The 144,179-nt window shown below is 46.9% G+C and overlaps 1 protein-coding gene across 1 annotated transcript; it reads right to left on the reverse strand.

Moving 5' to 3' along the window:
• Positions 1–29,028: 29,028 nt before the first annotated feature.
• PSD3 (pleckstrin and Sec7 domain containing 3) lies at positions 29,029–112,032 on the reverse strand. The gene is made up of 17 exons (XM_068422297.1): positions 111,242–112,032; positions 109,471–109,863; positions 95,461–95,667; positions 95,281–95,361; positions 91,457–91,566; positions 88,809–88,867; positions 84,991–85,080; positions 70,174–70,205; positions 70,047–70,052; positions 58,690–58,735; positions 57,142–57,185; positions 48,471–48,664; positions 45,706–45,776; positions 39,775–39,932; positions 38,736–38,880; positions 35,397–35,540; positions 29,029–29,277 (listed from the first exon to the last, which is right to left on the reverse strand). The coding sequence occupies exons 1-17, from the start codon at positions 111,949–111,951 to the stop codon at positions 29,065–29,067; spliced, it is 2,703 nt and encodes a 900-aa protein (XP_068278398.1). The 5' UTR covers positions 111,952–112,032; the 3' UTR covers positions 29,029–29,064.
• Positions 112,033–144,179: the final 32,147 nt, after the last annotated feature.

Here is a 144,179-nt window from a genome sequence, read left to right on the forward strand (position 1 = left end):
CCGTACCAGATCAGCCTATTCTGGGTGGAGCGTTTAGACACCCCAAGAATGCCTAAAATGGTGCTGGGTACATGTATTTAGGAACCTGAATCACCCTCAAATTTTCTGTAAGAATCTGCAACCAAAAATGGTAAAGTCACTATGTGAGAAGACAATCTGACTCCACCCGGGAGAACATCCCACAGCTTGTCATACGTCACTTTCCAAGAAGAACAGACTCCAGTGCTTTGCCGTGTTTTAAAAATAAATCATGAAAGTGTAATCTAAGACGGCTCCATAAAATTAATATACAATGGAATCGAAAGTCTTTTAATTCACAGTGAACATCATCTGATGCTAATTATATTCTTTATTCAGGAGTCTTCAGTCTGGGACAAAGGAATATTATGATACAAACTGAAAGGTATTTAATAATGGTCATCTGATAAGGAAATGTATTCTCCAGGCCTTGTTCTTGATGCATAGCTGCTGTTCAGAGGCCAAAATCATCAGCTCTCGTCAGCAGTTTGAGGCATGAGGTAGAACATAGAACCTTTCAGGTATAGGTGAAGAAGAAAAGGGCCTTAAGGCATTGTCTATGTCCTGAGGTCTTGCTGATGGGGTGTCTTCCACATGTCTCAGGTTCCCATGCCAGATGAGCCCCACTCCTACTCCGTCAAGGCCTAGGGTGGCATCTTAGTGGTGTACATCAAGGATCCCAGCTGCACAGCAGAGACCATGTAGGGCCTGGTCCATCAGGGCTATTTTAACTCCTGAAAGAGCAGACATTCACTTCAACAAGCCTTTCCTAATTGAAAGATAGTGACTGCACATGGTAGGAGAGGATCACTGTAGAGTCAAGAGCGGCCGGTTTGCCTTTGCCATGGGCAGCTTTCATGGTGCCTCACATGAGGCCATCCCATACTTGTGTCAGTTGCCATGCATAGCTGAGAAAATAGTGGTCTACCTGCTGTGCAAAGAAAGGCAGAGTCATCCTGGATACTGGAGCTAGAGCACTGACATGTGCAGTATATCATCCTGACAGCAAGAAGCAGACCGACCTGGTGGAGGGCAAAAAAATGGGCTTTGACCAGCTCATAAAACTTTCCCCATGCTCCATGACTGTGCTGTGCAGTGGTCCATGGCTGACCTGGATGCAGCTCTCCTTCAGAAAGCTGTTCAGCATTTTTGTACAGGCTGTCCTCTGCTCAGAGCATCCTGTCAGAGGAAGCAGGTGAATCATGCAGTCTCTCATCGTCATGCTCAAAGCATACCACATTAGCTGTTGCAATAGGACACCTTGTGCCATTGATCTGGGATGTGATGATACAGAGATAGTTGCATAAAAAGTTGTGCTGGACCTCCACTTCCCTGAGTCAGGATGAGCGGCATGATGGTTAGCCCCTTGCTTCAGAGACAAGTGTCCAGGGTGATCTTGGGCATGTCACTTAATGTCCCCTCATGAGTGGACCAAGGATACATCTTCTGCTCATAAGTCTAATCCAGTGCTGCTGAGTGCTGGGAGAGTCCTCCAGGAAACTCCTTGCCCACAAAGAGTCAAGAGACCTGAGGTTTTCCCTAGAGTCACCTATGTGTCTGTATATTTTTTCCTGGATGCAGGACAACATTGGGGGTGGGGGGGGGAGGTTGGTCACCACTTAGACTTCCAATTGCCTTTGTGCTGCTTGCCTTTCTCCTCATATGCCCTTACTCTCCCAGTAGGCTGTAGACAGTCGTCTCCTGTGATGGTACCACAGCCGTCCCTAGCCTGCCAAGTTCCCTTTCTTGGAGTGCTGATTCTCAGCAAAGTTTCATTTGCAGTGCCAAACCCAGGAACTTTCAACATCCACTTGGAAAACTCTCCAGTCTTTTTATAATAGAGAGATGGCATCCCATGTGCTTTATTTCCAGGACAGGAAATGCCTATCCGTTGGGGAGAGAGATGGCACAGCCACATCTTTGGCAGCCTGTGCCATGAAGTGACACAACATGATTGCAACCATGGTTGCAACCCAGCACAAGATGGTGCTGTAATTGCTAGTGGCCCAGCTCCATTGAGCAGACTGCATTAGCACACCACTGTAGAAATGAGATGGTCATGGACTGCAGTTCTTTAATATCACAGATAACCATGCCACCCTGTTCCCAAATTTGTCATGTTACAGCATAAAACTACCTAGTTTTACTGCCCCTGTAATTCCAGCAGGGAAGTGCTCACACAACTTCATTCCTCTGGAGGTTAGAAACCAGACTAATTTCCAGCCTAAATTTAGACACTGGATTTGGATGCTGTTGCTGTGTTGGGAAGGGTTGTGAGACTCTCCAACAGGGTACCTCTAAAGGCAAGGCCTAACGTTTTACTTAGCTTTCAGGCACTTACGAGAGTAAGCAGTGCCACCTACTGGCACCAAAATGGAAGATTTAACTACTCTAGTGGGTTGGTGCGATGGAAAGGTCATAAAGGAGAAGGCTGTCACTGTTCTTCAGATGGTCTTTTGCAGCTGAAAGTGAGGTGGAGGTAAGCAGGAGCTTTTCGCCTCGCAAGTGTTACTCAGTTAAGCTCTGTAGGAAACATTTAGCAGCTGACTCAATTGCTTTCACCATTTGAGAATGAATAGTGAGGAAAGCAGCAACTAGACCTGGTGTTGATGTGCAGCCTGCATGCCAGGGCAGCCCCTGAACTTCCCCAGAAGGTGAACATGCAGTGATTAGGTGAAATTACACCCTTTCCTAGCAATATTTGTTTGTGAGTGCAAACTGGGTGTAAGAAAAGCCTCTGAGGAGGGCAAGAATCTCATGCATCTTCAGGGACTGAAGGATTAGGACTTCATTTCAGAAGGAGAAGTCATAAATGGAAATTTAAGGCTATGGCTCAAATACTGAATGGCTTGGTGGATGGCAGCTGGGTAATTCCACTCTAATAATAACACATGGATATGGAAACGTTTGCAAATAATAGGCTTAAAACACATGAAGGAAAATAATAAAGCCTGTAACTAAACTAAGGAAGTCCCTAGTACAGGATATTCTTGAGGTGACTACCACTGTTTGTGTGGGTTCCCCCATCCCATCTCCAGAGGTCGAGTGCACTGAGGTAAGCACTTACACAAGAGTTAATGCACCAGTAGAGAGCATTTCCAGGGTGTTAATTATTTCCCAGCCCTGCTACTTCTGAAGTCATGAGAGGGATGTAGGGTGTCGCAGCGTGCATCTGCAAAGCCTCCTCCTGCTTCAGAGGGTATGCTGGCCTCCAAGGAGCAGGGGAAGCAAAACCCTGAGAGACCATTGCCAGGGTCTGACCAAGCCAGAGAAGCTCAGCTGTATCCTCTGGCAGGGTGAAGGAGGATGCCAGAGCTGGCAATGCACCAAAAGCCCTGGGAGGCAGACTCTCCGCTCTTCCTTCAGCAGCTGCCAGCCCACCTTTCCCTGACCCTGTAAAGGGTAGCTGTGGCCATTTTGTCAGCCCCTGTTCTTGCAAGCACAGGTATTGCCCGAGGCACCCACCTCAGAGCCAGCCCTGTGTCCCTGGCTGCACCGGAGAAGGGCTTTCCCCTTCCTTTGCCAAGGTTTCCCTTCCTGTCCTCCTTCATGACCCGGGGCAGGGATAGTTGTCTTGTAGCAGGGACATACACAAAGTCACTACATGGGCATAGGACCAAGATGGGTCCTGCTGAAGGCGTTGGCAGTCACACTTACTGCCAAGCTAAATGCGACAAAGTTTATTGCCTCTGCTGCACTCCTGGGCTTCTCTGGACAAGTGCTGCAGGAGTGAAGGAGCACCGTGGCAGCAGAAGTGTAGCATAGCCCAGGGCTGGCCTTACAGACTCCAGGAATCTCCAACCAAGCAAGAAACCACTGGAGGATTCTTACACCTTCCTCTGCAGCACTCCTCGTCGCATCTGGAGTCAGACATAAGGCTCGGTGTACCATGGGTCTTGGCCAGCTCCTGCATTCCTACCTCTCGCTTCTGGCAATGTGGCTGGGTGAAAGCATGCAGATATCTGGCTGGTTTTTAATGCAAGAAAATGAGTATCAGGTCTAGCAAGGGGGCTTCTTCTTGCCTGTTTCCCATCTCTCAGGAGACACTGCTCTCTGTCTCCTTTGTTCAGTGTTGTCACAGAGCAGGGTTTCAGCAAGTGGATTAAAACAAGGGATATTCGTGCTGCCCAGCCATACCCTGTGTCTCTGCCCCAGGCTCAAACAGGGGCAGGCAGCACCACGCAGCTTGCAAACACCCGAGACAGCTGGAGACTGACAGGGAAAGGGGCTGCAGTGAGCCCAGGGCTGCGACAAGACTGTTGCAGAGGTGAACACAGAGCAGAGCAGTGCCTGCCAGCTCCCAAGAGGGCCTGCGATTGCCCCTCTCAGTCAGAGACTCACCAGCACTGGCCACAGCACATCAGAGTTCCTTACTCCCAACAAGCCCTTTGGGTGGTCACGATCCTTCCAGCACCTCCACATCCCATTGCCTTCTGTCGCTGTCACCAGCAAGGCAACATTGTCAGAGATGTCTAAAGCAGCTGGGCTAAGGCAGCATCCACAATGATGTACTACCACCACCAGATGTGGGGTCTTGCTTCCTGAAAGGTTTCCATATGGTGAGCACTGAGAGCTCACAGCCTGAATGGCACTGCTGGTGAAACATCTGATCATGTATCTTTAAGGGCTGCTCCATCTTTTGTGCTGGCTCCCCCACACACCCTCCTTGCCCCATTTTTGTGGACTGGCCAATTGTACAGCTAGAAAAATCAGTAAAGGTGCCACTAGGTCCTTGGAAAATCCTTCGTGTTGTATTTAGTTCTACAGCATCTTGCTAATGGTTGCTGGCATCCACATGTAGCAGGAAAAAACCCAAGGTGTTGCAAGGGAAGAGCACAGAAAATGCATATAGCAAACAAAGGCACTGAGCAGTGATGAAGAGGTAGTACCATGGAGGCAAAGCAGAGCAGCATGTGATGCATGAGACCCTACCAGCTGCTGTCAGTCCTTGAAGCTGGTGTGTATGTCTGACTGCAGGTGTCCCTTCTGACACTTTTCCCACAAAATTAACGATGGAATTAGACACCGATGGCTCATAGTTACAGGTCTTCCTCTTACAATGCCCTGGTTGGATCCTGCCCTGTGCTTCTCCATTATTTTTCTGTCTGCTTCTAATAGGAGAAATCAATACCTGAGCTGTGAAGTAAAAATGGACCCTAAGAACAACAGAGAAGTACTGAGAATCTCCAATGACTATCAACACAGAGTGAAATAGGGGAGGTCACATCCGTTTACACAGTGGAGCGTCTTCAAATTGTCCTATCACTGCAATTTAATAAGTTCAACACTCAATTAAATGCAGACAGATAGCTTGCTGCTGTTGAATTCCCTGTCCAGCTCTTATTAATATTTTGTGATACCAGACCCTGCACAAGTTAATAAATTAGAAGAGATTACAACTAATTGCTGTTTAAATGGCTGAGATTGAACACGTCTCTATAGATATATTCCCCCTCTCCCCTGCCACCTGTTCCTGAAATAATTAGTTGCAAAGGCAAAAAAAATTAATAAACAAAACCCATAAAATCTGAAAAAGTCACAGCTTTGCTAAGATTGTTATATTTCACACCAGCTTCAGTTCGAGATGCATTTAGGCAGAGGCTCTATACAGCTTCAGCTTTAGCCAGGGCTAAAACTGCATTGAAGCCAAAGGAGTTGAAGTCATTCAGAATCAGAGCAGCCAAAGCATTGTAATAAAATCTTTTCTCCAAAACAGAAAGTGGATTTAGGCAGTGGTTTGGAAAAGTCTGGTTAATTTTCCTTCTCTGCCACATTATTTCCTGTACGATCTAACACTCCAGGACATAACAGGATATGTACCTCATAGTTGTTTTAATGCAATGTACCATACCTAGTTGTTTTAATGCAACTTCAGGTGCATTGGTGGTGCAAGCGGAACCACGCTCAGATGAAACACGGGTGTACTGCTTCATTTCAGGTACAGTAATACCTTTCCAAGAGATGGACTGGACATCTTAAGTCACCTAAACCTAAAGTAATCCATATCATTCAGAGACTGCGGCTTAGCAAGGTGTTTGCGTATTGCCAGGATGAGAGCAGGAGGAGCCTCAGACCAAGACCTCCGTGGGCAATGGAGGCAGCATTACATCTGAGAAAGAGCTGAAAGGTCTCCCTGGATGCAGGGGGAAGAGGATCAGAAAGACCCTCCCTTTTCACTGCCCATGTGGCAACCTAGCCGGGCTGTCGCTCACTGAGCTGCAGCAGAGCCCTCCACTCCAAGTCATCATCCAGGCCCTGGGGCAATTTACCTGCCACACACCCGTCCCCAGGGCAGGCAGTGACTCTTGTCAGCATTTACCCACAAGCTGTAGATGTTTAAGCGCTGTCTGCTGCATTATAGCATTATGGGGATGAAAACCCAGGACATTCCCCAGGTATTACCACTGCCCAGCTGTAGTACTCACCAGCCTGCTAACTCCTGTTCACCTCTGAGGCTTTCCAGTATACCTCCTTGCTGGGTTCATGTTTATGGGTGTGTTGAGCTGCTGACAGACTGAGCACAGCACTTAACTGCAATTGTCTGCAGTCCTACCCAGTTCAGGAACTTGCTGTTGATCTTGCCACACCTAATTCCAGGAAGGAGATGGCATTAACTGCAAGCTATCAAGGATCACCCACCGAGAGACTGAAAATCATGCATGTAGAGATCTCTCCAGGCACTACTGTCAAGGTGCCTCTCATCCAGCATTTACAAACAGCCAAGCATGGGCTCATACTGATTGTTTCACCACCATGTATTTTCCATGAGTTTGGGAGAAGGTTTCAGTCATGACGCAAGAATGAGACCTGCATACTTCAGTTCTTTGGGGAAAACAGTGAGCAATTAGTTCAACATAGTGCTAGCAGAAATAACATCACCACCTATTTTCATAGCTGATGACAAAAAGAAGCTCAGGGAGCTTAAAGCCAAACAGATCATCCATCCTGAGCAAATTCATCCAGAGACCACTGTGGAGCCCAGAAAAAAATACAATGCTGTGTTCTGGCTATCAGCACCAGGTATGAGCAGTGCCTCTGCAAAGTGTCTGCAGAGAGGCAAGGGGCAGGACAAGAGGTGTGATTGTGTTTCTGCACCCCATGTGAAGGAAACCAAAGGTGTAATACTGTGTCTGAGCCACTGTCCTGTAATGGTACTTGAAATGCCCGTGAGCAGGGACATTGAGAAAACTAGACTGGGCATTTGAGGCTAGGATCAGAGCAGATGGCCAGTACTCATATAAGTGGAGCTTCTGTTTAGCTCTTCAAGAAGTAACTAAATAGGGCATGATTGGAGTGCAAAAGCACCTCTGTGGGAGAGGAAATTCTGGATCCTGAAAGGCTGTTTAGTCAAGCAGAGAAAGGTACTATGGGAACAAATGGCTGGAAATTGAAGTCAGATGTTTACATTGAGTTTAGAAATATTTGTAAAATTAGGGAGGAATTAACCATTTGGTGGGAGGTATCAGGGGCAGCATCTTTAGATCCCTTCTGGGAGAGCAAAGTTTGGCTCATCTATTGTACTGACATGCACACTACTGGGGCAATGCAGGGAAGTTTCCACCTGTAATGCAAGGCTAAATGGTATAATAGCACCTCCATTGTACCTTTCTCACCTTTGCTTTCCTTCACATTACGCTCCACGGGAGGTGAGTGAGGCTAGGCTGTTCAGTAGCACCGTTACCAGCCAGCCTCTGTTTGGCCATTTCAGCCCACTAGAGGACTTTTCAGTTATACCATGCGATCTCCCTCGGGGGAGTTTTTGGTTTCATCTTCTCTCCTCCTTTTCTAAAAGGAAGAAGCACCTCGTGGAGCCCTGGAATCTTAGCCATATTTTTTTCCTCATGGCTTTTGCTATGTTTTCCACACTTCTGCTCTTAGGAGAGCAAACTTTCTTTCCCAGTTCAGCCCTACAGTATGAGAGGACACCTTCAGCTAATTTACATCTAAGTGAGCATTTGTCAGAATAAAGAATAAAGGTCTTACTGTGCAAAATGGCTCCTGTGGCAGTACTAATCAACACTTGTTTGATAGATTGCCTGCCAGGAGTCTTTCAGGCACATCATTTCAGCTGCTAGACTTTCTGCTTGCTCACTGCTTAACAAAATAAATAGAGATGAATCATGGTATTTAGCATAAAACTCCAACTCAGAATCAAAGCTGTTTAAAATGCACAGTGGTTTGCCCTGCTCCATCCTTCCTTTCCCTTTGCTCGGGAAGAATGTTAAGTCCTGGCTCTTCTGGAGTAGGCACAAGGCTTGAATGATAACCACTTCACCAAGGACTGCCCTTTCCTCTGCAATCAGTGATTGCATTCCCAACACAGCACTCCATTCCTCATTGCCCCCTGAAGCGGGAGCCAGTTGGGGAAGAAAGAATTGAGATGTATGCCTGCATGGCTGATGGGAGGGTGATATTTCACATATGCCTTTCTTAGCTGCTGTGATGCAATGCACAAACTGTTCCTTCTGCTCCTGCGCCTATTGTGCTATGAATCCATGTGAAATCTCCCACCACTGAACTGTCCCCACCTGCAACTGCATTAGATTTGAAACTACAAGAAGAAACAAAGAGCCAGGTTTTTCAGAAGTACTCGGCTTCTCAGTAATAATAAATAGGTGTTTGGCTCTCCAGAAATTCGTATTTTTATTCAGAAACATAGTTGGTTGCTGATTTTTTTATTTGGCTTTTAAATGGATAACACTTTTCTTGAAACCCTATACGCCTACAGCCCACTAATAGCCTTGGAAAGGGTGAATAATCATAGCAGCAACTTTTTTTTGGCCAAAGATGAATATCAAGTTCTATCTAGCAAGTTCTGCCCCCTCTCTTATCTTGCCAATCCCATCACCACCCTACAGCACAACTCAGACAATCAGGCGGGAAGCTTGAAGCAGTGCGGGATCTGTTTCAGGGCTCTGAGTACCGCCGATTCATGATTTGCTGACACTGACACCAGCAAAAGACCTTGAGGCCAAGGCCTGGGGCAAGGGACGGAAATGCTGGTGTTTCTCCCATGCATCCCCTGGTTGCCCTTGCTCCCACACTCTTCGCGAGCCTCCCCTGCTGCCTGCTCCCTTGTCCTCTGACAGCCGGGAGCACTTGCCAGGCTCCTCTGAGCCAGACTTCTTCACAGCGCTGAGTTTCAGCTCTTCCCCACTTCTCAGCCCTTCAGCCCATTCTGCCCCTCAAGCCCTCCTGCTGCAGAATTCCCTTGCCTCTCTCCCAGGGCACCACCCTCCCTTGGGCTGTGACAGGGGTTTTTGCACCCTGGCAGCACATTTTGAGCTCTGCTCTGGTACGTTTTTGGGGGTCCCGCCCCTTCCCCTCCAGCAGGTCACGCACCCATCCCTGCCTACCAGCTGAGTATGGGGGAGATTTCCCAACAGCCCTACGCAGCTCAGGGCAGCCGGGAGAGTGCTGCTAGTGGGAGAGGTAACAGGGAGCAATCTGGGGACTGAGAGCTGGAGAATCAAGAAGGATGTACCCTGATAATCTGGGCTAAATCAATGGCAAGAGAGCATTGCAGCCATGCACAGGCAGAGTCCAGGGAGCCAGGAGAGCTAGCAGGCAAACGATGAGGAGTGCGGCAGCCAAGAGGGCTGCTCCCTGTTGCAGCTCAGGGTTTCAGAGCAGAGCGCTACACACCGGCGTGCTGTGGGGCAGCAGAAACACGCAGAACCTGCATGTTCTTGGGGGCACGCATGCGTAGAGCTGGGGGCAGTGGAGTTTTGGAAAGAGTCAGAGAGGAAATCTGACTTGGAAAAGTTGGTGGGTTTCAGACATAGCTCAGTGGCCCAGAAGGCCAGCCGTATCCTGGGCTGCATCAAAAGAAGCGTGACAAGCAGGTTGAGGGAGGTAATTCTGCCCCTTTACTCTGCTCTCGTGAGACCCCACCTGGAGTACTGTGTTCAGCTCTGAGGCCCCCAACATAAGAAGGACATGGAGCTCTTGGAGCAAGTCCAGAGGAGGGCCACGAAGATGATCAGAGGGCTGGAGCGCCTTTCCTATGAAGACAGGCTGAGAAAGTTGGGGCTCTTCAGCCTGGAGAAGAGAAGGCTCCGGAGAGACCTCATAGCAGCGTCCCAGTACCTGAAGGGGGCCTACAGGAAAGCGGGAGAGGGACTTTTTGCAAGGGCAAGTAGTGACAGGACGAGAGGGAATGGTTTTAAACTGAAAGAGGGCAGATTTAGATTAGGTATTAGGAAGAAATTCTTTCCTGTGAGGGTGGTGAGACACTGGAAAAGGTTGCCCAGAGAAGTTGTGGATGCCCCCTCCCTTGAAGTGTTCAAGGCCAGGTTGGATGGGGCTTTGAGCAACCTGGTCTAGTGGAAAGGTGTCCCTGCCTGTGGCAGGAAGGTTGGAACTAGGTGATCTTTAAGGTCCCTTCCAACCGAAGCCATTCTATGACTCCACGAAGAAGCAAGGGGGGCTTTCAGCTTGAAAGCTCTACCTCTGCGCGCCCACCTCGCCATCCTCCACTTTCAAGGTAGAGGGAGTCTGGGGACACGCATAGAAAGCCAGTAAGTGTATAGCACCGGGAGAGATCAGAACAATGCACTTTCATCCTGTTGTAATTCTTGTGTTGTTTTTGACAACGGTACAAATACTTTATGGCTACACAGCACATTTTGGGGATACAATGTCATGGCAAGCATGGCACACATTTTTAAAGTGAAAAGCAGTTTGCCTAGGCACAAGGTGGATCCCTTGAAATCTCTCCAACAGGGCTTTCCTAGCTCACATGTGTGGGAACCACAGGGTGACGTTTTCTGGAGCACCCTTTCCAAAAGCTGGGACTCACCGCACTAAAGCACACAGCAACGTCAGGCAACTCATCTCGTGTGATGACAGCTTAGTGCCAGTAATAATAACCCCACCCCGTGCTTTGCAGACTGACCAGCGCTGGCTCTAGCACATTATCAACAAGGTCATTTCTAGCCTTAAAATCAGTGACTATTTCTTGTTTTCATTACCCAAGCAAAAATCCTGCACTCAAAATACTTTGTTATAGTTTTGGTAAATCCTTCGGTCTTCAGTATCCTTGTCCCTCCTCTTTAGCTTTATTGTAATCTGACATATCCATGTTTAATAATTTCTGTGTTAGAAAATTCTTTAAATTATACATAAAGAATTCAAAAACAATCAGAGAAGAACTCGAATATTTCATATTGAAACTAAATGTTTTGTCATTGCTTACAGAGATAAATTAATAAGGAGACTTGGTCAATGCTGTATAATTTATGCTGTGCTTAAGCAGGAAAAGGGGCTAGTGCTTAGATTTGTTTGAAGTTGTGCTTTCCTTTTCTCCTCTGGCAGGATGGAAGCCACTGCCAGGACAGAACTAACCTCCACCCTCAGTCCAAGCAGCCCCTTTTTTTGTTTATTGGGCATAACAACAGCTTTAAGAACAGTTAACAGTAAGAATGTTCTGACCATGGGCAAACGGCCACAGTGTGCCCGTTTCTGTGTCTTTGTTTATCTGTCTTTGCTAACTATTTTGTCTGCTAATCTTCATGCTCTGCAGCCAGCCAGTGCGTCCTGACCCTATTAAGATTTAACGGCAAAAAGTCCAATAAACCTCTTACCTCCGAATTTCAGCTTGGGTATAAACCTTCGGATCAGATCCACAGTCTGGAGGCGTGGGAGGCTTACAAGTGGCGCAGCATAGCAGTACTCCAAACTCAGGTGATGACTGTAGCACAAGGAGAACAAATACATCTGTCCAGTTCTATGGCTTGTCTGAAACTGGGGTTCTGTACTGAGCTAAGAGAGCAGCACATATGCTAGGGGTGTTAGTTGTAATTGCAGAGATTCAGCCAGTTGCAAGGTTTTCTCTAATGGCAATTCAGAACTAAACAAGCTGAGAGCAAGAAAGAAGGGTAAGACCACGAAGGGATGATCTTCATATAGGAGGGGAAGCTGTCAAAGTATTTGAGTCAGCTAAAAAAGGAGTGTGACACAAAGTGACACACGGCCTTTTTTGGAGAGGGAGAGGGGAATTCACCTTCCATATGTGCTCACAAATTCCTGGGTGACCGAGATACTTTTTCTGCTTCATTTTCCACCTAGAGGACAATAGCATGGGGAGAGGATACAATATAATGTGGTCAGTTAGCACAACAATAAAAGCACTGAGAGCCACAGATAAGCAAGGGATTACATACTCCAATGAGACAATGCTGCAAGTAATACCAGCAACCAAACAAATCTGGTGCTTTCTCACACCTATCACAGCCAAAAGAGGAACAGCAATAACCACAGCAGCATTTCACCATTCAAGGTGGGACTGCTGAAACTCACCAGGCCTCAAGGCATACCTGCTGAGGAAATGTGGAATAAAAATTGTACCTCAACAGGAGGCACCTGAATGGACAAGGAAGGGCATGGGGTTTTTTTTCTCCTTTCTCATTTTAATGTCCTTTGGCAACATTGGTAGCAGAATGGCAAACCTGAAAATCCCATTACGTGGGGGCGGATTTGGTTTTCTTTTTTTTTAAAGCCATTTAGACGAGAGACAGATCACAGTAAATTTACAAGGTAAGTTTTCTAGGTTTGGCACCCCTGTGAATCTACAGTTCGTTGCCCACAAAGCTCAGCTCTCAGCTCATGAAAGCCAGTAGATGTTCTCTGCCTTTAGCACCTGACTGATCTTTCCTTGACCTTGCTGGAGCTGGGGTCAGTTGCTTCCACTGTGGTTTCAGCATCCAGAATTTTTCAAGTCAAACTCCTTAAAGCTTGAATCAAGTGGATATTTAAACCCCTCAAATTCACAGAATCTGCCTTGGTGAGTCAGAGGGAAAAGACTGCTCCTTTGATTGATCACACCTGTGACTCAAAGCCAAGTACACATTCGAACAAGTTAAACTGTCCCCAGCGCTCATGAAACACTGTGCCAGGTCTTTTGTGTTTTGCATTGAAGTCATACCAGTCTCTGAAAGCCAAGAAGTTTGCAAATCATAAGGATTAATATTTATTACTATTGAATGTACACAGCCAAAGCCCCTGCCCTGGAGAGTTTGCAGTTTAAATAGTATAGGCAGAAATGGCATGCACACACGCACCTCTCGCCTTAGTCTGCTCCTGGGGAAGCTGAGGGTGAAACCACCCTGGCTCCTGGGCACAGAGACAGATCACGGTGGGGGTGTGCTGGAGCTGGCACCTCAGTCTCCAGGTAGCTCCTGCCTGGAGGACCAGACCCTTCTCTGTAATCATGAGAGGCTCAGCCCTAGACTGCATAGTCAGCCGTGTGAGCCCCTGCAAGACTTCTGCAGCTCCTAACGCTTGGCAAGGAGGCCCCATCAGTCAGACTGCACGCTGAGCTAAACATCAAGACACATCTGATGAATCACAAGTGCAGCAAGATCCCAGAGGGCTGCAAAATACCTCTAGGGACTTATTTGTGCCAGATCTCTTAGAAAGTTCAAGAGGAATTAGCTAAAGATGTGAATCCAATTGCTGTGGAATTGAAAAAAAAAGATTCAGCTTGCATGTTCAGATTTTAAAAAGGGATTCAGCTTGCTTTGCACTGGAAGCTAGGCTGTATGGAGGCCACCCTGCCTCTGAATTGAGATGCCCACACAGGTGTTCAGTGCAGTGCAGCTCACCCATTTTAAAGCAGGGTTACCTCATTTGAGGTGTAGCTACCCAGTCAAGCCCTTTGTGGTGGCATCAGCTCCCACGTGGAAGTGAAGTGACCTTGAGTCACACTGGAGATCAGCCATTATGTTCCTGAAAAGTGTCTCCACCCAATGTGTGCTGTGGCTCCAAAGGCTGGTCAACTCATCTTACCTTCCTGACTGTGTGCTGACAAGCCCTAAGAGAAATGACGAGAGACCAAATGAAAAGTTAGTAAACAAGCAAGTCGGTATAAACCCTGGGTGCCCACCATGACAGGCAGACACATACCCTAGGAATGATGCAACAGTCTCCAGTCTTCACACACAAGGCAGTGGAAATGCTATGGCTGTGAGATTTAAGCACCAGATCGACTAGAAAGCTGGTGTCTCAAACTCCCCAGCTCCAGTGCTTCCTGGGCAGCCGCCTGTGGTGTCAGGAAGAGGGAGCCCAGTGCCCCATGTTGGAGAAGGGCAGCACAGCTCACTGAAGCAAAGCCACACTCCTCAGAGCAGCAGTTGTAGATGGAGCTCCTGGGAAGGCTGAAGCTGGACCAGAAGTATGTGCCTTGCTGGCTGGCTGGGCCCTTTGCAGAAGAGGGCTTCCCATCCACCTGCAAAAATTCCCTTTATATTGCTGTGGTCCAACATTTTCAGCCTCTCCAGTACCTTTACTGCACTCAGAGGGTTACCTGCTCACCTGCAGGTGAATGAGCAGCTAGGGGTTGTGCACCATGAGCAGCTGTATCTGTGTCTTCATGGTTCTTCTCAGCTCCCAAAGCTGGATGTTCAGGCCTCAAAACAGATCCAACAAGGGATGGTCAGAAAACTAGCCTGCAAGGAATTTGGAGAGAAAGAGAAAGCAGCAGCAAAGGAAAACAAAGCTCTCCAAGGTTTCAATGTACTGGGTCCCCATCATCCGCCTACATTTGGCCCACACACAGTTTAATCAGCATGCCGGGGAGCCTGACTCCCTGCCAACAGGAATGTGGATTCTGACAATTTGTCTAAAGTGCAGTCAGAAAGTGCAGCTAAACAGAAAGAGCACTTCTCTTCTTTTTGTGTGTTTTTTTTGTCTGTGTATATGGGCCTTTTTTTTCCCCTGAAACAATTACAACCTCTTAACTGCCACCCACACCTTAGATGCCTGAGAAACGCAGTGTGGGTATGGCTGTGGTAACAGGGACTCAGGTTTTACACCGTCCTTGCTGTCATTGGCTGGCGGCAAGGCCCCCACAAAACTGTTCCAGCAGGATGTATTATCCCATACATGGAGAGTATTCTCCTCCCAGGCACAGCACACTGCAAGTTCCTGCCACGGTGAGCATCTCTTTGGGAGAAGCCAAGGGTGCAGTAACTGATGTTTTCATTAGTCTCGTAATTATGCTGGTAATGCCCCTGGCCCCATCCACCCCAGTCTCAGTACTTGTATTTATGGGGTACACAGCACAGTTCAGCCCAGGGATGGAATGGGATGGGATGAGATGGGAAAGGAAGCAGTGTGCACCAGGAGCTGAGTATCACACATGCACTTCTGGCTTGACAGGAACGTTCTCCACATCCACCCTCACAGCACCAGCCCCGCCATCACCTTCATCAAAACCACTTCTTCTCAAATGATAGGGCATGTGCCTGTGCTGAAGACTATACCCACAACAAGTGTCCAGAGACACACGTCTTGGTTAACAAGTCCTAGCTGGAATTATACTGAAAAGACAAAGTGTGCTTTTTCACACTGGACACCTGGGCAGACAGGAGAAGGTTGCTCAAGCTGACTAAAAATATTCACCTTCCCAAAGAGGTGACAGAGCATCTCTACTGCGCACTTCTGAGCTCAGCATCAAAAGGTGAAGCAGATCAGAAAGACAATTTCTGGCTGAACAAAGACATTTTCTTGGACAGGAAGAAAACAACCACCCAACCACCCACTCAAACTCACATATTTTGAACAACGTCTGTATAGTGGTGAGGAGAAAACTGGCTTCAGCTTGGTTTTGGGGGGAGTTTTCCTGCCCTTTCCAGCAAAGCCACTCCCCATCCAGCAGACAGTGCACAGACCCAGGGATGCTGCTGTCTTCCAAGCTACAAAGCACAGGAAGGAATATTTATCTTGGCTAACTCTGAGCAGTTTTCCCTGAAGGCCAGCATACAGCAGGCTCTCCTGACCCCATGGCAGCCCTTGACAGTGTTCAAAGTGCCTCTGCAGACAATGGGGAAATGAGAACTTTTCATCAAAAGAGCACTTGGACAAAGGGAGGTGTTAGGCAACACTCACAAGTGGCTGCTCCTTTCTTACTAATGGATTACCTTTTCCAAGTGATAACTGAATCTGTGTATCCCAGGTATCTGAATCTGCCTCCCATGCTTTTTCTTTACAGGCTTGTTTGGTTTTCTTCTTGCCTCTGGCTTTCAAACAGATCCTGGTTGCTCTCCCCTTGGGCAAACCCTCCTTGCCATCTTTTCCACAGAGTTTTCAGTCCCCTGTGCTATATTCTGCTTTCTTCTGCAGTCTCCTAGCCATCTGTACAGTACATTTCACCTACATTTCAAGACTGCACAGATAAAGGCCCACCAGTGCCTTTACACTTGCAGAGAAGTAGTGTTTGTTCTTTGAGAAAACATGGTGCTTGTGCACTATAAAAGTCTGTCCCTGAGATTTTAATTCACAGACCTTGCTTTCCCAATATGTCGTTTTTACTGTTATTTTTGCATTCTCAAGACTCATCCTTTGTAGCTTGTGGTCACTGGCAGAGCTCCTGCATTATTCAAATGTTTTCAAATATTGCTACAAACATCCTTGCAGTTGTCTAAGTCATTAAACTTGTTGTGGTTGAAGCAAGTTAAGACTAGGCAGGAACTGTCCTGGAGCCTTTCTCCCCATGTAATTGTTACTTCAGGAAGCAACTCCCTCCATTTAGATTACAAGATCAAGATGTAACTGATTTAGGAAACTACAGCATTAAAGCAACACATTACTAAGAAACTGGTCAATCTATTAAGTAATCAATATACTGATTATCAAATAAACACACCACTACTGCTAATCTGCAATTATACTATTTCCGACTCTATTACACACAATTATAAAGCTGTTAATCTAACACTCCTAGATCTTGTGAATCACACACACCTACTATTCACTTACAACTCCACCACGTTTCCGTCCTTACATGACCTGTCATCAGGGTGGAAATCGATCCCTCTGCAGCCTACCCTTTCACACTGAGTTTTTCAGACACAGATCTGATGGAAAGCCCAATGGGGAGTCCCGCTGGCTTGGGTTTGCAAGTCAGCATCAGTGTCATCTGTAGGCACCTGCACTCCTCCTTTCAGAAGATTCCCCCGTCCTTTGTTCTTTATTTTCTACCTTATTCATAGTTGTTTCTATTTCTGGAACAACCTTTTTGCTGCCTTTGTACCTCCTTTTCTTTGCCCAGGCTCCTCCCTAAGACACGACACATCCCTCATTACTTTTTCCTCGCTGGCCCAATTCAGCAACATCTGTACCGATGTCTGGTGTTTCCAAAGTTGTTACTGGGGCAATCTCAGCCTTATATAGTATTACTGATACACCCTGCCTGGGTACAGGGGGCCAAAACCTCCCCACAAATTTCCAGTTCATAATAGCAACACATTACCTTACACATTCTCTGAGGCAAATCAGTCAGTCTACTTAGCCTTGATTCCTCCACCTCATCCCAGTTAAGCTCCTTGTCTTTGCGTCTTGATGTCAAGAGCAGACCAGCAAAACAAAGACTACATTGTCTATGTACTTGATCCACTTAAAAACTAGCTGTGGAATGGGACCAGAAGAGATGCCCTAAAATGAACATGACTCTGACAGCAAACCTGGGATGATGACTAGCTGTTGTGCGGGAGTTCCTATTTTCTAGGATGGCCCTTTTTCTGGGCTAGTACTTGCTGGCATAATTTCTTTTGAGAAACATCAATTTAGCAGCAAACATGGAAAGAAAGAGCTGTAAGATGTGATAGCCTGACAGATGAAAACCTGCGTCATCATCATATCATTCCCCTTCAAGATCCACTTTAAAAGGTATTGGGTATTTTTGCCCTTTCCTTGCTGTTTAGAAGGCCACTGCAGCCCATCAGTATTCTGCTGGGTAAGAACTTGCCTCGCATTTCTAATCTAGAGATACCCATCACAATTTCAGACCACGTTGTGCTTTGCTTTTCGGCTAAGTCACTCTCTCATGCTCATTATTTATAAATAGCCAAAGAGATGTGTAGCTTCCGGGGACTGCAGACGTTTCACTTGCATACGCAAGCTAACCCTTTCAGGCTCTCTTGATAATTACATTCTGTACTTGGAAACTTGAGCTGGAAATGGACAATGAAGAGAATATAAATACATCTCTCTTTCACTTTGCACCCGTTCTGTCATTTTGTTCTAGTTTAATGCATTGTGAGCAACATGATGCGACTAATCATTCTAGGCAGAAAGGGATCACCAGAAAATGCTCAGCATTGACTTTGTCAGCTAGGAAGACAAAATAGGAAAAGATGTGGTGAGCAGCACTGACATTAACATTCAGACACGGTTAAAATGTTCATTTGGGCTTAGAGGAGGCATTTAATACATCTTTGTAAAATACTCCCACCCATCCTCACCACCACTTTGTTTAGTCTTTTCATAAAAGACGTACCAATCCAGGAACATGCATTGGAACTGAAAACCCTGAGTGCTTTGAAGTAACCAGGATGGAACTGCAATGAAAAAATCTGATATCCCATGGCATAGTGTGAAAAAAAAGGTGTGTAACTATCTCAAGTGCTGGAGGTCTTGCCATTCATCTAAAGGCAACATGCTGAGTCTCTAGGAGGAAAAAATACAAAGAAAGAATCATCTCAAGATACTCAAACATTCACTGAAATCTTGGTAAGGAAAAACATGTCTTCCCCACTATTGTCTCCAAATACAAGCTCCCAGCCCTGTTGCAAAGCTTCTCCATGCCCCACTTGGTATTGGACGCGTCCTCTTCATTTGCCCTGTTACTCACTTTCTACACAGTATCCTACCTTCCCACGTTGAGCCATGTCCAACCCAAGAATTGCAAGCATAAGGCTGTTTGTTTGCTTTCCGTGTGTTGCACAGCCTGTTTCCTCTCACTTTGGATAGCCATCGTTTCTTGCCCATTCCCACCTCTGTCTTTCTCCACTCCCCTTTTTTCTTTAGTGTCTGACTTATCTGCCTCTCATGGGTCCTTGCTTCCCATCCACCAGGCCAACAGCAACTCCCGACTTTGACAGTGCCCTCAAACAAACTACCTCATAAAAATTTTGAGATCAACTCTCAATCATTTCTGAACAGCTGTTTGCTGCAGCCTCCCTCTTCCAATTCATGTGCTGGCAAACCCATTTTTAATCAGTTAATTCTCTTCTCGGCATCTCTTCATAGCTAAGTGGTGACAACTCTGCAGGCTACACACTCTGGAACAACCCGGAGGGGAAGCCACTCCTTGCAAAGGTGCAAAAGCAAGACATGCTCCAGCTGCCCTCACACAGGACTAGTGTGCAGACAGGACCACTGGCTCCATTGGTTACCCCAATCAGACACCTCCTCGTGCTTCCTTCGGTAAGGAGCGTTTGCTATATATTCGTGTGGGACCGTACTGACTTCTGGCCTGGCAGAGGTATTTAGGTCCACACTGTGTTTCTGTAAGGCAGACACAGCACATGCATCCTCCAGCTCAGGAAAGCCTGAAACTGCTGACTGCCAGAAGACAGAAGGGTGCACTGGGGAAAGGGCTGCACCAGCTAATTGGTCTGTATCTTCCCTGAGCAGGACAGCCAGAGGCTGCTGTATGAGCTGGTAAAGCCACCTTCATGTTCTTACTCAAAGCAACAGGAAGGGCTCCAATAAAAAACATTCAACTGCAGAAGATGAAATACATTTGGTTTATTTCTTTCTAAAGTTTGTACATATACATATATCATTATACATATGTGAGATCCTTCACTAGGGTTGCTTGATTTCAATTACATAAAAATTACTGGGAAGCTTGCAGGCTCTCTGTTGCCCGTAAGCAACATTTATTTCAACTTATAAAAACACAGAGGAACATAGTTATACTCAGGAACATGGACACAAGAGAGAAGTCTACTTTATATCTCACAGTTTCAATACATCAAAGGCAAATTATTTATCTGTATACTGTAGGCTTACTTTATCAGCAATGATAAAATAGAGGAAAATATTTATATACAGTCACCTGAAGTGAAAAATAAAGCAATGTAAACTTAAATTCCAAAATATTATTTTAAATGATATAACAATATCCCCAAAAGTCCATCTTCCAAGAGGAAGAGGACTGATTAAGTGCCTTCATTTATCAGGAAATGATCATTCTAGTACCAGTTACGTGAAGCAGAATAAGGGAGGGCATCCTGTGGTACCTGTAGAAAAAAGTGACAACTCTGCTTCAGGAAAACATATCTGTGTAAGCAAATATATGCTTGAGTCCTTATGGACATCAGCAGCACGTGGAAATACCTCCCATGAACCAGGGCTTGACTTAAGTCTGCACAGGTCTGACTCTGACCACTGAGGAGTATGCTTTTCTGGTCATGCAAGTTCCCTGGGACAAAACAGGGTGTCGTAGTGGTAGGACAGCCTCAAACCTGAGACAATGACCGCCCCAAGAATCAGAGCAGCAAGTTCCACGCTGCTGGAAAAGATTTAGTGATTAACTCAATGCTGCTTCAGAGCAGACCAAGAAGTTACCACAAAGCAGTGAGACCGGGACTGCGTCTCTAGTGTGTTGCATGAAAAACACTCCAGCAATTCAGTGATGAGAGTAAACTAATCTCAAGGTTATCAGAAAGAAGGTTCCTACACTTGGCAAAAGGGATAGGAGGCCACCCAGAGGAAAGGTCTTCCAAGGACTGCTGTCAGGCCCTGTAAGATTAGGTCTGTACACAGGGCGTGTGCACACGCATGTGCAAAATGTTTTTCTGCACTACCACTACCAAGAGTTACTCTTCCCATATGGATACCACGCAACGATAACTGAAAATTCAGTCCCCTTTCTTGGCCTAAGGGAAAACAACTCTGCAGCAGCTCAGGTGGAGGGCAAATGACACTTCCTAACTGTGACTGATTCTGAGTGCAACACTGCTCACCCTCATCTTCCCACTACATCACCATGGGAGGCAGGTAACCCAAGGGAGAAGCTCAGCGTCTGAAAAAGGATTACTGGGTTACAGCTCACCCAAAGCAAGGTGATGGGGATGTCCCTCTTCATTTCATCCTGAGCTGTAGTCTACTCGTATCTCAGTCCTGCAAGACACGATCACTCTGGCCATGGTCCAATGAAGCACAAAGGCATGGCTTCACTAAGGTTGCTCAAGTGCTTCAAGGTAACTGCACAATAAGAGTTTTATGACTCCAGGTAAGAATCCCACCCTCAGGCTTTGCTCCCCCTTTCCAGGGATAATGCAGATAATGCTAGTGTTGCCCTGACTAGAGCACAATAGGATGCATCTTATGTCTTCTTACTTAGACCAGCAACTTGTTAAAAGGTTGTTTAAACTTCCCAAGGGAAACCTCTGGGAGGCATACGAGACGGCCAAGGGAGAGATTTCAGCCCTGCTGCTCTTCTTTTCCCTGCTGGTGAGCCAGGCATTCTTCTGGAAATCTGTACAGTTGCAGAAAGAAACCCTCACTACTGCTGTACAGCTGTATCTGCAGGAGACATCACAGGCACCTGTCCTGCTTGGACACTTTTGGACACGATGTCCCCTTGCTGAATTTTCACAGAGCAAGGTCAACATTTTCAGAAGTAAAGCTGTGTATTAGATCCCCAGAGTGTGATTTTCAGAAGAAGTCAGCATGGACGCTCCTGGTGCAGGCATTGGCTGACAGCAACAGGGAGAGAGTTAGCCCAGTGCTGAGCTAGCAGAAAATCCCACCCAGTAATCCTTGCTTAGACTCTCACATATATGCCTTTGCTTTCAACAGGCAGCCCCTGGTGGACAAACACATGGAGATCAAGGCAGCTCAAGGGATACCCTAAATCTGTGAAAGCTCTGATGACTGTTTAACCCAATTTGAGAACAACTAGAATAACAAGCATCCTAACAAAGTTTGCAGCTGCTGAAGTGCTTTGATCAAAATAAGCCTCAGAAAAGAACAGCAGGCTTTGGAGTGCTGAGCCACAGAAGCCATACTATACCTATGAAATACATACACACATCTATAGGTATCACTTAAACACGTTCACCAAGTAATGTAAGCCTCAGATTGTAACTCACGCAAAGAGTAGTGATTTTAAAGCTTTCAAACTGCCAAAAAACTCTGTTCTTTTAGCCAAGTTATAATCCCAGCCTCGAGTAAGAGGACATAGTTGTCATGAATATGTACAAATTTAAAAAAGCCCACACAACCCACCCCTGTTCTCATCCTACAGTCTTTCAGAATTTGACAGCACTGAGCATGAGGTTTTCATAAGCGTGTAAGTGATTTAAGACTTATATCACCGATAGAGTTTTCCCTGTGCAGTGACACAGGCTGTATATCATCGATCTCCCTTCTCCCAGCGAGAGGCTCAGGGGAGTCAGAGGATTTTGCGTCAAACAAGTCTCCACAGCAGCTTGGCTAGCTGCTCTGTGGTTATACCAGGATATTCACTTGACCCAAGGCGAAGCTGAAACCTTGCCTGCTTAGATGAAAAGTATCTTGTTGTGCTGGTCTCATTTAGGTGAGTTACATACAGGACCACTGCTATAGAGTGGCTACTAATCACAATGGTTTATGTCAGAGAAAAATCCTGCCCTTGTAGTTTGCAGCAATTTCAATCCTTGCATTGCTAAGTGATGCACTTTTTCTTGGTTCAAATAAACCTCTGGCCTGTACCTCAGCTGACTCCAGGCACAGATTTAACAGCATATGCCATGGGAGGTCCCTCAGTGTTTAAATATGTATAATTCTTATGGAGTAGTTCATTGTTCAAAGGGGATGACAGAGAACACTTTGGGCTGGCCTAGATTTGCTCCTTCTGACCACAGGAGCAAAGTCAGGTCAACGGTGCAGCCTTTGGGAAAGCTGTTGCTTGCATTTGCTAAGGAAAGTGCTCTAATAAATAATTAAGATACAGCCTCAATGCAGCTAACAAAACGGACAAGCAAGGTACCTTCTCTCAAGCGGGGCTGAGCCGGCCTCCTTTCACCCTTCAACTGGATGTTGTCAACATGAGAGCAGATACTTCCAGGTGGCATGCGGTCCCATTTCCTCAGGGTCTGTCCTCCTTGCTCTTATTTAAGCCAGCATCCTCACAATGGGACTGTGGCACCCCTGGATGAGGGTGCTGCTGTCGAAAGGGAGCAAAGGTAGGGACAGTTCCTCAAGCAGCACAGTGTAGGTGAAAAAGGAAGCCAGCATTTCTAATTACCCCCAGCACTGAGGACAATGCTCGAGCACACAGTGCCCAGCAGGTGACCAGCCACGGAGAGTGGCACTGGCTTTCTGACTATCTTCCTGTGCACTGGTGCTCAGCTTAGGTGATACCATTTCTCCGGAGGCTGAAAAGGCCTCTTGTTGCTGGAGCAAATGTTCAGGTCCCACATGGTGAAGCTTCAGGTGAAGCAGCTCACTATACTACCACCTATGCTGCTGCGAGAGCTCTGAGAGAGAGGAGAGGCCAGGCATCCTGCTTCTATATGCACTAAAAATATTCTCCCAAAAGCACAAGCTGGAGACCAGCTCTCTCAAAGAAATTTCTGAGACAGCTTCTTTGGCTTGCCCCTCTAGGCAGCCTAGATATCGAATGCCGAGAACACACTGGGGAGCTCTGGTTGTGCTCTGTGGAGAAATGGGGACTTCATAACTGCCCTCTCAGAGCAGATGTGACTTCCCAGAGCCTGAGGAGAGCAATACTGGGGAAAGTTTAAACAAGCAGCAAGCTGGAAGATTGCTTGAGATAAGATGGATATACTGCCTTTGCCTCTGCAAAAGCAGCCAGTGTTTCCAACAAGCTGGATACCATCTCTCTGTGCTTGGGGGACACTAGATGAAAATGGCTTTTTTTTTTTTTTTTTTTTGTTACACAGCTCCCCAAAAGGCTGCAAAATGTATGGCCTGATTTGGAAAGTACCCAACTCCTTGAAAAACAGCGTTTCAAAGTTTCCCCACAGCATGGATTGCCTCTGCCTCCCAAACTTTTGGAAAGGAGACTAGGAACGTCACAAGTGTCAGGTCTGAGTGTGGGAGGGGGGACCTTGTGTCCCTGCAGCATAACGCCAGAGGATCACGGCAGTCTGAGACTCCGTCTCGCACCTCCCAGCTATAACTGTGGCTGGAAACACAGGCTACCAACGAGCAGAATGAAAAAGCTGTTCACAGGGTTATCCATTCAATGCAGCACTGCTTCAGAGCAGGTTTTCTCAAGGCAAGACAGGACAGTCAAATTTTCTGGATTTCTGTAAGCATGCAAGGAAGGAGACCTGTTATACAGAAGCAGCTGAGGTGGTACGATGACAGACAGGAGCAGCTTGACAGAAAAGGAGGAGGAGCTGTCAGACTAACTGTGATAAGGCGAAAACTGATTTAGGGGTGGTGAATGCAGACATGGTAAGCTGTCTGCCGAGAAAAGCCTTCCCCACTTTCAAGAAGAACATTTCCATCTAATGCCTCCAGAAGACCAGTGATAACCCCACCACCTTTGACTTTCTCCACTGCCATAACCTCCTCCTCACTGAAGGGGCTGCTCTAATCAAGCAAGAACCTCACTCCCTCGCCAGAGAAAGGCAAAAATATTGGCTGTTTCAAGACAGAAGAACAACCAGGCTTGTTACTGGAAGGCACTGGAGCTGTGGAAAGTCACCAAAAAATTCCAGTTTCCAGAGGTCTGCTAGTCCAAACTCCTGCTCAAAGCAGGGCTGCGCTGAGCACCACTCTCCAGGAGAGCCCCAAAACGTGGACAGACCACACCCTGGGAGCAGGTGGAATCAGAGGGAAAGCACTTAAGGGATGAGCTGTTACCAGCCCTTAGAAAGCTTCTGGTAACCATTTACAAGTGGCTGGCTACAGATTAAAAACTGTCTGAGTCGGCGTCACAGCTGAACAGCATTCCCCCACAGCTCCGCTGCATTAATCACTCTGCTGGCTGACTTATCTCTCTACATCAATTAAAGACACAACATAAATACTGGATTTATAAGCTGTAGTCATGTTCACTGGTCCATGCATGATTTATCTGCAAGACGCACATAAACACACAGCCGGCCCAGAGAGTCTCTTTCGCAGCCGCTGCCAAACGAAAACCATCTCAACCAGACCCTTGCATCCTGCTGACTCACAAAGGAGAGTGCAGTTTTGGCTTCAGGAGAGTCTCTCAACTGCTTTGGTTGCCGAGTGGGGAGATGGCAAGGCAATTTTGTCCTTCTCCCTCACCTCTCTGCTGCCAGGTGCAGACCTAGTGAGGTCCTCTCCTGCCTCTCGTCCCTCAGCCAGGGACAGGAGATGGTCCAGCCCCTGGAAGGTGAGCCACCAGCAACACTTCAGAGCAGGATGGGTCCCTCCAGGACCTCTGTCTGTATCTTGAGAGGGGGTATGTGAAGAGCTGTTGGCCCTGTCCTGCTCCCCTCCTTGCATTCCCCCTCTCAACATGCAAGCAGAAGGTTTGCCTGAGTGACGGTTGCAAGCTGCAGCAGGGAGGATGACAAGGAAGGATGACATCTCCCGGCATCACCGACACAAAGGCTGGCTTGCATGCACACATGCTCGCGGTGGTCTGCCTGAAACCCCTGCTTGCACTGAGCACCCCCAGAAAGCTGCAGGCTGCTCAGCTGATACCAAGTTCAGGTGCACAGTGGGTCCCAGAGGAAGGCTGTAAACCAGCAAGAGTATCCTTACATATTGCAACAGGAGCTCCTGAGTCACTGAGGTCAAGCACTGATCTCTGCTAAAGGCAAACATTTCAGCAAAGAAAGGCAGGGTACCGGGTACCATGCAAAGCTATCTGGCCAGACTCTCAGTGGTGCCACTCAAGAAGATGCACCGCTGAGACCTCCTGAGAATCTGCCCCCCCCACCTTTACAATAGCATCAGGGGCAAAAAAAAAGCAAATTACAGTACTGCTTAGTAGATTATCCTATTCCCAAGGGAGTCCAGGAGCCTTAGGCATTCACAACAGCATCACCTTTTTCTGTCGACCTCCGAAATGTGCATTTTCACATGGGTGCCTGGAATGCCTACAATTTGTAAAGCAATGGAGCAAAATGGCATTAATTAAAACTTGAGCAGAACCTGACAAATGCTCAGTAAACTAATCTGCACGCCTCAGCAGTCTCACCAAGAGTTCTCCAAGCTCAACAAATGTTTAGTGACTAAAAAATGCAGTGAAAAACATTTGCTAAGCCCAAATGAGACTCAAAAAATATACCCTAATCCATTTACAAGTATACATGGAAACAGAGAATAAATAATGAAAAACGAAAAAAAAAAAGATCATTTTTGCAGTTCACTTTTTGACTTTTCCTGTTGCTTCAAATCATCTCCTCTGCAATGACTTTGAAGAGGAATTATCCAGTTTCTGTGTCAAAGCTGAGAAACACATCTTAAAGGAATAATTTCTTTTTGAGCTCAGCAATTTAACTGCAGTCTACAGCAACCAGAATATTTTAAAAGATGGGGAAAAAAAGTTAAATGTCACCTCTTTGCCTTTTAAAGCACCACACTCCATAATCACAAGAGGTTTGCTTGGCATGTTCCAGCCTGCCTCCAAAAAGCTCATCTAGACAACCTCACCCTGACAGCCAAGCAGGGTCCATTTACAAATCTGCACATTTTTTTTGTTTCTGCTGTATGCTTCCCAATGCCATTATCTAAGACAGGACAAGTTTTCTTCTCAAATGTGCATTCGGCATTCCCCGAATGAATTTCTTCTTCTCTCTCTTCTGCTTGTTTGCTTTAAACCACCAGAGCATGATGAACAGCTGCAAGGATCTCCTGGCTTTGTTTCCCCTCCCTGAGCTGTTGATCTACCACACTTGATTAATTCAAACAATCCCTCCCAATGAGTACTATGATGCACCTGTCTACACTGAGTCTCCTAACACAGCATGATGCACCACATCACTTTGGCTCCAGCAGCAGAAGGCATCTCTCTTCTGCAGGAAGAGGACTGAATGTTTCCTCCACTGTAGTAAGCACACACAGGTTCTAAAGCCCCAGCACTTGGGAAGTGCTGACGGTTTCTATTCAGGATTCTGCATTTTTTAGCAACATTGCCAGGATTAGGGGCCAACCCTCTGACTTCCAGCACGGAGACGCCACTCTCAGTGGCAGATGCCAGATGCATGCACATCCCAACATCACACGTGGAAACAGTCCCATCTGGTTTTGCTGCTGGGCTGCAACGGCAAGGATTGATTTGCTGTGACACCTCTTGGCATGTGAGTGTGCAATGTCTTCATTACAGTAATGGTGAGCACAACACCGGGAAAGCTGTTGCACGGTGGTCCTCAGTGGGGGAGGAAAGTCATGTGGCACCTGTTAAGGTCCTTCTCTGTTTGATCGCTCCCTATGCTGCCCACTGAACTGGCAGTTCAGTAAGCTAGATTAATTGACTTGGACACTTCGAGAACTCTGGCAGAGCACAAATCCACTCAGGTGGTAATTTTTTTTATGTGTGGCCCTTTGACTACTTGGGCTGGAAACACCAGTGCATTTCTAAACAGTCCTTGCATTGATCTTGACATTTCTTTAAGCATTCAGAATTACCTCCATCAGGAAGGCTGACCTGTGCCAGGCACAACAAAAATAACAGCAACAATTTTCAACTGGCCCTCAACATTACCTCCCAAGGTACATACCCTCCCTTTCCTCTGTAGGAAAGGCCAGTTTGGTTGTACTACTCCACAGAGGGGAAGGGCAAGGCAAAATGGGAGAGACCTGTCTGAGCTCACACAGTGGGCCAGTATCAAACCTGAGATTAAAACCCAGGGTGTTAAGTAACAGGTGAGCCAGCACTCTCGGCAGAGCCACGATGCCGCCTGGGTGAGAGGGGCTAGGAAGCAGGGGAATTATTTCTACATCATCTTTCTACTCCCTGTGCCTGAAGACTGCTGTCCACCCTGAGGGTCTGTGGCACAAACAGGAGGCTTTCAGGTATGGAAAGCTCTACCCACAGTGGTCTCTCCCTGTCCTGCAGTCCCCTCTGAAAGCCTGGCGCAGGGTACGCCGGAGCTGCAAGGCGGGCTGGTTCCCTGTGGGTGAAGGGTAGGTTCTGTCAAAGCTGAGGCTGCCTTGTGCTGGCCTCCAGACACACAGTAGCCAGAATGGCATCAAACCCTGGACTGCAGCAAGGACATGTCTGTCCCCTTCTCCCGTCTGCACCAGCCTCTTCCACCTATATGTGAGCTAAAGCAGGAAAAAGGAGAGCTAAGGAGAATCCCTTCCCGAAAAGAAAAGGCAAAGTGCTTTGTCACTAGCCGAGAAATTGCAAACACCTACCTGTCCACACCAACAAGGAAACTCCTGGAAGAGGGAGCATAAGGGCACAATATATCATAAGACTATATATAGCAGCTAAGTGAGAGCATATAGTTAAAAACTACACAGAGGCCCTTTGTCTTTAAAATACAATGCTAATGGCTGACATGTACAGCAGCCTCCTCCACAAATAAATTTAAGCCCAGGTAGTCATTCTGACTGGGTAATCCCTAATCTCCCTGACCACAGAGACAGCATGGGTTTGGATACCCCCCAGCCTGCTAACTCAGGAGAGGACTCTTTGCTTGGAAGGAAGCAAACAAATTATTCCAATGCTGTCATCCCAGCATTGCCAGAGGTTTCCAGGTTTCATTCCTTTGCACTCGTGGGTCCAGGGTCAATGCAAGCAATAATAATTGATAAGCAACAGTGACTATTTACTGTAGCACCCGCTGCTAAGTACCAGTACTAAAATGCTCTGCATTCTCAGGAAACTAGTGTTCCCAGCACCCTGGGCTCCAGCCAGCCTTCTGCAGCTGCCCGTTTGCACAGCTCTTCTCACAGCTACAGCTCGCATTCACAGCACTGCAGCATTTGTCCAGTTACTTTTCCCACCCACCATGGAAATAAAGTGACAAGTGACTCGAGAGATGAAAGCCACGTGCCGATGGGAGGAGATAAACGGGGAAGAGACAGAATATATGTCACAGCGCTCTACCCCTCCCCCAGCTCCTTTGGAAACAGAACACAAAAAAGTCCAGATGCTTCAATCACTAAATGATAAATTAAGAAAGCAAAGCAAAGCAGGAGCAAAGACATCTCCCACAATCTGCACAGAAGCAGCAAAATATACAATAGAAAATGTCACTAACACCCCATTCAGGCAGATGCACTTATTTTTTGTGAATGATAGGTTATTAAATGAAAAAATTTTGACCACCGGTACTTTGCTGCATGGCTGTTCCCCTCATTGTCATTTCCACCCTAAGTGACCTTCTGCTTAATGCTGGGTGTCTCTGGCCTGTAGTCCTTCCTCTCCGAGACATTGCGTTTCACCTTGGCACTAACTGGAGACTCCTGATTCAATGAGGGACTCGAGTGGGATTTCTTCAGTCCTGACGCATCGTTCTCTCCTCCGCTCAGCAGCTCCTTCACCCCTTCTTTCAGGAGGCCAACATAAATCTCATAGCGATTTTTCTGGGAAATGAAAAGAAAGGCCTAGATCAGTCTGGAAGAAATTCTGCAGAAGCACTTGAAAGACTGTCTGGGTAACTTAATGGTTTCTGCTGGCCTTGAAAGCCAGGAGCATAGTATGGATGTGAACAATGGTGCCTGATGTGGACACGAATAATGGTGGCTAATGTAAATTACACTGTACAAAAAGGATTTCAGGCAGGCTGAGCCCCGGGGTGCTGTGCATTAGAGGCACTCAGTTCTGCAGCACACAAATCCCAGTGCTCTGCTGAACGGTGGCTGGCAGCTAGATGCAGAGCGTGGTGATTTCTGAGCAACAACATCAAGTGAGAGCTTGCTGACCTTAGTCACACTGAGTCATATTCTGTGCTCGCACATAGCGAGATGCTATGTGCCCCACGCAGGCATGGAGATAAAGTGCAGTAAACTAAGGGACAACAGAAGTCCTGCTGTGGCTGGCTACAGCTCTCCCCTGCGACCCTCTGCTCCTGCCAGCAGGTCCTACTTTCCTTGCCTCAGCCCACCAGGGAGAAACCAAAGCAAGGTCCCGCTAAGCTCAGACTGTACAAACTTGGCCACCACTGAGCCCATAAGAGGATGCTCTGCAAGGCCAAACCTTAATAAAAAGGAGCAGATGAGAGGGCTATGACAGCAGCACGGCATGCTCCCCTTACAGGGCCACTCATGGTGAATGATGAAGGTTGCTCTCTGTCCAGACACTTGTATTTTTTATCAGGAAAAAGTTCACTTTACTGTGCCCCATGCCCACTTGTTCTGTTCCTTGTCTGGAGCAGAGCTTTGCCTCTCCGATTGGAAGATTTCACTCCGTGTGCCACAATAACATCTTTCTGCACAGAACACCTTGACAACCAACAAAATGAGGGTACATAAACAGAAGATCCCTGCAGGGCCTCAAAAACAGAAGGTGGGGCAAGAGGTCCTGAGAACAGAGCAACCCACCTCCTGGAATTTGTTTAACAACCTGCCCCTGACATATCCACTGAAGACATGGTGCAGGCATTGTAATTAAGGTGATCTCAGTGGTCTGGGGCCAGGAAAGGAGGATGTAAATATCCGTACTGATTGTTAATTTATATTTCAAAGTGGCAAAAAAGTTGCCAAACTATTACGGTCCTGACAGAGGAAAAAGTGTTTAAGAAAAATTCTTCCAATTTTTAATAAAATAATAAAGTTCTGGTAATAACGCTTATTCAAGGGCAGGAAGTCAAAAAGCTTGGTAACAGCTTTGAAGTGTGGAATATAAAGGAAAAAAAAATGGAGAGAATGTGACTGGGTTTCCAGAGTCCTTTGAATAAACAAAACCTCATAGGGGAGGATCATTAAAGAATCCAGAAAAATTAAATAAGAAAGCATTCTTATCAATTCCATATCTGGAGATCCAGCTCCACAATGCAAGAGACAAACACATGAAGCAGGTAAGATGTGTCTTTCAATAAAAAAGGAAATGGAGAAACAGCAAGCAGAACCCTGATGATCATGCACTGGGCTGATGAACGATTCATCACACAACGAACGGGACACCTCTGCAAAAGAGAAGCCAGACCAGTGCTCTAAGCCTGGGATAAGCGTAATATTCATCAAGGGAGAGAGGGACTTTACTGCCATATGGACTTATGCTTTTTGTTGGTCCAGTAAACACCACCAGGGTCATACGCCCTGGCAATCAGAATGGAAAACTAGGACCAGTTTCTGCCCTGCATGTCCGCCAACGGCCATTTTGCCCTGGGCTTTGCGGGCCCATGATTTCTATTGCAATTAAGCAATGCATTTGGAAGTTTCTATTTTGATTTCAACTGCAACAAACTCACTTTTTTAGTGATCTGACATTTAAACCTAGGTATTAAAGCTGGTGGAAATTTTTCCTTAAAAGAAAGTAATATGGAAAATTCTGTCAAGAAAGTAAAACCACAAAAGCTAAAACCATTCAAAAGCTTTTGCAACACTATCTCTGATGACTGAATGCACGTAATAAAGATGAGATGAGGTAACTACTCATCAAATTTCTGGCTTCACCTCTCACCTGACAGCACTCAAAAGATCTCTCCGAACCATGAATTTGCTGCAATGAGCAACCATCATCTGGAGCAAAGAGGAAATGTTCTTTCCTTTGTGTCTACAAGCAGACACTAGTAAGAAGAAACACTCCTGGCTGCATCCCTGGACAAGGACCAGGCACCTCCTGGTTCACCTCCCCTCGGAAGGAAACACCACCTCACTTACTTTTTTCAGGAAAAAGAGTGAAGGGAATGCCTGTGGGTAAACAAAAAGGCATTACAAGAGCCTACAAAAAAAGGAATCTGGCTTCTTCCTTCCTAATGGGACTATGCTGCTTTCTTTGGAACTTGCAGGCCCTTTGGATGTGCTTCTGGAAGTGTATCGGCATAGCCCTTTGTACATGGATGCAAGGTCTGGCCTGCAGGCTCAGCCTGAAACAGCCAAAATACTGCCTCACCTGCCTCTTGCCCTTTTGCTTTGACCTCATGCAGCAAGGTCTGTCACCAACTCCTGCCTGACCCTGACAGGACTTTGTTCTAAAGGGAAGGTGAAGAAACCCCAAAACCGGAGGCAAGTTTCCATTCAGGATTTTCACATAGCTCACCTTTTTTTTTTTTTTTTAAACTGCCCATTGATAGTTCAACATGGCCTGTGAAATCTGTGCCAAGTGTGAAGGTAACACAGCATTGCACAGCAGCACCTTGAATCACCATCTCTCGCACACAACTGAAGGTGGTGCCACCACTTGCCTGCCTAGACAGGCATTCCTGCAGTGCTGATCACACACCTGAACTGCACAGTTCAATTGCTGTTCAAGGCTCTCACTAGGGAAGAAGACATCTTTTGTTTCCTGGGCTGTACTGGTTCTTCTTTGTACTGAGGTACCTGAGGAACATTTCTCTAAAGAACACCATGATAGAATTGACAGAAAACAGAAAAAAACCCACAAAAATCTCCTTCTCCATCAATCTTTCTAAAATCATCTAACACTCCAGCCTACATGTCATCGTAACTCATCATACTTCTACAAGTGACAGAAAACAAACTTTGTGTCAAGGACCCAAAGCCAAGAAACTCTTTGTTCTCCCAAGCTGCGTAAGAGCCCCTACAGAGTGAAAGTGTGTGGCTTGCTCTGTACATCAGAGCACTGTGTTCAAAACTGACATTGTGCCATTGATCACAACCCTTTGATCTCAATTGTTCAGCCAGTTTCCAAACCACCTTACTGTCGATTTCCTAGTCCACACTTTATCAGCTTGTCTATGAGGATGTTAGAGAAGACAATATCAAAATCCTTCTTAAAGTCAAAACCAAACAACATCCACTGCTCTCCCTTCATCCATTACACCAGACATCTCATTGTAAAAGGCTATCATGTTGGTCAGACATGACTTCCCCTTCATAAAGCCATGCTGATAACTCACAATCGCCTTCTTGTCTTTAATGTGCTTGCAAGTGATTTCCAGGCGAATTTGCCCCAACATCTTCCCATGGACGGACAAGCAAGTGACCAGCCTGCAGTTCCCTGGACCTTCCTCCTTGCCTTTCTTGAAGACACAAATGACATTTGCTTTCCTCCAGTCCTCAGGGACCTTCCCTGATCACCATGACCTTTCAAAGGTGATATTGAGAGTGGCCTTGCAACGACATCATCCAGCTCCCTCAGCACTCATGGGTGCATCCCATCAGATCTCATGGACTTGCTTATGTCCAGTTTAAACATCCCGCAACTTTATCGTCCTTCACCAAGGGTAAGTGTTCCTTGCTCCAGATTTTCTCACTGGGCTCATGTATTTGTGACTGCTAAAGGCTGGTCTTACAGTCCGGTCTTCTGGACCCAAACAACGAAGACATTGAGTACCCTGGCCTTTCCGTGTTCTTTGTGACGAGGTCCCCTGCCCCATTATGGGCCTCTACTAAGGCCCATATTTTCCCCTAGCTGTCCTGCTGTTAACATACCTGTTGAAACCTTTCTTCTTGCCCTTCGCTTCTTTTGCCAGATTCAACTCCACATGGGCTTTGGCTTTCCCAAACACAATCCTACATGCTTGGACAGCATCTCTATTCCTCCTGTGTCACCTGTCACTGCTTCCACGTCCTGCACACTTCCTTTTTATGGTGGAGTTTTGCCAGCAGCAACTTGTTCATCCATGAAGGCCTTCTGCCACCTTTGCTTGATTTCTTGCTTGTCAGGGTGAACCACTCCTGAACTTAAAGGAGGTGATCCTTGAAAAGTGACCAGGTCTCACAAAGCCCTCTTTCCCCTAAGGCTGTATCTAATGGGATTCTTCCAATCAGTTCCCTGAATAGGCCAAAGTCAGCTCTCCTGAAGCCCAGGGTTGTGATCCTACTTTTTACTTTGACCCCTCCTTTCAGGATCATGAAGTCCAACATCTCATGGTCACTGCTGTCATGGTTGCCCCTGACCTTCATACCCCCAACCAGTTCTTCCTAGCTTATAAGTAAGAGGTCCAGCAAAGTGCCTCTCCTTGTCTGCTCCTCAGTTATCTGTGTTAGGAAGTTGTCAATGCACTCCAGAAATGTCCTGGATTGCTCGTGACCTGCTGTGTTGTCCCTCCAGCAGATATAGGGGTGGTTGAAGTTTGCCACAAGGACCAGGGCATGCAAACACAAGGTTTCTTCCAGTTTTTTGAAAAAGGCCTAGCAGACAGCCACCACAATGACACCCACCTTGGTGTGCATGCTAATCCTCACCCACAAGCTCTCAGCTGGCTCATCACCCTTCCTTAGGCAAAGTTTCACATGTGTCTGCTACTCACTCACATAAAGGGTGACTCCTCCTTGCCATCCCTGTCTGTTCTTTCTAAAAAGCCTGCATCCATTCATGGCAGCGCACCAGTCGTGAAGTATCCCATCGCCTCACTTCAGCCCTGTGTTATTGATTATGTAGTCTCTCCTGTTCACATCACTGTGTACACTTTGCTTGCCAGCTCTGTGCACCACTTCTGCATTTGATTGTTGGTCAGATCATTTCAGGTATGTGAGATGTGGAAGAACAAAATGGCCAACTATGTTCCCTATACAAAACAGTAGCAAAACATCTATGCAAAATATCTCAAGCTCACCATATGCAATGCAGCCCAGAGCTATAGTAAAGTCAAACACAACACAGTGGTTACAACCTTTTGCAAAAGCAAAAGTACACAGCCAGTCAGGCCCAGGAGTAAAAAGAGCTCTTCCAAAAGAAACTCACGTAACACATGGTAGAAGGCTTATTTCAGTTCTGGAGGCTTGTGTTGCCTCCAGCATCTCCTCTGATGGTGTCTTTAACTTCTGTCTTGTCTGCTCTTTCTCTTCTTCAGACTATGGATTTTCCTTGCCAGGCAGTGCCTATCTAGAGTAGGATCCTTCCAGACCCAAGGTAACATTGACTCACAGTTCTGGGGAAAAAAGCCCAAAGGTGCAGCCATGAAAAATACCAGGCATCTGCTGGGTTGCCCGGCCACATAGCCCTAAAATGTGGCAGATACCATGATGGATAAAAGCTGCTGTCAGATACTCAGAACAATCTCCCAATGCAGCTGCCTAAGTTGCATCACTCACTCCTGTGATTTTTAATTCTATCCTTTTCCTGCTCATCCTGACATCTAGCTCACTGGTACACGACAGAAATGGCTCTGATGAGGCATGCCTATGAGAATAATTTTAGAAGAGCAATTCCTTCAGAACATACCAATGGAAGACAATTATCATGACCTGCATTACTGCAGAATGCAGTCATTCCGTAAAGACTGGGGTGCCAACACACCAGGCAACACATAGTCTTACAACATGAGACAGTTCCTGCCTGAAGATTTCATCATCTCTTCAAAGAGATACATCAGGCAAGGACAGAGGGCCACATTTTTATCCTCTGTTTTACAGATGAGGAGCTAAATTCACGGCTAAAGTCACAAGAACTCCTTAACAGAAAGAGGAGCCACATGCCAGCTTCTGGGATTGCTGTGACATATCTGCCTAACAAGAATATACTCCTGGTGAAGTAAGGTGAAAAATGCAGAAACTTTAGGTCTGTACCTCAAGTATAAGACCAGCTGCCCCAACCACACCCAAAAAGTAAAAGTAATAATGTTTCCCATACATACCTCAAACTCCAGATAGTGGTCCTTCAGTTTGTAATCATCTACTTCCTTGCCTTTGAGCTTCTTGTCAGGAGGATAGGAGCGATGTTCAGCAAGCTCAGTGGAGATCTGTTTCAGTTTAGCTTCATGGGACTTCAGCTGTTCATCCTTCAGAGACACATTAGGCACTTAAGTGACAGAATCTAAAATACTCGATAAGCAAAGGAAAATAGAGAGAGATCCCTGTACAATTATACCAAGTAGTTTCTTTTCCTTTCTCTCTCTTTTTCCTTTAACGAATTTTAATTAGATTGATAAGGTCTATTATTCCAGAGCTCTGTCCCCAGCAGCTCTCTCAAAGGCACCCAAGCAAAGTGGCCAAGTTTGCAGAAAAACTCAGCAGCTAGCAGATGCCACTGGGAAGGACAGCAAACCTGTCATCCCTCACCTTGATGAGAGTAAGGGAAGCAGCTTGCTGCAGAGCATTACTGACAACATGACACTTCTGCTCCAATACATTTTTTGGCAAATTAATTAAGGCTGTTGTATGCCGTCAGACCAAGGGCAGAACAAGACAGGTGAAGACCCTACCTCAGGTCTCTGCAATGTAAAAGTAGTTCCTTCCAGGACAGAAAGGGCCTGGGAGTCAGGGCCCTTCCTTCCATTTCTGCACAATCAAGTGCTCTCTGGTCTGCAGTTTCCATTTGTTCAGAACAATACAGTGCATCCAGAAGAGGAAGGGCTGTCCAGTCACCAAAAGGTATCTCATTTTGCTAAGCTGCTCCAAGCTTTTATCCCACTGCGCAGTTGGAGAGAGTGAGGAGCTGCTACTCCCCCTTTCTAGGCAATTTCCTTTATCATAATCCCAGGCCCACTCACTTCCTCCGGTCCATCTGTCAGCTAACCTTCCCTCGGCTCAGAAGGTTTCCAGCTCCTGCAGCATGGCCTTCTGGCCATTTCTAGGCTTGGATCTGAAATTATGTTTGAATTAGGTAAGTCCAAAATACAGATATGATCATGCAGATCTCAGTGACTCAGCCAGAGTCACAATAGCAGGCAGGACCCAGCTCAGCTCCCGCATCTGTACCTAGCCTCAGAGGAGGGGGTAGCCGCCAGTAGCTGTCCCCCACTGGTGTAGCTGTGCAGCTTGCAGCTTCAAGCCTAGCTCGGACATGCTTGCACTGCACTGTGAGTCACACCAGGGACTGAGCCTCTCAGCAAACTGAGCTGGAGCTGCGGAAAAGAGCAGAAAGGGAGAAAACTTGCACAGAGGATGATAGCTGAGCCTCAGCTGATCTGGTGTTTCAGCACTTTTGCAAGAGAACTGAAGAAAGAAATGTGAGATAATTTCCCTCTGCCTATAAACCACTTGCTATTGGCTGCCAAAAATTCTTGTTGCTGTTAGTAACTACCCTGGATCTGCTTGCTCTCTCTATTAGTGCCCACTCACTCTTTACATTGTGCTGAATCCCTGGTCCCAGTGACATCCTGTTGCAGTGAGTTCTACAGCCTGATGACAGAAGGTCTTTGAGCAGCTATTAATTTGGCACTTGTAATTTCCAGGGCAGCAGCCCTTTGGAGCTTTTGTGTGTGCATGCACATTCTCAGAAAAAAAGGAAAAAAAAAATTCTTGTAGATATTTTCTAGACTGGTTGTTGCTTTATATATAGCTTTGTCACATCCCTCTTCGGCTGGACTAACCAAGCTCAGACACTGATCTGCTTTTGAAAGCAACCTTGGTACAATGATCTCACACAACCTGTCACGTCCAACCTCTCTCCCTCACCCATGTTAGGTTCTGACTGCATCCCAACTTCTGCCTGACCAGGAACAGGCCCTTTGAAGTAGTACTGTCCATCATGATTCAGCCCACAAAATCCTGAACAGCAACCACACGGATCTGACAATTATTTTTTTGTCTACCAAATGAAAAGCAGCCTGCTGGCAGCTTTTCCACACTGACAGATAAAAGCAGACATGTTTCTGCTTGCCTTTAAATTTATCTGCTTTGAACACTTAACATTCTTCTGCCTTCAGCTGAAACAGCTTATCTTATTCCACTTTTCGTGTTTCCCTTTCTTCGAGACACAAACCACAGGGCTGTGTTCTATTTTTTTCCTTTCCTGATTAAATGGAAACAATTAGACTAGGAAACAACATACTAAACAGAACAATCACACAGAACAATGATGAGTAAAAAAGGGTTTTTTTTGGTGACTGGGAGTGAATTATTGAAGCCCCATACAGTATTTTAAAAAAAGGTATGCATGAGCAAAAGGTAAAACCACAAGGATAAGACAAGTTAGTATTATTCTGTATGAGACATGTTTTAAACTTTAACCCAGAAAAGAAGATGGAAAGTCGGTCACCACATTGTAAGAAGAAAGGCTACTGCCACAGAGAGGGAAGAAGCAGGGGCAACATAAAAAATCCACCCCCTTAGAGAAATGCAGATTGAGAGATAGTGGTTTCTAAGGAGTGTTGCTAGGCTATGAATATGGCAAAAAAATACATTTAAGAAGCAATACAGCATGGGCAGATGATAAAAGCTACTGTAGGTTACTCATAAAGTATACGCCTAGGATTGGGATCTGTTGCCTCTGCCACTCTGTCAACCTGATCAACACAATGAATATCGTGTTCCTACCAGTGCAGGAGGAATTGCAGTCATGCACCACAGCTCCCAAAGCACACAGAGCTATGGACGTAAGCATCAGACACAGTCTGAAACAAGGAGAAGTAGGTGTTTCTTCATGCAAGAAGTAGTACAACTGTGAAACTCCCTGCCACAGGATGTTGTGGAAGCTACTAGCTTATGTGATCACAAGGGGAAACCAAAGATGTTCACTTAACAGTTTATAAATATACATTAAACAGGAAATCCCTGAGCTGATAAGGGTTGGAGTCTGGAACAAAGTATTGTGGGAGAAATATAATTGATGCTTGCCTGATGCATCAGCCTTCACCTTTTATCACCCCAATAAGCCAAAGACCAGGAGTATGTCCATTTCTTCTGAAATGAGTGGCAATAAGCACTCAAATTCAAAAAAAAACACCAGTCAGTATTTGAAACTTCCTCTGCAGAGCCAAAACTGCAGGATAAAAATTCTATATCTGGTACTAGGAACACTGGTGATTGTTTTTTTTCTTCAAAAATATGAAACAATTGTATTCAAGTCTGCTCCTTCTCTCCCCCCACTTCAAATCTTGCCTCAGGAAACGAGCAGAGATTTACTGTGCAAGCCACCTTGTCTTAGGAATGCTAGTAGCCAACAGCCACAAAACAATGCCAAGGACCACCATCCAGTCTCCAGCCAACCAGAGAAATCACCATCACCCGCCCTCTATATAAAAACAGCTCACCTGAGATAGCTTCGTTGTGGTGGCTGGCAGGAGTGGGCGACTGAACTTCTTCTGAGAGCCAATTGCCGCTGGAAATGGCGGTGCAGAGAAGACAGCAGCCACGCAGTTGATCTTATTGATCCAGGTCTGCATTTCTTCTTGGCTCCTGGGGAAGAAACACATATTAAGCACCTGTTGACTCAGACTCCTCTACCTCTTTCCCACCCCTTCAATGGCATTTTAAAAGCAAGAATAACCAGAACCAGACAAGTCCTAAAGTCTGCTCAGTCTTCTGGTCCATCTTTGCAGCAGTTAGTGTCAGGTATCTCGAAAACAGGCTGGCTTGTGATTAGGTTTGTAACTCACCCTAGCACACATCTTTTCCTAATCCAATCCAAATGACACAGGCAACAGAGCCAACCAATGCCCTGATTCAGATGTATATCCTAAGGTCTCAGCTGCGCTGGACGCCACAGATCTCTAGGAGGTTTCACATGGATCTCAGTAGAAAAGGGCTCATGTACAAGACTGATGCACAGGTTTTTAATGTCAGAAGCAAAAGGCAGGTCATCTGTTCTGTCTGGGTACCACAGCCTGAAGAACTTAATAAAATTATTCTTGTATTAAGTAGTAACTTTGTTTCTGACCAAAGCGTATCTTCTAGAAAGACATCTGGCTAGGACGTGATGAGATCAGGAGACATACAATCCAAGGCTGCCTTTGGTCATTTGTTTCAATGATTAATCACCCTGACTGTTAGAAGTTTGTGCTTTGTTTCCAAATCGAATTTCCTGCAGCTTCAGCTTCCAGCTGCTGCATCTTGTTATGCCTTCCTCAGCTAGATTAAAAAGCCTCTTAAAACCTGATGTTTCTTTCTCATGAACTACTTGTGCCCTCTAATCAAATCACTACTTAATCTTATTTCTGATCAAATAAACAGATAGAACCTCTCAAGCCTCTGCTTTAACCTGTCCAGGCATTAATTTACACACACACACCCCCCCCTTCAGCACTGCTTTCTCTCCTCAACGATTGGCACAAATCAGAAGAAAGCACTTACTGGGCTTGGAAAAGCAGGACCCTCCAATCTGCTGTTTTAAGCTTGAGGACATTGGGTTTCTTCTCATAGTCTGTTGCCTTGGATGCCAGCGCATGATGCACACTAACTGCATTCTTCAGATCTTCCTCTGACAAAGCCTTTTCTGGCTTATATTCATCCTGCAGGAGTTAACAGGGGAAAAAATAGCATCTTATTTCTCCATGTGCTGCTCCTTTTTCCTTAACCTAGGGAAAAACCTGGTTCCATAGTCATGAATAGTATTAGAGTATACAAACTAAATGCAACCTGACTTGAGCACTTGTGGTTTCCACTACCATTAACATCTTTCTCTTTCTCTTTCTATTTTTTGATACCTCTGCAAGGGAGAAAAGTAGTTCCACTACCTGCTTGAGAGGAAGAGAGGTAAACAGAGAGTATTTGACTAACACAACAGCTGTGGACTATTTGTCTTCATTTCAGGAATCCTTCATAGTCAGCTCCCCACCTCCACTGCTCAGCTGCTGGTTTCTCAAGAAAACTACCTTTGTATGTCCTCCTAGGCGGGCCCTCACACAGTGGAGAAGCTTCCTTATCAGTCTCCATAAAGCAAATATAGCAACCTCCTTTAAATCTCTCTGCTCACGATCTGCAAATGGCAAGCACAGCACCGTCCAGGTTTTCGACACAACAGTACCACTCCTAACACCAAATGACAAAAGCAGGGAGTCAAACTCCTTTGTGTGACAAGTGTCTGCCTGGGAGCAGTCTTTGATCTCCTGAGTGACAGAAGCTGGATGAGGGCACAATCATGGTGCAGCCACAAGTTCAGTTTAAAGCCCACCTTAGTATAAATAGCTTAGGAAAGTCAGGAGCTTTTTCAAGGAAAAGTCACTTGCCAGCAATGCTGCATACGCAAAGTTTCTGAAGGAGAAGAGTCTGCAATTGACTCCATTTCTCCCTCCTAGGACATCACAGAAATCAGTCTCATCTGAAACACCCACCAGAGGTGGGAGGAGGTGTGATGGCTGCAAAACAGAGGAATAATTCCCTGCAGGCATGATAACTATTGATCTCTCTGTGACGGATGCACGCAACTCCCCCTTAACCAAACTCGTAGCAGTTTGGTACAGGCTCCAAACGAGGTAAAGGCCTGAGCTGTAGCTGGGCCAAGAACTCCTCTAGGAAACCCACAAAGGAGCAGAACAATCCAGTGAGCACCAATGCGTATGAGCTGGGATCACTGATCATGCATCAATACATGAATAGCGGGTAACTTTTCCAAGACTCATTTATCAAGGATCAAAGTTGTGGGTACAAGGAGTCTCATGTATGCCTTTTCCATCGCGTGTAATTTCACGACAAGCCAGCCACTTTATTCCATAAATATGACAGCCTCAGTGAGGCTTTTTTGAGCTCTCCCTACTAGGCAGTGTGGCTGCATGGCGGTGATCTCCCCTTGAGCCGGGATGCCTCTCAACGTTGCTCACTGAGGCAATGAGACCTTTTACCAACAACAGATTATTGGATGAGCCCAATTTGAGTTCGCCCTGGACAGCAACTGGCCTGCATGCCAGGTGACTCTCCCTCAAGCAGGGACGCCTCTCAAGGTTTGAGATTCCTTACCTGAGCCTAAGAGATCCTTCCTTACCCAAGGCAGAGAGACTCCTTATTCATGACACATCCTCAGTAAGTGACAGAGGATCCAGCCGCACCTAAACTCCTCTCTGAGAAGGAGTTTAGAAAGAAAGGGGGTCCATTCTGAACCTCGTGACTCAATGAGAGGTTTTCCTTACTCTCTGTATCCCTTCCATTAGACATAAACCATTGACCAAGTCTGGGACTACGATTGGACCTAGCCACACCTAAGCTCCATCAGGAGTTTAGAAGGCAATGGGGTCTACTCTGAACCTCATGACTCAGTTGGAGGGTCTCCCTTACCCTTTTGGTCTCTGATCTCTGTGTAAATCATTCTGGCTCGATTCTAACTTGATTTTCCTTTGTATGTTCGTACCATGTAGTAAGTAATAGAGTGAACCTTGACACTGAACTCTGTTAAGTTACACTTCTACAATTTCGTATTAAAATAACTTTTGCTAATACCTTTGATGGTGATTCTTTAAGCCATCTAAATCACTCATTTCGTGACACCCTCCCCTTGAACACAAGAATAACGAGATGGGGTTTAGCAGGCAACAGAGTGCAAGACACAGAGTGTGTGCGGGGACAGCACTAGCTTAAACACCTAGAGAGGCACCCACCCCAGAGAAGAGCTGGTTAATGTGCATAAATTGGTTTACAGGGCTTATCTGGCAGCACATAGTCCAGGGTTGCAGCCAGAGGCAACTACGCTGCTGCCAAAGGCATATGTGCTCTCGGACAGGCTGGGTTTGGTCAGGGCTCTCCAGGACAAGTTTCAATGGATGGGGAGTCACCAGCTGTGGTGACCACCTCCCAGAAGAGAGGGCAAAGCGTGCTGCTCCTCTACCACATCTCACCCTTCCTCACAGAGGTCCATCTAGTGCAGGCCCAGAACTTGCTGCAGCTCAGACACTTCACCAGAGGAAATGCAGCTAACCAGCAATACTGTCACAGCACCACCTCCACCTGGGGCCAGACAAGGGCACAACCCACCACCAATCTGGCAAGCCTAGAAGAAAGGCAGAGCACTGCTGCACAGATGACCAAAGGGTATCCTTCAACCTAAACATCTGTGATATAAGGGGTTTTCAAGGTCTGGTAGTGAGCCAAATGTCCTTCTTCTCTCATAGCTTGAGTCCCAGCAAGCTTTGGAGGGATAGGGATCTCCATATAATGATGGACTTTGCCTACTCCTGCTTAGGGCACTCTCTAAACCTTCTTCAAGGAAGATTTGGGAAAGTCCCTAGACAAAGGACAAGAACTGGAAAAGGCTGTCCAATGTCTGGCCCAGCCCCATCTTGAAGATGGAGGAAGCAAGCCCCTAGGTAAAGCCCCTTCCTTCACGAGTTCAAAAGCTGATTTCTTTGGTGGTAGTTTTGGAGGAAATGACTGGCTCCACTGTCCAAGGAGATTGAGAAAACTTCAGGCAGGAAATGAACTTAGACAGGCCTCAGAAACATGATATTCTGGCTTTCCTCAAGTTACTGCCTAGAGACAGTGTCAGCTGTCACCCTGCCTGTTGCCTCCCAGCTTCCTCTGTGAGATGCATCCAATGTCCACAACCCGCGCTGGTGCCTAAACCTGTTCCAGAAGAACTCCACATTTGGGCAGTCCCAGAAGCAGTCCTGGCAGAGCACCCCTCCTTACCGACAGAAAGCGTTCACAATAATCCTTGCTAATACCACTGGATCATCTGTCTGCAATCTACCTTGACAGCTGGGGCTCTGCCAGCTTCTCCAAAGGCACTGATCAGCATACCAGAAATGTCTCCACATAGTTGGCCAGCCTCAGAGAAAGCTGGAAGGACGTGAATATGCTATCAAATTCCTCATCTAAGGCCTCCAACTCTTTTCAACTGGCAGGGAATGCTAGGGGAACCGGAACATCCGTATCTCCTATGCCATCAAGGACAGCATGTGCTCTGATATGCTGGTATCAGAGTGGAGGCTGAGCTGAAATGGAAGGCAGTTCACTGAAGTCAGACCAAGACAGTGGCAAGAAATATATGTGGAGACAGAAAGAAACTGTGACCTCTATATCAGTTGAAGGCTGATGTGAGTGCTGCACACAACGCAATGACATGCTGAATTCATCTTTCTCAGACTCCTGGAGAATGACTTTCCCACATTCTGCTGACCCGGAGTCAGCATGTTTCTAAATCCATTTTTGATAGACCAGAGAATGGCATTTGGCCTTTTATCAGTCAATGTACCGTGGGTGGATATCTCCACTCAGTTGCATGTGATGGCTGCAAAATTGTCTTTCAGGAAGTCTCACCACCAAACACTTTACATCATTCTGGCCTTTCTTTCTTTTTTTTTATATTTTAATAGTGGAAACACATTTGAGAGAAGTTACATAAAATACCTGAAAGCTCGCAAGATTATAAAGTGGCACATCAAAGAGCGAAAATGATGCAAACCTCACAGAAGAGTCCAAACAAAACACGAAGGTCCATGTCCTGCACTGCTTGCCCAGAAACAATTTCTGGCAAGGAAGCAAGGCCAGCCTTATGTTCTCTCCTTATAAATCTCTCTTCTGTACGCACATCACATCCCATGTCAGTCTAGCGAACAGACATTCTGTCAAGCTCCTACTTTGCAATTTCCTCTTGCTATGAACAGAGGGCAGGAAATTAACCTTGGCCTGAGGATGCCCAGAGACAGGGCCAACATCCCAAACATCAAACCTCTCATTTTATATAATACTGTGCAGCCATGTTTAGTTGGCTAATTGTGATCGCTTCCACTGAGCCTCTCCAGTGGCCTCTGTGCTCACTAATTCAGAAACCATCTGAATCACTCATTTAAAAATAAAACAATACTCAGCACAGGAATTACAACTGGAACAGTTCCAATGGAAAAAAAAAAATTTAAATAAGACTCTAAAATAGACAGCATCTCCATTTCTTCCCTTTGAAAGCTTATTAATCCCCCCTCAAAGATCAAATAAGAAATTAACATGTTATAGAACCCTGCAGTCTTTTCAGGTGAACACTAAAGATGACTTATTTCAGAAATCAAAGCAGGTGACTTCATTTCACCCAGGAAAGGGCAAGTACAAATCTGCCATAAAGGCCACTTTAGTAAAATCTGAACCTGCTGCCAGCAAGAGGACAACAGGGAAGGCTCAGCTGTGATTCAGAAGACTTGATTCTAGTCTCTTGTACTGGCTTTGAGCATGTCACATCCAACCTTCAGCCCAAATCTTCCCTCCTGACTGCAGATTGTTTTGTGTGTTTCAGGATTTCAGTCCTCTCAAAAAGGTACTGCACCCAAAGCATCCACTTTGTAAACCTCATGCTGTAAAAATTTGATCCAAACTACTCTATCTCTTCTCAGAGACTATCCAGGTCGGCTTCAATGAAACCAACAACTTCAGAAAGCCGTAGCAGGGGAGCAGGAATGAGCAGTGTGCACTTGAACCTGCGCTCCTGATCATTGCAAAAACACAGTGGAAATGTAAAAAGGCTTTCAAAGGAGCATACTTCTACAATACAGGGCAGTCTGGACAAACACCACCTATTTCATGAATATTTCACCTATGCTGGGGGGCAAAAAGCCTTAACAATCTACTTAGCTGCTACCATTTATTTGATTTTGAGAGCTCTCACTCATATGTTGCATTTCACGTTCCAAGAGAATAGTTAAAACTGTACTATAATATATTTGAGCTTGTGCAAAAGACTTGAAGGGTTTCAGCTGATGTTTTTTTTAGAATTGTTGCTATCAGGGAGCAAAGTTTCTTAGAAACCAGAGTCTCATCTTGCTTTGGGGAAAAAAAAAAGTATCCTTTTATCCTTCAATTCTGCTAAGGAGAAGTAGCTGCAGATTCCTACCAAGGCCAAGCTCCCATTCAAGTGTTTTGCAACTGGTCTTGCAGGCATTGTGGAAAAGTATACTATGAAAAGATGAGAAAGGAGGGCAGCCTTACAAAAGGGGAAGTACACATACGAAATGCAACATTAAAAGCAGCCTAGAGGAATGCGTGCAAGATACAGAGAGATGATGCTTTCTTTGCTGGTGAAGCTGGCTATTTTTTCAGCCACAAGTGACAGCAATGGAATAAACTGGAATTGATAGGGTGCACATATGGATAGGGACAATGGAACCAAACTTGAAAGTGTGAAAAGGGGGAGGATGTCAATGAAAGGATTCATGCCTGAATGTGTGTGTAAACAGGTGGTGTCCAGAGACAGCAGCTACACTGTGTGTTCAAGGGAAAGGAGCCTGGAGGTGAGCTGTGAGATCGGAGAAGACGCCTGCTGCTTTCTCTCTCTTTAGTCAGTTTCCAAAAGACAGTGATTTCCCCTACCTTCTGCAAGTACAGGACCGTTCCCTTCAGCACAGCATAAAATGTTTTCCAGCCTCGCTTTCCCCGGGGAGCTGAAAAGAAAAATGAAAATGCATTTAATTCAGATCCATTTTTACACTTTGTCTAGGCAACAGGAGAGCTACATTAGTCCTGTGTTAAACCTCCTTTGTACTCTCCTTTTCAAAGGACAATGCAACTCAGCACAGTGCCTGCACATACCTGCTGTGTGAGAGAGTAATAAAACAACCCTGACGACAGCCCTGGACTGGATCAGAAGGGAACAGCAGCAATGCAGAAAGCAGGCCAGAGAGACCCAGTCTTTGTGCTCTTGCAGGTAGGCGGACACTGCCCCTACACAAGCTAGGTCTGAGCTCTGTGCTGTAGCAGAGTTTTCAGAAGGAAACAGGCTTTCTCCATGCTACAGTAGGCTGGCAAGCACTGCTCAGGACCAATGGGACACTGTTCAGAAAGCAGTGTCTCTCAAGAGCATCCTTCCCCCTTGCCGCCGCTGCACACCTCAGTTGGCACTGAGTAGGCAGATGGCTTCTTGGTCCCTTCCCCTCTTCCTGCAGCCGCAGGGGAAGCTGAAGAAGAGAAAGGAGAGGGGAGCCAAACAAAAATCTGAAGAAAAAAAAAAATCACCCCTCAAGAAACCTAAAGTCAGTTAGAGGTTGAAGAACATAACAGAGACAACATATCCAGCCCCCAAATTCCTAGAAACAAGCTGGGGGGGGGGGTGGGGTGGGGGGGTGGAGAAGGGAAAGAAGAAGGGGAGGAAGAAGGGGAGGAAGAAGGGGAGGAAGAAGGGAAGGAAGAAGGGAAGGAAGAAGGGAAGGAAGAAGGGAAGGAAGAAGGGAAGGAAGAAGGGAAAGAAGAAGGGAAAGAAGAAGGGAAAGAAGAAGGGAAAGAAGAAGGGAAAGAAGAAGGGAAAGAAGAAGGGAAAGAAGAGATTCAGCATGAAGGCTCCAGTCTGAAATTCAGCCACAACAGAAAGACAGAAGGCACAGGCTGTATGGTCACAGTGCCAGAGACCAGAAGCCTGCACCTAAGCTCGCTCTCCACCAAGCACACACCACTGACCGGCATCCACTTGCCTCTATACTAAAATTAATAACCCGTGCACGACTAAAGCATCACGCTCAGAAATGCATCCCATTCTGATCTGAAGACAGTAAGTGATAGTGAAGAGGTTATTAGTCCCTTGCTCCAGAGGTTAATCATTCTTATCTTACACGACGGGCCTTATTTCTAATTGGCATTTGTTCAGTTCAGCTTGCAGCCATTGGCCCCTCTTACATCCTTCTCCTCTAGACTGCCTAAGTGCTTTAGCCCTCAGTACTCCTTTACTGAGAAAATATATACAGCATGCTAGCACATCACTTCAGTAGCAATCCCATACAAGGTGATCTCTGCCCTCTAACAACTCCATTAGAAAATGAAATATGAAAAGGTCTAATTAACTTTTAAAAAATGAGTTTCATTCCATTTGCAACTGGAAAGCCAGAATGTAACTTTTCCAAGAGCTGCATGACAATGAGATGGACCTCTAAGACGTACAGAAACTTCTGAAAATATGGTCCTAATTACATTACTCACAAAAGGATTATCCCCAAAATGCCAACATCCCGTGTGCTTAATAATGAGCACTTCTGATTACTTATAATTAAAGAAATAATTTAATAAAGGCAACTAGATACAATTATTTATTAAGGTTAAATAAATAGAAGTTTAGTAAAGAAGAACGTATTCAGAGCATCCAGTCATCACAAAGAATGAGGTCAGTTTGATTTCAACATCTCTATTTGGATTTAGCTGTCCAGCTGTCAGCCTCCAGCTTGAAAACACCGACCTCCAATTGTACCTTCTAAAACACACTAGCAAAACATACACCAAAGAGATTAACCCAGCTAGGAGAGAGTTGCAGTTACTGGAAACCCACCACAAAGTCAGACTTTGCCTTCAGGATTCAGCCCAATAGCGTGAACCATGAGTACGTGATCATCAGCAGTGATCGGGGGAAATACAGATGCTCTGAGTAGCCTCTGCTGTTTCCAAGAACATCAATAGAAAACAAACAAATGAAGATGTCCAAACAATGAAACACACACAGGCAAATCAGAAGCCTTCGAGAATTAGTGCACGACAAACGGAAGCAGGACAAGAAGGAAAGAGTATAATTACGGTAAGTAAGAGACACAGCAGGATTATTACAAAGAAGGAGCAGGGAGGAAACACATGGCATAAGTCCGGCTGTTACCAAAAGGTGTGGAACTTCATTGGGTATGTGACCCAAGGCTGGGAAAGTAGGGAAGGGAATGGTCACAGCATCTTCCAAGTAGAGATAAAGAATAGCCCTTCTTTAAAGACAGACCCAGAGGGGAGGGGAGATTTGAAACAATCTGGTGCCACATAATGAAAAGAATTACCAAAGTACTACGGAACAGCTACTGTAATTCACTTGAAATTGTTTTCTCTTTTGTAAAACATGAGATTCATTTTCTTTTAGCACAAAAGATTCACATTGCTTTGCTGTATCACATTACTCATTATGCTCATGCATTAGAGCTGCTGCAAATGGGACTGAACATTGTAAATCCTGGCCTAATAGTGAGAGTGTGATAATCCAATCGCTGCGTTGTTTGTTATTGCTGCAATTTCCCCTAATGAAGCAGCACTATTTGCCTTGAGAAGCACATGGGCTCATTGTAAGTGGCATTGTGCACAGATAACAAGAAAATGAGATGTTAACAGTGAAAGACACTCACTTTTCTTTCCGTCCATATCCGCATGACTTTTCCGAGCCAGAAATCCAGTTTTATACACAGCAGCATTGGAGTCATGAGGGATGTCCAGGAATGGGTTGTTTGAATTGCCAATTCGACTGACAGCCTTCGTCTGGCTCCCATTATCCTTTTCATCTATACCATCTGAGTGAGGCTTTTTTTTCTCTTCTTCATCCCTTAAAAAGCAGTGAAAACCAAGCATGAATGAAGGACTGACCAGCAAAGTTTCAGTTCAGTAATTCTTGCATGCTCCTTGTCAAAACATAGCTCTCTCTTTATAGGAGGCTCTATTTAGAGAGAAACCTAGACATGTACCAAAACATAGTTGGATTATAGCAAAGCTTTAGTTCACCTACTTCACCAGCACAGGACACAGGAGCCAGATTTTAAAAAAAGCCCAAGTTTCCCTTTTACAGTCTCAAAAGGCAGGATTTCAAGAGTGTTCTGTGTCCTACAACTTAAACTGTTTTTAATTCCACTTATTTGAATGGTAAAATGTGAAATATTTGCCTGCTGGGCTCTCCTGAAAAATCTCCAATTTCTTTATGAGTTCACATGTAGATGAAAAGAATTAGATTACTATAGACCACTGTGGCTTACCCCTTAACTTAGCATATGAAACATAGACTCTACCTCTTCTTCTTTATTTTCCTCTGCAGACTAGCATAGAAGTACTAATTTAAAAATAAAAACTACACTAGGTGAATTATGTTATCCATATTTTAGAAACAAAATGCTGCTGCAAATGTTACTTATTAAGGCAATGTATTCAACACAGCTCTTGGGGACAACAATGCAATCCGTTTCAGCAAGTCACAAGCATTGCCTGACTAATAAATGCCTTTTTGCTCATCACAGCCACAGGCAAAAAGGACCAGACCACCTAGAAAACAAAGGGTGTTCATCACAAGAGTAAGATGATGGTTTTCAGAGAACAGACCACTGAATCTGGGTGGATGGTGTATCTGGAGGAACCACAGTTAGTGTCAGATTACAAAGCATCCCTGTGTCCTTTGAAGTCCCCACACATTCCCCTCCAGGTGACTGGGAAAGGTATGTCAGGGAGGATGCAGGCTGTCACTGGAAAGTCATGTAGCAATGCTGCTCCTAAGACCAGCACCTGATTAAAAAAAAAAAATCATTAACACTTGAGTGTAATGATGGCTAATAGCAGGGCTGGACTTCAAGCTGATGCATCTCACTGGACCCAGATGATCAGCAGAGAGAGCAAGCTCAGGCAGACCTTCCAATCACACATGTATGTTCAAAGGACCATCCAAAGAAATGTCCTCCAAGAACTGCAGGCTAGAGCAACAATCTGTTATGCTGATCTCTGCTGAAATGGCCTTCTGGGGAATAACTTAGTCTGAAGAGATACGAGGATAATGGACTGGTCTGACAACAAGTAAAGCAAATACAAAGACACGGGGGGCATATTAGTGAACTCAGCAGTGCCACAGAACGTTCCCAGGCATTTGACTTTGATCACCTCATATTACTTTGTGCTTGGCATGGTCTCAACCCAGCACACTCCCAAACAATTTCCAGATACCATTTAGGAATCCGCACAGTCAAGGACCACCCCAAGTGGCAAGTATCTTCTTTTGGAGGGAAAGACTTTTCAACAGTATGGATACAGATGCTATGCATTGACATTTGGTCAAGAGTCATACAAAGGTGCCAAACATTTGATTTAATTGTAGAGATATAGCCAAAGTGGCGCACCATACCATCATGGTGTTGTCTTGCAAGGTCTCCTGATTAAGAGGAACAAAACGTTTACCTGAAGACCTGATTCCTGCAAGGGAATGCAGTCCTTGCATCTTTCAGCCTATTGATAAGTGTTTTTCCACTCGAGAACAGAGAGATCGGCAAAAAACTCTTTGTTGGTCAAAAGCAATAAGGATTTCTTCATGTGTGCTTTCGTTGAAGCCCTCTCCCAATTGAAAAAGTGTAGGAATTTATGACAATTTTGATTGTCCCCACCCTTACTGTGTCTACCACACTTACTAGCTGCTGGCAAGTCCGGACCGTTGTGACACATGTGTTTCTTAGACACGTGTCCATTCCAGTAGCAAATTCTCTCAACACAAGTCTGTGGTACCTAATCCAGACTAAAAGCTCTCATATGGCACAAGCACTCAGGCTGCTTTGTCACATAGAAGTGCCTTGTGAATTCTGGGATCTCAGCCAAGGACACAGTGGATTTCTCCTTGTCAGCAGAGACCTACTGCAGTAAATGGCTTAGCATTTTTTTGGAATAAGCTATCTCCTTTGGAGCTATGGGAGCGAATTATCTTATAGCGATGAACTGTCCTATGGGATTGTACCAGTGCCCTTATCCAAGCAGCCACAGGTGTTGTGATGAGCAGCCCTGGGGATCCTCAGCACCGCTAGTGCTGGGGGCAGTGCTCTCAAATTCAGCATCTCTGGCACAGCTATTAAAAAGGAATTCTTCAAAAGACAAATGCAGATAGGGCAGACAAGGACAAAAAGGCATCTGCTGTCATGATTACTGGTAGCACTGAACAAACCTTTAATTGGTCCTTTAATCTGTCATTGAAAATGGGACATCCTTGGTATTCAGAAGTCTCAGGCACTTGTGAGAGCTGAGTGCTCTGACAAGATGTATGAGGACAAGATGCACGAGGACAAGATGCACAAGCCAGTCTGTAAGATGCAATGAAGGGAACCAGAGAGGCAAGGAGGACCCATTACAGAGAACAAGAAATGGATCAACAGCTGAGAAAATAGAACTAAAAGGAGCCTCTATCTTCCTCTGATCTTGAATATGAAACACCAGTGGAACTAAAACCAGGAAAAAAAAATCTGGGACCCACTTCTTCAAATACTTCATTTTGCATCAGTGGTCAAGCATAAGAAGAAAGCAGGACGATTGGGAGGAGTTTCAAGGTAGCAAAACAGTTCCCTTATGTACCCTCCAAAGCTGGCTGAACAGACAGGTCCTGCGTAGGCTTTATCAAGGATGTAACAATTTGAGCTTACTCCTCACCAGCCTTTAGGGTATAGTTGCAAGAAGGAAGAGCTGCAGAAAATTCAGCTGGCCTCTGAATACATACACCTGATCTTTGTTTGAAACCCTAGCCTGTGGGGCATGCAATCCTTCCTCAGATGGCTCTCATAGATGATTCAAGTCCTGTAACATCCCCAGCATGAAGGCCTCAAGTGATGCAGAGGTAAGAGTCAGTGGGTGGTGTCTCTGTGCAGGTATGTTCAGCGTCATGGATCTAGTGTCACACTGGCAGAGCTTAGGTCCTTGTAAGGGGCAGGCTCAGTGCCTCTCCTTTCCATTTGGTACAGGAAATAGCACAATCCTTGTGCCTTTGGGGAAAAAAAACCACGTTGGTTCCAACATACATTTCAGCAGCAAAACATCATGAGGGTCCACTTAGGTTTGTAGAAGTCTTAAGAGATTTTCTGTCTTTGATCAGCAGAGGGAGATTACTCCTGGCTCTGGGTCTAGAAATGATTCCTCTGGTGACCCTTCCCTGATGACCAAAAGGGGCCGATGGCTGTGAACCCTTTTGTAGGTCCCACCTTCCGTAGATGGAAAGTGGGACCTCCTAGAGTCTCTGCTCTGCAGCGTACTGGTGACAGGAAAAGGCTACCACCTGTAGAGGTTCTCCAAGACTCTGCTTAAGGCATGTGCTATTTTTGCAAGGTTTCCCAAAACAAGGAGCTTCAGTTCTGTCTCCCTTAGCTTGTCTCTTTGGAAAAGGACCTGCAAACAGAGCAGTAACCAGAGCACTGGCTGCCCGTGAGAACCAGCACATCAAAGCCAGAATCTGCTTGCTCTGTCACTTGAAGACACTCATTAAAACAGCAATGTTTTCCTTCCCAAATCCGTCATCACTGACAATCAGAAAGAGTTTGCCTCTTATTCTTAAACATGCAGATTTGAAACACATGCAAAAACACAGATGTTGCCATTTTCGTGAAGAAATACATTTTTGCCTCTCCCCAAAAAGACCCTATACAAGAAAGTCCCATTTTTGTCTCCAGAGAAAACTGCCATCTGGATCTCTCAGTAACAAAAACATTTCTGTATGCTTTATGGTCTGATTTGAGCCTCTGCCTTGGAAAACTTTGAGGTCACTAAGCTGGAAAGACAGGGTCAAGCCCTTCATTTTTAAAAATCTGCTTCATCTCTGCATTTGTTCAAATAGAAAACTTACATGACATGGCAAAAGGCTTCGTTTATCCATTTAAAAATTGGCATTTAATACAATATTCAGATTTGTAACATATAATTATACAAATCCATGGATTCTGTGATGGCATCTGTGTTAGGAAATTGACTTGAGAAACCAGTGGAGAGAAGTTTTGGCATCTTTCCAAAAGGGAGGAAAGAAGAAAGGAGAGACAGGTGATTACCACTTGACCCCTCTCTAAAACCAATCCATCAAGTTGCAAACAGGCAACATCCTAGAACTTGGGAGACAAAGAGTTAATTATAACGGGGAGAGATTTCTGGGTTTGACCTAGAAAAAGGTGAGCTTCAGCATGGATGTCTTTATAACCACCCTGGTCTCAGCATCACAGTTTGCTGCAGGAAACACAGAAAGGATTTGGCAGCAGCCCTTTCCCACCATCACTGTCTCAAAGACCTATTTTGGTTTGGCCAGAAAGACAGGATTTTTCAGTGCAGTCCAGAAAACCAAGAAAGAATATACTGTGTCCATGCCTAAACTTCTCTGGAAAGAAAACTGTATCATGAACTAGTCAAAAAAAACAGGGATTCTCCTGAAAACTACACTGTCTTGCTGAGAGAAAGGTTTCAGGATACAACTGGCTCAAACGCAGCTGTTTGGTTTTTGCAATTTTGTAAGCAGCACTTTGGGATTTCATATGTTAATTCCAGATCACCCTTCAGCCGATTTTAAGATGATTATTTTATTATTCCTATCACCTTCAACAATAAGCAGACATAGTATTACCAATATTGGAGAACAATAATGTTCACCACTACATTTCCACACGGACATCATGCAAACAAGACATATTTAGTTCTGGCACCTTTGAAATCGAATTAATTTTTCTTCTTCAGCTTAAAGCTGACGATGATCAGCGTAAAAGCCAAAGGATGAGAAACATCTTCAAAAGTTGGGCCATAATATTGTAGGCAGTGGAACTGAAGGGATGTTAAGAGGTCAGCTAATCCATCTCTTTACCTCTAAGGCTGGATGCGCTCTTCCTAACCCATTCAGGACAGGACAACCAGTTCACAAAAAAGTCCAGTGAAAGCACTTCCATAGCTCATCCAGGCAGAACTATGCCCTCGTTTAAAAGGCTTATTGCTAGAAAGCTTTTTTTTAGTATTTGAGCCAAACTTCCCTTGTTTCAAATTTAAGCCCATCCACAATGGGTGTGAAGAAAAACTCACACCCTTCTCCTCTGTGACACCCTTTACACACTGAAAAAAATACACTCAGGTCCCTCTCCTCAGTGTTCTCTTTTCCACCTAAACAAACCCAACTCTTTCTCCCTGCTGACGTTCACAGCATCTTGAATTCATTTCAGCTTACAGGTGACGTCAGGGTTGAAGAACAAGAGTTTATCATTCAAGTCTCATGGAAATATCAAGTCCCTCAGTGAAATTCAAGCAGCATGACAAATTACGACACAATTATTGGGCCTTCATGCACTCCTGGGGTGGTTCCAGTGACCTCAGCACACTGAAAACAGGGATGCACTGGACTAACTGGATGAAACAGTATGTGGCTTCACTGCAGTCAGTAGGAACTTCTCCCAATGACTTCAGTGAGGTCCGATCACTTCCTAGTGCTTCACTTGATGTTCAAAGAAATGAACCACAGTCCAACAGACAGGAGAGATGTAGCATTAGAGAAGAAATATGGAATGGGACAAAAGACAGAATAATTGTATTTCTGATGGTTAGTTTTCCCATACTGCTTTTCTCTTTTCTCCTAGGACATTGAACAACAAGGCAGGCAAGAGGAAATAGCAAGCAAAGTAAATGGCACACCAAGTAAATGGCAGAACGTTTACTGGCAGTTCTATTGTGAAAAGTAACAAAAAAAAATTGGGGGGTGCAGTCCAGAGTAGGAGTGTGCATTCAGGATCTCACATTCAACCAGTTCAGGGTGAATTTGAGGTCAGATCTGTTTATTTTACAGATCACCGTATGTGATTCACTTTTAACATTTTGGAGAACTTGAACATGGAACTACTGTAGAAAAAGAATTGTAATGCAATTATCTCTTCTAGAGCTGTACTCGTGCTTCCCTGTTCATAAAGGATAAATGAATACTCCTACTGAAATTCTCTGGAGCACATCTGCTGATTAAGGTGCCATTTCTCTTGACTACAAAATTGGAATCAATGGTAGCCTTTTCTTTCTGTGGTCTTTGGATCAGACTGCAATTCTACTGGAAATGGACAGCAAGCCATTTAGGCTGATGACACATCTAGCTTGCAACTAGTAAGATAAGGATCATGTAGCAGTCTTCCCCCATCTTATGTATTGCTGTTACCCTCCCCTGCCTATGGACTTATTGACAGTCATAAATCCACCAAATAATGTACTGCCAGAGGAGTTCTCAAACAGCTGCTTAGCTCGTAAAAGAGAATCTTGGATCCTCAAAGGGATTCTGGTTGGAGGAAAGGCATTCCTTCAACATGCCAGCATTGCAAGGGAGCTTATGCTGGGTTTTGCAGCCCTGTTTCCACCTTTGCCTTACCTCCCACTTCTTCCCCTGCCAATGGCATCAGGGAAGCAAAGCGATAGTCTTTGGAAAGGAGAGAGGATCTTCCTCGGTCCCATCACATCAAAACCGACCACGTACCCTACCTATCCACCTTTCTCTGCAGATCATGACAGCAGAGCAAGAGAGTGATGTGCCTTCTCCCTCTAGCTCAGACATTCCTGGGGCTTCTTGGGGTGATTACTTTACACCAACCACACATCTCTGTAAAAGTGAGGAGAGATATCTTCGTGCCCTCTCTTCCAGCCAGCACTCTCAGCCCTAAACGTAAAGGCACAACCTCTTTGACTATGCCCAGAACGACCTTTGTTTCACAGCATGGAAAGTAATTGTCACATCAGTCCCAGCTGTCTGTCTGAGTTTCAGATTGGAATGGACAATTGGTCACTTTGAGTATTCTGCTAGGAGAAGGTGGCTTTATACCCACATCCCAAAACCTTATTTAAGGAGAATTCTGATTTCTCCCTTTTCCAGCCTGCTTGCAATTTTTCCCAAAAAAATTCATTAGCAAGGGATATGGACTGGACTATGTAAATGCCGAAGCAGTTACTACCTATACAGGAGCAAGCTATCTTATAAATCACCTTGACTGAAGCTCAAGGGAGCAGAGCCAGACATGAGCCAGTTCCCACCTGGAGGCCGCCCAAGTGTATTAGACAAGGTATGGTCTCTTGCCAAGAGCTGGAGGAAAATTCTGACATCGAGAAAGTCACATAATGGATTCTGCTGGGTCTAAAGTACCTGTGATAGAGTGTCTTGTGAACAGCTCTGCTGTTGCGACGTACAAGATTCACACAGCGTATTCCATGTCCAAGACACAGTCTGGAAAAATGTCTCGCACTGTGCTTCTTATAAGGCTCATCAGAGATAGCACTTCTTGATGATTCCCCTTACCAGCACACCTTCCTGACTGCTCTGATATTATCTAACACACTTCTGAACAGGGGCTGCAAGCCCAGTTGGGACCAGCAGCCCTTGTAAGTGAGGATGCACACCCTGACAAGAAATTAATTTGCAAATGATGAACTTAAAACAAGGAAGATCAGAAGCCAACGGGCCTGCAAGACCTATGGCAGTTTTTAGCACCTCTAGCGCAAAAGGTGCAGGAGCATGCATCCCAGACATACATTGTTCCCATGAAGGTGAGGTTTCAGATATGTAAATCCACGCAGGTAAACATCTTGTACAGCCAAAATAGACAAGACATAATTCTTTCATTTTACACCAAAATCCACTGTTCTGCAAGTGGCAAAATCTAAAGCAGACCCTTCTACTCTTTGCTGGCATACCTAGACCACACAAAACCTAAGCACAGAAAAATGTCAATTTAACACAATCAGAAATTGAAGCTCTTTCTTGTCTGCAATATTTCCATAGTTAACAAGTGTTAGCCTGTCAAAAGCACCTGAGAACGGGGGATAGCAGACTTTGTCCAATTTATCATCTTTCATATTAGGTTGTTGTCAAGTTATCCATAGTTAATCAGGAGACAATCCAAGACAATAAACCAACAGCAGGAAACTCAACCCAAGACGTGTGTTTCTATTCAGTGGTTCTGACACAATGTACCAAAATATAAAGGGAGAAGTCAACTTCTGTTTTATTTATGCAGTCATATAACAATGGAGGATTTAATTTCTCTCTTTTCAGGCTGAAGTTTCCTACTAAATGAAACGTCCTCTTTCCTTACAAATGCAGTTGGCTCCTATCATTAACAACTCCCCTTGCTGGAGAAACAGATGAGGCAGTATTGCCAGGTCATTCATTAACAGAAAAGCAAACTCATTACATACACTGGCTACCTTCTACAGGCTTTGGAGCCCACTCAGGTGGTGACATAGGATGTATAAACAGATTACTACACAGGTACTATTTTAAAACTCCTAATTTCTACACAGTATACTTACACTGCCCATTCGAGCTTCTCATTCTTGATTGAATTGTAGAGGGCCTGCAAAGGGAGAGAAATGAGATGGGATTATTGTTTGACACCTGCTACACATGCATTAACTGGCATGTGCCAACACTGTGGCCAGTTGGCAACAGCGGCGGCAGCAGCAGCGGCGGCGGCAGCAGCAGCAGCGACTGAGGTCAGTGCGGGGCGAGGCAAAGCGAGATCGGGCTGTACCGGGCGGTTTTCATACTCTGGGCCCCCCGAGCAGCAGCCCCGAGCTGCTTTCCCCTGGACCCGGAAGTTCCCGACAACGAATCAGGAGAGGAGGGGGCGTAGCACCACCCCCTGTGATCGGGTGATAAAGAGCCTCTGGGTGGGCAGGGACGAGTCAGAGGGGAGAGGGGGAAGTCAGCAGTGACTGGGTGTGTCCCAGGGCGGGGGAGGCCACAGCCGTTTGCAGCTCGTTGGGGAGGGCGCTGACTCCCTCCCAGTGCACAAGGCGAGGAAGGTGCCAAGGAGCTGTGAACCAGCCAAGCTGTGAAGGCATCAGGGAGCTGTGAACCAGGGGTGTCACCAACAGGTATTTCCCAACTCAGTGAAAGAACAATGGTCTCCACCCGGCGGAAGAAGATCAAAATGGATGTGGGAACCCAGACAGAGCTCCCACGGAAGGAGGCGATGGTGCAGGTCGCAGGCTGCAGGGAATGTCACAGCATCTCTGTGGTGACAGGGGGCTGTGTGCGCTGGGGGTTGTGTGCGCTTTGAGCAGGTAGATGATCTGCTCAGCCGAGCGGCACAGCTGCAAAGCCAGGTTGAAAGGCTTCAAGCCGAAGTAGAAAGGCTTAGGAGCATTTGAGAGGCTGAAAGGGAGATAGAGTGGTGGAGCCAGGCTCTGCCCTCCCTGCAACAAAAATGGGAGCACCTGCCGGAGAGCTCCCAGGATAGAGGGACACCTGTACTCTGCCCCTCTCAGGTGGAAAACAATAACCTAGAGGAAAGGAGTGAGTGGAGGCAAGCCTATGGCCGTGGCAAAAGGCGAGTGCCCTCCTTGCTTACCTCGCCTCCACAGGTGCCTCTGAGAAATAGATATGAAACCCTAGTGGAATACAGCCAGTCCAATGGGGATGTGGTGGAGAGGCAACCTATATCAGAGGTCCCACCACAGTCAGAAAAACCTGACAGGCATATAGCTACCTCCTCCACAAGGAAGAAGATAACAGTTTTAGTGGTTGGAGACTCCTTCCTAAAGGGAACTGAGGGCCCAATATGCAGAGCTGACCCCCATCACAGGGAGGTCTGCAGTCTGCCTGGAGCCTGAATCAGGGATATCACCAGGAAACTCCCCAACCTGGTAAGGCCACAGACTACTACCCTCTGCTCATCTTCCAGACAGGTGGGGAAGAAGCTGCATCCCGTAGTCTGAGGGGGATGAAGAAAGACTACAAGGCCCTAGGACGGTTGGTGAAAGAGTCTGGGGCACAAGTTGTTTTCTCCTCCCTCCTTCCATTTTCAGGTGATGACATGGGATGGAATAGTAGGATTCTCTCTATAAATGCCTGGCTACGAGACTGGTGCTACAGGCAGGGCTTTGGGTTCTTTGGTAATGGCTGGTTTTATAAGACACCAGGCGTGACGGTAATACATGGGAAAGGTTTGTGTCGTAAGGGCAAAAGGGTTCTGGGACAGGAATTAGCAGGGCTCATTCAGAGAGCTTTAAACTAGATTCGAAGGAGGATGGGGAAGTATCTGGGCTTGCACCACTGGGGCAACACTCTAGTGTTGAGGTAGACCAGGAGGCCTCCCATCCCCCTAGGGTGAAATCGGTGTGCTCAGCTCGCTCCCTGAAATGCCTGTACACCAATGCACGCAGCATGGGGAATAAACAGGAGGAGTTAGAAATCCGTGTTCGGTTGGGGGGCTATGATCTAGTGGCAATTACAGAGACTTGGTGGGACGCCTCGCATGACTGGAATGTGGTCATGGATGGCTATGTCCTGTTCAGGAAAGACAGGCCACTAAGGAGAGGTGGTGGAGTTGCTCTTTATGTGAGTGAGCAGCTAGAATGTATTGAGTTCTGTCCAGGGGCGGATCAGGAGCGAGTTGAGAGTTTGTGGGTGCGAATTAAGGGGCAGGCTGGCAGGGGTGATACTGTTGTGGGTGTCTATTACAGGCCACCGGATCAGGATGAGGACGGTGATGAGGCCTTCTACAGGCAGCTGAGAGCAGTCTCGCAATTACAGGGACTGGTTGTCATGGGGGATTTCAACTACCCTGATATTTGCTGGGAGGCCTACTCAGCCAGCCATCCTCAGTCCAGGAGGTTCCTCCAGTGCATTGATGATAACTTTCTGATGCAAATGGTGGATGAGCCAACTAGGAGAGGAGCGCTGCTGGATCTTATCCTCACTAACAAGGAGGGTCTGGTTGAAGAGGTGAAGGTTGAGGGCAGCCTTGGTTGTAGTGACCATGAGATGGTAGAGTTCAGGATCTCATGTGGCAGGAACAGAATAGCTAGCAGAATCACAACCCTGGACTTCAGGAGGGCCAACTTTGGCCTTTTCAAGCAATTGCTAGGGGAAATCCCATGGGACAGGGTACTAGAAGGTAAGGGGGCCCAAGATAGTTGGTTAGCATTCAAGGACTGCTTCTTCCGAGCTCAAGATCAGAGCATCCCAGCAGGTAGGAAGTCAAGGAAGGGTACCAGGAGACCTGCATGGTTAAACAGGGAACTGCTGGGCAAACTCAAGTGGAAGAAGAGGGTGTACAGATCATGGAAGGAGGGGCTGGCCACTTGGGAGGAATATAAGTCTGTTGTCAGAGGATGTAGGGAGGCAACTAGGAAAGCTAAGGCCTCCTTGGAATTAAACCTTGCAAGAGAGGTCAAGGACAACAGAAAGGGCTTCTTCAAATACATTGCAGGTAAAACCAACACTAGAGGCAATGTAGGCCCACTGATGAATGAGGTGGGGGCCCTGGAGACAGAGGATAAAAAGAAGGCGGAGTTACTGAATGCCTTCTTTGCCTCTGTCTATACTGTTGGAGGCTGTCCTGAGGAGCCCCGCACCCCTGAGGCCCCAGAAGAAGTCAGGATAGAGGAGGAATCTGTCTTGGTTGATGAGGGCTGGGTCAGGGACCAATTAAGCAATCTGGACGTCCATAAATCCATGGGCCCTGATGGGATGCACCCGCGGGTGCTGAGGGAGCTGGCGGAAGTCATTGCTAGGCCACTCTCCATCATCTTTGCTAAGTCCTGGGCAACGGGAGAGGTGCCTGAGGACTGGAGGAAAGAGAATGTCACTCCAGTCTTCAAAAAGGGCAAGACGGAGGACCCGGGGAACTATAGACCGGTCAGCCTCACCTCCATCCCCGGAAAGGTGATGGAACAACTTGTTCTTGGTGCTGTCTCTAGGCACATCAAGGATAGGGGGATCATTAGGGGCACTCAACATGGCTTCACCAAGGGGAAGTCATGCTTAACCAACTTGATAGCCTTTTATGAGGACATAACCCGGTGGATAGATGATGGTAAAGCTGTGCATGTGGTCTATCTCGATTTCAGTAAAGCGTTTGACACGGTCTCCCACAGCATCCTCGCAGCTAAACTGAGGAAGTGTGGTCTGGATGATCGGGTAGTGAGGTGGATTGTGAACTGGCTGAAGGAAAGAAGCCAGAGAGTGGTGGTCAATGGGACAGAGTCCACTTGGAGCCCTGTGTCTAGCGGAGTCCCTCAAGGGTTGGTACTGGGACCAGTTCTATTCAATATATTCATTAATGACTTGGATGAGGGAATAGAGTGCACTGTCAGCAAGTTCGCTGATGACACAGAACTGGGAGGAGTGGCTGACACACCGGAAGGCTGCACAGCCATTCAGAGGGACCTAGACAGGCTGGAGAGTTGGGCGGGGAGAAACTTAATGAAATATAACAAGGGCAAGTGTAGAGTCCTGCATCTGGGCAAGAACAACCCCAGGTATGAGTACAAGTTGGGGACAGACCTGTTGGAGACCAGCGTAGGGGAAAGGGACCTGGGGGTCCTAGTGGACAACAGGATGACCATGAGCCAGCAATGTGCCCTTATGGCCAAGAAGGCCAATGGCATCCTGGGGTGTATTAGAAGGGGTGTGGTCAGCAGGTCAAGAGAGGTTCTCCTCCCCCTCTACTCTGCCCTGCTGAGGCCGCATCTGGAATATTGTGTCCAGTTCTGGGCCCCTCAGTTCAAGAAGGACAGGGAACTGCTAGAGAGAGTCCAGTGCAGAGCCACGAAGATGATTAAGGGGGTGGAACATCTCCCTTAGGAGGAGAGGCTGAGGGAGCTGGGTCTCTTTAGCTTGGAGAAGAGGAGACTGAGGGGTGACCTCATTAATGTTTATAAATAGGTAAAGGGCAAGTGTCAAGAGGATGGAGCCAGGCTCTTCTCAGTGACATCCCTTGACAGGACAAGGGGCAATGGGTGCAAGCTGGAACACAGGAGGTTCCACTTAAATTTGAGGAAAAACTTCTTTACGGTGAGGGTGACTGAATGCTGGAACAGGCTGCCCAGAGAGGTTGTGGAGTCTCCTTCTCTGGAGACATTCAAAACCTGCCTGGACACGTTCCTGTGTGATATGGTCTAGGTAATCCTGCTCCGGCAGGGGGATTGGACTAGATGATCTTTCGAGGTCCCTTCCAATCCCTAACATTCTCTGATTCTGTGATTCTGTGATTAATATGCTGAGGAAAATTACCTAACTAATACCAGCAAGCGAGCTGTCTCTGATCAAGGAAGTACCGTATCTGCTCATGGTAACACAAAAGTCTTGAATAGAAATCTCATCTAAGGAAAAAATACCAGAATGCAGGGTTTGAGATTACAGTCATTTTTTCAAGCAGGTTTTGGGGTTTTATGGTTTGTTGTGGTTTTTTTTAAAGTAACTCTGTTAAGCTTGCAAAAGCCTTTAAATTCAAGGTCCAATTTAATTCCTGATAGTCAGTGAGATTTTTTTTTTTGTCACTGACTTCAATGCAGCCAAGACTTCACCATGTGGGCTTACCTGTAAAACTATGCCAGAATAGCTATCCAAAGCCCTGAGACTCAGAGACACCTGATCGTTTCCCCAGTCACACACCCAAACATAAACACATTCCTTTTCCAAGTGCAAAACAGAAAAAGAACGATAAGCATCTTTCATGCTTGAAAATCAATGTCCTGGAATGCTGCCTACTAATATCGTTACTCTTTCAATTCATAGGAAAGATGCCAGTAAGTTTGATACCAAAGGTCACGATTCTGTTGTTGATACCAGCCTGCAAAGAAAAGGGTCTGGAGGCTGACTTAAGCCTGGGTGGATATCAGAAAGTTGGGATGGATTTCTTTTGAGAGGGAGTAGGTACGTCACTTGGATAAGCGTGTCTGATTTCAGCCCTCCAGTAGCTGATGCATACAATGGATAAATCCCTATTACTACAAGCTAATGGAGTTCTTCAAATAGGCCACTTGACTCAAGTGAAGTATTTTGGTATGGAATGTCCCTGATTCTCACACTTATAATCCACATTAGTAATTTACCTTATATACATAGCTAGATTTACTCCCTCTCGCACATAACTCCTACACAGCCTCAAAATATGTTAACGTGTAAAAGAACTGTTGATGCACGTGATTACCAAAAAGTAGCACACCAAGTATGAACAAGCCTGAAACTCACATACTATAATAGCTATGACATGGTCAACAGAAACATTAGCATTTCAATAGCCTTAACTCTGACTCAAAACAAAAGTAATTTGGAAAACTGAAGAGTTTAAACTAGTCTTGTGCACATGCTGCAGCTGAACTTGCAATGAGAATCCCATGTGCATATCCCACTGCTCACCCTGTGATCACTGTCTCCGTTCCAAATCTTGCACGGTCCATTTGAAGATCCTCAACATTCAGCTGTGTGAAAATCTGGCTTGACTGAACCATACACAAGCAGGTCAAACATACTGGTACAACTCACTTCACACTGATGCTACACGTGCAGCAACTTTTAGTCACAGTGTACCATAAAAGTATGTTTCTCAGAACAACAGAACAGATATGACCACCAGGAGGAATCACCCCACTTCCTACTTACATTGAGGGAGGTCCCCACCGCTAACAGAGCTTTGCTGCACTACTAACAGCAATATGATGAAATATTTCCAACTCTGGAGTTTTCACTGCCTATTTCTGTTTACCCTATCTTCTCCAAACTTGCATAAGGAGCTCTGATCCAAAGGCAAACAGCCAGACAAAGGTGAAGGAAAGGGCATTGCTGGCAGTTTGTAGGCAGTTTGCTTAATTTTCACATGAGAGCTATCAAGAGATTTTAAGACCACCCTGCAGGAAGAAAGCAAAAGAACAGGCTAACATTTCTCCTACCATGCAACCAGCAGTCCAGCAGAACTAGATTCACCTCAATTTTTCTGCACAAGCTGATGCTGACATTGATTCCCTGAAGTCACCCGGTATTTTCTATTAGAAGCCACTGTGTTTCTAATGATTTGGCCAAAGCCCCCTTTTACTTTATGACTTTTCTTTTTGTTCCTACTGTGATTAAAATATTCTCTTACATTCCGAGCCAGAAAACTACTTCCACATATAAGGCAAAGAGGCTGCATTTTTTCCCCAGTTGCACCTCCATTTTTTCAGAAGCAGCATTTTATTCCCCAGCTGGTTGGATGAGCTTTTGAAACAGCAAAAACCTGGCCCAGGGTATCAGAAATGTCTTTTGCTGCTCTCTGGCCCAAATGCCTGCAAGACTGGGTCACGACCTCTGAAAATGAACACCTGCCTTGTGCAGTACTGCTTTTTATGGGATTTTGCTGTGAAGGAAGTCTCTAGGGATCACTACAGCCAAAGAGCAGGACATATAAAAGCAGCACTCCAGACTGGTGCAGGAACAACAAATGCCCCAGGCTTTTGCCTTGCAGAAAGTGACATGTGTTTGTCCCAATCCTTACTAATGAGCCAGACTCCATCTTCCTTCTTTAGGGAGTAACAAACACCAACCCAGTCATATGGCGTACATCTGACGAAGGACACAGTGTCCCGCATAGAGCATTAAATATAGCCTCTCAGAAAGTCCTGCTATTTACAAAAACGAAAGAGAAAACCATAGAGAGTACCCACAGCCTGGGCAGCTGTATACAGGGCACATTCAGTCTGTATACCGGGCATGTTCAGTGAGACCTCAGTGAGTAGACCTCTCAAGGGATGGAGATACAGGAGTTCTCATGCCTGCTGCCCCAACCCTCCGCTCTGCCAGAGACTGCTGCTGGGCTGCACCCTACCCACCGTACTCACCAGCCTGTTAGAGCTACTTTACGTTCCTTCTCCAAAGCAATTAATGCTTTAACATTTTTCCTGATGTCTACTGGGCTCTCACATGATCTGGAGAAGAAAAATTTCCTCCTCCCATGTTTTGCAACCAGTAGCAGACATGTACAGCCCAGCACCTGCTCTATCATTTATTTCATAGCTGTTTCCCAAGGCCCTGATTCAGGGAGCAGCTCTTTTCAGCAGACATTTCTCCAGAGTATGATTATATCAAACAAACCTGGAGACAAGCACTTAAAAGCTTCACTAAATTGCAACAAAGCTGATCAGAGATTATGGCAGGGACATGACTTTCACTGTACTTAACTAGCTGCAAGGACAGGTTTTATTAACTCATGTTTTCTCTCTGGGAAATAGAAAAAAAAAAAGCTCTGATTTAAAGCACTCTTACAGTTTGACAACCACCACCACTTCTTACCTGCTAGCTTGGGAAGTGCTTGGCAAATTTCCTATCTAAGCCAGAAAACTAGAGGCGGGGCCACAGCAGGGAATGCCAGAACAAATACTGCACAGGTCTCATTTTCCAAGCTGGACCGACACCACTTGGAAAGGGGAGAGACTTTCTATCTCTTTTAGCATCCAAGGCTACTGTAGCTGCCAAACCCCCAGCTACCAACTACTCAGCAGTATGCAACTTCACTGCTTCAACTCTTAAACTGAATTACCCAGACTGCAAAAACCTACTCCTTACGGCTTTCCCTTTTCTGAGAATTGCCGATCTCTGGGTCCACCACAACTGAAGCCCAGCACTGCTCTAAGCTCCCTGGAGAAACAAATACTGTTTTGAAGGAAGAATAAAAGAAATTAACTGCTGCATGAAACAGAATAGCAGGCAACATCCTAGACACCTTCCTTATTTTAACTCCAATGCTGTTTCCTACAGCTGCAATTTGACCCTTAGCAGACTGCAGTATAAAAAAACCAATGCGATTTGTTATGTATTTGTGGGATTTGTTTGTATTCGTGCACAAACTGGGCAAGAAACTTACACTTTCTTTTTTAAGTGGAAGCCTGTAACTCTGTAAGGAGCTGCTGAATTCCATCCCCATTTTCCCTTTGGTAAGTAGGTAGGTCAACTAAAAATCCAGATTTTCACAAGCTCTCACCAGTTGGTACTTTTATTCCAACTGGAAAGAGAAGCAAAGCTACGAGGGAGTGCTTCTGAAAATTCCTGTTTATTTTACAAAGCTGCCAAGAAAAAAAGGTCACTCTCCATCCTCACCTCCCTCAAAACCTTGTCACATTCACGAACCATTGGACCCATTTAAACAGGCTGCTCTCGGCACCTGCTGACTGCCGGTTATGCTGTGACTCAGCCTCTGCATGCAGAAGCAGTGAACAAAAGAAAGGCACAACCAGGTGTGCACACAGGGACAAAGACGTAATGAATTACCCAGATACTCATCTAGGTAACAAGTAGGCACAGGATCCCCAAAGCCTGGCCAGCAGGGTGCAAGAGGTCCTAGGGCACAGTGCGAGTCCTTCCCTCGAAAGGCAACGTAGGGCTGGCTCTTGAAGAAGACTACTGACTTTTTGTACACACTAGGCCACCCAGAAAAGCCTGCCAAGAAGGAAAGGAATACACTGCAGGTATTTCTTACACCTGCTCTGTGCACAAAAAAGGAGCCAGAAATGCCTGCTGTCAGCAGGTAAACAGGCAAAAACAAAATCAAGTTCAGAGAGCCAGCAGGGATGACTCAGACTGTCTTCTCCAGTTTTTGTTTCCCAGGCTCTCTACTCACACCCAGTTCCACCCTGATTTCTGGAGTCATTGTTGGGGGAATAACCACCTGACCATCACAGGAGATACCCCGGGTGGCTTTTGCAGCCCCCGGGACAGGGATGCACATGTGCTCTCTGACTCAGGCCCCTGCCACCCTCCCTGCAGCCACTAGCAGAAGCAGCCCTGCCTGGGGACATTTCTTCTTCACCTCCAGCTGGTAGCAGCACGGTTGATCCCAGGCAGCCAAGGAAGCCCCAGTCACACTTCTGGGCAAAGACATGCTCAGTCTTTGTAGTTAGAAGTGCTCAGTCAGAAGTTCAGTGTCTCCCCCAGTCACTCAGCACCAGTCCATCAGCTCTGCCCCTGGGACCACAGCAGTCAGCCAGGCACCAGCCCCGGCTCCCACCATACATGGTTTATTGGAGAGAGGAAAAACAAAAAAAGCAGCAGAACTCTACAAAAATAAAGGAGGTTACAGAGGCAAGAGATACGAGACATCGCAGGTGTCTGCATGCAGTCCTGATAGGTGTTACTGTGCCTGCCCTTTGGACCCAGCTGTGCCTCTGTGTCATTGCCTTCTGCCAGGTTCCGATGGGGTGCAACATGTTGCTATATACCACTCCCAGTCTGCTGTTTAGGTGATTACCTGAAGGCTGACCCTCCCTCAGAACTGTTGCTTGCATACAGATCTACACTACTCCATCACCTCCTATTTGCCACCCTCCCCCAAAATCCAGATCTTGGCATTTTCTCCTCTCCTCATGCATGGATCTGTAACACCTGGCGAGGCAAGGATAAAGGCTCTGGTCACTGAGTCCCTACAGCTCCTTGCCAGGCTCAAAGCCCACATGCCCCTGATGTCTCACACATTTTCCCGTTTCTGACAAGGATGCAGCAAGGATGCCAGAGTAGTACCCCAAGCATAGCACGTCTGCTGATATCACTCTCAATTTCAAATTCCACTGGTTTGTACAACAAACGTTCTTCTAACTAGCCGGCATACATTATTCATAAAACAGCACAGAGCTCTTCAGCAGCATATGGAACCGATGAATGTTGTTTTGGTGTGGGTGGAGATAGGGTTGATAGGAATGTTTTAGGGGGAAGGAAAGGAGATCATTTCACCCAGGGAATTTCAAGTGCGTCACCAACTGGAGGAGAACATTTCTAAGAGAAACTCCTCTGTTAAAAATCTAGTTTGTGTGAAGAAGCGGGGGGAGGGAGGGAAAGAAAAAAGGAAGGGAAGATTGTGCCAAATATATCATCATAAAACAGAAAAGGATGGTTAGCTGGGGCTCCTGAGAGCCAAGAAATTAATGCCACACAAGAAATGCATCCTCTGTAAAATTGATACATGGAGGTTGCTGGAAAAGATCTGTTCTGTACTTGCTGGAGTGTTTCATCAGTGTTACTAGTAAAGGCAGCATACTGATTATGGGTGAACAGAGATAAGGCTAGAGAAGTGTTTCTTGATAGTGGAGCACCTACACAGCCCGTTTCAGAAATTGTTCTACTGGCCCTGTGCACTTGCAGGCAGAATAGGCACAGGCACTCTGCAATTCAGTCCCGTGGCTGCAGGAAAACACAGTCTGTCGGGAGGAAAGACTGCTCAGTACGCTGGGTCACATGGATGATCCTACTGTCCTCTGACTCACCTTGCATGTAGCCTGGGTTTGAGCCCACTCTCCTGAGGACAACAGTACATCAATTCACAGTATCCTTTTCACAGGTTCTCCTGCTGGCCTGAGGCTGCGATACCTGCCTACAAAACACACTCGGCATGCATCACCTAGCGAAGCCTGTATACATACAGGTGCATGTATGTACATATGTGTGCACAGAAGAACTACCTAGTGTTTTTCAAGGAGATTATGGGCCCTTGGGCTACCTAGCTCCTTTGACGCTGGCAGCAGGCAGACCTCGTATGCAGGCACCATGTTGGTGCCTTGTGCACGCATGAGGATATATAATACTCTCCAGCTCAGCAAAATAGGCTGAGTCACATAAGTGCAAAGTATCAGAGGAGTACGTTTCTGAGGCACAAACGGGTTAAATCTGCCTCCTGCTCTAAGTCAGCTGAAGTACTCACAAAAACAGGTCTTGAGCATTGTAATTACTTTGTATGAAGAGCAGATAAAATACAAGGCAGTCCAGACACAAAGGGGGAAACACACCCACAGAAATGTTGAAGAGGACAAGTCTACAAACCAAGCCCTGCTTGAGACCGAGGGGATCTACACGGCACCACTGTCCAGGAAGCCCAGCCTACAACTGAAGACATTTCGTGAGAGATGATGTACAAGCACATAGACGCAGACTTACACTGATAAAAAGACCTCCTTTGCAATGTTACACATTGGCAACAACTTCCAGGTCTCTTCCACCAACAAAACAGAAGAGCTAAAGCTCAAATATAAATCAATTCTCTAAATCAGTGATATCTCAGCAAAATAGAGGGGCAGACAAAGAACAGAAGGGGGAAAAGACATATGGAAAGAACAGGGCTGCCCAAAATCACAAAACCAATCAGTGGCAGAGCTGCTTGTCATCTTGTCAACTGGGCAGGTGTCACCGATGGGCATGTAGGGTTCTTCTCAGCCCCCCATAACACAGCTTTTACAGGTCTCAGATGGTCCACAGACACAAATACCTTTGTAAGAAATAAGAGAACAGCACTACAAAAAAAAAGCTCCAGTATGCTTCCCAACTTACTGAGCTTGGCAGAAGGATATCTCTGCAAGTGGGTGTCTCTCACACAACAACCTACAGCACTCAGGAGGCAGAAATGTGAATCCTACAGAGGGATAAACACAGAGCGTTCATTGCTGCAGCAGCTAACTGTGTCAGACACCATCCCTGGGAGAAAGTCCCTGCCCTGAGGACATTGCACCATGCATACACAGTGGACACAAAGCCTGGAAGAGGGAAAAGAGGGACAGAGATTAAGTGATTCACCCAATGTCAAAAGCTTTGAGTTTCCACCGTATGCAAAGACCTTTCATACTTAAATCCTCCCACTGAATACCATGCAATTATTCCCACGCCTAGGGTGAAAGATCACAAGAGCAGGGTCCCAGAGCACCTGCAAGATGCAGCCTTTACTTTGGCATTTGCTGGAGTAGCAGATACTGCATCAGCAAGAGCCCAAGAATGATGGCCACGCTATTTCTCTGCCACAACCTCAGCAGTACCCTATTTCTTACTTATGGTCAGTAAGGCCCTCAAAATGGAGCTTCCTGAAACTGGACTGAATAAAATACTTCATTTGCATTACTCTGTGATTAAAGTTCTGCAGCTGAGGCTCTGAAATACCATACAACCTGTAAGCCAGCAGAGCACGATCTGCTGGGAACTACTGTGCAGCACTGTGATCTTTTCACCATAGCAGAGGAGGTTTCTCTCAGGAGAGATACGAGACTTAGGGTAGGGACAGTACAGAAGGATCCATGCATGTGCCTGCTTGTTTGCATGCACAAGGACACAATACATGGTTAAATGCCTTTGGCTGATGCTCTGAAATATTTCAGTGTCATTCAACATATCTTTGCAAATGGTTATATCTTCTAATCTGAAGGCAGAATCAATTTGCAGCAGGAATGAAATTAGAGGCATATTTGGTCACTGCATAAAGTTCATCCAACCCTTGGAGACACAGAGCACCTTTGGGAGGGAGACAGCTATTAGAGCTCTTGCCAGGGCTTCCTGGGTGCCTCTCAGTTATTGAGCGGGAGCGAGGAATGAGGAAAGAAGCAATACTGCATGGATTTGGGGTTGTTTGCCTAGGAACTGAACAACTGGGCTGGGCGAGGAGATGCTGCACACAGCCACTGTAGCCACTGGGCATAGCCCGTGCTACTGACCACTACAATACACTAATGTATTCCTATAAATGTACAAGTGATGCCTTCCTAATAAATATTTGATGGCAATATTTAATCATGCATGCACGTTAGATGATATTTTTATCTAGCACCCACACCTACTAAACCACAGAGCTGTAGAAAAGGAGTAAAACCTACATTTCTATGGAAAATCACTCCCATTAAACAGATAATCCCAAGGACATCACTTGCCAACTCCAGCATCTTTCCCGAGAGCAGAGTGATAGCCAGTTTTCACTGTTTACTATTGCATCAAGCTCAGTAACAGGGCATTCCTCCAAGAGCCGATCACTATCACACACCAGACCTTTTTCACCTTCAAGTCTCTCCTCAAGCCTAAAGATTTTTCTTCTGACCTGGCAGCAATTCTGTGATCACTGCAGATCATCCAGAGCCCTTAATTCCTGCAGAGCGTAATCTTTTCAACAACACCACCTCCACTCCTAGTAAAGAGAAACACTATGAATATTTAGTTATTTACCTTGCTTTCTTTAGTAGAAAACTCAGATGAGTTGGAGATTTTCATAGATTTTGACCGATGGGACTGCCGCCAGAGAGATTCTTCTCGGGAGTATTTCACCGAACCTGTGGCTCTCACCCGGACTTTGCTGGTGCTCTGAACACTGTTAACTCCAATCATTTCCAAAAGTAAGCGTATGGGATGGGGGAGAAGAAAGCTAATGGCACTTCCCAATCCCCTGCAGAGGAACTGGAAAACGTTATGTCTGAAGAGCCCAGGCTCAAGCAATCAGTGTTTGCTTAAAGCGCACTAGGCTGTTTTCCCCAGCATCTTCAGGCACACTGTTTGGAGCCAGCCTGATTGTTCCAGGCATTGCTCACGTCACTGGACAGGGAGGAAAAAAAAAAAAAGAAGAAAAAGAAGAGGCTGATAGAAACTCCTCCCCTGCTCCACTCCCCTCTCCAGCATCAACTCCCCCTTCACACACACACCAACAGCAAGAGGGAGAGAGGTGGAGAGAAAGATGCTGAAACAAATGCCAGCACATCAAGCAAGAGATTCATTTTCAGTTCACACAGCCGCACTTCCCTGCCTGCAACAGCCTGCCATGCTCATTACTGCCTGCAATAACAAAGGACACCGTAAAAAGAGTCTTCAATCACCTGCCAGCTACAGGCTTCTGGATGTGAGATATACCGAGGGATTCCCAAAGCACTGGAGAAACAAGTGAAAGCCCAGGTTCTGGCAAGCCCCAGAGAGATGCCCCAGGAAACTTCCACAACTCTAAGCATTTGTACTCGTTAGCCAGAGTCACTGGGGTGCCTTTCCAGGGAGTAAGGGAGAGGAAGACCACTTTCACGCTCTAAGAGGGGCTTAGGGGAAAAGAGGTGACTCTCCCAAGGTGACCAGTGCAAACCTGTGAGCAAGCAGCTTGGGACCCATCTGCCCCCTCAGCATCCAGGAGAGCTGTGGTCGTACCCCTCCACAAGCAAACTGCACGCTCCAGCAGCTGACCCTGTGAGCGATGCTGCTCCAGAGCGGTACCCTGTTCCTCCCCAGAGGGAAACCCACATCGCCCAGTGACAGGAGGGCCACTGCCATGGCCCATGCACGCCACACGCACTGTTCCAACCCACGGGAGCCCAGCTCCGCAGGTCAGGCATGCTCCCAGGGCCTGGAGCCACTCTCCCCCACGCAGGGGGTGAGGGGAGGCCGGCGCCAATGGCAGCCAGTGCTCGTACTGGGGTGGATGTGCTATACAAGGGAAAGGAGCGATGTTTACCTCAATGTTGCAAAAGCACCATCATTTCTGGCTCCTGGAGACCCAGAGCGCAGCAGACTGTGCATTGCCATGGCAACCTGCTCCAATATGAAAGAGAGATCTCTTCTCTGCTCAGCACTGGGTCCTGGCAGCTGCCGGCAGATGCCGGGGCAGGTGTGGCAGCTCGTGCGAGCGCCAAGGCAGAAAGGGACAAAAGGGACATCACTCCAAACTCAGAAGAGGCAAACAGCTTGTGCAGAGGGAGCACAAGCAGCTGGAAGACTGTGCGGCACGGGGACCTCACCATGGGCTAACACTGGGTTCAGCAACCTGCCCCATGCTGCCAGCCCACCAGGCAGGTCAAGGCCAGGGGCAGTGGGGATGCAGTCTGGGAGGACACTGGACCCTCTCATCCCACTCCCACCACGACACACAGGGAGCTCCAAGTCTGCATGTGTGGCCAGGGATGAGGGGCTGCTGCCCTGGCACACTGACACCCATGTCCTGCACTGAAACACATTGGGCAGCCGAAGGCTGGGTGAAGGGCTCCAGCCCCCATTCACCCCCTAGTCCCATTCGGTGTCAGCCGAGCCATGTTAAGGCAGTGCAAGAGTTTGCTCACCCTACGTCACGTGCATGACAGTACCCAGGAGCAGATAAGCAGCAGATTAACTGAGTGGGCTTTTCCCCTGGTTGCAACTTCCCAGCCCCTTGCACCCTTAGTGGGCAAACTGCTAGACAGCCACATTATCATCGTATGCGCATTTTTGCTCGTAAAAGACATTGCTGCCTCCCCAGTACGCAGCAGCCGTTCGGTCAGCAGTCACCCTTTGCTTGCGTTACCCCCAAGGATGCTACAGACACAAATCCTGCCCACAGATTGCACTCGGTGTGGGCCATGCTGAAGGACAATAGTCAGTGGCACAGGGAACAAGGGACCTAAATATCAACATAAGAACTGCTCCTTGGGTAGCAAACTTCTGATTCCCCACAGATCCTGCCTCTGTTCTGCTTGAGGTACAGACTTCTTTCCACCTGGCAAACAAGCAAAATACATTCTCATTTCCATGACAGTCAGGTCTAGCAAGCCGACCCCAACCTCACACGTGAAGATCAAATCCCAGACGTGCTCCAAGCCTTTTTACACAAACCTGCCATTGCTAGGGGGTACCTGAAGGAACAAAGGACCCTTTTTCTCTGGCAACAAGCAACTGCATGCTATAAATTACTTGTGCCACTTCCCAGAAAAGGTTTTATGATACTTAACCCATCTGAAATTACCCACTGCTAGTGGAAAAGCTTTTAAAACAAAATCTCTTCTTAGAGGAAATTTTCACTGCAATGAAACAGCTCCAGATGAGCTAATTCCGGTAGGTGCTATGTAAATGGCCACAAATCACTCCCTATCCTACCGGCCCCCTGCCTAGCAGACTATTCTTGCTCTCGGGTTTATAAAGCCACCTCCCCAAGCACCCTGAACACATCTGAAATAATTATATTCCCTAAATATCACATGCAGACCTAGGCCAACATGAATTACGCAGAACAATTTCATTATTAAACGCAAGCTAGACTGAATCACAGCAACATTTCTCTTCTGTTGCCCACAGCAGCATCACTGCTGCCTAAGTGCAGCGGTTGTCCACCTAGCATCCTCTGACCTGAGGTTAGCAGATCCTCAGGAAGGACAGGAACCTTAATTCATGAGGGAACAGGTCTCTTTCAGCTGTAACCAAGCAGCAGTCCAAAACGCCAAAGGTGACAGGCTGCATCTTGTTCAATTTTATTTTTTTTCCCCAGTGGAGTATGGAAAACACTTCTCTCTCAGCTCACACTCTCCAGAAGAGAGAGGCTCCTGAGATCATGCTTTTGAAGCCTTAAATGTCTTCAGCTCAGATTTCATCAGTGCCCCTGATTTTCATCTGCAAGTGATAATACAGTCTTGTACTCCTGACTGAGCCAGTAGCCCTGTGTACAGAGTGACTGTCTTCTGGGGAAAGACGACTCTTCAACATTGGAGAAGTCCCACCATTTTAGAAATTAGCATGCACACAGGATTGATTTCTGTCTGTAACTGAGCAACAGGGATATCAGAGAGAGAAGTGGGTTGTTAACATAAATAGAGGGATAGAAGGGATTTTTTTTAAAGAGGCGCTGATATGGCTGTGTAATACCAGAAAAATCAAAGCTGTCCACACCAAGGGGACCCTCCAGGTGTGTCAAGAAGCCATGATCTTCCGCTTGATAACAGGCCAGCAAGGAGATGGTGGGAAAGGGGCAGATGAAGATATTCAGTCAGTATTTAGTCTGAACAGCCCAGTGACACCGCTGGGGTGACCAAAAGGATGGTGACCCTATTTATGTACCTTCCCTACCAGTGCCTCTAAGGAGCAAACCATAAAGCATCAGAAGAATTTGAAACTTTGGGCCAAACCAGATGCACGAGGGGAAAACCAGAGTCTCTACTATTCCTTTCATCTCACCCTTTTAAAGCAAACCAAAAGCTTTTCGCCTATCATAGGCACTACAGCAGACTACATCACCCATAGAAGAAACAGACAGCCATTCCAACTTACTGTGCAATAAGCTCCTTCCAATCTCTTCCTCCCACCGGTCAAGCTTCCCTGGGAGGCCAAACGTACTCAGTACTTGCTTGGTCCTCCTAATGTCATTCAGCAAATCAACAACACAAGAAGAAAAGCTGTGGAATTCAAAATGAAATCAATACTGGCTTTTAGGGACCAAACCCAAGGGCCACGTTATTGTGTCTGAAGAATTCCAATGTCCTCACACAAAGCCACAAGAATCCATTAGCACCATTTAAGCCTGATCCCAGTGACAAAACAAAAGCCAACAAAATACATAAACACCACACATCAATTACCTGAAATATACTCTCAAGAGCCAGTAACATATTTGTGTAGCACAGAAAAGTGGCACTATTTAATGCTGCTATTAAATACTGTTTGTTAAATAAACAACATTAAATCTTTCATAAGATTGCCTTCCTTCATCCTTGTTTTTCCTCTTCTCCCCAAAATGGACAGGGAGGGGAAAGTTAATTCAGCCAGATAAGCTACTCACACCACACACGATGGCTACAGAACTAGAGCTCGACAACTGATCAACAGTAACATTATTGAACTGACATTCCTGTGATATTAAGATAATGATTTCTGAGGTCTGCTGACCAGGGGGAGCTGACAATCAAGATTATATCTAAATGTCTCCAACTGCCATCCCTGTAAACAGCAGAAATACTAGAGCAACTACTTCATTTCTACATGCATAAGCAACCAGGTCAACAGGAACCCTAATAGGGTAACAGGATGTGGTCTATCTCGATTTCAGTAAAGCGTTTGACACGGTCTCCCACAGCATCCTCACAGCTAAACTGGGGAAGTGTGGTCTGGATGATCGGGTAGTGAGGTGGATTGTGAACTGGCTGAAGGAAAGAAGCCAGAGAGTGGTGGTCAATGGGACAGAGTCCACTTGGAGGTCTGTGTCTAGCGGAGTCCCGCAAGGGTCAGTACTGGGACCAGTTCTATTCAATATATTCATTAATGACTTGGATGAGGGAATAGAGTGCACTGTCAGCAAGTTCGCTGATAACACAGAACTGGGAGGAGTGGCTGACACAACGGAAGGCTGCACAGCCATTCAGAGGGACCTGGACAGGCTGGAGAGTTGGGTGGGGAGAAATTTAATGAAATATAACAAGGGCAAGTGTAGAGTCCTGCATCTGGGCAAGAATAACCCCATGTACCAGTACAAGTTGGGGGCAAACCTGTTGGAGAGCAGTGTAGGGGAAAGGGACCTGGGGGTCCTAGTGGACAGCAGGATGACCATGAGCCAGCAGTGTGCCCTTGTGGCCAAGAAGGCCAATGGCATCCTGGGGTGTATTAGAAGGGGTGTGGTTAGCAGGTCAAGAGAGGTTCTCCTCCCCCTCTACTCTGCCCTGCTGAGGCCGCATCTGGAATATTGTGTCCAGTTCTGGGCCCCTCAGTTCAAGAAGGACAGGGAACTGCTAGAGAGAGTCCAGCGCAGAGCCACAAAGATGATTAAGGGAGTGGAACATCTCCCTTAGGAGGAGAGGCTGAGGGAGCTGGGTCTCTTTAGCTTGGAGAAGAGGAGACTGAGGGGTGACCTCATTAATGTTCTTAAATATGTAAAGGGCAAGTGTCATGAGGATGGAGCCAGGCTCTTCTCAGTGACATCCCTTGACAGGACAAGGGGCAATGGGTGCAAGCTGGAACACAGGAGGTTCCACATAAATAGGAGGAAAAACTTCTTTACTGTGAGGGTGACCGAACACTGGAACAGGCTGCCCAGAGAGGTTGTGGAGTCTCCTTCTCTGGAGACATTCAAAACCCGCCTGGACGCGTTCCTGTGTGATATGGTCTAGGCAATCCTGCCCCGGCAGGGGGATTGGACTAGATGATCTTTCGAGGTCCCTTCCAATCCCTAACATTCTGTGATTCTGTGATTCTATGAACAGCAGGGATGATGGGAGAATGACAGATATTGACAGAAAATTTCACAATTACTAACCAAAATTATCCACCTAGCTTTCCCCATGAGACATTTCTATTTTCCACCAACCACAGCACATTAGTACCAAACATTTACAGAGATGCTGTGTTTTATCCCACTCTGAATTTACCAGCAAAAAACATCTGTTGATGTCTTCAAGAAAGAACCTTTCATTTTCTTATGGTTTATGTTGTAGTACATACACCTGTGCTATAGGTTCTGAAGGAATCCTTGGGGATGACTATTTTTCTTACAACATGAAAAGTAATCCTTACAATGAAAACTGGTCAAATTGCTACAGCCCAGAAAGCTATCTCATGTCAACTAGGTTATTGCAGCTGCATAAGCATGTGCTTTTAGACCACCTCAACCATGAAGCAAAGCACCAGGAAAACACAGGTATTGCTCCTATGACCCCATGAGAGCAACTCACATCTGTATGTTTTACTTTACATGAGAAGCAGGCTAAAATCACGTCCACAACCAGCTGGCTTATGGTCACAGACACAAGTCTTTACTACTGACTTTATATATCAGTAAGCCCCTAGAAATGACCAGAGTGACAAAATCATATTGGCTGGTGGAAGACCAAGTTAATCCTGGTATCACCGTACCTCTCTGGGATCCATGCTGCATCTTGAGCCAAAATAAACCACTCCTAAGATAAGTGCCCTGCTGAGAATGGTGGGAGACCACAGGTTTAATGAAAACAAGCTCTTTGATAACAACAGGGATGCAAAGAAACCATGCCCCCTTTATCCTGATTAGCATTGCAAGTGAAGAGATGCCATTACCCATTTTCATTTTCCTTGCCGCATATCAGGAAACAGCTCTGTGTCACAGACTAGCTGTTGTGTTTCCTGGCAAAGCACTACAGTCTCCAGGGGAAAAAAGTCTCTCCTCTTGCGTTCCCTCTTTTAGGAACTATGGTCTACTGCCAAAAGGACTGACAGAACAGAACTGACAGAAATTAAGTGAACCACACAGTCGGCACCAACTAACACAGACCACCAAGTTCCTTAAGTTAAAGCTGCCAAATGTAGCTACAGAAAACAGCAGCAGCTCGAACAAATCCATAGAAGCACCAAAACCCTAAAATTCTGCATAGCTGTGACAGAAACCCACAGGGAGGTAAACCAAACACTGGTGCAAAGCCTACCAACTCTCTCAGATCTGCTGCGAACAGCCCCTGCCTCTGTCCCTGCAGTGAGCATGCTTAGAGTCAACAACACCAAAACAAACCCCCTTCACTACCCAGCACTCCCCCAGAGATGTGCATAAAAAAAGAAAAACAACCACCCTTCAATGCTTCCCTCTGATTCAGACACCAAACATAATAACAACAAAAAGGAAAAAAGGAGGAAAAAAAAAAGGAGGAGGAGGAAAATGGAGAATCCAGGCCACTCTGAGAACCACACAGATTTCATGTGGGTGTTACCTGCACTTGCAAGTGTTGCACCATGGAAGAAGCAGCTCCAAGGGGGAAAACAGGCATAACCTTTGACGCCCCTTTCCTCCACAAATGCATGCACCTATAGAGTGATGGCCAGCTGTCTTGCCCCAAAAGCAGGAGAAATCATTCCTAACCTTCACGACTCCTGCCAGACCCCACCTGTCACCAGGGCAGAAAACAGGTAGCTTAGATTTGCCCCATGTTTGTACCAGGATCTTACAAATACTTCATCATCCAAGGAAGCATGACCTCGGAAGGAAACTAAATGTTCCATTTAACATCACAGGAAAGGAGGAAAAAAACAAAACCCCAAATTTAAGGAGCAACCTAGCGCTCTTGCTTGAAAGAAAAGAGCTTAACTGGGTCAGAGAGAGAATAGTCCAATGTCATTTGAAAAGTGTGGTGACAAACAGAAGGAAGGAATACCAAATATTTATAAAGCAATAACTCTAGAACTGATGGAAGTAATGTTTTCTCCTCTTCCTTTTTTTTTTTTTTTTTTAAACTATGGTATAAATTATATTCCTACTCCTCCTTCCCTCGAGTTGCAGCACAGAACTTAAATTTCAAGCAGATCAGTGAGTGGAAGATCAAAGAATGTTTTTCAGAATTTCTCTTCTACCTACATAGAGGTGGGAGTAATATGTCATAGGGACCAAAATGTGTGTGTGACATTGTATTAGAGATTTCTCAGCTCAAAAAGAGCCTAAAATTCCTCCTTTAAAGTGGCAGAGTGCATCATTCCTGGAGACTACCAGTCTGTATCCTCCACACTGACAGCACAAGAATTGGGAAGCTCTGAACGGTGACATTCATCCTTGGGAGCTGCTAAACCTTTCAGTTAAACCATGGGACTACTGGCAGCCTTGGCTATCTGACAGGCTGGAGAAGCTAAACGTCAAATGATTCACTTGCCTGATCAAACTCAACAAGACACTACAGAGACCTTGCCTCCACAGATGAAAATTAAACCCCCAAACATTCATTAGGAGCCTGGTATTGAGCCACTAGTAATTGCAGCTACTAGTAATGGAAATTCTTAGCTGACTCTGCTTGGGTTTCACTCCTTGCTGACACAAAAGCCTGGTGGGCAAGGTGAGATCTTTTGAGTAACAATCGGAAAGCAAAGAGATGAAAGGTTGGAGTAGCAAAAATAATTCAGAGAAATGCAGATCATGAAGGCAGAAACAGGCCCATCCTGTAATAGCTGCTTCCTAGCAAGATAAACGATCCCTAGTACCACCCCTAATGCACGTAAAGTAATCCTTATTCCTGCATCACCATTACAAAATTTTATATTTTAAGCCTTTTCTAAAGTTCTACTTTCCCTGCTCAGGGACAGAGAGTTTGTGGAGAGCATTAGGCTTTTGCTATTATCTTCCACTGCTTTCCTCAACACAATACCTGGGCTTATTTGACTTGAGAGAAGTGCATAGATTTCAGATTTTTCACTTTATATGCATTGAAGCAAGTTCCTGGAACACAAAAAGAAAATATATTTGCATTTCAGGGTGTCAGGATCTCCATTACTCATGGGACCCAAAACAATGCGTGCACCATCATAACCTGATTTAACTCAGAGTTCTGCACAGGCGTGCTTTAACTGGTTATTACTCTTAAGACAGGACAAACGACAACAGTCAAAAAATCACAAGCCAAAGGAAACAAAGGTTATCGCAGCAGGAAGGTCCTCGCTGAGGATGGAGGAGAGCAAAGACAAGCCGGGTGTTCCCTTCAGTCACTGTGGCTCTTTGGAGAGTGAAAGGAAAGTATGCTTTTGCAAACAACTGTTTTAAGACAAGGATTAATGGTTTTATCCTGTGTTCCCTGACTTTTATACTGCCAGATTAGACTGCTGTCTTCTAGCAGCTGAAAGGGGCCTTCAGTAACAGACCTTTAACTTCAAACACATAAGAAATTGCTGCCCCAGAAACATTATCCCAACAGGAAAAGCTTTTATTTTGGGGGAGAAACAAGGAGGCAAGCTCTCTTCCTGCTGAACAGAGCTCTGGCTTCTTTAGTGGAGCAAAGACACTTGGTCCCCTCCACCCCCCTCCTCTGCCCGCAGCCGCAGGGTGCTCCCCCAGTCACCGCTGTCCTCCTGGAGCCCTTCTGCCATGCTGTCACACGCTCCCGCTCCCGTAGCCCTGAACTCATCAGGCTCCCGTCTCCATTCAGCAGTAGCAGGAAGGTGGGAATTCCTTGCCGAAGAGCCAAAGCCATGAAATGCAGGAAGTGTGGAGACTGCAGATGAGACCAATTAGAGTGTACAGTCTGATTAGTGTGATTTCCTCTCCGTAAATGGTAGGAGGGGGGGGTTAGCCACCTCATGCTCACTCCCTTCTCTCTGCTAAATACCTGAAATGATTGGAGTGGATGAAGCAAGATGCCAGTAATTCTCTTTAAACTGAGTGTTTGCTTTGGAGGGCTTTTAAACGGAGGGGCGGGGAAGAGAGAGCGAGAAGGCAAAAAGACAGTGTCAAAAAAAAAATCCTTAATTAAAGTGCAGGGAACTGAGAGCAAAATGAGATAAACCCTACCTTGCAGCTTCTATAGGAAATTGCGTATCCCTGCAATCCTGATCAAAAATTCAGATCATTTAGGAAATTAAGGGGGACTGGTTCTTCAGAAGAGTTCAGCACCAGCACCTCCCATTTAATTTGGTCACTTCATTACAGTGCTTCTCCAGGAGATAAGGCCTAGCCAAAAAACAGCCTTTGAGAAAAAGCAGATCTTTTACGCAGGACTGGCATCTTATCTCCACCAGAGCCCCTGCTCTAGCCAAGTCCCTGTAGAGCATCTCAGGTCCCTCAGCATGATGGACAGGCTCCCTGACAGCACGACAGGTCAGCAAAGAGCTACCACCTCCTACCAGAAGACACACAGCCAGGCACGACTTCCTCACAATTCCAGTGTTCATGTTGTGGGGCAACACAGCCACCAGAGTCAGCCCATGTCAGAGGTTGGGTGATGCCCTTGACTCCATGTATGAGGTACCCTGGACATTGCAGATGCAGAGGACATTTACTTATGCAGGGCAATATGAGCAGGTGGTACTTCGCACACTGCCTAACAAAAAGAGTACCCTTCCTAATACACTGCCTAACAAAAGCAGGGATCCATTTCCTCAGAGGTGACTCCTTGCAGGCTCTCTGTGGGCTGGGACAGACATATTCTCTCCTTGCATAAAAAAGGCCTTGTCACTGCCACCTTGCTTGAGCAGGGTCTCCCACACCTTGCCACGAGGCGACAAGAGGAGGACACAGTGGCCAGCACCTGTACCAGCACTTCATTCATGGGGACTGCACAGCCTATAGGAAATGAAGCAAGCGTGCATGGCCAAAACTAGGTTCTTTCCAAGCCAATCTCCTCCTCTTCTCATTCCAGACAATCCCACGAAGCCCAGCTTTGAAGAGGGCTATGGTCACATAATGCAAAGCCAGAGTATCATCAGTGAAGATGGTACCACTGCACCAGATTAAAGCTGGTGTGAGCACAGGAGGAAGGAACCAGCTTGCAGATAAACTACTCCTATGCTGTAGTCATGAGGTTCCTGACATTGCCCCAGACTGATTTAGCTTCCCTTCCAAGTAGGGAGACCCTAGCTGAGGCCTCCCTTTCTATAGGAATAAACAAACAATGGTCTGGTTGTGATTCTCTTAGGCTAACAACCCACAGATTAGACTTAGTTGTTTCAACAGTTTCTGATGTGTTCAGCTCTCTCTCTCTCATGGTGATGCTGCGTCTCTCCTCCAGCTTCCCTCACGATCCGCAGCAGTATCTGCGGCAGCTGATCTGGGATGTCAAGTACATCTGCTCTGAGGAGATGAGCACTGCAGCTGGGTCCCTTTGTCTTTCTCAGTCCCAGTAAACCTGTCACTTGTCCCCACCTGTAAATGCTGGTAATTGTGTGATTCACCATCAGCTTTAGGAGTGAGCACTGAGCCCATCCACAGCAGAGTACTGCTGCACTAACTAGAACATGGGCAGTCACAACTCTTGGTATTGAGCACTCCTTCCAGGGCTTCAACTCACCACCTTTACTTCAGCAAAGTATAAGATCAAAGCTGAAGTTTAGGATCACCTTGGCTGATCACAGCTTGATAGAATATAAAATTATTTGTGTGCTTGGAGTGTGACAGCTCAGAGTCAAAGGACAGGAGTTTCAAAAAGTTTTCTTGCCTTTGAAAAATTTCACTTTCAATAACCTTAGTCTGCCTGGATTTAACAGACCTGACTCACCTTCTACACCAGCCAGACCCACACAGATAGATGCTCCTAATTTACACTAGAGAAGAAAATAACAGCTTGGGATACTGTTTCTCTTTTACAAGGAATTTGCCCCAGTTTGAAGGCATACAGGAACCTTGCAGTAAGTATAAACTACCACTCTCAGGTCAGCATGCACTGACAGTATGCAAGTGGAAATCAGGCTACTGTCTCCACATCTAGTCTTTACTAGCAGCTGATGGCAGATTAATGGGATGTGTGACAGACAGTCGAATCAGAGCTAAGACGGAATAAAAGGGAAGGTACATACATCTGTCTGCCTGGCAAAGTACTGAATACATGCATACTGCAAGCAGAATCCATGGGAAGAACCATGCTTTTAATCGCAGTTTGGCATATTTGCCTTTATGGGTCCCAACTTTAAAAGCAATCTCAGATCTGACAAAAGGAACAAGGAAGAAGAAAAATAAATTAATATTTGTGCAGATGGGTGTACAAAAGCAAAACTCTTTTCAGTGTTAATGGACAGAAGGACACAACGTGAGCAAGATCATATTAGCATTCCTCATTTCCATCTCTAGCCAGAGTAAAATCTCTATTCTCAAAGCACTGTCAGTGACACACTGAGAATCACATCCTGAAGGCCTTATGGTGTTTACCAAAGCATCCTTATTGTTGGGAAAAAACCTGATAAAATAAAGAGATGGCTCCCTCATAGGAGTGGAAAGGAGCAATCAGATCTCATGTTGGAGGTTTTCTGAGGCTGATCACATAGAAGACATAGAAGGGCTATTTTCCTATCCAGACAAACCAGATGCTCAGGGCCACACTCTGCGCTCAGTAGCACTAAGGGTAATGGGACTGACAGAAGGCAATGCTTGATTTCTGTCTGTCTGCTGACTGTCCTGGATAGCCCAAGCAGTATTTGCACCCCTGACTCTGTGAACTGGGTCCACAGTAAATGCTGTGGAGAGCTTCCCAAGCCCTGGGTGAACGCTACCTGCAGAGATGTAAACACTTGCTAAGATCTCTCCACTCTTCTTTCCCCTCCAGCACCACTCAGCTTTGCTCCGGGGCTGGGCAGAGTTGTACAGCTTCATACAGGGGTGCAGCAGAGCTGCGAGGGGAGCGCAGAAAGACAGGAGAGGCAGAAAAGCCGGCTAGCTGCCCGGGGGTCTGCACCGCTCACGGTGGGTGCCAGGAGCTCTCTCCCACGGGGGCACAGTGCCACCCTGTGGAAACGGTCCTTCCTCGCCCAGGCGGCGGGGGACGGACGCGGGGAGGTGGCTCGCAGCCTCGTTGATGCCGTATGTGCTTTGGCGCCGGGCTGTAGGAGGGCTCTGTACATCTAATTTATTGAGACTAATGCAAATTTAATTTCTGCTAAGTCTTTGTAATCACATACCTAGTGGCAGGATGGCTGCTGCGGACACAGTGATGGAGCTATTGAAATGCACAGTTACTGCCACTTGCTCCACTACCCTCCACTGATGAGTTAAAACAAGAAGGGGCAAATCATCAGCAAATCTTCAGATAAGCTAGATGAGAGACCAAGGCTGGGTGCCACCTCTGTCCCCAAGAGATCAGGGCAGCACACAGAGAAGGGCAGAAAGCCTCAAACGAGACGGGACACCGACACCGGGTTTCTTCCATCCTTCCACATCCAAAAAATCCCGACCCCCGGTCCTTGCTTTGGGTGGGCTGGCAAAGAGCCAGGCAGCCTTAGCATTAGTAGGCCAGCACTATACACCAAGATACAGCCCCGACTGTGTGATTCCATCAGCAGGAAAATAAACAGCAGGTGAGCACCAGTGGAAGTCTCTCATCAGTACACTCAGAAGGTTATTTAAACACAGCCTGGAGACCTATTTATTCAGTAAGGGCTGTAATTAGCCTGCAAATTAATCTCAACACATCTCTCTATGGCAGAGTGAGAAATGAGATTCCTTGCGAAAAAAAACCTTAAGTGTTGCTGTTGACAGATGAATACTCTGTATCCAGATTTAAAAAATAAAGACATTAAATCTAAAAACAAGGGGATTGAGTTTATATTCCTAACTCCTTAGTAAGAACTGAGGCAGGAGGGCCCAACAAAAAGCTCTCCAAAGAGGCTGCAAAAACTGAAGAAACTACCAATACTAGAAAACAAAGTCTGCTACTTGTAACTACGCAGGTACATCCGCATTTCACAATGGGCCTGACACAAAACCCACAGAAGAGACGGCAATTCTTTTTATTTACTTCAGTAGGCTGTGGGTCAGCTCTCAGATGCAGCAACCTCTCATTTTTATTCCCATTACCGAAAAGAAAAATTATGAACTCTAGTGTATGCACTCCTCTCTTCATTCAAACAGACTGCTGTCTCATGCCAGCAATCAGACAAAAAAGAAATGAAACATTCTCATTATTATTGACAATGAAACAAGATTCGTCCTGCTCAGCCTCTTTCCCTGTTCTTCAGATTTAGCTCCTGGCACAAACTTAATGAACAAAACCTGAAGCAAAGCAGCCTGTGCCAGACAACACATTCTAATCTGAAATTACATCTCCTGCTTTAATGTGAAAACCCCAAAGCACCTTTGATGAAAAAACACACACACCTTCCAGATACGGAGAGCTCAGGATTAGCCCTTACTTATTCAATAGTCAGAAACAGCTGCCTGCTTCTGTCCGCTTTAATCAGGAGACAGTACTCTGGGACGGCGTGAGTGCATGAGCTTACAAGACACACAGCTCCGGAGCTGGCCCCACTGGAGTTCAGCCTTGCGTCTCCACGCTGCAGAGTCTCGATCACAATCAAGTGACGGCAAGGGGGAAAACAACAGAAGAAATACTGTATATATTATATATGTTCTGGGAGGAGAAATGTGCCCATCGCTCGTCCTGTTTGACAATTAAGATTCAGAAAATGCACACAGTGTGTTCTGTTTTGAAACATTTATCACTAAAAATGAAACCCATGTTTTGCAGTTCATTCCTTACCTTCAAAAGCCCTTTAGGGAAGTCTTTGCCGTCGTTCATCCCCTGGAGGTTAGCAATGAACTCTTGGCAGGTCATCTTCTTCCCAATGTTCTGGAAGGGATGGCAAAGAAACACAGCATCATATCCATGCTGCTTTCCAAAATGATGTAAATAAGCAACATCAGATGAATTGCATCACCCTGCTCTCATTTAAGCCCAAGGCAGGCAGCACTAAGAAGGCACTCCCAAGATTACTCAGGGACAAGCATCCTTGTGTGAATATAGTTAGAAAAGGGAAGGTGCATTTGGACCCCAAGTCCCACACCCCCATCCAAAAAGAAAATCAGCTAAACACCAGAAGGTTATGAAGAGGGTGATGATGAGGCTCCCTGGTATCTGCATGGTGCCTTACACTCCCACGTCTCCAGAGGCTCTTCCAGCCTCTGATGGAAAACCTCTACTTGATCCTGCTGTGGAGCATAAGGAAACAGCCAACCGAGGCCCTTTCCAGACCTTTCTCTTACGATTTCCAATGCTCTCTTCCAGCAGCAACTGCCCAGAGTTGGAATAAGATGCCCAGGAGCAGCCATTACCTTTTCTGATTCACAGGCTGAGGCTGCCTTGACATTTCCATTGGATTGTTCTCTTTTCTCTCTTTCTGTCTAATTCTCAGACTGAAAGTTGCCCAACTGAGTCACAAATAGGAAAGGAACAGCTATGTTCATATAGGACCCAAACTGCTCCATTTGGAGGCTTGAGGCTGCTCTAAACTGCTCTTGGATCCCAGACTTCATCGCCCCTCGGGGAAGGTGTCTGTACTTAACCCCCTCGTTGCTAGAAGTCCCATGCTTGGCATGTGAGGAGCCTTGCAAACAGGCAGCAATGACAACATTGAGCTGGTGAAAAAGGAGCCCAGAGAGATCTGAGGAGAGGGAAGCAGCCTGGGATGAGCTGTGAGACATGGTAAAGGCACAGGGAAAATAGGATCCTGTCATACCCATGGTATCTTTGTGGATGCCACTGCTGCCAGTCAGGAGAAGGGCGTAAAGACAACTTCTCCATGGTCTGGGTACACATGGCTGCAGAAATACAGTGGAAGAGCTTTGTGTGCAGACAGTGACTTGGGTTAGGAGAAAGAGCCCAGATAACACAGGAGTGGATCCCAAAGAAGGGCACCAGTTGGTAATACAGGTCATTCAATGTTACAGTTACATGACAGCTTGGACTGCACATCCTCTACTTCCCTTCCATAATGTATGATCAGGGAGAAATGGAAAACCAGCAAACCTTGACTGTCAGCCTCATCTAGCCACAAAGGAAGATCCTGCAGCCTGTGGCCAGCATGGACAAGCAGAAAGAAGGCAGGCAGCAACACTGCCTACCACAAGAGAGGAGATACTTCTGGAGGGGCACACGATGCACTGGTTCCCACATCAGGAAGGCTCCTGACAACACAGTCTGGCTGTAACCCTGGTTCTCTCGTTGCTAAGCTTGAAGAATACAGCTCATAATTACAGGCTTTGGGTGCAGACTGGAGCTGTTCTACTAGACTTGCAAATGCTTTCCTTCCTCCCTGCGACAGACTTCAGCCTGCTTCTGTTTGTTTCCTCTACACGGCAGTTTGCAGCTTCCCCACGCTGACCAAAACCAACAGCAATGTGGCTCATTTCACCCACTGAGATAATTGGCATTGCAGAGAAATGGCTGTTTTGCTCCAGGACCAAAGCTAACATCTCCACACAGTGCCACACAGGCTCCAGAAGATGTGTCTGGCAGTCCAGAGATACCTTAAAATTCTCTAGCGTCACATTCTGGGTGATGACCTCCCTGCAGAGAAGCAAGCATACATCTCCAAGACACAGCTAGCAAAAACGATTTCGTTACAAAGAGAATGAAATGTGGCAAGACAAGGATACATAAAGTGATAAGTAAGAGTTTGTCTACAAGAGTTAAGCAAAAGTGTGAACTGAAGGCAGAGCAGCTGCACTACAGCCCTACAAGCAGATGAATTTTTTGTGAAATAAAGAGTCCGTACTTATGATCAGTAAGTCAGCAACAAACAGAGCTCAGTGTAGACAAGCCCTGTGACTCATTCGCTTCCTGCTCTAGCAGAACCATGGTAAGGATGGGCAAAAGCTTTATCTTTGTTAGGAAACTGGCAATTAGTGTATATCTGGCAAGGGGCTGCATTCCAAGTCAAAAATGCCCAACTTACCACCTATGTAGAAAAATGCAAAGCAGTAAGAGGAAGACCAAGATCACAGGAAAGCACAGAGAGAGAGAGGACACACATGCAAGAGTCTGGCAAACATTACAGCTGCGTACATGTAACAACACACTAACAACTGCCAGTAGGATGAGCCTCCAAAGTCACACACTGCAACAGCCAGAGTCATCCTAGCTTCAGCTGCAAATCATCATCAGCAACAATCAGAGCCTGATCACTTACTCCAGTACCTAATGAAGGCAGTAGGGCCCACTAAAGCATTGCAGGGAGCGATGGGAAGTGCTGCCAGGCTGATGCACAACCATTTAGTCTCCCTCCTTGGACTGCAGGGCCAGGCAGGCTGGAGAGCAGGTGCCCCAGGCTGCTCATCACTCTGGGGAGCAGGATACCTGCACAGGCAGTCTCAGCTATGCTCAAGAGAAGTGGTGTATGCTAACACGCACACCGGGGCACGTTCCTGTACCTCCACTCACCCTCCTGCGTGACTGACGTGCTCCTCAGTCAGGGAAGGCTCAGCCTTCAGAGAAAAAAAAATTCTTTGCACCTCCCTTCCCCTTCCCGCTTCTCCAATTTTCAGACAAATCCATTCAATTAATGGGACGTGGGCGTCAAAACCCCTGGGGAAGCACACACAAGCCTCAGCTTCATTACCCGCACCCACAGAGGCCGAGCAGCCCTTGCAGACAGACCCCGGGTGCCTCCATCTCCTGCTGCCTGACCTGCTACCCTAGCTGCGTAAGAGCTCCCAACAGAGGCCCTCCTGGAAGAGCCCTTAGCAGTGCAGCGGAGGGTCTCAGCCACCTGAGTGGTGGCTGAAGCCACTGCTCCTGCATGCTATCAGGATGCTTCCTGTGTTTTTCCCTCTCCATCCTGACTCCAGGATGGAGGAAGCCTACCATCAGCATGGGAATAACATGCATAGCAGGCGTATTGCACCATGGGTGCTGAAATACATGTCCTAGGGCTGCTGGCACCCTGTACCAGTGTGACTAAGAGGACTGAAACTGGAATACTATTTCCCCTAGGCAGGCAGTGGGAAGAGGCGTGCAGTGGGGGAACAGAGTGCTCCCACACAGGATGCCCACGTCATCCCTCCGCTCTCTTGGCTCTGGGCAGACCCATCATTACCCTGGCTGAGCAGAACTCTGGTTCCACCAGATCTGTCCGCTGCCACTGGATGCCTGCAAACATCACCTTCCCCTTGCGACCTTCCCAGCACCTCTTCACCTTTCTTATTTCTTCTGCCTTCCCACATGTTTTTACATACTGGAAACGGGAAGCCAATCCTAACCACAGCTTCCCGGCAGGGGCCAGCTGCTGTAACCAGCAAAAGATGGGAAGCACACCAGAAAGACAAGGGGGTGAGGACAAGAAGCATCCTCACACGTTATGGCAAAACCAGACATAATGCCAGGCTTACACATGACTGATCTGGGCATGCTGGAAAGCCCTGCCCAGGATGACAGCCTGGGAGTGCAGCCTTCTCACTGTTTGCTGTCTGCAGGCATGCTTTAGGAGCAGGCCACCAGCCACGGGACTCTGCTGCCAGAAGACCACTCCCTCCAAGCACAGTGTCAATGGGAGCAGTCTACATAAAGCTGTGCATACTCACATGGCCATGCAGGTCTGTGTTCAGCAGCATCATGGCACACGTGAGACAGTGAACTCCATCTGCAGAAAGAGGCACAACCAGAGTCACATGCAAACCCACAGCTGGACCTTTGAGAACAGCTGAAACTGAGCCTCATAGCCTAACTGAGTCTGTTCCCTTAATGAGAATCTGTTTTATCAAGAAATACACATAATTAAATAAATGAACAGTGAGGTCATCTCACAGCTGCCAAGCCAGAACAGCCTTTCTTTCATCCTTTAACAACTGTCAAAACTATCTTGAAGCACCCATGGATGAAGCAAACTAAACAGGAAACCACACTGTCACCCTTTGCTTGCTAATACTACAGCCTGAATCACCCCCCTCTCTTCATTTATTTCAGGGCAGAAAAGGAAGAGTAAAATACACTCATTCTTGTGTGCAGACTGGATACAGCATGGTATTCTGTTCTCCTCCCCCTCTGGCCCACTCCTCATTCAGGGCTCAATTAGACTGAATTTTGGAGAACTTCAGTCAGCTATTTGCACTGCCTTGGCTTCATATTGGGTAGAGAGTGCTCCAGCAATTTCTAAGGCGGTCCTGTAGCAAAGGCCCTCAACAATGAGCCAGAAGAGACAGATTGTATCCCTAGCTCCATCCCTGGAGTCACTGTGGCAGACTTGGGAAAGTCAGTGTAGACTGTCATTTGCAAAAGTGGACACTAATTTCATATTCCTAATTTTCCAGGCACCCCTTTCAAAACTCAAAATGTACTGGATGTGCACAAATCCAGATGAAGGTGCCCATGTTGCCATTTATCACCTCTGAAAATCCAAATGCCTCTAGCCAGTTTCCAGACGTTAGGAACACATTAGGAAAAATATTTTCTTCATTCTCTTCTTCATAAACACACGGTGCCACCTTCCCTTCTCTCACAGGGGTGTCATAAAGACACAGAGCACTTACGAGACATGCACACCCTGCAGGGTACATAAAAACCTTCATAGCCCAGTCCAGATAACAACCATGCACAAGTCCCACTGTGTTGTGAAAGTTGAGGAATGGGGGATGAGGGTAGATAGACAGACCTCACACTCAGTGTGACTATCACAGGCTTAAATCTGTGCAAAATGAAACCATTACAAAAAGATGTTCCCCAAGGTAAGGACCATATTTTCTTACGACGTTTGTACAGGCCCTGGCACCCAAGCAACGTGGATGAACTGTAGCAGAGCACGAAATGAGAGAATAACTATTATCACCAGCAGCAGTTAACACTGAAGCAGCTTGAATCTGGTGCTGTGGTGCTCCAGTTCAGGTCTATGCATTTCTCTAGAGTAGCCTACCCTCTCATTTCCAAACCACAAATGCATCCAGAAGACAGAAAAGCGAAAACGGAAAAGAGAAAGGCAAATGCAATCCATTGAAAGGAACAACCACCGTATTTCTTCAGTGTGGCACTCGTCTACTGACAGTAGAAATACAGCATCAAAATTATGCAGAATCCTGGGCAAAGTCTGCAGGACTCACTTTAATCTAAACGCTTACTCAGGCTCAGAAGTGGCAATGCCTCTTCTGTGCCCTGGACTAGAGTAAGGCTGCCACATCAACATGCAAGTCATTATTTCACTCTAGGCATGACACACCTATTTCTACCTGCCAACCTACAGTGTCTTAAAACAAGAAAGGCATTAGGGAAGAGGAGAGAGATAGCATGGGAGCACATCCTGTCTTACTGCTACCTGTTGCTGTCCCAGGCATGCCAGCCCGTAAAGCTGAACAGGCGCAAAGTGGACAAACATCACCTCACTGCAACGGGGGCAGGTCACAAAGCAAGGGGTAAGGAAGTGTGGCAACACGTCCAAGTGCAGCAGCTCCTTCTTGTTTACACTTGAGACTAAAGGCACAGCTTAGCTCGTGCTTATTTTCTTTCTTGCCCTCTTCCCTTTCTCAGCATGTGATCAGCCTGCACTGCAATCCCAGGGCTGCATGCCTCTGCTGGCGTGGCTGGCTGAACACAGCAGCTACGCCAGCGGACAATTTGCCCTCTTCTCCAAAACCAGCTCTCTCAGATTTGATACATCTGCTTGTTTGTTTCCCCCATTCACTTCCAAAATGACTGAAAACACTGGCAAGGAGGCAGCACTCTGACTGATGTTAGCTAGTCGAAGTGAAACCATGCCAGGGTCTGGATACAGCACCCAAAATTCACCCCCACAACTGGCAAGAAGTAGCATGCCTGCTGCCAGTGCATGCAGAGACACAAGCACTGAATGGAGCCCGGAAAGTGAACAGCTTCTCTTCTACCTGAGATGGCACTTACTCTCATCTATGTGCATGTAGCTAGAGTACAGGTACCCACACATGCTGGAAGTCAGTGAGACCAGAAACCACAACTGAGGACGTTCAAATCTGGAGATGCTACAACTGAGGATTTACACTGAGGAGGCCTAAACACCTTCCCTGACTGGGGATAAATACAGATTTTTCACTGCTTTACCATGATTACGTGTGGAGAACATGGAGGGTTTCAATGCTCACCACAGGCAGTCTCTAAAGCGTGGCATGGCAATTACACACCTTCAGTTCCCAGGCACGCACCCTCCACTCTATTGAAGGTGAGAATGAAGGGAGACAACGAAAGATATTCCTATCAGAAACAAAGTTACCTTGAGAAAAGGTGTTTGGGTTGCACTGGTAGTATCTGCTGGAGAAGTGGATTAAAACTCTCTCTCGTTCCTGAGTTTCTCCAATAAGTGAAAAGGCTTTAAAGAAACTCCTAAAAGAAGAGCAGAAAAAGGTGAAATTAAAGTCATAAATCTCTTTTTGCCTCACACAGCTCACAGAGCAAAGCACACTTCACAGCAAGAAGCACATAAGTGCACACCAGACATTTGGTTCCAAGAAGCCTTTCTAGGCAAACAAGCTATTATCCCATGTGCAGTTAATTCCAACATTATAGCAAATGAAGCAGGAGTTAAATTACCACTGGTCTCAGCCACGGAATATACAAACTAATAAGCAATTACACAAAATTTGAAAGAACTGTTCTTATTTTTAATATTTTTCTTTGCTTTGGGGAAGGAACTAGAGCAGGTGTTGTTTATGCATGACAGACATCCAGGGTGTTCTCAGAGCCCACCTTCTGCCCTCCTTCTGGAGGATCACCCATCAGATCAGCCAGGACCACATCAGTCACCTTGCAGTGGGCAGTGTGAGCACCTGACCTGCAGAAAACATCTGGGGAAGAGGGCAGAAGCGTCACAACATCTCCCACTGAGCTTCAACAGTGGGAGAAGCAACCTGGCCCTCCTGGATTCCTGCTTATGACAGTCCAGGGCATAGGGCTGGTGCACACCTGGGCACTCTCATTAGACACAGACAGCGAGCCTGCGCAAAGAGGTGGGACACACACACATCTTCCACTCTTCATCCGACACCTAACCACCCCACCTCTTAACCACACCACTACTCTTCCTGCTAGAAAAACTCGCCTCGTAGCCAAAGAACTTCTGCGCTTCCCAAAATCCCCACATCCTGAAGCCAAGAGATGACCTCAGCGGTATGAGCCTACACTCATTTGTCAGGATGCTTCTAATAAAAGCCTGAAAACACAAACCTTCCGGGTCCAAAGCAAGACAGCATATAAAATGAGTGCCTAACAGACAATTTTTAAATACCCCATGAGACTGAAACTAACATCAGATCTGAGAGGCGTGGAATATGTTGCTGGAACATTCACATTTATTTAGCCTGGGTGAATAGATGTTAATTTTTTCTGTTTGATGAAAGGTCAGAGATGGGCTGTACTTGCAACTATCTCACACCCATACAGAGTGTGATCTGCCTGGTAATAACTTAATTTCACATGTAATGTATTGCAAATAACCCAATTCACAAGTAGATATAACTGAGTCTTCGCAGGGTTTCTCTTCCCTTCCCACTTCATGCCCCCATGGGACATTTTGACTACTAGCCATTTTTCCGTCTCCTCCAGCTTGGGCTCTTCCCAGCGACACCCCCTGCCCATGCCGGGCACCACTGACCTACATCCTCTCCCCCTCTTTCAGCACCTTTACTCCCCTGGAAGCCACCTGTCCTGGTTTGGCCCAAACCAGGCCAATTAGTCTTAGAGAAACCAAGGTCACTGCTAAATTCCTCACTGCTTACAAGTGAAGAGCCGAAGGGGGGTCGCACCTGCAGGGAGGAGCAGACAGGGCAGGTGACCCAAGATTGACCAACGAGGTATTCCATCCCGTACACGTCCTTCTCACTTTCCTATTTATCACTAACCCACTGCCTCCTGGAGGTGGGGCCCAGGAGGGAGGGGCCCTCCTGTCTCCCACTGATTGGTACCAGCTTTGCCAATTCTCCAGTTAAAAGCCTGCAGGTGTGATGGCAGGGAGAACTACTGCATTTTCCCCTCTGCCCTTGCTGGGGGGAGCTACTGCATTTTCCCCTCTGCCTGTGCTGGGGGGAGCAACTCTGCCTGAGGAGGATTTCCAAGCTCTCGATCTTGGTTTTTTATATATTTGTATATATTTGATTATTTCTATTATTATTATTATAATAATACTCTTTTTCATTATTATAGTTTATTAAAACTGTTTTAACTTTCCAACCCATAAGTCTCTCTCCCTTTTCCCTTTCCCTTCGGGTGGGGGGGGAGGGTTAACAGAGAGCGTCTGCCACCGGGTTAATAGGTGGCCCAGCTTTAAACTGTGACACCGCCTCAGAGGGGCAACTGATGAAACAGCATTTGGTAAATAGACAAGGCAAGTTCCTCACTCTCAGAGCACAATGCTGCGGCTGAGGGCCACAGGGGTGAGTTTCTGCTCAGTAGGAGGACCATGATGGACTCTGAGAGGGGCTGGAGCAGCGGTCCCACCTCCTCCCCTCCTGCGGTCCTGTGGAGGACGTGAGAGACGCACTCAGGAAATGCATGGGCAATGAGGGTCCAGAATGTGGAAACAGAGCAGGACGATGAAGTAACTACCCTTCCCATGTCCCAGACTTGCCACTGACAGTGATATGCACTGCACAACAGCCTCCCACAGCCTGGGGGTAGCGTGGGTCTGGGATGCCGCCACAGGCTCCAAAACGCTTAACAAATCACAGCATGTCAGCGAGCCAGCAGCAACAGGGCAGTTACTGTTCGCTCTCTGCGAGCGTGAGGCAGCACGCCTCGGCTACCCCAGGCTTGGGGATGACGCTCTGTCCCCGGCCTTTGCTGCTCGCTCAGGGCATGCAGCTGGCAGTCACTGTGGCTTCTCCTGAAACCTCAGCAAACCCCTGGCATGTCTAAGCCCCACACGAGCCAGGGCATATTTTAGAGAAGGTCATGACTATTAATATTAACAGGAGATCTACCGGGAGCAGAGACCTCCTAAATATGTGCCACAAAGCAATTAGGTATTGGATTCCACAATTTAAAAGATGGGTATATTTAGCATCATGCTTCAGGGCTGCTAAAACCTGGAACGAGCAGCAGACCTCCCACCGTCCCGACTGCTCCTGCCCTGTGCTGAGCAGTGCTGCGGCTTGGCTCCTATCCCCCTGCCGCAGGACCAGGCGGTTCACTTTTCCACAGGCATGTTTTATTTCCGTTGCCTTCGGCAGGCAGGACTGTGGGCTTTCCTGCGGGTCTGCCATGGTCTCCTGAAGTCAGCCCCCTGGAAATGCATTTGCAAGGGGACTGGCAGGTGCCTGTGGGCCTCCGCGTTTTGTATCATTAGAAAAAAAAACAGTAACCCAGTTGAGTAACCTCAGCCAGATGATTTAAAGTCACTTTAAATCCCTTTAAATACCAGAACGGCAGCAACGGTACTAACAGGCCACTGCTACACAAACTTGGTGTTTTGCCTCCTAAGAAAAAAAAATACTGAAAATGAACCTTGTTGAGGCCTAATTCCAGTGTAAAAAGGAAGGAAAATTGAAGGGCTGGGTTTTCAAACACCCACGCTGGCAGCTACCAAACGCAATGGCATTTTCCACGTGGAAGCTTTTGCTGTTCTGCACATTTTTGAGTCCCTCAGAGGTACGTAGTGAGGAGGGCTACTGAGCCATATCAAACCCTGGCCCTGGCTTTGTGCACTGTAGCCGGGCAAAGCAAGCTCCAAAAGGCATCAGCCAAAAAGCCGGTGTGGCTCACCTGTGAGCAACACCTTCATTCCTCAGCAGCACCTGGCAGACCACAAGTCCTCTGTTTAACAAGTGACTGGTCACTTTTCTCCATCTTCTCTGCATCAAGGACCATCTCTAAGCAGGTCCACCCAAAGATTTCCCTCTCCAGGAAATGCCACCACTCCAAAAGAACCCTGGAGTACAGCAGCATGCCAAGCCGAACAGAAGAGAAAAGCTCCGTCCTAAAAATGTGTCACATCCCCCTCTTAACCCTCTTAAGCCCCCACAGGAAAACTGCTTCAGTCAGGACAACACAGCAAACAGCACCGTGACTGGAACAAGAACATATGGTCTGCAAAAAGGCACATACCTTAGCGAGTAGTCCAGCGTCATGCCTGTGAAGTCAAAAAACTTAAGGTATTCTTCAGCCACAAGCTTGCTGAATTCATTGCTTTAAACAAACAAATAAATAAGGTTATCATTTGAAAGTGAACCCCTCCAGAATCAGCAAAAAGAACAACATGGCCAAAGGCCTTAAATCAGCACATACTTTTTACCCAAATGCTTTGCCACATCAGAGCGTTTGAATCTGTCCAGGTGGTAGAGGCGCTTAGCCAGGCGCCTGGCTGCTTCCAGATTGCTGCTGCTGCCATTGCTGAGATCATGGCCCAGGGCTCCAGTGGCGTCTTTCTCCTGAAGTTCATTGCTCCCCATTGCAGCACTGGAGTCTAACACCATACTCTGCAGGTCAGCATTGCTATGAGACAGAAAGAATATGGAAAGAAGAAAAATAAGATGGTATTACAGTTCCAAGAAGGATTTAATTCCTCTTAGAATAGAAGGCAATTAATGGCACAGAGGCAAGATTACACAATATAGCAAATTCCACTTAATTGAAGGAGCTGCGTAGAACAGAGACGTTTATTTAGCAGTCATCAGAGGTTAAGAGAGTTAAACACGGAGACCCAAATACGGGCCTTCCATCCCAGAAACACATTCTGCTCTGCACTCACCTTCTGAGTGTGCTGAGTGTCCACAACTTGTGCTCACTTCCCAGAGAGCTGTTTGCTATTATCAGCCTACAACTGCACCTGATGACACTGGCTCCTCATTTGCTTCTTGCACTAGTACTTTTTAATCCAATCGCTTGCTTGACGTGAAGTGGTCCCTGTAACAGTAGGCCATTAGCCATTTTCCAGGGGAAAATGCAGCAAGCAAGCCAGGGTGTTGAGTAGCTCCAAGCTGACTCGGCACAAGTTCCTTCCTCATTCTTCCCCAGTTGTCCTGGAAACAATACAACTCCCCAAATCTAAAATAACATCCACAGAAGCCTCAGCGGCTTCTGTGCTGCCCATGAGCAGCGGGCCTCCACTGCTAGAAAAAGCAGGACTCGGAGCAAGGAACCCAGTTTGGGGAACGGGAGAGACACACAAGCCATGCAGACCAGCCTGGAGAACTGCTTGCTTTCCTCCTGCTCCCTCGTGGTGGCAATAATTTCCCTCACCAGCTGCTCAAAGTCAGGATGTTCAGCCTGGCAATCCCAGGGCACTTTATATATATCATGCATTTATAGATTCCTCCCACCTCTACTACAGTAGGAAAGCTCTGGCTGAGCTGTGTGCCTGCTCTGCTTCTCCCCTCAAAGAGGCAAGAGCCCTCCACACCAGAAAGCACGCCCCCACATACACACCCCCTGCACACAGGCAGGCTTTCAACTTTGGAAAAGCTCTTCTCTGACGCATGAAAATTCTTGCAAAATCTCAGCTCTGTGTGTGTGTGCGTGACAGCATTTCTATTTTAAAAAAATACTCTACAGAAATTCTTTCCACTAAATCCTCGTTTACACAGAGCTAATGGACAATCAGCAGGGGTTAAGCACAGGGCAGATACAAGTGGAATGAGTTAAAGATGATTTTAAACACAACACTTCAACATACCACGGTTTTATACACCACTGTAATCTTCGGGCTTGACAAGTCACAGTTAGAACAACCGATCACTGCGCTCCAGTAACAATCATCCAGGCATTTACTGAAATGTCTGCGAGACACTTATTAACCCTTTAAAGATTATATTTTCATATAGAGCTTAAAATAAAAGTCTTTGCTATTCTGCATGCCTCCTTCCACACAAGTCATCACCTCTACCCTCCCTCTCTTCCTATGCATGGTTTAAGAGAAGGAGGCGTGCAGTGCTCCCACAAGAAGGAGACTTGCCCATTTCACCTCTGTTTCCATCCTCCTAGTGCTGTTAGAACATCAAAAGTATCACACATCCACACTGCGGGTACAAGTTTTTTTATCAAGTATCTGGGAAAAACAGACATCTAACCTGTTCCTACAAGTACTGTGGATTTTATTTTGCATTTATTTCAGTGTAAATAATAAGGTGCTATAACAAAAGGGGCTCAGCCTCAGTGCTCTAGCAGGGAATTAATACTGTAAATACAGCTCCAACAGCATTAACATCACCGACCACCAGCTACCCTACAAAACAAAAAAAGCCCCTCCCGATACTGTTGTTGTGGGAAATGTCTCCACAGCCCTTTCCAAAAGCACTAGCCAATGTCCGAAATTCTCTAAATTTGGTCTACCCCAAACTTGTGAAGAAAGCAAATTCCAGAGTCCTCTGACACACGCGCCAAGCAACGCCTTGTCCGTTCAAATCAGGCACAACTGGTTTCAAACTCCCAGCTCTAACAATTGACAAGAGCAAAGGATAACCAGGTGAGCTAACACATCTACGGAGCCTTTCACATACAAATGCTGCTTCGAAAGCCATGCCAACTTGCCGAGCCTTGCTCATAAATCACAGCCCTGTTTCACCACTGCTCTTTATTAAAAGCAATATTTATAGCCCTGAAAGATGGCCAAACCTGACAAGAAACATCTGCACCCTGCTAGGAACCAGTGCACTACAAGAGTCAATGTTACCACAAACCATCATAAGTTTAGAAAGAAAGTGCCAGCATCTGCCACTTAGTGAAATAAACAGTACGGCAGCTCCCAGCTTCTGTTTTGCCTCTCAGAGCAGCGGCTGGGATGTGGAGGAGGAACACCCAGCAAGAAGGAGAGCATGCTCTTTCCCCTGCTCGCCAAAACTAGCCCATGAGGCTGCCTAAGAAACCTTATCTTCCAGCCTCCCTGATTTAAAACTTCATCCTGATAGCGGGTCCCCATACATGTATCAGGTCAAAAAATAAGGGGTTTTTCCTTCAGTTATTCTGACAGTTAATTAGTTTATTACTTAGTAAGTATAAGAAAGCAATCAAATCAACAATATAGGTTGTCTGTAACATAAGCCTCTTGTTCAGGGAAAATGCCAGATTGTCAACACTAAAGTGAGACTTCAGTTCTCAAGTTTTTTAGGTGGTGAGAAGACTCAGTGCCCACGTCACTGAAGGATTAGGAAATACAGATGCCCTGTGCATGACTACTGCAAGCTGCCTTCTGGAGAGGTCATTTTAGCAGGGTGTGGGTGGTGTTACTCAGGGGAAATGCTGACATCTCTTGCTACCTCCAAGTCTCTCTGGGTGCACCATTTTCTTTCAGTGCCTCAGTTTCCCCAGCTGCTGAACACAGAGAGTAATACTTGCCACCCTCTGTAAAGTCTTTATAATGGACTCTAATCAAGGACTAGGAGCAACCAAGGCTGCGAATAGGTTTGTCTTCAGCAGTCTACAGTTTCTACATATAAAGAGTCCACAGCAGCATTACCAGCTAAACAGAGCCAAGAAAGGGCTTTGTGATGCAGAGCAAGACTGAACATGGATTTCTCATGCAGCTTTACCCTTATCACATAAAAATGAGAAACCGTCACTGACAAAAGTAGGCTGAAAATGTAATAATTCCCCCAATAATATTCCCCCAACCCTGGATTCAAAGCCAAAAGAGACTGTAATGATGCTACTGGTGATTGCCTGTACAGCAACGGCTGCTGATTTTCATCCAGAGACTCTTACATTATTCTCTGCTACCAGAAAACACAGAAAACAGAAGCTACAAAAAAACCCAGACCCCTTTGGTCTCACAGTCCATGAGCTGTGGCGAGAAACCAGGTCCTTACACCTTCTTCTTTCTCTCCCCAGCAATGCACTCCTGACACACCCTCACTCCTTCTGCCAAAGCATCCCCAGGTTCACAGCGAATACACAGAGGCTGTGACCACCATGTCCAGCAGAAATTACAGCTGTATTTTCGATAATTCGATAAACAGCTGCTATGGTAAATTCAAAACCTTCTAACAGCAGCAGCTGCCCCTCCACGCGCACAGATGAAACACGGGCAGCCTGGAACATCTGTAAAGCTTACTTCCCATAACACACCGTAACAGCTAGGCAGAGTTTGAAACATTTTATACTGTTTTTTTTCACTTATTCCATTATCAACCAGGCCTACAGTGATTTAGCTCCCAATGCCAAAATATCTCAATTGTGTTGTGCTCAGCACTTACGACACTTGATCTGCTTAAGAATATTCCAGATTCACTTATTTCCCCCCAACACCCATCCTGGGTTTCACCAAAATTGAAACCCTCCACAACAACGTATCATTGGGGAATGGCTGCAACTTCCAGTCAAAAACAGAGCAAGGCCAGTAACGTAACAGTAAGGACACGGGCACCTCACACCTCAGTGGTCGACCCTCACAGTCTACCAGGCTGCAACTGGAAACCTCGGCATGAGTACCTGCAGTTTCAGGTGCCTTCAGCCTTGGGATGCTTTTCATTTTTTAGCAAATCCATTGGGAAAAAATTCTCTGTTTTTCCCCAAGGAATAAAAGCATGTTAGCATTTTGCTTCATGGGAGAAGAACTCAGATCCAGCACAGAGCAACCACCCCAGCCGCTCACAAGGAGATGTTTGGAGGTGGCACTGAGTGGCAGGGTGTGACAACTCAGCCTAAGTGCTATCCTCAGCCCAGCCACGTCAGTGATCCCAGCTTGCCACTGCCTGCAGCTCTTGCCAGACCAAAGCGTAGCATATGCTCCGTGGCACATGGTCTCTCCTGGATGCACATGGGGCCCTTCCCCCAGGAATGCTAATCCATCCGGCGTGCAGATCTGGAGGGAGTGCAATGGATGCACTGATTTCAGGAGAATCTTGGGTGAGACAGGGCTGGGACCTTCACAGGTCTTTTTGGAAAGAGAGAGGAGGAAACAGGATGAAAACCTACTTTTTCTCTCAAATAAATCTGCACGCCTTTTACATCAACTTTACTTCAAGGCAGGCTAAGTCAGGCGTTTGTGGGATGCCGGTGGGGACGTGGCCGACATCCAGGGAGCTTGATCTTGGTTTTGTATATATTTGTATATATTTGATTATTCCAATATTATTATTATACTCTTTTTCATTATTATAGTTTATTAAAACTGTTTTAACTTTCCAACCCGTGTCTCTCCCTTTTCTCTTTCCCTTCGGGGGTGGGGGGGAGGGTTAACAGAGAGCATCTGCCACAGGTTTAATAGCTGGCCCAGCTTTAAACTGTGACAACACAGCAATCATTAAAAATAAGGAAGGGTGGAGAGGCATTCTGGCACGCTGAAGCTAGGGCCAGAACAAATGTTGTTTTCAGCAGGGGTACAGCATTCGCTGGGGAGCCACGCTGGGGTGGATAATCACCCTCTGCAGAACTGTGCTGGCCCTGTTTTAAATGCCTTCACTCCGAGCTGCCTTCTCCTCCTGGTTCTGAAACAGAGGACACCATCCCCTCAACCACAACCATCAACTCTGGCTGTGAAAAGCGTGCTCTATCTCTCATTCCACAGCCCCTCAGCAGCTGCTCTCACAGCGTGGCAGGGACATCAGAAAGGCAGAGGCACTCGGATGCCCCTGACACAAGCCTGGACTTTGGAGAGGGGGAGCAGACTTCCCTCTGCAAAAAGTCCTGCCCTGAGGGAACGAATCCCTGCCCTACAACCCTTCAGAGAGACGTGGTTGCTCAGCTAGTGATACCCTTTCACATTTCAGAGCTGACCAGAAACCATCAGTGGCACAGGCTGAATTTTGTTTCAAGGGAGCTGAAAAGCCGTACTTGAACAGCCTGGCTCTGAAAGGAGTAGCCCCACCACAGAAAGCAAAGAAATCCTGGCAGCACTGGGAGGTGATGAGCTGGTTCCTGCTACAAATGACTGACCACACAAATGGTCTGGGAACAGCTCTGCTGCAGCTTTGCTGCAGCTCTGAACCGGCTTCTTCAGGGCCAGGAGTGAGTGAGCACAAAATGACATCAAGCAACGATTTACCTTGCCAGTTACCTCCAGCTCCAGGGCTCTTCCAACATACAGCTGTAGGAAGGGGAGAAAAAAAATAATAAAAAAAATAATGCCCTTTCCTAGCAGATGACTCACTATGCTACTTTACTCCAAATGGTTTAATCAGCTTTGAAGTCCTACGTATGGATTGTCTTCAAAGACACGCTTTGAAGTAGATCCCTCTTTGAGGACTGACACAGCTGCACTTTGCTGCAACTCAATTCAGTGGGTGTCTCACGAGCACAGCATCAGCCAGGACACGTGAAGGGAGCATGGTTTCTATCACCCAGAGTATCCACCAAGGATCCATTAAAAAGTACCTCAGCCTTGTCACATCACACAGAGAGGACAAAAGTAAAAAATAAACGAACAAGCCCTGTAATCTCCTATTGGTTATCAATAAAATGCATATGCAAAGGCAATTTCAGGGGCTGAAATGCATGCTGCTGCTTAAAAATAACCTCTTGCTCCCTGTAATCATCCGCCTTTTTCTTTGATTAAAACAGTTCCTGCCGATTGTAAGTAGGGAGCTAACAGCTAAAGCGTTCAGAAAATGCCGTTTCTGGTAGGCTTGCATTATAGCAAATACAAATGCTATCATTACAGGATCACAGCTTTAGGACAAGAAGTCCCGCCACACATAGGGACAGGACTGCAGCCCTTCTGAGAGACACCGTGTCCTGTATTACACAGACATGCTGGCCCGTTGCCACCTGAAGTACAAATGTTTTGCTAAAAATACTTCAGGTTTGACTCCCTTTCGACCTCAGGCTCCTTACACCACTGTGGCGGGGGTTAGCGATTGCAAAAGGACTCTCACCACATTAATGCCCCCATGCCTAGAAAGTGAAAACCTGGCCCTTGCCACAGAGCGTGTCCAAGGGCTGCCCCAGCAATGAATATTTCTGACAGATGCACTGACGTGTAGACCAGTCTCTTGGATACATCAGGATAGTCCCACGCTCAGAATCCAGCCCACCTGCCCCCCGACATGAGCAAAGTCAGACCCAAAGAATGCACTACACACCTGTAATGTTATTCAGCAAAGATTCAGCCCCTGAGTGTTTTGGGAGCCCTCGGGCTCTCTCCCCTGAGCCCAACCACCCCCCGCGTGATGTGGGTGCTGAGAGCCATCCTCGCGCTGGGCACCAGCGTGACATTTCCCCACACGGCTCCTGCAGGGTCCTCCGGGACAGAAGCAAAACTGGGAAGCCAGCAGAGTACTTCTTCCCTCACTTGGGCTCAGTTTAACTGTTTGGAGACTGGCCCAGAGAGTGCATATTAACGGGGCAGCTGGTCCAGCCAGTTCTCCCTGGCAGGGAGCAAAACTGATGCATAAAAATACAGGTGTTCGTGCCCTTTGGTTAAGGCTCTGCTGCAGACACGTGGATGGAGCATTCCAGCGCTGGCAGTAGTATCACACAGGAGCTTGACATTGCAACCATGCAGCGAAACAAACTGCCTATCCTCAAAAAGAATAGTTAATAATAATAAAAGACAGACTTCCGCAATAAAGGAAAAACAACCACCAACCCACCCACAGCTCACCCAGCTGTGCTAGCAAGGAGTCTGCACACTATGTGCCCTGTTCTTCTCCACCGGTGCTCTCACATCACATCCAAAGCTATACATGCCTCTACGCTGCCCTGCCAGCCGCCAGGCTCTGCCTCTCTCTATCCCAACAGACTGACGGACAGAGGAGGAAGAAAGTTAACTAGCAATAATGTGGAGAGTGGCTTGACTGGCAGCCAGTCGTGGCTAATGGATGAGACGGCAGGCTGCACTTTGGGACCGACTCAGAGCTGGCAGAGACGCCTCGGTTTCAGTGAATGAAGGCTTCCTGACCTAAATGGCTTTGACTTTAATGGAGATACACCAACCGATGCCAGCTTAGAAACTGAGCTGTTGACAGCTTTATACTGAGCCGCTTTGTGCAACAAACTGATCAGCTGCTCCATTTTTTTCTTTTTTTTTTTTTTTTTAATTCATTTTCTTTTCTGTCTCTGTCAGCTCCTGGACTTTTGTTTTGTTTGTTTTATTTTCAGAGGAGGCTGGGAACTGAAGAGGCGAAAAGTCAACAGCCCTTTTTTCCCTAAAACAACAGTTTATTTAGGAACTAGAAGCAGTTTTACAAACTCTCACTAAACTGGTGTTGCAAGCATCTTGTTAGCCAGAGCAAAGGAAAACTTGCACACTGCATTTCCAGAGCCTTGATAAAGTGACGTCACCTTCCTGCAGGGAATACCAAGGTGATCAGTGTGGCTTAATGTTTTTGAAGTTACTAAGCTGTGTGATAAAGCAGAAAATCCTCACCTGCAAAACGCCACTGGTCTCAGAAATTTACCCCTGAAGATTGTGCCACTTCATCTTTACCTGGATTTAACATACCTGAGCCAGCATACTGTGCTTACTAGTGGCTCAACAACTGACAGCTGCAGTAGCCCTTGTGCAGGCAAATCAGTTCCAGCACGTGTTTGCTTGCTCACCAGCTGCAGATGCATTTGACACATTTGCTCTTCTAGGACAACAACCAGTGGCATTCCTCTGAATAACTCTCCTTATCCTGGGCATACGGATGGCAGCAAACATGAAGTACCGCCTTCCGACAGTCCTAGCTCTCCTAGGTCCCAGAGTTTGTCATGAGCTGAGGCATGTCCAAGGGCTAAAAAACATCCACTTTAGCAACACAGAGATCTCGGCAGATTTTGCGCTAACCAAAAAAAAATTAACCAGGTTGCAAGGCAAGTCTTCAAAGGGGTAAAAAGTTCTACCAGACTGCTGTTGGGCAGACTAATAAAATGAATGAATAAAGGTTACATGTTAGATATCTAAGTACTGAGTCTCATATCTACATTGAAAATCAAATACAAGCCACCTTGGACAAAAATACCAGAGTGCGAACTGAAAACCAGAAGTATAACTGGCATGCAGGGTACTGATAAACTGGAAGGAGACGCAGAGAATGAGCCTGGAGAAAGGGATAAAACCTGGGTTTATCTGTCAACAAAGTTTATTGTCTCAAAGAAGGAATAAGCAGAGTGCCAGCTAAGAAACTGTTGGAAATGACCCATACACAGAAGAAAGACGACAACTACGGAAACTGCTATGAGAGGCCCAAACCATTAAGAGTAACCTGGCAGCCATTGGGAACTGCAGTATACATTCTTGTGCATTTATTCTGAGAACCACCAGATTACTTTAGGGAGTTTGTTTTCTTTCCCCCTTGAATTACAAAAGAATACATAGGTGACTAAATTTGTGTTTGCATCTCTAGGAAAAAAAAATAAAACAACGGACGCAGAATTTGCTGAGCACCATCAATTCTTTGAAGACTATGGCAGGTGGCAAATATTTAGCATTTTTGAGGATTAGATGCTGCAATACAGATTTTTTTCTTTTCTCTCTGGATTTAGAAAAATCTTGGGCAATGTCCTACCAACAGAGACCACACCTTCCAAGACAACTCAGGAAAAGAAATTCCAGAAGTCTTTTTTTTTTTTTTTTTTTTTTTTTTTTTTCAATTTCTTGTTCAGTCTGTAGCACACAAGGGAAGAGGTATGGGAAGTCTGCTAGAAAGAATGCAGAAAAAAGAAAGATTAAAAGAAATTTTGTCTTTAAAGTCTGAAAGTAAGAAAGAAAAATACTAAGAGAACTTCATACTTTAGACACACTGATGCTCTGTCACTCACTGTATACATAGCAAAGACAACTTACCTTTCCCTCAGGTATACCTTACTGCTTTGGAAATATGTCCCCTTCTTCCCACTCTAATTTGGTGTTAACGATTACATCTAGTTTACGCAATGCAAACTCAGGCTTAACATCTGGGTAGCACCTTGCAAACAGTCTCCCTCACTGCCTCTGCAAGTACGACTAAACTCCCATGTACCAAAGCTGAGCCTTGCTCCATCTCAACACAACCCACTGGCATGAGAAGGGAGGAGTGCAGCACCTGGGGCGCAGGTGTGATGGTGGGGACTGCACGCCCCTGCAGGGATAACACAGAGGCAAAGGGACCAAACACAGCCCACGTGCAATATCTTCACTGCCACTGAAAAGCTTCATTACACTGGCAACCTGTGGCTCAGCATGTTCCACGGGGACCCCATGGTGCCCTGATACACAGCAAGGCTCTGTGTATGCCTCAGCTCTGAAACCTCACACTTTCTGCCTCCTCCCTCAGTTCTCCCACCCCCACCTGGGGAAACTTAAGGCTACTTCAGTTGCAGAAATTTGTTTTTTCCCCCAGAGGGATGATCATTACATACATAGGAAAGAGATTAAACCCCTCAAAAGACACCAAGAGCTGGAACTGTTCCTGAATGAAGGCAAGCTGTGTGCCCTTCTCCCCAGGCACCTCTCCTCCACTGGCCAGATGCAAAGGGCACCTAAGCTGTGCTAGGAAAGGACTACTTGCAAAAGCAAGCCAGCTTGTCCTGCAGGAAAACCCAGGGGACAGCCGACGTCCCCCTGCCCCAAGGAAGTGCGGTGAGTGGCTGTCAGAGCAGGCACATCGCACAGCTCTTGCCAGGACTTACTGCATTTAACCATGGCCAGCAGCTGACAGGGAGGACAGAAGGGACGAAACATCCAGGCACCCAGGAGCCCGTAGGAACTTGCAGCCTGCAAGTCACTAATAATTTTTTTTCCTCCTTTTTTTTTTTTTTTCCCAATTCTGAAGGCATGTGACTGGCCTTCACATAACAGAGCTGACCCCTCCCAGAGCCACTGATTTCCTAAGAGCGGAGAAGGATATTACCCTCCTGCTTATTCATTACAAGACTAAGTTTCCTTGCCATTACCCATTAAAACCTCACGCCATCTAGGGCTTGCATGTCAGCCATGCTCAGGATCCCTCCAGAGAAATGCAAAAGGTGCTGTAGTGCTCAGCTACCTGCTATCAGGAGGGCTTGGCCATGGGGAGCACCTGCTCCTCCTTTCCTAATTGGCAAAGGCTTTCAATTTCCAGGTGTAAACCATTAACTCTTTGCTCTCACATGCGCCCTCCCCTTCTGTACCAGACCATGAAGAACTTCCAGTATTTCACACTCTGTTCTCCCCATAAATTAGTGCTGGTACTTGGAAGCATACTCTCGCCCCACGCACTTTCCCACACTTTTTTTATATCACTGAAACACCACGGCACAGGGAGCTGCTGAGGTTTTGGTTTCAGTTTTTGTTTACTTGCGATGGCAGCACAGTTTCTGGAAAACGGGTGTTATGCTTCTTGTGCCGCACTGCAACATTGCACTGCTTTGCTCCCAAGCACCCCCGGCATCCCATATTCCCCCACTTTGCTTTGCACTTGCCACTACCCACATGCTGAGAGCCCACACCTGCCTCCATCCCTACAGCACAGGGTCCTCCAGCTGCTCTCCTGCCTGCACCCACGCTCCAGCGGCTTCACACCCAAGGGTGGGCAGAGGAGCTGTGGCAGCCCCTGTCTCCAGGGCGAGCCGGCAGCTCCGCGGAGGGTGCAGGGTCCTCCAGTGGCTCTGCCACATACCACAGGCAAGCTGCTGCCTGTGAACTCCTGCCAGTGGCTGCAGGATGCAGGTCAGGGGGCTTGCCTTCTCCCCCACCTCGTTCTTTGGGAGAGCTGGACCACTTCAGCGGGTGCCCCCCGATGCTCTGCAGAGCCAGGCAGGCGCTACACCTGGGAAACCGCAGCCGCAGGTTCGCAGCACCATGGGAAACGAGGACTTGGAGCTGAAGGCACAAAGGTGCTGCAGTGGCTACTGCACACGTATCATACATGTGGGCTTTCAGCTGAAAAAACAAGTCTGGCATAGCTTCAGGCAACACAACCAAGCATATAAACTCAGAAATAGTACCCACAGTGCAGGCGGCTGTTTCTGGTTCACCTAAGCATCACAGTGACACACCATCTTGACCCCTCTGCCAATAAATCGTGTGCAGCTCCCCCCAGCATGAACACACAGTGCTCCTCACCCACACACCCCAACACACGTGATTCATCACCGGCTCCCACAACACAGCACACACGACCTGTAAGTCACCCGTACCCTGCTGCAATACAACATGCTATTAGAATCATAGAATCATAGAATGGTTTCGGTTGGAAGGGACATTAAAAATCATATAGTTCCAACCCCCCTGTCACAGGCAGGGACACCTTTCCACTAGACCAGGTTGCTCAAAGCCCCATCCAGCCTGGCCTTGAACACTGCCAGGGAGGGGGCAGCCACAACTTCTCTAGGCAACCTGTTAACCTGTCTCACCACCCTCACAGGAAAGAATTTCTTCCTAATACCTAATCTAAATCTCCCCTCTTTCAGTTTAAAACCGTTACCCGTCGTCCTGTCACTACTTGCCCTTGTAAAAAGTACCTCTCCCGCTTCCCTGCAGGCCCCCTTCAGGTACTGGGAGGCTGCTATGAGGTCTCCCCAGAGCCTTTTCTCCAGGCTGAACAGCCCCAGCTCTCTCAGCCTGTCTTCATAGGAGAGGTGCTCCAGCCCTCTGATCATCTTCATGGCCCTCCTCTGGACTTGCTCCAAGAGCTCCATGTCCTTCTTATGTTGGGGGCCCCAGAGCTGAACACAGTACTCCAGGTGGGGTCTCACGAGAATATCATGGCAGGGGGGTGGTTAATAAGGTTATTGTCCAGAGGATTACCCTGTTGGGCACACCTGTAGCTGGCTGTATTGCTGCAGCTACACTCTTTTATCAGCACCTCCCTTGGGGCTCATCTCTAACAGAGCCCTGCAGACTACAACAGCAGAGCTTCCTAACAAACCCGCTGTTGGGGACACTTCTTTCTTCTTTTTTTATTAAGGGGGAAAAAGAAGAATTTAAAAATCCTCTGTTGGTTTATCACTATGGCTGCAAATTTAAACTAAAATTAACTTAATTCCTAATGATATCCACACTAGACAGGCACCTAATGTATCTCTAAGCATTATCCAAGCACACCTTGTCTTTGTGATAACTTCTTGATGAGCCTATGTGGGTCTTACTTGACAGTACTTTTTAAATGCTGTAATTATGGGTTAACAGAATCAGGGTCTGTATGTGCTGCATGTCCTCCACTGCCCAGTCCTATGGCAATCTCTGGTTTCAGGACAAACAAGGAGCCAGAAGTGTCAGGACTGACCTCAGTTTCTGGCTCTGTACTGCTTGTAGCAGATTAGCAGTCACTTACTGCCTATTGGCACCAAGCAGCTCAGGGTCGTACAAGATTAAACACCCTTTTTGTTTTCCAATAGGATTGATGAAAAAAACATTCAAACTGCTAAGTCCTTCTGCCTGTTCTTTTAAGGGCAAACTGTGCCTTAATCCATAGTGTTAGCAAAATTACCTCTGCTTAAAGGACTTCTTTCACACTAGCACAAAAGGAATAAAACAGATAGAAGACTTCTCACCACTGACTCCCAGAAAAGCTCAGACTAGACTAGTCCCATCTAAGGGAACAGTCTAAGGACTCTTAGACAATGTCCTGTCCCTGGAGGATGGAGACCTGAGGCATCTTTGTAACTCACAAGGTCCCTCACACCTCTGCAGATTACTGGTTTTGGCTCGACCCTCCCACCTTGCCTGTTGCTGCCTTTCACTCTCCCCACCCTCACTGACAACACACGATGGGGAAGTTTGCTCATAGAGTGAGTTTCTGACCACTTAGCCTCATTTTTCTTCTCACATGACTCTTCTCTTAACAGGTTGTCTTATCTCTCCCTTTACTTAAACAGAAATTATTAACATTTTTGCAACGCTGCCTCCTCTCAATCAGTAACTAGTACACAAACAAACGGAGCAGCTAACGGTCTCTCATCCCGTGAATGTGGTGGAAGCAAAACCTCATCCCAGCTGAAGTAACTCGCAAAACTCCCACTGACCTCAAGAGAGGAAAAGCTTTGTCCAGTGACACACCTTTAACATCCAAATCACAGACGGCATTTGGACAACTCATTCGTACATGCAGGGTGTTATTGTTCCTAAAATTGCTGCTAATAAATTCAGGTATAACTGGAGCTGAACAAGGTTCAGCTGTAACCAGTAACTAACTCCTCTAGGTACAGGTCCCAGAAATGCAACAATACTGGCCAGCCTTTTATGAACACAAGTATCACCTACAAAACCTTCGTGAAGTAAATTTGCACTTCTCTAATGAATGGCAGATTTGGACAGCTCACTTCTCTCCTGCAGCTCACTCTGTTACACTGGAAATTATTCTGTGTAGAAAACATGCAGTGTTGAAAGAGGCAAAACTACACTCTGCGACAGTCCGCTGAAGTGAACAGACATTGGGGAAAAATCAGCAGGCACACAGAAAGCTCACCCACTGCTTTTACCTGTCCAAATGACAGACTTCCGTGACGTCTCCTCTGAAGAGTGTTTCATTTACATCCCTTAAGCCATTGGCGATGCCTTCACCACAGCTCTTCACCTCCCCGTCATGGGGAAGCTGCAGGACATCTGGCTGCCCCGAGGCTGACGTCCGATCTAAAAACTGGCCGCCCTCCTTCATGCGCTGCTGGATCATGGGAGTGAGTGGCATCTCAAAGCTGAAGTAGCTATCGGGCTCTGAGTACAATGTCTCCAGCGACTCCGCGCTGTAGTATAAAGATGCATTGTCTAGGATGTTTTCGAACTGTGAGCTGTACAGATCAGTGGAGACGTCGGAGTGCCTCTGCCCAAGGACATATTCACGTCCTCCCATGGCTGTTTCCCCCTCCTCCATCATCCTGGAAGTTAATCAGAAACAGCTCGTTTCAGCTCGGCAGCAAGGTTTAGACCTCTGGGTGAACCTCCTCGCCTTCCACCTTTGCGAACAGAAAGGTCAACACGGCTTCATGCAGGAGAGGACACAGTGGATAAAATGGTGGTTTCTCCTTGCACCACCTCCCCCCCTGGGGACATAAAAAGAAACAATCTTCTGGGTAAAAGAGGTGGGCCAGGGGAAAGCCTAATATTGCCTAACAGATAACATCAGCTGCTTATGTGCAAAGGAGAAGAGAACTCACAAACACGTAAGGTCTCTGCTAGCACCACTGCCATATCAGAGGCTGCACAGGTAGGAGATGTGCACCCAGACGGGGCCTCTGCCCACAGAGGACGTTTTGCTTGTTCTGCAGTCCTAGGGCTGGGGTCTTTGGCAAAAGGCTGGAGGAAATCCCTCCAAAATGCAAAGGGAAGCAAATGCAATTAAAAAAATGGAGCCAGGAGAACCAGATTTGAAGGGGGAAGACTCAGCCTGCTTGCGGATGCACAGGACTAGGTGTAGCATCCCCCTGCGGAGAGTTTTCTCCTCTGCTCCACGAAATACTGTGGGGCTTCTCACAGCACATGGCAGGCGTCAGGGCTGCCCGCCCGAGCGATCCCACACTCTAGTCAAAGCAAAACTCTGCGGATTCCAAGGTGCAGAGGCAGGAGCACCTCCCTTGCTGAGATCCTGTTGTTTCAGCAGCAAACACCCCATCAGCTCATAGTGGGCATGGTTTGCTCAGAGAGTGCCAGTGGGACCCTTTGCTTTGTTACAGATGTGCATCAGGAAAGAAAAGTGAGCAAATTGGGATGCTCTCATGAAAAGCAGCACACAATTTTTGCAATATATATAGCTAAAATTATATAAACACAGACAGATAGATAATACAGAAAGCACATCACAGCATTTACCCTGTTATAACATACAAGGTGAAACATTATCTGACCTCTCAGAGGTGCTCCCACCATTCTTGCATGAACTCCACCTGAAACCAGAAAATCTGCCCAGGCACATATGGCCAGTCCTGCATGCTGCCTATATTTAATTACATGCCACGTCCAATGACACGTGCTACAGATGCTTCGTCACACAGCTGTGACTCTGCAACAGCAAGAGACATCTTTAGGTTTCCAAACCCAAGACGGACTTCAGACTTCAGCAAGGTGGTGAGGACGGGGTTCAGTCCCAACTTCTTGCACTAGCCACCATCAAGCATGAACTGCTACCATTGCCACCATGCTGCAGGCAGCACACAAACATTCGTTGTCATTAGCTCCTAAAGGGGTAGGCACAAGCCACATGCTTGGGACGAGAGAAACCATGTCTGCCCCCCTGCTCCCCCACAAGTGCCACCTCACCTGCCCTGGCCTCTCGCTAGCACAGCCGACTCCTCCTTGCTGCGGTTCTTCTTGTCCTTCACAAAAACTTCATCCTCTTCACTTTCATCGAGCAGCGCCAGAGGAGTGGCTCCAAAGGCAGCGGATCCCAGCCTCGAGTCCTCACAGACCTCACCCCAGGCGCTGTCCGGCGAGGAGATCAAGCCTGGGGAGACCATCGGTGGCGCAGGGTGGCTGGATGTTTTGGCGAACGCATTCCTCTCCACAGTCTCCAGCAGCGAGTGCTTCTTTCTTCTCCGCTCCTCAGCTTTTTGCAACCATAAAATCTCCACCCCTTGAAATTCTACATGTTTGCTCACAGCTGCCTCTTTAGAGAGCCTCCTCTCAGGACCCGTTTGCATTTTGCCTTGACTGTACGCTGAAAACTCCTCAAAATGCACCCACCCCTCCACTCTGCTGGCTGCTTCCAGGTTTGTCACAGATGGTCTATGACAGCTTGTCTTCTGCGCTGCGTGGACCTCCTCGGCTTTATTACTGATGGCTTGCAAGGACTCGGACTGCTTTTCTCCAGTCCATATTGCAGCCAGATCTTTCTCTATGATCAAATGCATTTTTTCCTCAGCTGTTCGTTCAGATGGAAGAGGCATGTCTGAGGGTTTTTCTTGGCCTGCTGGAACTGGTTCTCTGGCTGCCTGCACATTTTGGCTGCCAGTAACACTCTTTTTTTCCATTTGCGTCTCTGAATCAAGAGAAGTATTTGCTCTCTCTTGCACGTTTGTTGCTTCCAGCCGTCTAGAGATTTTAATAATCTCTGGTAGGTTACCCGCAGGTTGCAAACCTTCTTCTGGGGCATGCAGCTGTGCTGCCACAGTGTCAGATGTCAAATTGTCTGCAGGAGCCACACGCTGAGAAAGGGGCTTGCCAGGTACCCGGTGATGACCATCCCGTCTTTCTGGACTGCGTGTCACCAGCTCTGCCTGGCGCGGTAATGAAGCCCTCAGCTCATCTCCACTTGGCTCTACGGTACCATACTCTGGAAATTCATTGATGATGGTATGAGGGAGCAAAGTGCTGCTTCCACGGCCACTACCTGTAAAGAAAAAAAAAAAGAGAGCGTGGGTTTATCTACCACGTGCATAAGCAAAAAGCCTGATCTGCCTTCCCAGCTCTCTCCTAACAGAGTAACTACACTCTCCCCTGCAGGGAAAATACCGTTCAGTTTAACTCACTTCTGCACGCTCTCACACTGCAGTTATCCAGAGCTGGTCCTTTACATAGGAGTTTTTGGGCAGCCCTACTTTGGGAGTGCGCACTGCAGAGGAAGGAATGCCAGAAATGTCTGCTACACTTCAGAAAGTGTCCCAGCGGTCCATGAACAGTCTGAGGCCACAGGCCAGGCACAGAGGCTGAAGAAAGCAGATATTCAGGGGTCTGACAACCATCCACAGCAAGTGCCATACATGTTGGTTTCTTTAAAAAAGTGTTTTTACATCATTTTCACTTGTAAAGATGAAACACTGGGAAGATAATCAGCCACACCCCATATATTCCACAGCCTTGACAAAACCAATTAGCTAAATTGGAAAGCAATTAATGAGCAATTCAACTTTCTGCCAGCACTACCCTCTTTCTTTAAAAACGCAGGTAACCGAAGGTCATATTGCAGTGATGAACGCATACCAAGCAGTTCACATTTTCTGTTGCAGCAAAATCACCACTGCACAAAAAGCTTGCTACCCCTCCCCATCTCATGCTGCTTTTCCAACTGATGTAAACAAAGCTGGAGCGAAAATGGATGGTCCCATTTTCCATGTGCCGAGCACCCAGTGGCTCCCATTATTGTGGAGTAACAGAGAACCAGTTGTACTCAGAGGGACCTCACGGATGACACAATGACAGATACTTGGCCACCTTATATTATGGCCCAAGGAGGAACTGAGCTTTTGAAAAAAAAACAGGAGCAGCTGCATTCGCTGCACCCTTCTGCAAAAAAACGGGCCTGCAGTATAAAAGTGCTTTAAAACAAACAATGGGGGGGCCAGATCCAAACACCTACTCTGAAAAATGTCAGGGGTGACAGCTCTGAAAACTAGACACCAACTTGCATTTGGACGCTTTGCCCCACTCGAGGTGCATCTCTAGGTGCTGCGTTGCAAACTGATCCCCATCTCCGCTCCGAGCAGGCTGGCCACAAGCCATTTCCAAAGAGGAAGCCACATAGCTGTGGTTAATGATAGCCAGAGTTCAAAGTGAAAGTGAGGATGATCTAACGCAAGCTCAGCACCACACTAATGTGGCTATCTATCTGCCAGACCTTTGTAAAGACAAGCAGCAGCTCATATCTGCCAGCTCACTGCCCAGTGTATCTAGCCACAGGGTAAATACTGCACATTGTGTGTGGTGCAGGATCAAAGTGACAGGCTCGGACCATGCCAAACCACAGCCTTCCCCAGTAGGTTCTCCAGATATCTCCATGCTGTTGATTTAATCACTCCATAATATAACTTCAGGGGGTCAGGTTTCACCTAGATCACACAGAATCACAGAATCAATCAGGTTGGAAGAGATCTCTGGGATCATCGAGTCCAACCATTGCCCTGACACCACCATGTCAACTAGACCATGGCACTAAGTGCCATGTCCAGTCTTTTCTTAAACACATCCAGAAACGGTGACTCCACCACCTCCCTGGGCAGCCCGTTCCAATGTCTAATAACCCCTTCTGAGAAGAAATTCTTCCTAATGTCCAACCTGAACCTCCCCTGGTGAAGCTTGAGGCTATGTCCTCTTGTCCTATCGCTAGTTGCCTGGGAGAAGAGACCAACTCCCACTCTGCTACAACCTCCCTTCAGGTAGTTGTAGACTGCAATAAGGTCACCTCTGAGCCTCCTCTTCTCCAGGCTAAACAACCCCAGCTCCCTCAGCCATTCCTCATACGTTATACCCTCCAGACCCTTCACCAGCTTGGTCGCCCTCCTCTGGACTCACTCCAACACCTCAACATCTTTCTTGAAGTGCGGGGCCCAGAACTGGACACAGTACTCAAGGTGCGGCCTCACCAGTGCCGCATAGAGAGGGACGATCACTTCCCTAGACCGGCTGGTGACACTACTCTTAATAGAGGCCAGGATGCCATTGGCCTTCTTGGCCACCTGGGCACACTGCTGGCTCATGTTTAGCTGGCTGTCGATCAGCACCCCCAGGTCTCTTTCCGCCGGGCCGCTCTCTAACCACTCTTCCCCCAGCCTGTAGTGCTGCATGGGGTTGTTGTGGCCTAAGTGTAAGACCTGGCACTTGTTCTTGTTGAACCTCATGCCGTTGGTCTTGGCCCATCTATCTAACCTATCCAGATCCTTCTATAGGGCCTTCCTACCCTACCAGATGCCTTGGTTGGTGTTGAGGACAGCTACTGGACAAAGCAGGGACCTTTTCTTTGCTGCAAGGTCCCAGACAGCTGTGAGGAGCATGGCTTCCCTGTCCACTTCTGCATCACCAGCATGCCTTGCATGGCAGGGTTTCCAACACAGAGGTGTGGGTGCACTAGGAGAGTCTGAAGAAGAGAGCGAAGTCCCTCTCCCCATGTGAGCGTTTCCACGCATGGTGCTTTTTCTAAGCACCCGAAGCCCCAGACAAACAGACTCCTTTGCACACAACTCAGCCACACAGCGCTTGGATGCATCCCAAGCCCACCTACCTCATGGCACAGACACCAGGCTGCCATCCACCAGGATGGATTCATGGATGAGAACGATGCTGTGTGGCTGCAACATCCCTATACCTGCATCAGGACCAGCCGAAGCCAGTGAAAGGCCCTGGCTTCCCACCCCGCAGCCCTGGTCTGCTCTAATGCAAAGGCATTAATGCTTGCTGCTCTCTCAGCAAGTGTCCAGAGATGGGATTTTTTAACAGAGAAGAACTGCTGATAGGGAGCCTGTCACTACAGATGCTAATGTAAAACCTTCTTGGTGGACACAGCTCCACCTACATCAACTCTCAGCTTGCAGACCTGCGAGCGGGGGGTGCCCCAGTTGGGCTGGCCTCATGCCCCCAGCACTGCGGGGCAGCACTTGACCACACCACTGCATGGGCCACACGTTCTGGCCACATCCCAAAGGAGGGCAATGCACAGTGCCCCAGGAGCTGGGACCTCCCGCGCCTCCCTCCAACCCACGCACCCCGCCTCGTTGGAATGAAACCCGGAGCATTGCTCCCTGCGGCCCCCCATGGGGCTGGGATGCAGCCAACGTGCGCTGGAGGCCAAGCCCTGACAAGGCACCGCACACAGACCCTGACAAGGGGCCAGGCTTGTCTCTGCTAATTGCTATCTTAGCTTCTGAACCAACACGAGGGAAACAGAGGCGGCCTTATTTCTGGCGGTGATCGCTCAATGCACTGCTGCACGTCCCCATCTGCCACCGGCGGCCGCTGCTGACAGCGGCACACAATCCCCAGCAAGCTTCTGATTTACTTCTCCCCCCGAACTTCATCCCAAGCAAACTTTACCCTCTGGCAAGCCCAGCAGACTCCAGAAGAGGTACCTGTACAGAGCACATATACACATATACAGGCACAGAGAGACACACAGGAGGAGGGAGCGTGCACACAGGTACTCCTTTCTGCCATGCGTGCAAGCCATATTTCACCTGGGCAAGAGAGCAGCACGTTCATGGTAGAAATTTAAGGCCTTTTCTACAGTGAGTTGCCAGCAGCCCTTCTCTGGAAGGACTGCTGCTGCTACTGTATGCGAGCATAAGTCAGTGGGATTCTTGCCTTCACGGCATCCTGCAGGAACATTGCCTAATTCACTACCTGATTAAAAAAATCATATTGGTACCAAAGCAGCAGTCTGTCCACATTAAGTTAGGTACCACCATGCACATGGTTGCCAAGGTCTCCACTCCTTGCGGTAAACCACCACAATTTCCCCCTGCTCCTAAAAGGTGCAAAGCCTTCCCCTTTGCTCAGAAAGTTATTTCAGGTACCAGAGCTCAGAGGAGCTTGAGCTCTTTAAGGGAAACTCCTCCCTTATTCCCATCCACCACCACAGCATCATGTCTTGCTGCAGCTACTGGTATATCCTGTCGACTCCATCCCCCAATATGACTGCATTACAAACAAGGCTAGAAAGGCAACAACAAAATTTAAGGACCGCACTGAAGATGAGCAGGGAAAAAAATATACGCATCACCAAAAAAACAAAGAAAGGACACACACTCTCAGGTAACACCAATTTCTACTTTGCATTGAAGGTGGCTTCTTTCAACAAAGAAAAAAAAAAGGAAAAGAAAAAGAATTAAACAGAGAGAGAAAAAGCTAAAATAGAAAGGGGGTGAGCGGCTAGAAAACTGAGACTGGGCAAATAAAAGGCTGGCTGCCTTTCTGATGACTAGACGTTGAAAGAATTCATGACTTAAATCAGGCATAGATCTGATATTTCATAGGTAAATAACCATTCCATGTCAAGCAAGCTTGTCTACAGCATAACAAAAGGAAATTCTAGGAAGCAAAACACAAGTTACAAGCACAGACAGACATTTTGTTTACAGGTACATTTTACAAAAGAATGGTGTGAGTGTCTCTCTCTATACAGTATATATATATATTAGCTAGCTCAAGAAATTAGATATATTTGCTTGAACAGTCTCCTTACTCACAGAGGTTACTGTAGCTCCAGCAGTTACCCATTGGTCAAAGAAATGAAATGCACAGATCATCAGTTTATCTATAGCGATACCAGCTAATTCAATTGCTGCTGTTCTAGTCAACTGGAATCAAAATAGTTTCAAATTTCCTGGCAGCTGCTGCCCTGCACAGCACACAATGATGTAAATGGATGCTTTCTGAGTATTATGAAACTGATGGGGGAACTGCAGTCTCATTCAATCTATCGCAGGAGCTAAGGAGTCCACCTTGGCAGCTTGCGGGGGGGAAAAAAATTTCCTCCAGCAAGGCTGCCTGACAGCATGCCAGGGAGACGTCTGTGCTTAGCTGCCGTTTGTTACAATAGCGTCCGTAAGGGAAGAAATGGGCAGAATGGCGATGCTGAGAGTCATGTGCTGGTTTCATAGCGCGGGGCGTCTGATGGCATGTCAGCATTATTGAGCGGGAAGGTTTTACAAAGCAGCCCAGTCATCTTGCGTTTTATTTCTCCGCAGCTCCTTGCGCCGATCACAAGCAGCACGTGGGTGAGCCCGCGTGCAGCGTCACACCAGTTATGCTTTTTGGTATCGGCATTTCTTGCTATTATTTCTAAAAGGCAAATTAGGGCAAGTAAAAACTATGTGTGTGTTAAGAGGAAATGACTCTCTAGGTGACAGAATTTAATGAACAAATCGTAGGATTTATGGCATTATATTATTATTGCAGCCTACCAGAGAGGGGGATCACAAGTGGCTCCTTATCCTGCACTCCCTTGAGTCACAACTTCTGTGGTAACTAAAACTATTCCATTTTATAAAGCAGTGCCTGTGCATGCCGAGACGGAGCGGCCTCCCCCTGTGAGAGGGGAAGGATGCTGCACCATCCCTGGCAGCCTTGCGCAGCAGCCCTTTTTCCAAATGATGTCATTCTCCGTGCCGCGATAGGTCCCGCCTGGCCGGTGGAGGTCCTTCGTTAGCCAAAGCCGGGGGATTAGCATAATGCAAGCACCACGCTTTTGTAACCGGACTGCAAATGTCCATCCCGGACTGGGCGCAGGGTTTTCTGCAGCTTGCAGCCGCTCCAGGCTTTTGGGCAGTTTGCTTGCTGGGGGAAGCGGAGCCAGGCCTTCAGCCCTGCAAAGTCACACAGGCATCATGTAAAAAGAACAAGTTGGTGGAAACGGGGAAGCTAAGTGAAGGCAAGGGAGGGGAGCAGAGGGAAGAGCTAGGGGAGAGTTGCCTAGAAAATAAGCCCTGGTTAAATGCCTCTGCTGCCTTAGCAAACACACAGGGAAGGTGGAGGAGACCACAGATACAGCAGAGCCTACACAGAAAAGGTGACCATGTTGACTGAGATCCCTCATCCCAAAAAGAGACGACCAGAGGGGTCCCTGCTGCTGTCAGCAGGAGGTTTTACACAGAGCCAGTGGCGTGCACCCACAGCGTGCGCCTCACACTCACCATACTTGAACAGCCAGGCAACAGTGGTGTGGCAGCCGGCGGCTCAGGGTCACCCAGAAATTAAACTGACTGGTTCAGGGAAGAAAATAATCCCCCTGCAAGCACCCAGGGGCAGTGTGTTGCTCAGGAAATCCCACACCCACGGCTTGCTGTATGCTGGAAGAGGTTATCAGAGAAGTACTGCTCGCCACTGCTCTTGCATAGTTCCCTAAATTCTGGGTTTTCTGGGCAACCAGAGGCTGTGTAAGGTGAACCTTCTGTCTGCACAGGACAGCCATGCCCAGACTAGGTAAATTCATCACTAATCTCTCCACTAGCCAAGTCCCAGCGCCTGGAGTTGGGTGGTGATGTGATGCCTGAGTTATCACGGCTTGAAAAACTGAGTGAGAAAAGCTGCTAGGTTTAAGAATGTAAATCCTGTCCACTAAGAAAGCAATGACCAAAATGGCATGTAAAATACGCAGGTCACTGTGTGTCTCTTTGAGTCTGTGTGTCTTCTTTACAATTGCAAACCTCCTAACCCTGTTCCTGATGGAAAGCCTTAGGTAAGCAATGCTCTGACTCGGTTGCATATCTTTTTCCCCCACAGATTTTAACTCATTCCCAGTGGTACATGGGGCCTGGGAGCACTTGCATAACCCCAGGCACACTGAACTCAGAGTCTTCCAGGGAGCCCCGCACCTTTTCCCCAGCTGCAGGAAGGATGGCACCATGCCACAACACCTCACAGGCCTACAGTGAGCTCAGAACAGGACAAAGTCCAAAACTAACATGCAGCACGTGCTGGGAGAGTTGTGTGCAGGATTATCCACTACAAATTGCTGTATGGGCCACAGATGGTCAGTGAGATAGCTCGGTCCCAAGCGTCATTACCCTGCAAAGCAAAAGGGTAGAGCGAAACAGCTGCTAGCATGAGGGAACAGGAGGGAGTACAAAGGGAGTATCTGGGCTCCTTATCCTGATGTAAAAGTGTGGGTCAGTCTCATTATATTTAATGCATTTTTCTTCTTTAAAGCCCCACCCCCTGGGGTGATGTGACTTCGAGAATCTCAAGTTTTGGTTTAAGACTTATGTTTGGAAGTCTTAAACCCAAAATTCAAAAGACAGATCCAAAAGAATCTGAAATTTTCTATCTTTCCACTGCTGTGATTTAGAAAGGAAGTGGCTAACAGGTGATTTTCCAAGTCTAGACACACACAGTGATATCAAGAACAACTTTAAAAGCTCCCTAAGAGCCTTCAGCTGAAAGAGCAAACTTCTGGAGCAGTGACAGCCCACAGCTGCTTTGACACTTGCAGCGCCAGACTTTAAGCAAGCAACAATGGCTTAAAAAAACCCATGCTACTACTCATAGATCTCGGAAACTCTGGATCTTTGCAGCAGCTGCTGAAGAAACTAGGCACATCCATAGAAAAGGATGTCCTTTACTGCATTTCAGGGTTCTGGACCAATTAGCCAGGCTAAACGAAAGCTTGCCAAGCAGTCCTCAAAGCACCCCAGGAGCTGGATATCAATTTATGCACCCAGCTAGAACAAAAATAGGGCACAGAGGGATATGTGCATCTCCCAAGCTCCGAGTATTTGCTGCTAAAGGTGCAGCTGGACATTGCACAGTAGCTTCTCAGCAAGCTTACGCAGTGAATGCGATTCTCTTCCTCAGGAAGCTGGACAGAGTTAAATAAACAACGCAGGGGTCTAGAGCAGAAGGCACTTGTTAAAGCAGCAAACTGCAAACAGGAAAAATACTTGTTGTAACCTGTGTTATGCTGTTTCAGTGCGATACCAGGCCAGAACTGCATCTACCCACATAATTTTAATTAAACGCCTTCTCCATGTTCGTTATCAAGCCACCTCCAGCAGCAGGATAACATGCATCTTTGCCTTCAGAAAGCTTCAGGGATGAATCGAGGCTACAGAACGATGGAGGGCTTGTGTTGGTGTGCTGCCTATCTCACCAGGCGATGGGGCTGAAGCCAAGGGGAGGCGAGGAGCCCACGGTGACAAGCAGCAATAATGCAGCTGTGCCCACCGTACCCGCCTATGGCCGGCCGAGTCAGCTGGCTGAGCCTCTCCTGTTGTGCCTGCTGACCTGGATGCATCGTTTTCCATCTGGCCGACGGAAGGGCAGGGCCCGACTGCCTCCGGGGAAGTGTTTCTGAGCCCTGCCAGCTTCAGCCAAGCCCAGCCTACGCCACGTGTGCTCGGAGCATCCGAAGCGGGCAGGCAGCACCAGCGGGCTGCCGGCACCACCAGGTCCCCAAATATTTGTGTGCTCACGTCAGCCAGGCTCTCGGCTTCGGCCATCAGCCCACAGACAGGGAGGTAATTATTGCCTTAACTCTGGCATTTCCTCACTTCTGAGTCCTTAATTCTGCACCTTTAAAAAAACAATAAACAAACAGCCCACGTTTTAACCATTATTTGTACTAAACTCTTGGCCTTCAAACAACTCTGCTGTTTACCAAGTCGAGGATGTGGTAATCTCCTCCCCGCAGCTGTAGGTTATGATAACTTGAACTATCCAGCTTTCAAGTGCAGGTCACAAGACATCCAATTTCCTCCTGCAGAGCAAGGGACTTAGCATAATGCCTCACACCCCTTCAGTTTTCCTTTCCCTGGGACTGGAAACCCAGACATCCATCACACCACACCTGACAGCTCCGGAATGTGCCCTGGCTTTGCCCAGCCCTGGGAAGCAGGACTCAGAAATTCAAAGGGAGAGGCTGCAAGACAGCTCCACCTCACGCAGACGAGATGCAGACCACTGGCGTTAATTTTTCCATATGCACAGTCAGACATGCTCTTCTGACAGCACTATAAGAGCTTGCTGCTCCTCAGAGCATCCAAGCAGTAGTTCAGAATAACCTGGTTTACTCCACGTTGAAGTGAAAGAGAAGCACTCAGCATGGCCAGTCAACGTGCTTGTGCCAGACAGGTAACCACTTCTCAGAGTGCAGAAACTCAACCAGAAAAGTACCTTTTAATACAGTACCTCTGGAGACTTACATTTTAAAAGTTAACCTTCTCTTTGCATGATGGCCAACCAGCAACACAGGGACATCTATGAGAAAAAGTACTGATTACACACTACTATTTAAAAACTCCTGCAGGTCTTCAGTGTGCCAGAAAATGCAGTGGGACACTAGAAACAACAACAAAAAAAGCTGATATAGTCAAGTATGCACAACAGGATGACAGAATTTTAATTAAGTGTTTAGGGGCACCACAGGTCAGAGCTTTCTGGATTCCAGCCTTGCATGTCTCCCTGGTAAATGTTGCAGGACATACTCTTAAATGCACTTCTGACGTACCTATCCTCACAGGCTCTGTCTGCTGAAACTAAGCAACATGAATGTGAAAATCAGGCAGTCCTTCAACCCTCAGAAAATGCAGGTTTGCACCTTTTCAGGAAAGCACAGCTGCAGAGGAAAATACCAGACCAGGGAGCCCGGGCTTTCAGGATTGCCTGGAGATGGGAAGAGCAAGAGATGAAAACATGACAAACGGGGGTGCATTGAAATGGAAAGCGATGTGGCTGAAGCACTGGGCAAGACTACAGTCAGCAACCTGGGCTAGCATGAGAAGGATGCAATGTGTGAGTGACTGTGGTCTAAGGGCAGTTTTTAGAGTGAGGATCAGGAAGGTGTCACATCCATGCAATGCAAGGAGGATGCGGCAGGGCTGGACACACATGACTTGAAGTGACACAGAGAAAGCAAGCGAGGCAGAAGAGCAAAGGACAACCTAGTAAGTTCGTCGTACTCATTTTACAGAAAGTTGCTGGGGTAATTTTCTTAAGGCTGTCTGAATCAGAATCACAGGGCCACGAAAAGGCTTTGCTTGTACAAAAAAAAGCAGCCACTGTGTGTCTCCTTTGCTCCTGAAACAAGCTAAAGAAATTCTACAGCAAAAGCAATCATTTCCATGATTCAGTTCAGGAATGGGAGCGTTGCATGGGTTGAAGTATGCATTTTGTTCTCTTTCTTGTGTCAGCTCTGGCACTGTTTGACCCCTTGCAGAGGTGATTCAGCACATGTTGCCAGGAGAAAGTAAACCTTTTTTTTTAGAATTGTTATTTTGGCATTGTTTTGGGCTTTTTTGTTACTCAGTTTTTGCTGGCTTCAGCTTGCTAAGAAAACAGATGAGCACAAGAACTAGCATGAGACAATCCAAGGCAGCATGCTGCTGGGACCATCTCTTTTGGCAGAAGCAAGCTGTTAAATGAGCTCAGTTCCCTCATGACACCTCACTGTACACAAAACAGCAAGTGACAGGCTTTCCAAAAAGCTATTTGTTTCACCAGGAATTCAAAAACAAGCTTATTCCAGCAGCTGTTGGGAAAGACCAGATTTGCATAGCAACCCAGGGACTATTTGTACAGCACTTTTTTGTGAAGGATGAGATTAAACACTCTGTTACACAGGAGGGGTGAAAGCTTTCCCCTCCTAGAAGCATCAGAGAAAAGACTGTTTATGAGTCTTAAGAAGCTATTTTCTTCCTAACAACTGTCTTGCATTTATTTTCTCATATAACAGGAATTATGGGGTACTTGGCTTTTGTGTTTACTTAAGCAATTATTTTGTAGCGTCCCCCTCTTTTTTCCCCAAGGAAGCACTTTTTAGGACTAAGTCATGTTGTCGGGACTTTTTTTTTTTTTGGTATTTGAACGTATTAACTGCAAAGTCATAAAAATCAGTACTCTGTAGCGTGCCCAAGCCTAAAGATAAGGCTGCTCAACAGAGATCACTGTTTCCACAGCTGGTTCCAGAGGAGGGTATGTTTCCATATACAACAAGCGCCCTTTATGTCAATGAGGCTGAGAAGACGTCTTGTCCAACCCAGCCAAATTCAGTTTTTAAAAAACGTTTTCTTTTGCTGGAAGGCAGAAGGCTGGGGTTTCTCCAAGGAAGGTGGCCAGGCGGCGCCGGGGCGCGTGGCCGCACGTGGTGCATCTTTCCTGCTCCCGCGGCAGTGAGAAGCAGCCCCAAGAGCAGGGGTCTGCAGGGAGACATGTAGCCCTGAGCCCTCCTGCAATGCAATGAGGGTCCCAGGGGCCTGGACTTACTTCTGCTGCAAGTGATGCATCCAGGGCAGGAGGATGGGCAACAGACAAGAGAGGAGAGAAGCCAATCAAGAGGCATCACACAGTAAAGACGAGAGCACATGAGTACATCAGGGATCACAATTACCCCAGGTAAAACCAGACTGAGGGCAGCAAAGGAGAGAAGTGAGGAGGAACTGTTTTTAATGTGGCAGCTTTATAAGCATTTGAATATCATAGATGAAACACCTCTTCTACAGGCATTTAACTTTTTTTCCCCTCCTCTCACCTGTGAAAATGACCACATTCTTCAACCTGGAAGGTAAAAATCAGCACAGGAGCTTATTAACAAAGTCTGCTGTCTCCCATCTAGGCAAAGAGAAGTGTTTGCTACAGTCGTCCCCAGTTATTCTTTCTTCTTTGTGAACTGGCTTGTCCGATGCAAGTATTTTAGTACCCAATTAAAAATTTTATAACCTCAACAACATCCAGCAGGGTTTCGGTAATATGGTTGTGGCCAAAAGGGAAAGGATAAACTGGGAGGCAGAAGTAAGTAAGCCGTTCAGCAGCTTATGTGTTATGCTCTCAGTCTCTGAGGCCAGCCGAGGCACGGGTGAACTGCTTTGGCTTAGATAAATTAAAGTTCAGCTTTAATGCCCACAGTGAAAAGCTGTTCTCTTGATCAACCTTGTAATTCTCCTGGCCCTGCCCCTGTCACTCGTTTGCTTGAAATCTTTCACACTCGGATCCAGAAAAAGCATGTCTTCTTTCTTTTAAAGGCAACTTTAGAAAGTAGCAGGTTTGTCTAGATTTTTGGTGGTATTTTTTCCCTCCCCATCTAACACAAAGAAGGACAGAGAGACTTTCAGGCACAGCTGCCCCCACAAAACTTATGTCATGACATATTTGACATACGTCAAATCAAAGGAAGCCAGTATTTGGTGCACAGAGCCCTGGGTTTGTACCACTGTGCCCTCAGTCACCCCGTCCTCATTCATCTCCAGTCAATAAGCAGTTAAAACCTGCTCACTTGAAGAAAAAAAATAGAAGGTGCAGCACCATTCTCATTTATCTGTTGTGGTCAAACATCTTCCTGGAGGAGGAGGAGGATGCATTTGTCTGTGACAGCATGAAGCCAGTCTGGGTAGGCACAATGTCACACAGTTTTCCCGTACAATTCACAAATGTTTTATGTTAGCCACCGTTAAATATTTGGAAACTCTCCCCTGAAGTCACTCCCATTTCACTAACTGTTAGCCCCTAATGGTAGTTTCTGATTAATAAAAGAACAAAAGGAGATTAAGAAACAAGGCAAGAAGCAGCAACAGGAAAAATACAGAAAAGTACACACATAAGCCAATATATCTGGCTTATTCTTTGCCGCCCTTTATTTTAGGGCTCAGTACTCAATCAGCTTAGAATACCCATCACATTTGATAATCGTTTTGGTTAGTAATAACAATAGATTCACTTGGATTTATTAGACACAGCATACTTCATTTAATACCAGTCTCCGGAAACGTACTAATGCCTGCTGACAGTGCCCTTACACTGTGCCTCTCTAAACAAAAAATGAGGTCATCGTGATTCATGTAATAATCCGATGCACATTTTGTGGCAATTTGTAAAAGTTTCTGAAGTTTCTAAATGAGGACATTTTGGTTGTTTTGTTTTTTTCCTCTCCACTCTGCAATCAGGATTTCCCAAGTGGAAGACCAAACTTCAGAAAATCCAGGGAGAAGCTGTTTAACTCACTTTCCAGACTTCAGTTCTGCTTTTTTTTCCCCTTTTTTTTTTTCCCTTCCCTTTCCTTACTGAAGTGGAGGAGCCTACACAGCTTGTTTCTGTACGAAGTGTTGCCGTTCTCTGGCAAGAAGGGAGTCTTTAATTAAAAGTGACATTCCAGAAAGTTTGCAATTAGAAAGGATCAAGGTGCGAAGAGAACAGCCTGAGGAAATATTTTTGCAAAGAGGGCAGGGATTGTCAACAATTACAATGAGGCAAGAGAAATAGGTATAGTAACTACATTTCTTTTCTTCTAAGCTCGGGCTTCGAAAGGGTAGAAAACGCCCTGTATTCACAAGAAAAGAACAGAAACAAGACTGATCCTTAGGCATGACATTAGATAGTGCACCTGGATTTCTTGAATTACTAACTACAGAGGGCTGAGCAGTTCAGATACCACCTCAAGTATCTAAATTAAAATCTTATCTAGCTCTAGCCGTGGGAAGAGCAGCGTGCAGACCACGAAGGGCATTCCTGGAAGGACCTCCAGGCAGAGGCGGCTGTGTTTTGGCATGTGCAATTGCAGAACGTGTGGCTGAAACAACTCCACTGCCAAGAAGTGCTGGGACTCCCTCCGCCAACGTGTCTCTGGCATGAGAGTCCCTGCTGTCACATCGAGGCGGCCCAGGTGAGCCAAAAAGAACGGTGAGGGCATAAGACAGGGAATGGCTGTCATTTTCTGAGGACAAACCAGCAGGCTCCTCTGGTCTGGTACTTGCACTGTGGTCTGGCAAAGGGCAGCATAGCACAGTGAGCGAGCCCTTGCGGGGTCATTAGGGAGCAGCGTCTGCAAAAGTTCTCTGGGTGGCTTAAGACACTTTTTTTTTTTTTTGCACACAATAGTAATAAATAGCACTTACCCATTTCTGAAGGCTTCTCTTCTTCCAAGCCAAATAAAAATTCATATTTGGCCTTGGCAACAGTCTGGGCGTGAGCCGATACATCATTATCCCACAAAAGTGCTTCTGCCTGTAGAGTCAAAACAAACAAAGCTTATCTACCTTTTAGTGAAAAAACAGCAGCAGGAACATGAAATCCCTTCAGGTGGGCTGTCAGGATTATTAAAGTGCTCGTTTAACTCTGTCACCACCAGGATCAACCAGAGCAGACACAGGCCAACTCAGAGTGCTTTTGAAGAGCTCACCTCTGTGTCTTCAAACCCAGGCATTTCAGTATTAACCGGAGATGTCAGAGCACCCAACCCCTCACACCTGTAGCTGGCTTACCTGCTGCAAGGCCAGCAGCACTGGGCAACCATCTCAGTTAGGGTTAAAAATGTCTAGGGAATAGTATCAGAAATGGCAAATTTGAGTACGGATGTCGCAAAACTGGGACGCACGGGAAAACCATAAATGGGGCAGGCTGTTTCTTTGGGAGGAGACTGGGGTGGGAAAAGGGAGGAGCAAGGGCTACAACAAGGATGATCAAAAATGGGAAAAAGGATAATAAGGTATGCAAACGTGTGGCGAGTGCTGTCTGAGGGTCCCTGCTGGGCAGCCCACACCTGACCACCGCCATCTAGATCAGGACAATAGCCCAACCTGCTTCTATGACCATACTACACAAGTCAAACCCACTCCAGTGGCCAGGAGGCAGGGAGGGGGCACAGAGCAGTCTCCCCAGCTAGCAGGGGAGCACCTGGGGGGATGGATGGAGGGGTGGATTGAGCATCCCAGTGCCACCCAGGCCTGGTGCTACCAGCACCTTCCCACTGCTTCCTACTCGTAAGCAGCAGCTTGACACAGTAAAGGTCCAGTTTCTCACAGGAGAGAAAGGCTGCAGGATTAAGGTTAAAACTAGTTTTCTGAACAGGTGGAGACAAATCAAATCTCCAAGATAAAGCACACACCAGCACTAAACTGTAATGCAAAAACTGTCTGTAGTAAGCATTAATTTTCTTCCCAGATGGGCAAGAGGGAGCCTGTAATTCTTCTGCCTGAAGTGACAGATGAAATAAATCATTAACTCTATAAATTCTTCAGTGACCTTTATATTCATACCCTATGTTTGAGGCAACCAATTGTTACAGCATAGCAAGTCATTGCATGGTTCCCATTGGCAAAAGTCTTAGCTTACAAAAATGCTCTTATAAAAAAGAAGCCAGATGGAACATTCTGCCCCCCAGGACAATAATAACTTTATGCACTTCCACCAAATACCTTAGGGTAAGCGTCAGCTACAAACAGAAATTCAAAGTACAGGAGACACATAATTCACAGGAACACATGGCCAAGGCTCTTTACTCAGAGATGGATGGAATCACAAATCCATCCACTCCTTCAAGGCCAGCTCTCCAACAATTAAATTTTCCTCCAAGAGCATACTGACAAACAGCCATCTTGCCCAATGCCCTAGAACTGCTTTGCTCCAGGTTTCCCTGGGCTTTTACTCCCATTTCTTCTCCCACCTTTCTGCGTTGCGCCAGTTCTGCAGGATTTAGTCCAACACACCTCTGTAGTAAGTGGGCAGTAGATGTTACACCGGGGTCTTGGATATGTTTATTTACCATTCACTGGTACAACTATTCATCACTAGGGCTCCAATGGGTACTTTGATGGATGTGCTAATGCTAGCCTAACAAATACTTCGGGAAAAATGTGATGAAACAGATGAAGGGCTTTCTAGCACAAAGATGACTATCATCACGAGCATGATGAAACAAACTTGGAAGAAGCCTCCATGTCTCCCCTGCTTTTACAGGGCTGCATTCAATTGCAGGAGGGGGGGCAGGAAGGGCTAGAAAAGGAACAGCTGGACCCAGAGCACACAGGAGGAGGCTCTCCATCTGCAATAGCCTGGACAAGAGTAGCTTACAGAGCCAGAGAAAAATGTAGCCTACCCAGATGGATGTGAAGGGATGGGATGGCTAAACAACTAGCTGGTGCCAAATCCCACTCACAGATGAATGAAATGGAAAATAAAATGGACTGAGCACTCCAGTTCCTGAGCAGTCAGGGATTTCTGATCTACACGCCCATGGGACACAGCATGTCCATCCCTCAGCCCTGCTCTTTGAGGCTTCACAAACATCTGCTGCACTGAGCTTCCCTGCCAAACACATTTTCCAAGGGTCTGTATTTGCCTGTACCTTCCTGTAAAGCAATGAAGAGTCTGGTTCACAGCACCCTCTGCATCATCCAATAACAGGCAGAAATTAATGGTTAAATTAATGTTTTTTCAGCGTACAGGGCAGCATTTATCAGTTAGGTGCCTAAGCTGAGACTGCAAGACCTTTGTCTTGGCATCTGAAACAGATAACTTGATTTTCAGAAGTGCTCAGCACCGCTGATGAGAATTACAGATACAGGCTTGTGCACAGGAACAGCTGAACCTAACATCTATTTAGGTTGTCAGAGCACTGTAAGGATGTGCAAAGGTAAAATAGTTCAGAGCTTCCAGATCCAGGCTTAAGAATAAGTTTATGATATTTCATCCAAACAAGAGATACTAAAAAGAGAAAGCAAGAGGGGGAGAGAATGAGGATGCTATGAGGTCAGAGCTGGCTTTTAAGACTATTGCTTTACTGTTGTCCTTCCTCAGAGACAGGAAGAAAAAACAAAAAATAAACCAAAAAAATCCAGAAAATTGAGAAAGAACGTGTGCTCTCCTTTTCTTCTTTCAGTCTGCCACTCACCTAAACCTTGCAGAAGTCATCACGCCCCGAAACCCAGAGAAGGTCTGGACAAGCATTGACGGCGCTTTCCAGGCTGCATTGGCAAGGATTAAATACAAGCAAGATTGGAAGGGATATGAAACTCCTGCTTAAGCCTTCGCCCTCAGCTCAAGGGCAAAGAAATCTGCATCCAGGTCAGCTCATTTCATAATTGCTTCCCTCAGAGGGCTTTAACAATCACCTTTGATGCATCTGGTGTTTGTCACTGCTGGAGAGGGTGACGCTCGCTCAGAGCATCAATCTCCTTAAATCAGCCCAGCTGTGCATACATTTCTCATGAGCCATGTACACACTGTTTTTCAGTCCCATTACGCTCTGGGAAGAGCGGCAGCAAGTTCTTGCCCATTCATTCACCACTCTCGCAGCGCTTTCTGCCTGTTTGAACATGTTTGATCAGGCCTACTTCTCTGGGTCACGGCTCCTGGTCAGGAGCAGGGGAGGCTGCATTTGCCTCACGGGTGAATTTTGTATAACATTCATGAGGCTGCGTTAGCTTGGACATGGCAGTCCTCACCCCTCAGACCTCCTGTCAACACACTGGACCAGTTTCTGTTGACCTCGCACAAGGCATTGGCATGGCTCAACAGAGGTCCCACCTGAGGGAGCAGAGATTATTTAGGACATGCCCACAGTGCTCGTGATGGTTTCAGGCTACCACGCGAAGCAAAGCTGCTGAATCCGTGTCTCGGCACTGAACTGAAGAGCAGTAGGATGCTAAGGCTTCAGGGATCCTGCTCCGCCAGCGGGAGCTGCCAAGGACAGGTAAGTCAGCCCAGCATGAAGCACGCATTCTGCCTCTGCTCTGCTCTGCTGTATGAACTTGCGAACTGGAGCGGAGGGTCAGCAGCTGCAAGGAGAAACTGTTGCCACAATTCACCCCTGAGAGGTGGCTTTAGGCAGGTCCCTGACGAGAGTCGGCTGCTGCCTTTCCGGATGCACAGTGTCTCTCTCTGAATGAATTTGATTTCTACTCCAGTCATGAGCTCCCCTCAAACTGCCCCCCAAAAATCCTAGTGGTTTTTAGATAGGCATGGTGAGTCATCCAAGCCTGAAGAAAATGCTTCTCCTTTCTCCACGGAAGGAAACCACCGAAGCATCCTCTTTTGAATTTAACTGAGGTTCTGGTTGGGGCCTTTTTTGGGACAAACTGTTTTCTTTTTGGGGCTTTTTTTTTTTAAATACCTACATCCCAGAGAACATTAACTGAGGAATATCAAAGTCTTGTTCTCTCACCACCATTTGCATCTGAGCCGACAGGAGAGCTGGACTCCAACTCTGTGGGTCTCAGTGGAAGCAGATGACATTGTCCACAGCTGCTGGGACAAGCAGTGGGTCAGTCTGAGCAGAAAGAGCCGGTGTGAATCCATGCCTCCTGAGGTATTCACACTTAAGGTCATGTGTTTTCTTTGAAAACTTCTAATAAGGAGGAAGTGTTCAAAGGAGCAGATAATTAACTGGCAAATGTCAGTCTGGAGTTTCTCAGACCCCCTGAGAGGACAGATGCTGTTAGACAGACTGACTCCTCGCAGGAGACCTGGGAAAACGGTGCTTGGGAAAAAGCAGAATGGGATGGGTGCCCAGGCTTGAGCCTTTAGGGAGCAGAGTCAGCCGAAAAGCTGGACAGCAGGAGACCAGTCACGCTAAAGGAAAACATCAGCAGAAAGAGGTCTAAGGACCCTTCACGAAGGGCTGTGAGCCAGGACACAGAGGTCAAACCGTCCTCAGGGGGACCCCTGCAAGCTTTCTTAATAAAACCCAGCCGCTCTACCCCCAGAAAGAAATGTAATGCCAATTCTTTTAGGGTTACTGAAAACCTGGAGGGAACTGGCTAGTTGGGGTGGGGGTTTCCACAGCTAAGCCATACCAGCCTCGGGGGAGCCACAGTTTTGCACACTTCTGCATGTGCACAGCTCCTTTTCCCAGAGCTGGCCGCCCTCCCCCTTAGCCATGCAGCTGATAGGTGCCAGCTCCCGCCGGCGGGCGACAGCTCCTGCACCAGCAGCACAGCACTTTCTGGCCCTTTCACAGAGCTAGCGGGGAGATGCCACAGCGGCCACGACGGAGCTGTCATCGCTCCTGCAAGGAAGCAGGAATAAGCCTCTGCAAGATGCTTGTAAAGCATAGCTAACTACAGAGCACTGACTTCACAGCCACACGTGGACCATTTATAATCCCAGGCTGTGCTTGTTCCATTCTCATTGCTTCACCAACATCTCTAGCAGCAAAAAAGCCAAATGTCTCTCAGCAGCCTGTCATATACCCTGATAGAGTGAGTTTATGCTCTCAGGAGGAGTGGAAACATCTACCCTCATCTTATCTTCTGTACTCCAGGAGTTTCCCCAGGGACTGACAGAAATACAGTAACCGGTAACGGAGCTAGCTTCAAAAAAATAAATAAATAAAAGGCAGCTAGGAATGATGGATAGAGGGTTTCCACAGATTTACAACCTTCTCCAGCAAGTTCCCAGCAGAGCAAAAGGACCATGTGAGTCAAGCTACTGCAACATGGTCAAGTATTTATGGAGCCACACATTGAGAGCTCTGCTTTTGGTGTCACAGACAGACAACGCCCCAACAACTCAGCACAACCAGTAGCCAGCCCTTGGTTTTAAGCACTGTTACCATTCCTGTGCGGGCATCAGCTTAGCAAGCCTCACTGCTTTTGACGGGTTGTACTAATTGCTCTGAAAAGACTATTTCGGTTGAGTTTTTTTGAAGTCACTTTCCTAAGTAACAGGATGAAACACAGAAAGGTGGAGTTAAAATAAAACTTGCTAGCTGGTGAAGCTAGTGAACCAACAGCACAGAGAGAGCTGAGTGCTGGTGCTCACAAAAAGAGTGCTGGTGCTCACAAAAAGACTGCTAGCGAGGTTTGTAGTTTTTACTTCCGTGTGACTGCATACACCGTGTTTGTGTTTTCCACACACACACCCTTACATGCTAATATACATGTTTGCAATTCTTAAATTAAAGCATTAGTAAAATAGAGTAAGACTCAAAAGGAGTTTTGTATGGGTAAATCTCGGCTGGAGCTGCCAGAAGTTAATGCTAGCAAAGTTTTCGGAAGAGAAGAAATTTCAGCTTGAGTCTTAAACTTATTCCTAACTATCACGAGTTGCAGGGAGACGTGCAGAGCTAGAAGGTGGGGGAGTAAGGAAAGGGCTTGTGTGAGGGTGTTGCCTATAGGCATTGTCCAGAAGAGAAGTTTGGATTATAGAAAGGGATAACCAAGTCAGCTACGACTTTTCAGCTGAAGAAAAGAGGCAGCTGAGAAGCACATGGCAGAGATGCATGCAATCACAAGGGGTCTGAAAAAAGTAAAGACCAATCGGCGATTCTGAAAAAAGACCACCTCTTTTAAAACAACAGCCAGAGGATATCAAAATAAGGTATTCGGAGTCAGCGTCACACCAAACAGGAGATGGTTCGTTGCAGAGTTTGTAGTCAAAACCACAGACCTCCCTGCAAAGCAATGTCATGGAAACCAAAATCCCATGGGAGCTGAAAAGGAGGGTGAACAAGCTCAAGGGATACAAATCCACAACATACATAGAAATCACATCCTCATGAAGCTCCAAGCTGAACTCTTCCCAGGCATTCACCGACATCCATGACCATGTACACGGTCCTGGGCTAAACTGACCTTGGGTCACAACCGGTGCAGCCAGCCACTCTTACCTGCTCACCGGGCTTTGGCATGGCCCCAGACCAGGTAGACCTCCAGCTTGGTACCGTTCAGCCAGCTCCACTCTTCAGTCCCCACCGCAACACATCCCAGACCTTCACCCCAGGGATTCACCAAAAGGCACCAGGGCACCGCAGGGTTCCCGCGCCACTCCCAGCACTGCGGGATGTGTTTACCAGGAGCAGCCTCCCAGCAGGTGGTCAGGCTGGAGAGAGCGAAACTGAAAGGGCGCAGATACCATCGGACCTGCTCTCCCCGCTCAAAGGCAGTCTTCACAAAAGTTCAGTGTCTGATGAGAGGCTCAATTCAGAAATGAAGCAAAAGAGTCACTGCTTACAAAAAGGCATGGGAACAGTGACAAAAAAGGGATGCCTTAGCAGCAGTATCAAGCAGTTGTAGGTAAAATTTGTTTACAGTCTGTTCATTTTGTTCTACACCTGCACTTGAGTTTTTCTTCCCTTAAAGAAATGTTTGCTTTGTCATTTGGTTGAAGTTGTTAGGAAGCAGTCTGCTGTTATACTGAATTAAATGCTTTTTATTATGCAAAGGCTGACACTGTCTGAGCTGTAACTGCGTGAATGTGAACAGCATATTAATTCAAAGGCTGTATGATTACACTTTACCATTAAAGGTCACTCAGCATTTTCTATTTGCCAAGTCAGTGATTTTTGATGGGTGCTGTATGGACCTCTGGATGTCTGTGCTTTATTTCTAAAGTATGTGCAAGAATCAAAGCAAGCCCATTGAGAGGCAGACTTCAGCTCACTGCATGAACCACCATGTTCTTAGATATGAAACATAAAGGTAGTAGAAAAGATACAAAACTTTTAATAAAGCCACAGTGCAGTTACTTTTCCTGAGTTATGTCAAACAGCATTGGGATGGGCGCCTGATTTAAGAAAAACTGCACAAAGACAGCATCTTTTATTCAGAGAATACAGTGGCGCATGTACTAGACATCTTGCATTTACTTTTTTTGTTCAATCTGTTCCGAGTATATTTAGCAAACCGACAGACTGCTTCTTTTCAGCAGGCAGTGCACTTCCATCATCTTTAGGTATCTCCGAGGGCACAACAATGTTCAGGCAGGCTACAGGTCTACCCCACATGGATTTCAACTCCATGGAAGCTAAAATTTACATATGCCTAAGTGCCTCATGAGCTTACCAGAAGCTATCTTTGTCTCTTTAAGCAAATAAATTTTTGCCAAAACCCAAGCCAACATCTGCTGAGCCTTGAGAACTTGCAGGGTGCATTCTTTCCCATGTGCTGTAAATTCTCCATGTCCACCTAAATAATAGCTGTTTTTATGGACGGAAGTAAAGAAGAACGGGATATTGGGAGAGCTCATCTTCCTTCTTCAAATCAATATTACAAACGTGGTTTACGATAGTATCCCAAAGTGATTAAAATATTCTTTGCACCTCAATTTCAGTGAACAGTAAAAAAAACAAAAAACAACCCCACACTCAAAACCCAAACCACTCTACACAACAGCAACTGGAAGAATTTACATTTGCAAAGGTGCAAAAAGTCTGCATTTCCTCTGTGGCAAGGGCAAACTGTAGAGCCACAACACAGCAACAGAGCATGCAAAAAGGGTTATGTCTAACTTAGACATAGCTCATTGACCCTGCATGATTATTTCATATCACATATTTAAACTAATTTTACAGCTTTCACCTGAATTGTTCTTTCTGACTCTTAACTAGGTTTAACAGAAGTTTTTTGGATCAGAAATTTGACTGAAGGTTGATCTGAGCTGTCTTCTGCCTGGCACAATTGAGGCAGAAGCTAGAAGTCACACCAACAAATTTCACATAAGCCTCCTGCTGTGCAAGAGCTGACAGACTGAAAAGATGTTGCTGCAAGAGTAGACTGTTTGCTTGCTAAGAAAGTGTGAGTTAAGGAGTGCCAGCACCAGCATCCTCGGGCAGCTGTGGCCCTGCTAACAGTCAGAAGCCACCAGACAGTTTCAGCTGTGGCAGGAAGGCAGAAGACACCAAAGGTGGTATAACCCCCACAAGCGGCACAATGTAGGCCATCTGACCCTAGTGTCCCACTGCTGAAGAAGTTAATACTACTTCTTTTTTCCTCATTAGGCCACAGTGAGTCCACAGACGAGAAAGCTGATGAAAACCAGAACTCACTGGTACTAGAATTTGTTTTCATTTGAGAAAAGGGCTTTCCTGGTAAGAGTTCTTCCTTTAACACTGAAATGCAGCCATATCCCAGGCCTAAGTGCATCTTGCCATCACACTTGGCATTTATTCAGCCTGGGAGGTGTGGTTATCACCCCAGCGACACTTCCTGTTTGAACACTGTTGTAAAAAAATAATGAGTACACTTTGGAGATAAGCCACCTCTTCCACTGTGCCATTTTATGCTAAGAAGAGAAAGCAAGCCCCATTCATCACTTCTGCAAAAGGGGAGGCTTGCACTGTGTAATCTGGGCTGTTCAGGTTGTTTTCTTACTGCTCCCAAACTACTGTATCACAGACTCAAGACGATGTCCTCTTGTTCAGTCCTTTCAACAGGTGACAAAAAAATCACTGTGGCTGCAACATGAAGCCCTTGGCAGGCGTGACAGTGACCAGTGCACTTCTGCCTTGGCAGCCCTTCCTCAAAAGACAGCTCCAGCCTGGTCTCCTTAGGCTTAGCCCAGTGGTTGCGGCACTGAAGATCTTTTCGTACAGTTAGCAAAGCCACAGCAAACGCCACATATGTCCCGCAGCCGGAGCTGGCAGCTGAGGTGTTCGGTGGAGGTGGAAATGCAGAGCTCCCGCTCTGACAGACAGCTTGATCCTCAATAGACAGCTTGATCCAGTGCCCTGGCAGGTTTGTTTGCTTACAGCATCCAGGAAGTACAGTCATTCAAGATCAATTAGGGCTTCAAGGGCTAGATAATACCCGAGCTCCTCTGACTCCTGATTCAACCCTGTAGCAACCTAGCCTGTACCCAGGGGGCTAGCTCTCCCCCCACCCTGCTTTTAAGCCCCATCCACAACCTGCCTTACTCACCTCTGTAAAGCAGAGAATAAATGCTGGGATGCATTAGCACCCCAGGAGCCTGGACAGGAGCTGGCACAACAGCAAGAGGCATCTCAGAGCAAGGAGGGGCTATGCTCAGAAAAAGCACCTGGAACTTATACCGCAGAAGCGTACTTCAAACTGTGCTATTCCTGAGAGGAACAGGACACTCAGGGCCAGACTGAAAGTGTCACGCAGACACTTAGAGCTGGTCTCAAATAGCTTTTTCATCCCATGGAAGCGTACAACTTCTCCCCCCCGTCCCCCTATCAGTGCAAACAGGAAAAAAGGACTGGAAACAGCCTCTATTACCATGGGTGCCAGAGGACAGGAATCCCTTCAGAAAGAGGTGCAGATTTATGTTTAAGACACAAATTGCTCAAGACCTAAATTTGTCCATCTGCAGCCCCGCTTCTCCACATGGCGATGAGCTCTATCGCACGTTCCCTCTCTCAGCCAAACTTCCACAGGGAAGGACCAACACACAGTTTTACGACCCACCGGGATGTGACAAACCCCCCAGGCTGTGGAGTGGATCTGGGTAGGAGAGCCAGACCAAAATCCCTGGTCCATCAGAAACCAGATGTTGCTTTCCATCAGGAACTGGCTGCGAGGAAATGTCCCTTCATGAAGAACAGGTGGTGCATGTTGCTGACCTAGGGATGCCGCTCCCACTTCTTCTGGCCGAGCCCACAAACCTCGCACTGATCAACTCTACCAGCTGCTGCACCCCGGGGAACCCCGACGCCCGCATTGCAGAGCTGATATGGAGCGGGATACTCTGGCTGGTGGCTGACTGCCCCGACCTTGGAGTTTTGGCAGCAGGTCACAGGTTTGCCCAGTCTCAGCTGGAGTACAGCAGCTTGGCAGAAGGCTCTCTGGTACCCTGAGGACCTGCCTGATCTTACTCTCCAGACGCTATTCCCTCCCTCCCTTCCTTGTGCTCCCTTACCTAAGCCACTACATTGTGCTACCTCTAAATTATCTTTACACTAGCACCCAGTGGTACCCCAGGCTCTTTCTCTCTCTCAGGACCATTGCAACTGAACAGAGGAACTCCAAAAAGAAACACGTGCAACGCCTCAGAAGAAATCACCCCAGCTCCCAGGTCTGCCAGCCCATCTTTCTATGGAACAGGGATTGTTTCAAGCTATCAGCGGTGCTGCATGTGCAAGGACAGGTTATCAGCCATGGCCAAAGCATCCTTCCCCTGTGCCAACAGCCGCATGTGGGGTGTCACTTGTACCACCTCCACCTCCAGCTCCAACACAGAAGCTCCCAGCGCTTGGCTCAGAGCACACCCACGGAAACAGCCACTTGTCTGCAGAGATGCTCTGTGGCGTTGGTCCATGGTACTGCTGCAGGCAGACTATCTCTTCATCCCACAGGAATCAAAGACCAAACCATCTCTTAAATCAAACCTGCAAAACCAAACACCAAACTTTCTTGGTAAGATGGGCGAGAATAGAAAGATTCATTTTGGGGGTGGCGGGGAGGGGTAGGGAAGGGAAATACTCTGAACATCCAGGTCTTTCAGCTATGCAGCTTGACAACAGCAAAGAAAATTCTTGCTGAAAAAAAAAAAAAACGCTAGAGTGTTAATTAGTATCCTCACTGCTCTTTTCCTTCTCAATTTGATGGCATAGAAATGGCAATAGTAAATCAGATACTCTGCTCAAGCACAAGAGGACCCCTTTCACACAGGTAAGTTGTGCAAGAATTTTCTTTATGTATCAAGAAGTCTTCATTTTTTTGTTGTATTGGGTTTTGAAGAGAGCAGCAGGTAAGTTTCTTGGATTGGTTTTAACATCACTACTACCACAAAGGAATTTCATATACTCTTTTCTGCAATAAACCAAGGCAGTAATTAAAGGGGAGCATTTGCACAGAGAGTGGTTTAACCTCACTTTCTCTCCCACTAAAGGCATACTCCAAAACCAACACCTCTACAGCCAAACTCTCAGTCTGTGTAAATCAACTGAGCTAGGTCAGATTCACAGCTAGCATTAACCTGGTAACATCTGCTGAAACACATCAACTAAGGATATGACTGATGAAAAAGCATTTGGAGTAGAAAGAGGTTTCCTTCCACTAGCTAAATCAGAAAGGCTTGGATGATTCTCAGCAGTCTATTACACTTGCTTCAAACACTGGGTGTCCAACCACCAGTTCCATTAAAAATACTGCATTTGACTTTATGTTTTAATGGCCCTACGCACAGACAGAATTAAGCGTCACTGAAGCTGCAAAAGCAGTAGTAATTGCAGTTGCCCATTACACACCCAAATCGCTTCAATAACACACATATGTCCTCTGCCTGACAAAGTACTAACTGGCACCCTGTGGGAGCCAGGTAATTGTTGTTTATAGCATGGAAATACTGTGTCTGTATGGGAAGTTGGCATCTTCGGAGAGTTTGTGTGAAGTTCAAGCTCATTACAACTCTATGTTTATGTTCCCTTTGAGAAGCGTAGCTCCAGTCCCCTGTAGCAAGGATGAGGATAACACCACAATTGCACAGCAGCGTCCCTGTGTACATTTAATGTTCTAAAACTTTACACCTTTGGTGAATTCATCTCGACCCTACTCCTCTCCAGAAAGCATAATGCTCTGCCAAAGACGCTGGCTTTTTCACACGATCTCATTTAATTCAAGAATTTGGTATGATTAAGAGAGTTCGTCAGTGCAACAACGGTGCTGATTTTTTACACAGACTAGTTACACAGAGACAGAAACAAACCCAACCGTGCAGGATGCAGGTTGGGGGTCCCAGCCCTGGGGTGGGGCTCCCAGTGCAGCCTCCCTGGTGCAGCTGGTGTCTCTGGGGATCTAGCAGTAATGAGTGCAGAAGCAGGCTCTGAGCTTTTTTCCCTTAGGGGTGTGAAAAGAAGGAAGAAAAAAAGAAAAGGACAAAGAAAAGAAAATTAAAAGAGAAAAGGAAAAAAGAAAAAGGAAGAAAAAGAGGAAAAGGGAAAAAAAGAAAAGGGAAAACAGAAAACGAAAAGAGAAGAAGGAAAAGGGAAAAGAAAAGGGAAAACAGGAAATGGGAACAAGGAAAAAGAAAGGAAGAAGAAAAATAAAGGGAAAAAAGAAAACGGGAGGAGAAAAAAAGAAAAGAAAAGGGAAAAAAAAAGCAAAAGTAAATGAAAGGAAAGAGTGCCGCCGGCTGAGCGCACCCGCGCGGGCACCCGCCGCCCCTTACCGCGCCGCCGGCTCCTTCCATCTCCCATCGCCGGCCGCGGCGGATCGCAGCCGCCCTCCCGCGAGGCCGCGCCGCGCCGGGCCGGGCCGGGCCGGGCCGGGCTGTAGCGCCCTGCCAGCCCGCAGCGCCGGCAGCGGAGCCGGGCAGCGCGGCGGCCGGCGCCCCAGCACGGTGGGCGCGGCGAGCGCGGGCCGAGCGGCGGGGCCGGGCCGGCCCCGGCGGGGCGGGGCGGGGGCGGGGGGGAGGAGAGGGGAGACGCGGGGCGGGGGAGGCGCGGTGAAAGGGAAGGGGGATGGAGGGCACCACGTGCTCCTCAAAAAGATTTTAAAAAACAAAAAAAAAAGAGGAATTATTTCAGGATTACCGAAGGCAGCAGAGTGAAACACACAGTCCAGACCAGAGCCCGCGGGTCCGGGACATGCCGTACTCTGCCCTGCTCCTAAATCCCTTCAGTGCGGCTCGCAGTTGCAAAAAAAAAAAGCAACCCAAAAGCCTTTTCCAGCCCTGGGGCTTTCCCTTGCAGCCTGACTTCAAAAGGCAAAAGAGCACAGATGTCTTCGGAGTAACCCTGTCTGAGCGTTCAAAATTGATTTTTATTTTTTTTCACAGTTCACTGGAAGTTCTCTTGCATTGTCAGGTTTCTGAGCACGCAGGTACATTGTTAGGATTTCTCTAACCAGGAACTCTGCAAGTTGTCCTTTTTGCCGCAACTGGGGTTTCCCCATCGGAGGCTGCGCTTTAGAAAATACCCCCAAATCTCATGGGCCTAGTTACAGGAGTTAGCTTCACAATCAGCTGACAGACTGGAGAAGGAAGGATGTTAGTTCCTCTAGTTTCAGCGTATTTGCGTTTTGTTCTGTAGCATTTGAAAGCTTTATTTTATTTAACCCACCAAAACTGAGGATAGGCTTTCTGGAGCAACCTGGAGGAAGGACCAGGACTCGCTAACCACTTTGTTTGCTCCTTCCCCTGCACTGGAAAACAAATCTGTGTGTTAGGTGGAAGGCAAGGTTGTTCCAGCTGCTTTCCTGTTATGAAAGGCTTTGGAAAGTCCTGGTGGCAGAAGTGCATCACCGTGAAGCCACTGACATAAGCGTACCACACCCAGACACAGCAGCATCTCTGCAGCTGAGGAGAAAGCGTAGCCCTGCCTTGTTCCTATTGGCCTCCCAGCTCACTGCCAGAGCCACGATCCCTGCCAGCACAGGGCGACCTTAGCCTTTCGGTTCTCCAGCACCAAAAAAAAAAAAAAGAAATTTCTGGCAGGATAAAGGTAAGTCCAGGCATAAACTGTGATGCACCCTGGCCTGGAGCTTTCCCTGTCTGGCAGTAAGACAGGGGTGTCAGCACCATCCCTCTGCTCTTCCAGCTCGTCTGGAGGCTCCATCCAGCAGCATCTCCCTGTGCTCCTCCCAACAGGGCTGTGGCACACAGAGCTCACGCTGCTCCTTCTAACCCAAACTCCCTCTTTCTCACCACCTCCAGCTCCATACTTACCTGAGCAGTGCTGCTCCTGCTGTCCACCCTGGCCACCCTGCAGGAGACTGCACTGCCTCCATTGTCTGGGTGCCTCAGGCTTGGTGTACCCTGTATCTCAGAAGGCATCCCGCCTTTTCCCCAGTTTCCCCTCTCCCCATCCCAAGCCTCCTGCCGGCTGCCCAGCACCACAAGCCATGCTCACCCACACAATCCAGGAGCAGCACAGGAACTGCCTTCTGCCCTGCTCAGCAGCTCTCTGCTCCAGTCATTTCTGTCCTCCGGGAATGGTTGGACAAAACCCTGTCTTTTCATCCCCCAAAATGGCTGGCACGGGTCCCAAAGAGGTCCCGGCACAGGCCTGCAGGCACCGCCTCGTCCTCCTGTGCCCCGTGTGCCAGAGCTGAGCGAGGCACCCACAGGAGCAGCATGTCCCTGTGATGCAGCCCAGTGCCCATCCGTCCATGGCCAACACGCACCATGGACCGCAGTGCCCCGGTGGGACAGGGTGATGCGCTGGAGGGCTTCACCCCTCTCCCCCAGCCAGGGCTGTGATGCCAAGCATGTTTTGGCCCTGGCAGGGTTTTGTCCCATCTGTTTCAGGCGCCTCTGAGGCCCCGGGAGCCAGGCTGCAGATTCCCCATCTGTGCCACATCTGAGCTGGCTAATGCAGCGGAAAAAGAAACCACCCAGCGCCTGGGTCTCTGAGGAGGTGATGTGCTCTGCCTCGCTCCTCCCAGGCAGGGCTGAGGTAATGCCACTGCCGGCCAGAAGGCAGCTGGGAGCAGAAGCCAGGTTTCAGAAGAGGGCTGGTGCTGTCCCTTGCAAGGCAGCTGCCCATTGCCCAGCCCTGGGTACCTCGGTGGCAGCTGCAGCCACTGCACTCCAGTTTGTTTTTTTTCCTGTCTAATTGCATTCAGTTGAGAAGTGTTTGACCTTTTCTCTCTGATCCAGGCATCTGGCCTGAGTCACCCAGACATTTAGGCTGCTAGGAATATGCTCTGTGACATAGGACTGGGAGAGGAGAGCATTTGCTAGCCTGGGGGAGGATGATCCCGCAAGCCTCTGCCATGCTGGCATCTAGCTGTTGGTTTGCTTCACTGCAAAGGAGGGTGATGGGGTTTGGCACGACCTGTCCTGAGATTTGCACAAGGGAAGGAAGTATTTCTTACACCATCAATCATCACTTTCTGCACGAGGGCCATATTAAATCCCAAAACATTACCAGGAACAGGCAATCAGCAGAGAAATAGGGTCTTTTTAGTGCATTTGTGAAGGAAATAGGTATTTTTTCTCCAAAGGCTTGATTTAAGTTTCCAGTATTTACATCAAAAAAACGATTGCAGCAAAAGCTGACACAAAAACTAATGGCTTGCTAAGTAGTTATGAGGGCTACGGAGTGCTCCAAATTGCTTAGGGATTTAAGTTCGAGCATACAGCATGTATTTTGACACAGCCCAACCTAGAATGAAAAAAAAAAAAAAAGACAGAGGCAGGAACCCACCAGCCAGCCTCTGTGAAGATGGCAAACAGTCAGCTCTGCAGGAATGACCAGCCTGGTTCAGTGGCTAAGCTGTTGCAAATGCCCCAGCCAAGGGCAGTGATGGGGAGCAGGGAGCCAGCACCAGGCAGGCAACCTGGCTGTGGCCTGGGCGCTGGGCCGAGGTTCAGCTAGGCAAACAGGGCATGGAAAACCGGAGGCGATGTCAGAAGTTGCTGGCCACAGCAGATAGTGGTGTGAAAACACCACGAGTGATGGCTGCATATCACAGCTTGGTTAAGGGGGAGTTGTGTGAGAAGTGTCCAAACTGCACAGGCAGTTGCTGGGGATATTTTGGGGAGCGGAGCCTTGCAAGGCCAGAGGTGCTCTGGTAATCCTAGCCTAGGTAACAGTATTGAAAATACGAAGTCTGTTTATTCCATGTAGCAAAACTGGGACCCAAAGCAAAAAAGTAATTATGGTGGATTTATTGTTTGCAAGGAGTTTTGGGTGAAAAATGAGAGGCAAAGGAACAGGAAAACGGGTAAGGTATACAGTGCCAAGGGGCTGCCAAGGTGTGCCTGTCAAGAAGCCTCATACTAGATCACCAGAGTGGGAGCAGGGCAGCAAACCGAACCCATTTTTCTGCCCATACACATGGATCAAACCTGCCTCTGGTCACAACGTGGGACCACAGGGTGCTTTCCCTCTCCATCAGGGCAGCACCTGGGTGGATGCATAAATTGAATATTGTGGCATTGCTGTGTCAGTGCCTGTTCCAGGCAGCTGGCACCAGCCTCTTCCCACCACTTCCTAAGACAAACATTAATCATCTGGACCAAAATTTCACAGCTCAAAATACCTTCTTTCACCACCCCTCTCCCTCAGCAAAAAAAAAAAAGAGTGTATCGCAATCAGTGGTCTGTAAAGAATAACCAATCCATAAAATCTGTCATCTTTTGCCTATAAAGGTGCTCTCTTGCTCATTATTCTCCTCTCACAGGGAGATGAGAGGAGTATAGGAAACTCACTTCCAATTTATTCCCTCTCATTTGAAAGGCAGAAAACCACATGTAAGCCATCATCCAGGTACTTGCCAGAAAACAGCTCAGGACATTGCATTTCAAATCGAATAGAGATTCTGTCTTTCCACGAGGGAGAAGGCGGCTAGCAATAAAAAAAAAAAATATAATAATAAAAAACTCAAACAGAAATACCATTACCCGCAGATGGAAAGACTGAGTTAATCATTTATTGGATTTTCCTCTGTGTGTCTGGATTTTTCTGGACACAGCTTGGAAAACATTTTTTTTCTTGTTTTACTCAGAAAAACGGAGTCACCGTCACAACCCTTTCTTTCTGAATTAAGAGAGGAAAAGTAGCTGCAACAGCACAAGGGCAACAGCAGATTTGGAGGTAAGGTGCAGACTAGGAAACAACTGGGTGTGTGTAAAGAGGGTAACTTTTCCATTATTTCTTAAGAAGAGTCAGAGAGCACAAATAAATCATTACGGTAATGCCCAGGGTGACAGCTACGGGAGGGAATGGGTTAGTGCACGCAGGGGCTAGCTAGCTGGCATTGCTGAGGAGGGGTACGCTGCAAGCCATGCCAGTAACTTATTTCCTCACATGATGCTTTCCTCGCAGGTTGTCAAGCTGGGTTGGCCTCCCACCCGAAGGTCCTGCAGACTTCTCTTTTAAGGGTTAACTGACTTGTCGTGCTTCTTCGCCTGTTGACAATTCTCGAGAGTCTTGCCATTCCCAGGACTCCAGGAAACATAATTTTTCCAGACCCTCCATCTCTTGTCTCCAGAGATTTCACTTCGCTCCCTCCTCCATGTGACATGTTCCTTGGGAGGAAAGGAAATGACCGACATTCCCTGCCTGGGGAGCCCTGTAACTGGCCAAAATTAGAGCATTTGATGGGAAATATCAGAGGCGTGTTATTCCACCCATCAGACTTTGGGGATCTCTGATTTGACATTTATCTCCAAAAAAACAGGGACTTCACAGCACAGGGACCTCCCCTGCTGTGTGAGTCTTGAGAAATCTCCTTATTAGCCCAAGCCAAACTGAAGGACACAGAAAGATCTGCTGAATGTCCCAGCTTTCACAGGTTCACGGTTACCTACTGGGTCTCTGCTGTCACCTCCTCTCTTAATCTTAACCTTTGCCCTTCCCCATCTCTAACAAATCTATCTTTTTGGCCTTCTCTGTGGCAAAGGGCTGCAGGGTCCTGAAATCAGCCCATCTGCAGTGGGTCTGTACCTTCTGAGCAGGCCACCAGTAACAGCCAAGAGCACCATCCCCCCCGCCAGCAAACAGCCACATCTCCTGGGAACTTGTGCAGGACTGATGAGCCCACAGCAGGGACAGGTCATTAAATCTTTTCCTTGCTGACTCCCTCCAAAAGTCACAGCCCAATGCAGCATTCATGGTGTCACCAAGAAGCCCTACTAAAAGCTCTCCAGAATGAAGATCCCAAGG

This window comes from Nyctibius grandis, chromosome Z (assembly GCF_013368605.1).
Source record: "Nyctibius grandis isolate bNycGra1 chromosome Z, bNycGra1.pri, whole genome shotgun sequence".
Lineage (NCBI taxonomy): Eukaryota > Metazoa > Chordata > Aves > Nyctibiiformes > Nyctibiidae > Nyctibius > Nyctibius grandis.

What these genes read in the sequence shown, in the direction of transcription:
- PSD3 (XM_068422297.1), bottom strand. Translation starts at nt 111,951, where the DNA reads ATGGAAAAAAAGAGTGTTACTGGCAGCCAAAATGTGCAGGCAGCCAGA. An exon ending in ACACAGACCTGCATGGCCAT is followed by an intron (nt 85,081 to 88,808) that starts GTGAGTATGCAC and finishes CATCCCTTCCAG; the next exon opens with AACATTGGGAAGAAGATGAC. An exon ending in CCTGTAGCACCAGTCTCGTA is followed by an intron (nt 57,186 to 58,689) that starts GCCAGGCATTTA and finishes CTCCCTTTGCAG; the next exon opens with GCCCTCTACAATTCAATCAA.